General features: G+C 42.2%; 2 protein-coding genes and 1 pseudogene across 3 annotated transcripts; 1 reads left to right on the forward strand and 2 right to left on the reverse strand.

Annotated features, from left to right (window-relative positions):
• Positions 1-17,989: 17,989 nt before the first annotated feature.
• On the reverse strand, positions 17,990-21,138 carry LOC121574424 (ATP-sensitive inward rectifier potassium channel 1-like). The gene is made up of 2 exons (XM_041887047.1): positions 20,927-21,138; positions 17,990-20,130 (listed from the first exon to the last, which is right to left on the reverse strand). The coding sequence occupies exons 1-2, from the start codon at positions 20,941-20,943 to the stop codon at positions 18,978-18,980; spliced, it is 1,170 nt and encodes a 389-aa protein (XP_041742981.1). The 5' UTR covers positions 20,944-21,138; the 3' UTR covers positions 17,990-18,977.
• A 36,279-nt stretch (positions 21,139-57,417) lies between these two features.
• LOC123491573 lies at positions 57,418-59,236 on the forward strand (annotated as a pseudogene).
• A 626-nt stretch (positions 59,237-59,862) lies between these two features.
• Positions 59,863-84,869, reverse strand: LOC121573983 (zinc finger protein 616). Of its 2 annotated transcripts, none has more exons than XM_041886421.2 (3): positions 84,591-84,869; positions 73,114-73,422; positions 59,863-61,277 (listed from the first exon to the last, which is right to left on the reverse strand). In XM_041886421.2, exons 1-3 carry the CDS (start codon positions 84,781-84,783, stop codon positions 60,469-60,471), a joined length of 1,311 nt encoding a protein of 436 aa, XP_041742355.2. In that variant the 5' UTR covers positions 84,784-84,869; the 3' UTR covers positions 59,863-60,468. The 2 variants fall into 2 exon arrangements, 1 of the variants encoding a protein (XP_041742355.2); XR_006002132.2 differs by lacking the exon at positions 59,863-61,277 and adding an exon at positions 82,486-82,887 and having other exon boundaries at positions 72,035-73,422.
• Positions 84,870-144,179: the final 59,310 nt, after the last annotated feature.

Genomic DNA, 144,179 nt, shown 5'->3' on the forward strand with positions numbered 1-144,179 from the left:
GGCGGGCTAATTTCAGATGGGCTGTGTACAGGTGCAGTGATCGGTAAGGTGCTCTGACAACTGATGCTTAAAGCTAGTGAGGGAGATAAGTGTCTCCAGCTTCAGAGATTTTTGCAATTTGTTCCAGTCATTGGCAGCAGAGAACTGGAAGGAATTGCGGCCAAAGGAGGTGTTGGCTTTGGGGATGACCAGTGAGATATACCCGCTGGAGCGCAGACTACGGGTGGGTGTTGCTATGGTGACCAATGAATAAAAGACACCTGGGAGACAGAAATCTTTCTGATTGAGAGGGGGTCAAATACTTATTTCCCTCATTAAAATGCAAATCAATTTATAACATTTTTGACATGCGTTTTCTGGATTTTTTTGTTGTTATTCTGTCTCTCACTGTTCAAATAAACCTACCATTAAAATTATAGACTGATCATTTCTTTGTCAGTGGGCAAACGTACAGAATCTGCAGGGGATCAAATACTTTTTTCCCTCACTGTGTGTATATATACAGTGCCCTCCACTATTATTGGCACCCCTGTTTAAGATGTGGTCGAGGACTTCCAAAAATTCTCCTTTTTTTTTAAACAACATAGAACCCAAATGCAAAAAAAGAGAAAAATCCAACCTTTTATTTAAGTACATTACTTTGGTGGTAAAAAAAAAATCACACATTTAGAAAAAAAATAACTTGAAATCATGTGTCCCACAATTATTGGCACCCCTAACAATTCCGCTGAAAATTTTAATTGATTTTTTTAAAAAATATATTTTTCTGTAGTTGCTAAAGTTGGTCAGGGTATCTAGGAACTTTTAATTAGTAATTCATGACTTCCTGTTTCCCTGGGGTATAAATATGACGTGACACAGAGGCCTAATTCTCTTACCCATTTGTCAACATGGCAAAGACAAGAGAACACACCATTCAAGCAAGGCAGATTTGTGTCGACCTTCATAAGTCAGGCAATGGCTACAAGAAAATAGCCACTCGCCTTAACTTGCCCGTATCTACAGTCAGAGGAATCATTAAGAAGTTTAAAACAACTGGAACAGTGACAAACAAGGCTGGAAGAGGTCCCAAGTTTATCTTGCCACAACGCACAGTGAGGAGGATGGTAAGAGAAGTAAAAAAGTCCTAAGCTCACTGTCACAGAATTACATCAAAGAGTGGCATCTTGGGGTCACAAAGTCTCCAAAACAACCATCAGACGCTCTCTACATGCCAACAAGCTGTTTGGGAGGCATGCAAGGAAAAGCCTTTTCTCACTAACACTCACAAACGTAAACGTCTGGAGTTTGCTAAGCGGCACTGGGACTTCAACTGGGATCGTGTGCTTTGGTCAGATGAGACTAAGATTGAGCTTTTGGCAACAAACACTCTAAGTGGGTCTGGCGTAAAACAAAAGATGAGTATGCCGAAAAGCACCTCATGCCCACCGTGAAGTATGGTGGAGGATCTGTGATGCTGTGGGCCTGTTTCTCTTCCAAAGGCCCTGGGAACCTTGTTAGGGTGCATGGCATTATGAACGCTTTGAACTACCAGGACATTTTAAATAAAAACCTGATGGCCTCTGCCAGAAAGCTGAAGATGGGTCGTCATTGGGTCTTTCAGCAGGATAATGATCCAAAACATGTGGCAAAATCTACACAAAAATGGTTCAGCAGTCACAACTCAAGGTCCTCCCATGGCCATCTCAGTCCCCAGACCTCAACCCAATCGAAAAACCTGTGGGGCGAGCTAAAGAGGAGAGTGCATAAGAGAGGACCCAGGACACTGGATGATCTAGAAAGATTGTGCAAAGAAGAATGGTCAAAGATCCCTCTCTCTGTGTTCTCCAATCTTGTGAAATGTTATAGGAGGAGATTAAGTGCTGTCTTGTTGGCAAAAGGGGGTTGTACAAAGTATTAACATCAGGGGTGCCAATAATTGTGGGACACATGATTTCAAGTTTATTTTTTTCTAAATGTGTGATTTTTTTTTTTTACACCAAAGTAATGTACTTAAATAAAAGGTTGGATTTTTCTCTTTTTTTGCATTTGGGTTCTATGTTGTTTAAAAAAAAGGAGAATTTTTTGGAAGTCCTCGACCACATCTTAAACAGGGGTGCCAATAATTGTGGAGGGCACTAGTGTGTTTGGGATCATTGTCATGCTGAAAGACCCAGCCACGTTTCATCTTCAATGCCCTTGCTGATGGAAGGAGGTTTTCACTCCAAAATCTCACGATACATGGCATCATTCTTTCCTTTAACGGACAGTCGTCCTGGTCCCTTTGCAGAAAACAGCCCCAAAGCATGATGTTTCCACCCCCATGCTTCACAGTAGGTATGGTGTTATTTGGCTGCAACTCAGCATTCTTTGTCCTCCAAACACGAACGAGTTGAGTTTTTACCAAAAGTTATATTTTGGTTTCCATCGATCCATATGACATTCTCCCAAGCCTCTTCTGGATCATCCAAATGCACTCTAGCAAACTTCCGATGGGCCTGGACATGTACTGGCTTAAGCAGGGGGACACGTCTGGCACTGCAGGATTTGAGTCCTGGCGGGTAGTGTTACTGATGGTAGGCTTTCTTACTTTGTTCCCAGCTCTCTGCATCATTCTAGGTCCCCCGTGTGGTTCTGGGATTTTTGCTCACCGTTCTTGTGATCATTTTGACCCCACGGGGTGAGATCTTGCGTGGAGCTCCCAGATCGAGGGAGATTATCAGTGGTCTTGTATGTCTTCAATTTCCTAATAATTGCTCCCATAGTTGATTTCTTCAAACCAAGCTGCTTACCTATTGCAGATTCAGTCTTCCCAGCCTGGTGCAGGTCTACAATTTTGTTTCTGGTGTCCTTTGACAGCTCTTTGGTCTTGGCCATAGTGGAGTTTGGGTGTGACTGTTTGAGGTTGTGGACAGGTGTCTTTTTATACTGATAACAAGTTCAAACAGGTGCCATTAATAAGGTAACGAGGGAGGACAGAGGAGCCTCTTGAAAGAAGAAGTTACAGGTCTGTGAGAGCCAAAATCTTGCTTGTTTGTAGGTGACCAAATACTTATTTTCCACCAGTAATTTGCAAATAAATCCATAAAAAATCCTACAATGTGATTTTCTGAATTTTTCTTTCTCAATTTGTCTGTCATAGTTGACGTGTACTTATGATGAAAATTACAGGCCTCTCTCATCTTTTTTAAGGGAGAACTTGCACAATTGGGGCTGACTAAATATTTTTTTCCCCACTGTATATATATATATATATATATATATATATATATATATATATATATATATATATATACATATGCCTTGGGGAACTCTCAGGTGCGTAGCTGTAGGAAGTAGGGGTGCTGAGGGTGCTGCAGCACTCCCTGATTAATATAAATGTCATTTCTCTGTCAAGTCATTTATGGCAAGATAGCAAAAGCCAGTGTCTGGAATGTGTTTCATCAGACACTCGTTCTACAACACCTTGCTACGAAAGTAGCTTGCAACTCAGTTTCAATGTTTCATCATGTCAAAACGGTATCAACTGCGAATTGAATGCCCAGTCTTGAGTCAGCGCAGCTGTCCTACAACACAATATTCTATAACTGGCTAGTTTAGTCTCATCTCTCCTTATGTACACTATTATATATTTCCTGGGGACAAACCCCAGAACTTCTAATATCCCTACAACAGGTGTAGCCTACATGTGGACATTGCACAAACATCGTCCAAAATAATCGATGAGGGTGTTCGTGTTACAAAGACAAAAATTGTTTTGCTGTAAATATCATATTCATGTGCTTATAAAGACAGTATGCCTACACTTACCTAGCAAATAAAAATAAGTTGTGTGTAGAGTACAACCTCAGCTGTCTAACCAGAACTAGAATGGCATTATATTTGTCCATGTGAGATGCAGGAGGATGGCACTCTTCTCATATCACTCTGTAGGCTACTGACCAATACAAAGCTTCCTCCAGGAGGAAGTTTTGCATCAGTCAGTAGCCTACAGAGTAATATTGCTATTGAATACAATTGCTGAATGTATGTAGATATCTTAAACAAAGTGTTTTGATAACTTTCAAGTGTAACAGTAGCATGTAGAATAAACCATACTTCACATAATGTGTTCTGCTAATATAACAATGTTGTATGCTGTATGGTGTCCCGTATAAGACAGGTGTTCCCTGACGTGTCAGAAGAATACACAGTCCCCCTTCCCCCTATTGATATTACCGTTCGATAAAAAGTAATAGATGTGTCTTGTATAATTTTAATACTGAGTGCAAGGTCTCTCTCAATTCACTATCAGTATCAACCTGTCTTTCAGTTAGAGCACTCCATTTCAAAAGCATATCTTCTGCCCATCTGCAGAAAAACGAGGAAGAGTTGATGTGTGACGTATATTGAAAGGGTGATATTACTAAACACTTGTGATGTAGTGTCTTATTAGTAATCACATTTTGTCCCTTCTGAGGTGTTTACCAATGCCTGATGGTATGGCAGCGTAGATCAGCTCCAGGCCCCTCTCGTCACAGATACTGGTCATGAAGGAGCCTGACCCAGCTCCTATATCACAGAGGGAGGGAGAGAAAGACTGTTACCATACAATCATGGAAGCCAACAGTAAATATACGGTTGAACAGCCAATCAGAGATCCTGATTCACAGCTAATTCACAAGGGATACGTGCCATCAGGGTACTGACTGGTTGGCATTACTCACTCGGGCCCATGAGTAGTCCATTGGCACAGTGGAAGGGGGCACCTCCTTACAACATACAAGACACACATCACAGATTACATTATCAATGGTGCTTAGGTGAATTCCAGGACATATAGTATTTTGACCATTGAGCAGATCAAATGTGACCAAGCTGATTCAAGTGTCTTCCATTACTCTGAAGCAGGACTGGTGTCTGGCCACTGCCTCCGCCTTCTGTAACAGCACCTGATATGGTAGGCAGTGGCGTGTCCTCATGGATGCCAAGGGAAGCCAGGCTTCTCCAAAAAAATTAATCAATAAAAAAAGATGAATGTATCTTTTGTCTCTGTGATTCATCATTTTCATTAAATTCGCAAGGCTGAGTGTACACCACATGGCTAAAAGTATGTGGACACCTGCTCGTCGAACATCTCATTCCAAAATCATGGGCATTAATATGGAGTTGGTCCCCCTTTGATGCTATAACAGCCTCCACTCTTCTGGGAAGGCTTTCCACTAGATGTTGTAACATTGCTGCGGGGACTTGCTTCCATTCAGCCACAAGAGCATTAGTGAGGTCTGACACTGATGTTGGGCGATTAGGCCTGGCTCGCAGTTCCAATTTATCCCAAAGGTGTCCGATAGGGTTGAGGTCAGAGCTCTGTGCAGGCCAGTCAAGTTCTTCCACACCGATCTCAACAAACAATTTTTGTATGGACCTCGCTTTGTGCACAGGGACATTGTCATGCTGAAACAGAAAAGAGCCTTCCCCAAACTGTTACCACAAAGTTGGAAGCACAGCATTGTCAAGAATGTCATTGTATGTTGTAGCGTTAAGATTTCCCTTTACTGGAACTAAGTGGCCTAGCCTGAACCATGAAAAACAGCCCCAGAACATTATTCCTCCTCCACTAAACGTTACAGTTGGCACTATGCATTCGGGCAGGTAGCGTTCTCCTGGCATCCGCCAAACCCAGATTTGGCTGTCGGACTGCCAGATGGTGAAGCGTGATTCATCCCTCCAGAGAACGCATTACCACTGCTCCAGAGTCCAATGGCGGCGACCTTTACACCACTCCAGCCGACGCTTGGCATGCGCATGGTGATCTTAGGGTTGTGTGCGGCTGCTCGGCTATGGAAACCCATTTCATGAAGCTCCCGACGAACAGTTCTTGTGCTGACGCTGCTTCCAGAGACACTTTAGAATTCGGTAGTGAGTGTTGCAAACAAGGACAGATTATCTTTACGCACCTATATGCTTCAGCACTCGGCGGTCACGTTCTGTGAACTTGTGTGGCCTACCACTTCGTGGCTGAGACTTTGTTGCTTCCACTTCACAATAACAGCACTTACAGTTGACCGGGGCAGCTCTAGCAGGGCATACATTTAACAAACTTAATTGTTGGCATTCTATGTTGAAAGTCACTCTTCAGTAAGGCCATTTTACTGCCAATGTTTGTATATTGAGATTGCATGGCTGTGTCCTCGATTTTATACACCTGACAGCAACGTGTGTGGCTGAAATAGGTTTCCACATACTTTTGTATATATAATGTATCTCACCGGAGAAAGCATCCGAGCAAGGGAAAAAACTTTAATTGTTGTGTAGTTGTCGTATGGTATTGTCCCTTACCTAAATTAGCCATGGATGGAAAGAGGGATTTGGACTTGTGGTTTTACTTAGTTCTCCGTACTGGCCAGTGAGTATAATGGCGATTCTGATCCAACCATAAATTCATACATTGTGCCTCTGGCCTGAGAGGATGGAAGTTCAATATGTAGCTAGATATAGTAGGCTAATGTTAACTAGCTGGCCTGGCGCATTGTTGCCCATGAAAGGAAGTTAGGCTAGCGAGCAAGCATTTTAGCTAGGTAGCCTAGGACAACAAAAACTAAAAGCGTGTACTGTATGACAGAGTCAAAGACCGTTTCGGCAATGCGAAAGAGAGGAGGATGTCATTGGCGTTTCTCTACAAGTAGGGTGAGTCAACATGTTTTTTCTACTTGCACGCACACAGACAGACACGCACACACACATCAGTACTATGGACAGCCACATCATATTTAGCTGACGTTGATTGGACCAAATTGTTTTTGGTATCTTTTAGTTGTCACTTTATTAAACTAAGCATAGGTGATTTGATGATGTTGAAATGGTTGCCATTCTGTAGTGGAATAGTGGAGGCAGACCCTTTTTTGGTTTTCGACTTGTGGTAACTCTCCGTGGTTCTAAATCAATGGTTGTTTAGTAGTCCGAAAATGTCAGAAACATTAACTTGCTTGACTACATGCAAAATGCTTTGTGGACTACACCGGGCAGATGAAACTAAGGTGTGGTTGAATTTATACTGCCACTGTGTCTTCTTATTGTCTCGGCCTTAGGCCTATATATCACGGTGGCAAGGCATATGAACGAACACGTTATTGAGCAAACAACGCAATTATCACAATACAAAGGTTGTAATATGGCTTTTTTTTTTTTTTTTACCTGGCTTGGCTTCCCCAGTGATTTTACCCACACAACGCTACTGTCACGCCTGGCTCTGGGGACTATTAAATGTTGAGCCAGGGTGTGGATTTTCTATTGTTTAGTTTTCTAGGTTTGTGTTCTAGTTCATGTATATCTATGTTGGCCAGGGTGGTTCCCAATCAGGGGCAGCTGTAGCTTGTTGTCTCTGATTGGGGACCATACTTAGGCAGCCTGTTTGGCACTGTTATTTTGTGGGATCTTGTTCCAGAAGGTTTGTGTTATTTAACCTAGGACTTCACGTATAGTTTGTTGTTTTTGTTCGTGAGTGTACTTAATAAAGTATGTACGCCAATCACGCTGCGCCTTGGTCCGCTTTTCATAACGATCGTGACAGCTACTGATGGTAGGGGAGTTCCCACAACGCTGCTGAACAACAAATCCACCAGGTTTTGTAAGTAGCCTGTAAATTAAATTAAATATAATCGCTCAATAAACATATAGTGAGAAAAATAACTTTCTCTAGTTTATAGGTGATTTAAATGCTAATAGAGGGACTGTAACTACATAATACATTCAGGCCGGTGACGCTGACGCCGTTACTAGTATGCAACCATGTCACGGATTCTGCCGAAGGCTGCTCCTCCTCCTTGCTCGGGCAGGCTTCGGCGTTCGTCGTCCCCGGAGTACTAGCTACTGCCGATCGATGTTTCGGTGTTTGTCTCGTTTTGTCTTGAGTAGTACACCTGTTGTCTATTATGTTTGATTGTTTAGCCTATAATTTCCCTTGTCTCACGTTTGGCATTTGTGTGTTATTGTTGTATGTCATGTCGATGTTCGGCCTTGCTAATTTTCCATATTACGCATATGGTGTTTTTCCCTCCAGTTGTGGAGACGTTTGTTTTGTGCTTTACATTGAGTAAAGTAGTCAACCTGATTCTCTATGTCCTGCGTCTGACTTCTCTCGCCGCGTACACATCACCTTCTGACAAACCAGCTGTGTACATTGCTGAATGCTTGCTGATAACGTTTTGCTATTTGCTGCCAGAGCCATAGCTATATTTGTAGTACCACCCCCCTTCATTTACACTGCTCAAAAAAATAAAGGGAACACTTAAACAACACAATGTAACTCCAAGTCAATCACACTTCTGTGAAATCAAACTGTCCACTTAGGAAGCAACACTGATTGACAATACATTTCACATGCTGTTGTGCAAATGGAATAGACAACAGGTGGAAATTATAGGCAATTAGCAAGACACCCCCAATAAAGGACTGGTTTTGCAGGTGGTGACCACAGACCACTTCTCAGTTCCTATGCTTCCTGGCTGATGTTTTGGTCACTTTTGAATGCTGGCGGTGCTTTCACTCTAGTGTAGCATGAGACAGAGTCTACAACCCACACAAGTGGCTCAGGTAGTGCAGCTCATCCAGGATGGCACATCAATGCGAGCTGTGGCAAGAAGGTTTGCTGTGTCTGTCAGCGTAGTGTCCAGAGCATGGAGGCGCTACCAGGAGACAGGCCAGTACATCAGGAGACGTGGAGGAGGCCGTAGGAGGGCAACAACCCAGCAGCAGGACTGCTGCCTCCGCCTTTGTGCAAGGAGGTGCAGGAGGAGCACTACCAGAGCCCTGCAAAATGACCTCCAGCAGGCCACAAATGTGCATGTGTCTGCTCAAACGGTCAGAAACAGACTCCATGAGGGTGGTATGAGGGCCCGACATCCACAGGTGGGGGTTGTGCTTACAGCCCAACACCGTGCAGTACGTTTGGCATTTGCCAGAGAACACCAAGATTGGCAAATTCGCCACTGGCGCCCTGTGCTCTTCACAGATGAAAGCAGGTTCACACTGAGCACATGTGACAGACGTGACAGAGTCTGGAGACGCCGTGGAGAACGTTCTGCTGCCTGCAACATCCTCCAGCATGACCGGTTTGGCGGTGGGTCAGTCATAGTGTGGGGTGGCATTTCTTTGGGGGGCCGCACAGCCCTCCATGTGCTCGCCAGAGGTAGCCTGACTGCCATTAGGTACCGAGATGAGAGCACTATTGCCAATCACTTGCAAGCAGGACATAAAAGGTGTATATCTGCATTCCTTCAGCAACAATAAAACATTTTCTAAGAACACTTTGCTGATTAAACGGTTAAAGCAACAACAATCACATAACAGGTAAGTACTCAACTAAACAACAATGCAACAGTCCTCGTTTCTTTTAAACAGACTATCTCAGCCTGACTGAGCTGGAAAGAACATGACATGAACTTGGTGGGTGGGGTGTGTAGTAGAAGTCTTTGTTAGAAGGTGCATGTAGTTGTTGGTCTGAGATTTTCTGACACAATGGACTAGGGCAGCCCCACTGTAGTGCCCGAGATTTTCAGAGGAATGTCCAGACACACAGAATGCTGGGGGGCTCACCGTCGACGGGGGCATCGTTGCTGGGGGGCTCACCATCACCGGGGGCATCGTTGCTGGAGGGCTCACCGGGGGAATCGTAGCTGGGGACACCGCCGCTGGGGTCATCATCGTTGGTCTGGTCACCGCCGCTGAGGTTACCATCATTGGGGTCACCGCCGATGGGCTGGTCAGCGTCATTGGAGGGCTCACTGTCGCTGGGGACACCATTGCCAGGGGCAGCACTTCTCTCCTCCCCCTTTCCTCCAGCTTTGCTGCTGAGACTGGGTAGCTGCTAGAAGAGAAGTGCTGCATCTCCCTCCTCTCCATCAGGTCCCATATCCTCTCAATCTTCTCCTCCAGCTATTCTGGAAGCCAAGCAGGGACGCGCTCAACTTCAGATACCATTTAGTTGGAAAGAAAATGTGAAAACTAAAAATCCAGAAGAGGAAAAAAAAATAACATCTGCACAAAAATGCAAAAAAGGCTGTGCCTCTGCAGCGCAGGATTTTGTTCTCACTGTGCTAGCTGCCGTTGGGTTGCCATAGCAACAAGTTCAGGGCTTGCGCAGCACATGGGGAGGGAGGGGAGACCCCGTAGCTCGCTAGCTAGCAACTGAATCTAGCTAGTAATATCACAATCAGTGAGAATGCCCAAAACACACAAAGACGTCTGAAAGTCCACAGAAAAGATTGGATGTCTCACCATGTTTTAAAAGAAAAAACACACTTCTGACACCAGTGTTTTGGTTTGAGATCTTGACTGAGTGTGAGCTAACGTTAGCTAATACTCAACCACCTCAGCAGCTAACCTTCACCTGGCTAATCTGTGAATCTAGCTAACTAATAACTCACTGTACAGCTGATGTGGAGGACATGGGTGGAAGGACCCCAACAAACCTTCTTCTTTCCATGTTTATTGTACACAAACAACACACACTTTTAAGCAGTGATTAGCTCCAGCACAGAATAATCTGCCCCAAAATTACATTTACACAGAACATGAATGTGGTGCTGACTGATGATTTTCCTGATTGCCCAATCAAGGCTACTGTAGCGTATCATCCGCGGGAAAAAAAAAGTGTACCTCAGGCTACACCGTCTCTCTCTCGCACTTCAGATCTGTCAAAAACCCATGGTACATAGTCACACTGTCACTACTGCCTACACCTTAGCTAGCTAGCTTAGCTTCTATGGATTTCCGGGAGAGCGAAATCGCTAAATTTGGAAATAGTAATATTGTGCTGGGAGCTGGTTCAGACAATCAGTGGTGTCAACTTATGGGTGACTACTTTTTGACCCTGAGCTGGAGAGCATCTCCATCAGCTACTCCGCAGACACCACAGACACCGACTCAGAGGAGCTCACCGAAGTCGAGGCCAAGCCAAGGAAGACCACCCGTTAATGGTGGATCCGTCAATTATGGTGCTTCAGTCGGTCGAGGGGGAATATGTCAGTGATGCTGGGCAAGAAATTGAAAATGCTCACAAGTTCAGGTACACTTGCAAGTCCAACGAAGGGAAGCCCTGCTATTTGCATGTTAACCCGGGGGAGATGGTAAAGAGACGTGACTAGATGAATTAACTCACCAATGGTAAGTGCTTGCCATTCAACTATTAGTTAAGTTTAGTTGGCTGTGAGTGAGTAATGTGTAATGTGTGCATCTTTCTCTGTCTGTCTATCTCTCAGTGTCTATGTTTGTGTGTGGGGGATGAGGCACAAATAGACTGATAGCCAGCAAATCTGCAGAGAAACATTCAAGTTCCTACACGCGTAAGTTTTATTTAGAGTAATACAACTTCTGTTGTTATTGTGGCTGCAACAGTGTTAAAATGTTCGAGGTATTTAAGAAAGAATGAGTAGTAGGCTGTATCATGAATATAAATAACATAGCTGAGAATACATTGTGCACATATTAAAGGCATGTTTAAAATAAATCATTTTCTGATTTCAAAATTTCTACAAAAAGTTGACAGCTGTGATAAAGTTCTACAAGGAACATGGTGAGGCTCCAAGGAAGAAGAGGTGTGGTGGTCGTCTCGCCAGCAAACGGGTGCTGACCTACAAGGACATTCAGCGAATCGTCCACAATGTCAACAACTTCGCCGATGTCCACACGATTCCGGACGGATCCCTGGATTTAAGAGGGCAGACATCCAGGTGCTACCAACATTTGAGTCCTCTGTGTGGCGCAAGTACATCACTTTGATGGGTGACCATGGTGAGTGTTCTTCATACTTACAGTTGAAGTCAGAAGTTTACATACACTTACGTTGGAGTCATTAAAACTCGTTTTTCAACCACTCCACAAATGTCTTGTTAACAAACTATAGTTTTGGCAAGTCAGTTAGGACATAATTTCTCCAAAAATTGTTTAGAGACAGATTATTTCACTTATAATTCACTGTATCACAATTCCAGTGGGTCAGAAGTTTACATACACTATGTTGACTGTGCCTTTAAACAGCTTGGAAAATTCCAGAAAATGATGTCATGGCTTTAGAAGCTTCTGATAGGCTAATTGACATCATTTGAGTCAATTGGAGGTGTACCTGTGGATGTATTTCAAGGCCTACCTTCAAACTCAGTGCCTCTTTGCTTGACATCATGGGAAAATCTAAAGAAATCAGCCAAGACCTCAGAAAAAAATTGTAGACATCCACAAGTCTGGTTCATCCTTGGGAGCAATTTCCAAACGCCTGAAGGTATCACGTTCATCTGTACACCATGGGACCACGTAGACATCATACCGCTCAGGAAGGAGACGCGTTCTGTCTCCTAGAGATGAACGTACTTTGGTGCGAAAAGTGCAAATCAATCCCAGAACAACAGAAAAGGACCTTGTGAGGATGCTGGAGGAAACAGGTACAAAAGTATCTATATCCACAGTAAAACGAGTCCTATATCAACATAACCTGAAAGGCCGCTCAGCAAGGAAGAAGCCACTGCTCCAAAACCGCCATAAAAAAGCCAGACTACGGTTTGCAACTGCACATGGGGACAAAGATCGTACTTTTTGGAGAAATGTCCTCTGTTCTGATTAAACAAAAATAGAACTGTTTGGCCATAATGACCATCATTATGTTTGGAGGAAAGGGGGGGGGGGCTTGCAAGCCGAAGAACACCATCCCAACCGTGAAGCACGGGGGTGGCAGTATCATGCTGTGGGGGTGCTTTGCTGCAGGAGGGACTGGTGCACTTCACAAAATAGATGGCATCATGAGGAAGGAAAATTATGTGGATATATTGAAGCAACATCTCAAGACAGGAAGTCAAAGCTTGGTCGCAAATGGGTCTTCCAAAGTTGTGGCAAAATGGCTTAACAACAACAAAGTCAAGGTATTGGAGTGGCCATCACAAAGCCCTGACCTCAATCCTATAGAAAATGTGTGGGCAGAACTGAAAAAGCGTGTGCGAGCAAGGAAGCCTAGAAACCTGACTCAGTTACACCAGCTCTGTCATGAGGAATGGGTCAAAATTCACCCAACTTATTGTGGGAAGCTTGTGGAAGGCTACCTGAAATGTTTGACCCAAGTTAAACAATTTAAAGACAATGCTACCAAATACTAATTGAGTGTATGTAAACTTCTGACCCACTGGGAATGTGATGAAAGAAATAAAAGCTGAAATACATAATTCTCTCTACTATTATTCTGACATTTCACATTCTTAAAATAAAGTGGTGATCCTAACTGACCTAAGACAGGGAATTCTTACTAGGATTAAATGTCAGGAATTGTGAATAACTGAGTCTAAATGTATTTGGCTAAGGTGTATGTAAACTTCCGACTTCAACTGTATATTTGTATCAAACGTTTGTCAGCTCAAGCCAGTGGACCAACGGCAAAGACTCTAACCAAAGCCCACATGAACCAGATCCAAAGAGACTGTCAGTCCTTACTTTCTTGTGACGTGTGTGTGTGGTCAGATCTTCTTTAGCATTTCTCATTTTACTTGCAGCTTAGAGACCAGAGCTTACTCTGACCCTTTATAGCTCTACCCTCCTACCCTATTTTACAGCTCTCACCCTCTATCCCCTTCCTTACTCTCACCCACCTTCCCTGTTTTAGCTCTCACCCCCTCTATCCCCTTCCCTGTTTTAGCCACCCTCCCTGCTCTACCTCCCTGTTTTAGCTCTCACCCCCCTCTATCCCCTTCCCTGTTTTAGCTCTCACCCCCTCTATCCCTTCCCTGTTTTAGCTTCACCCCTATCCCCTTCCCTGTTTTAGCTCTCACCCCCTCTATTCCCTTCCCTGTTTTAGCTCTCACCCCCTCTATCCCCTTCCCTGTTTTAGCTCTCACCCCCTCTATCCCCTTCCCTGTTTTAGCTCTCACCCCCTCTATCCCCTTCCTGTTTAGCTCTCACCGAATCCTGTTTTAGCTCTCACCCCCTCTATCCCCTTCCCTGTTTTAGCTCTCACCCCCTCTATCCCCTTCCCTGTTTTAGCTCTCACCCCCTCTATCCCCTTCCCTGTTTTAGCTCTTTTCAGATGTCGTTTACGCTGTGCGACTGTCATAAAAATGCAGGTCCTGGGTTTGTGAGAGATTACTTGGGCACATCTGCATGCGCTGTGCCCAGGGACGTGTCATACATGTTTGAGTATAGCCTATACACATTCTTTGTGACATGTACAGTGTGAGGGAAAAAAAGTATTTAGTCAGCCACCAATTGTGCAAGTTCTTAAAAAGATGAGAGAGGCCTGTAATTTTCATCATAGGTACACGTCAACTATGACAGACAAAATGAGAAAAAAAATTCCAGAAAATCACATTGTAGGATTTTTAATGAATTTATTTGCAAATTATGGTGGAAAATAAGTATTTGGTCAATAACAAAAGTTTCTCAATACTTTTTTTATATACCCTTTGTTGGCAATGACACAGGTCAAACGTTTTCTGTAAGTCTTCACAAGGTTTTCACACACTGTTGCTGGTATTTTGGCCCATTCCTCCATGCAGATATCCTCTAGAGCAGTGATGTTTTGGGGCTGTCGCTGGGCAACACAGACTTTCAACTCCCTCCAAAGATTTTCTATGGGGTTGAGATCTGGAGACTGGCTAGGCCACTCCAGGACCTTGAAATGCTTCTTACGAAGCCACTCCTTCGTGCCCGGGCGGTGTGTTTGGGATCATTGTCATGCTGAAAGACCCAGCCACGTTTCATCTTCAATGCCCTTGCTGATGGAAGGAGGTTTTCACTCAAAATCTCACGATACATGGCCCCATTAATTCTTTCCTTTATACGGATCAGTCGTCCTGGTCCCTTTGCAGAAAAACAGCCCCAAAGCATGATGTTTCCACCCCCATGCTTCACAGTAGGTATGGTGTTCTTTGGATGCAACTCAGCATTCTTTGTCCTCCAAACACGACGAGTTGAGTTTTTACCAAAAAGTTATATTTGGGTTTCATCTGACCATATGACATTCTCCCAATCATCTTCTGGATCATCCAAATGCACTCTAGCAAACTTCAGACGGGCCTGGACATGTACTGGCTTAAGCAGGGGGACACGTCTGGCACTGCAGGATTTGAGTCCCTGGCGGTGTAGTGTGTTACTGATGGTAGGCTTTGTTACTTTGGTCCCAGCTCTCTGCAGGTCATTCACTAGGCCCCCCCGTGTGGTTCTGGGATTTTTGCTCACCGTTCTTGTGATCATTTTGACCCCACGGGGTGAGATCTTGCGTGGAGCCCCAGATCGAGGGAGATTATCAGTGGTCTTGTATGTCTTCCATTTCCTAATAATTGCTCCCACAGTTGATTTCTTCAAACCAAGCTGCTTACCTATTGCAGATTCAGTCTTCCCAGCCTGGTGCAGGTCTACAATTTTGTTTCTGGTGTCCTTTGACAGCTCTTTGGTATTGGCCATAGTGGAGTTTGGAGTGTGACTGTTTGAGGTTGTGGACAGGTGTCTTTTATACTGATAACAAGTTCAAACAGGTGCCATTAATACAGGTAACGAGTGGAGGACAGAGGAGCCTCTTAAAGAAGAAGTTACAGGTCTGTGAGAGCCCAGAAATCTTGCTTGTTTGTAGGTGACCAAATACTTATTTTCCACCATAATTTGCAAATAAATTCATTAAAAATCCTACAATGTGATTTTCAGGATTTTTTTTCTCAATTTGTCTGTCATAGTTGACGTGTACCTATGATGAAAATTACAGGCCTCTCTCATCTTTTTAAGTGGGAGAACTTGCACAATTGGTGGCTGACTAAATACTTTTTTCCCCCACTGTATTTATAAGAGATGTTATTTAACTTGGTAATTTCTTCATTATTTACACTCGCAAGCCATATCTCTGAACGTAATCTGATATGGAAAAACGATGGGCCACAACCATATGTTCGAGGACTACATGGGATGTGCCTGTATTTGTGCGCACGTGTATGTGCACATGCATGTTTGTGCACATGCACGTACACATGCGCACAAACACGTGCACAACGCATGTAGTCCTCACACATATGGCATGAACATGTGCAGTGTGAGAGTGTTTCTCTGTCATACATATGCATGTGTACGTGTGTGTATGCACTTGCGCACATTTGTGAAAATAAGTGAATGTAGCCAATACATTCTGTTGCTTGAATGTGTACAAATGTGTCCATGTGTACGCATGCACATATAAGTGTGCACATATACAAGTGCAAGTATACATGTGCACGTGTATGCATATACGTGCACGTGTATGCGCAACAACGATGCAGACAGACACGTCTGTATAGTTAGAGCAAGATGTCATTTGTGTGTGTGTGTGTGTGTGTGTGTGTGTGTGTGTGTGTGTGGGTGGGTGTGGGTGTGGGTGTGGGTGTGTGTGTGTGGGTGTGTGTGTGCCTGTGTGCCTGTGAGTGAGTGAGTGAGTGATAGAAAGAAGAACATGGGCACTCATTTCAATAGATTTAATGTATTGTGTTCTGCATTAAGTAATTAGTTGTGTCTGCTAAATGACTAAAATGTAAATGTAAATGTAATTAATTATTTGAATAAATGTCTTAAAAGTAACTGCAAACTTTGACTGCGTTTTTCTCCAAAACATGATTTGATGATGCTCACATGTAATGGCACGTAACTTGCTTGATATTTGGAGTAGAGAGAACATGTTGGTCTCATTAGAAAGCTAACATTCAGCAGTATAAAACTCCAAATGTGTTTTGGGTTCAATGTGACTGATTATGATAGAGCAAGTCACAAATGTCCACATGGCAGCTTGGGGCAGACCACAACATGTTGTCTCTGGGAAATTGGGCATCATTGGCATAAGTGGGCATGTAAGTAATCCATACCCAACCCTCCAGTAAGTCGTGACGAACTCACTTACAACACTCCATTTTGGACGAGACTGACTTTATGACCAAAATTATCTTAATTTTACACTATGTAGTCAATTTTGATACTAGAAATAATGTCTCTGACTCATATCAATGCCACATAGGCCGCTTAAAACCAGAGAAATTGGTTCTAAGGGGCAGTTACCCTTTAAATGGCACATGGTTACATCTGTATCTTTGTTTTAAGTCCAGTGCCTCAGGCTGTTGTTACATTTGTATCATTTGAAGGGCGCGCATCAAGAGCAAAGTAATTTGTATAATTTTACCTTGTCTGTGAAAACCATTAGCACAGGCAAGTCTGATTAGGCTTAGCCAGAGCCATTTCTTTCTTAATACATGTCTCTGGTAGGGCTTACCTATACCACAGCCTCTGTCATAGAAACAAACGGAGCATGGTTTCGTGTCCGTGGTTGCACCTTTACATAGCAGAAACCGCTCGTTTGTAACCCAAACCATTCAAAACTAAAGACCTATTTTACTTGAGCTACATTTTTCTTCTTTCTGGCTCAGACTCTCAGGACGCTCTTAAAAGGTACACACAAATTAATCCTCATGAGTAAGGAACTATCAAAACTATGAAAACATTTCAAATAAACCCTATTTAATCTTTTTAAAAACGGGTGTCACAGAAAATAGATGATTTACATTATGGATCAGATGAGATGGAGGTCATTACCATTAAATAAATTAATAGGGATATTTTAAGTGTGCCAAATAATTTTCTATCCCATCAAGGTGTGCCACGGTTCAAAAACAATTGGGAACCACTGTTCTAGACCATTCCATTGGTCATTAAGTAAAATCTCCACTCAACTGGGGCCCTGGGCCATGCAAAACGAACTTTCCCATTGTCAATGAGCGTCATCACTATCTTTCCTTTGCGGTACTTCAAACTGTCATTATTACCAGCTGAGATAAATGTTTATGAGTTCATTTTACTCCTGCCTCAGAGTTTGTCTGGACAGTGTCTTAAGATCATCTTAAAATCTATGAGCTGTGTTTTTTTGGTGTCTTAAAACAGGTTTCAACAGATTCCTAGGACCTGTTCTGAGATGCTTTGTGGATACGGGCCCAGGTGGCAGAAAGGAAGATACTCAAGGCCTAGTCAAAAAACATTTATTTATTCTAACCAGGAATGCTGTTTTCCCTGAGAACAAGTAACTCAATATTACAAAATAATACATCTACACAATGTAGATTAGTCACATTAATATTCCCAGTCAGTGCAATTACCAGCTATTCACAGTATTCTAAAGGAATTAAGGCATACATTATGAATCTGTTATGGCACATAAGATGTACTTTGTCATTTCAGTTAAGAAAAAGACTATGTAAAGACTCTAGGGAAGCAAGTTCTACCCTATTGTTATTCCTTCATCCCTGACATATTTCATTAAAACAGGCTCAGGTCATAAGCTTCTCATGAATACCCCCTGTGCTTTACTCTCACTCCCAATCTCTCCTTCAGGTCATGACCAAAGCCCTTTTTAATAGTTACTGTACCTAGTACAATAGTTACTGTTTGTATGTCACAAAGGTGCTTTGAGTGTAATGAGCTGTTCTTACCAACAGTTTAGCTCCTACCGGAGCTTGAAAACACCAGTTCAAGATTGACAAGAGCAAACCTCATAACACATAGCAATGTCGTTTTTCAGCTCTGCTGTTAATTTTGTATTTCCAGTGATCATTGATTTCTTAGGTCTTTTGCATTGTATGTCATTTTTCAAAACAACAAATAAAGGCTGATGTTTAGTCTTTTAAAGGCATAGACGTAAATAATACTGAGTTGTTCAGTCTTAACTCAAATGTAATAACCCATGCTCACATGAAGCAAAGTAAAGATTTGCACCATATCCAAGGTGCACATTATTCTTTGGCTCACTGGTTATTAGAACTGGGGCTACCTGCTCATCGTCTATGACTCAGTATGAGCCCCTGAACACAAAGTGAGCTTTCAGTCATCCATATCGGACTGAGAATCTATAGAAAGAACATGAATACTCTCATAAACAAGTGCTTAATCCACATCTCTCTCTGCGAGCCATGTCCCACATCCTGGGGGTTGCTGTCTGTCAGTCTGTGGTTTACAGCGGAAACTTTCAGTTTCACCCTCTTTCCTCCGGCTCACATTGTTGTGTTATCCATTGTGTCTTGAATGTCAATCACCTCGAATCCGGGGTTGTCGATACCCAACTTCCTGTGGTGGTTGTTTTCGTTATTGTTGTGGTTGCGTTGGTCTGGATCACTCTGAAAGCATTGGACACAGTGTGGGGTCGTCACCGGCACGGTTCTGGAGAAGTTGGAGAAGTCCACATGGTACTTGCCCGTCTTGGTGCGGGAGATGATGGGCAGGAAGCTGTATCCCCATTGGACCTCCTGGGGGATGAAGGAGGTCCGCACCTGGCAGGCGGAGCTGGTGGACTCGGCCGTCCCGTCCAGGAAGACCACCAGCTCAAAGTCCTGCTGCTGGAGGGTGTCCACTGACATGTTGTAAAACGGACTGGCCTTGTCGATGATGTGGTACAATGTCAGCGGGCAGACAAAAAACAGGTTGTCCTTGCCAGCGTCTACTGCAAAGTCAATGCCTACCTGGTCGAGAATTATAGTCTCACCTTCCGGCGTGACAGTTGTCCTAAGCAGCTTGCCGTAGATTTGGCTCCCAATGAGCAAGGTCTTGCGGAGGTTGGCCACTCGGATCAGCAGGCACAGGCTGCCCTTCTTCAGGCAGATGACCGCTGTGTTACTGAAGGTCACTGTCTTTGCCCTCTTCTTGGGAAGGGAGATCTTGGCCAGGATCACCCCACACATGAAGCAGTTGACAAAGACCCCAATGAGGGATTGGACGACGATGAGGGCCACGGTGCCAGGGCAGTGCCCAGTGAGTGCCCGTCCACCATAACCAATTGTTGTCTGGGTCTCCAAGGAGTACAGGAAAGCCGTGGTGAGCCCATTGACATTGTCTATACAACTGACATGGCTGTCTGTGCTGTTCTGTCCAATCAGATCCCCATTACTCTTGGCAATCCAGTACCACAGAAGGCTGAAGACGAACCAGCTGCCTGTGAAGGAGGCGACAAAGAGGAGGAGGACGAAACGCCAGCGGATTTCCACAACCGTCGTCCAGAAGTCCCCCAGGAAGGCAAAGTGGTTGTGGTACTCGATGTTGCCAAACTCAATGTTGCAGCGGCCATCTTTGGTCACCAGACGGGTCTGGCGGATTCTGCCCTCCATCAGGTGGTCATGGATGTGTCTCTGGACGAACTGGAACATCCTGGAGCTTTGGGAAGAAAAAAAACAATAACAAGTGTGTAAGACCGGGATAAACCGCAATGGAGAAACCACAAACGTGGGCAACTAGCAAACACTAGTTTTAGTTAGTTATAGAAAATGAACATCAATAAAAATAATATAAAAAATAATAATAACTTCAGTGTTGTTTATCTCAGTCAAAGTTTTGACTAACCTTCTTTTTCTTTCATAAAACACCTCGTCAGCAATAGATTTGAAAATGTATCTTTGATATTCCACTCATTTCTACTCCTAACAACGCATATTACATTTGAGCTCAGATATATGAGATAAAAACACAACATTTTGTGTTTTATTTGTTTGAGAGCCTCAGGAGATTAAATAGTTGACAGAAGTTACATTTGATATTTCACGGTTACTCACCCTACAAAGTGATGTGGGTACATTTGTGGTTCTAATTGTTCCACTTTTGTTCCACAAATCTAATCCCTGGCAGCAGTTCCACTGAAGGGAAACCAGACAATAGTAATGACCTTGCACTTTAAAATCTATTGCCTAAATTACTATGGCAACACAATTAACTGTTTAACATAGGTCACTCATCCTCTAATAAAACTCAATGAGGCAACACTATTTCTGCCATTAAAAGACAACAGCCTTTTTTCACAATTAGAAAAGTGAACACGTTCACCTTCCTCTCCTATTCAGCAAACAAAAACAAAACTTCTCACTTCATAAAAAATCCCATAACAATACTTAAGAAATAGATCACTGTCACACTGTCGGTCTGTCTATCTGAACAGCAGAAAATCCACTTCACGTACCTGCTAAGTGAAACCATGGGCCAAACTGCAGAGACAGGATCAGTCTGGGAACTCACACTCCTCCGAGTGAGTTGGCATGTAGGCGTTGCAAAGGTTTTAATCCACAGTGAAATGTCCTAATCCCAGCCACATGCCACGGTGTACAGCCCTCATACAGACAGACAAGAGTCGGAATGTTACAATAGTGCGCCACTATTTTAGTGCCAAGTCAACATCCCACCACACTCTCCTCCAGAGTCCCCAGTATAGCCACTCACTCCATCCCCAGTCAGGGTGTCGTGGTTGGCTGTGGCTCCCCCTGAAATGGTGGCCCATTGTACATGGTATCCACCACCACCACCACACGTGAAGGCTCAACTCCAAAAATGTAGCATCCTGGATTCCATGGCCACAGAGTTTGCCAGAAAGCACACAATAACTATTGCAGACAGAAGGTGCACCTATTGAAGAGGGGACAACGTAACCAGTGCAGCACTCATGCTGTTATTTGTTTTCAACTCCCCTGAGAACATTAGGGCTTTGTGTTGAGGACCACACAAATAAATCTTTTTTTTTTCGCTGGTCCCCAACAACCCCTCCTCCTCAAAACTTCAGCCTTCTTAGTATCTGCATCAGAATTAAGTATGCTGGAGTGGCAGGGAGCAGTGGGCGGTACTCCAGCAGCAGAATGAGTTTGGAAAATATTATTTGTCTCAACTGTGGAACACATATGCGGAATGGCCGTCTGGCAATTCTGGCAAATGCCAGAAAGCCTGGAAAAATTTAAGAAACTTTGATTCTTGAGTGTAGTTGTCCTTTAATTCAGTGTGCATGCCCTGCACTCATCACATGTGCACTAAGCGCACATGTGATGAGTTCGCAAGTCAAATGCCCACTTGTGGTGCCACTGGACAGCAAAAAACGAGTACGTTTACCTTTATTTATTGTAATTTAAATTAGTTTGTAGTAGTTAAGTGTTGCGCTAGATTACGCAGCTACTAATAGGAAATGTATGGTTTAAACATGTCTTTAATGTTTATTTGTGTTAGCTGTTAGTGATAATTCCAAGTGTTAATAAATGTGTGTTTACATCATAATGGCCAAAGGTGTCTGACTTTATAGTAAGTACAGCGCCATATGATATGAAGGACAAAGGGGAAGGGGGATACCTAGTCAGTTGTACAACTAAATGCATTCAACTGAAATGTGTCTTCCACATTTAACCCAACCCCTCTGAATATAAGACATTTATGAATGTGTTATGAATGACGAAAGGGGTCTGACATTAAAGTAAGTACAGCATCATGCAATATAGCATCTTTATGGATGTGTTATGAATGACCGAAGGTGTCTCACTTCAAACAAAGTATTACAGGACATTACATAGGTTATTAACATTCTGCTGATGTATGAAAGACAGCCACAAAGTCCTAATTATAGCTAAACCCTTCCCATTTCCACAATTCCTCTTCTTACAATGTGATGTTAAACCTAACCCTAACTAATGAAGGCCAAGTTTGATGTGTTGGTCCACCAGATCTTTTGGGCGCATTTGGGCGGAAGTGTCTGGGAACGAGATTAGGTTCAATGTGACTAACATGACTTCACTTTAGTGCGTGTGCCATCCTTCAGCACAACATGTCACCCTTTATAAAGCACATTTGACATTGGTGATTATGTCACCCAGTTATGCCACATTTATGAACCCTTTATAAAGCATGACATACGGTTATAGATGCTTTGTAATACATTAATGTAGTGCTTATGAAGGCATTTTGAAGCCGTTATAAGCTAAACGTCATTTAAAGCTGGACTGACTGTGCCACTATGAACAATGACATGATAAGTAAAAAATAATAAATTACTCTTAAAATGTAGTTAGGTAACACTAAATGGCTACACTGAATTATCGGCTGATGATGTTGAAGAACTACTCAAAAAAATTTAATATGGATTAGGACAACCAAATTATGAACTTACCTTTTTTTTACTAAGAACTTGTGAACTTGAGACAAGTATGGTAATTGGGCTGTTGATGGAGTATACAAAAGTATATAGACACCCCTTCAAATTAGTGGATTCCGCTATTTCAGCCACGCCCTTTGCTGACAGGTGTATAAAATCGAGCACACAGCCATGCAATCGCCATAGACAAACATTGGCAGTAGATTGGCCTTACTGAAGAGCTCAGTGACTTTCAACGTAGCACCGTCATAGGATGCCACCTTTCCAACAAGTCAGTTCGTCATATTTCTGCCCTACTAGAGCTGCCCCGGTCAACTGTAAATGCTGTTATTGTGAAGTGGAAACGTCTAGGAGCAACAACAGCTCAACCACGAAATGGTAGGCCACACAAGCTCACAGAACGGGACCGCCAAGCGCTGAAGCGTGTAGAGCGTAAAAATCATCTGTCCTCGGTTGCAACACTCACTAAGTTCCAAACTGCCTCTGGAAGCAACGTCAGCACAATAATTGTTAGTTGAAATGGGTGCTAGTAGCGTTTCAGTCGGTGACGTCACTCACTCTGAGACCTTGAAGTAGTTGTTTCCTTTGCTCTGGAAGGGCCATGGCTTTTCTGGAGCGATAGGTAATGATGCTTCGTGGGAGGTAGTTGTTGATGAGGGTCCCTGGTTCAAGCCCAGGTTGGGATAAGGAGAAGGACAGAAGCAATACTGTTACATTGAGAGGTTTATGAGATGTTAATTTCTCTCTCCTTTAAATTCCCAAAATATAATCCATTCACATGTTCTCTTTTAGACTAATGGTCAAAATGGACAATGGTCAAATCAGCGAGGCAACAACAGATTGTGGTCTGGAGGGCGTAATAGAAATGTTTCCTTTTTCCATGTCATAACTCGGTTCAACTTTGTGACACTGGGTGAAGGCTAACTTTGCATGAGACTGTGCATTGTTATTAGTTTTCTGCTCAATACAACTGAGATGTACTAGTAAAATAAGTATGATTTCTCATGTCCCTGTGCTGCTTTGCATCCCCTGTTTACAATACACTGTGTTGTCTATTTCGCTCACTGAATCAGTTAGAGAAAATGTTGAACTGTACAACAGCAGGTACGCTGTAACAGAAAACGGTAATATATATGGTAATTTGGGGTATTATCAACAGTAAAATAAGTTTTACTGCAGCATACTGTAAATGATGGTGCAATGTGGGAAAATGTTTTAAGCAAGGAAATTATTGCTGTATTTCGAATGGTACTGAAATTCAACCGCACAGAATCCAGTACCGTATCTTTGGAGAGCCAAAAAACCTTTTGACCACTAGTGGGTGCATGGTATTGTGGCTGCCAATGCCTACTTGACTCAAAAATGATCAGGTGATTCTGCATCTACTAGGAGAAATCTCTATCTTTCCATCTCCCAGTCTTCTGCAGACAGGGAGCCAAGCCATGTGCTTGACACACACATTGAGGGGAGGTAATCTGTGCTTAAGTCAGTCAGCAAGAATTTGAGCGAGCGAGCAGAGAGAGAGAGAGAGAGAGAGAGAGAGAGAGAGAGAGAGAGAGAGCGAGAGGGGTAATTAGGAGATATAACACAAATGGGAAGGATGACTGCAACTGGTAGGAAGCACTGGAGCCTGGATGGGAGTTGAGTGATGCCTTGGTGGCTTCTTGGAAAGTTAAGTTACCTCCATTGGAACCAAAAGGTAGGAACCACTCTAAACAGGTATAGCCTGGTGTGTGATGCTTCAGCAGGTCCTCTGGACTTTAGCTGCCATGCATTGTTGAATGTAATTTGAGTGACACGATAGCTTACTAGTTCAATGCAAGTAATAAAGGGAAATATATATTTTTTAAGGATGTATATATATGTATGTATATGTATTTATATGTATGTATATATATATATGCTAGAGAAAACAACATATGGGGGATTGGAAGTGATGCAGACAATTACATTGATGGAAGTATTAAAGCTGATCTATCCCCTAAAAAAAAACGTTTAAAAAAAACAGTTAAATGCATCATGCATGCATTTGTGACTTTTATCATGTGTGTATCTGGGATTCTGCACTGGAGTGAATCACAAAAGATAACAACAATTGATGTACATCTGCAAATGACCCACATCTGTGAATGAAGAAAGGCATAGTCACAATCAAGCTGTTGTTTTGTACCCGGTACCGGGTCTGCGGAGCTTAAGTGTTACCCACTACGTCAATTTCGGTCAGAAAAAAGAAAGTGACATATCATTCGAAAGGTACAGCACTTGTCTTTTTGGAAACTGAGCTCACACCTTACTGCTGGGATGTCATAAGAATGCCCCTGCCTCGTTTCCAATGGGACAAATTAAGGGGAAAAGAGTGTTTGAAGTTTCCTCGCCTGTCTGTGTGTTATTTAAAAAAACAAGGGTCATTTTAAGATGTCAGGCCTGAAATTCCACTACGCCATTTTCGCACAGTGAGGACTACCCAAACCAGATCAAACCAGACGCATCTGGTTTCAAGTGGCCAAGTCGCATCATATGATCTTCTACTGCGATCTAGTGGACGAACTGGGAAATTGCATGAGCTTTGATTACATCAGTGAAAATGTTATGAGTTCAGCTTTCTCCTTATATTTATATCAGTCCTGTAAGATGAAAAATTAAGACATGCACAAGCCATGCACAAGTGTGTGTATGTGTGTGTGTGAGTGTGTGTGCGCGTGCGTCCGTGCATGTGTGTGTTTCCAATCCTGGAGCACCCCTAATGTTGTGACCTCCATCTACACAGTGGGTATACCAATGCAGGATTAATTTAATCTCCCTGTTGTTACAGGAAATGTCCTGCACAGCAGTTAATACAAACTTGTAGTGTATTTGAGGTATAAAGGCTTCTAAAGTATGTAATTTACACTTTTACATTTCAGACTTGATTTGCCCTAACAAAAAATGTATCAACCCCCACAATAACGTCCATTAATTATAATCCACACAATAATTCACATTTCCTGTGGCTGCATGATTATTTTCCTGCTATGAGAAAATGCTCAAATTAAGATCCTGATCTGTAGATAGCCCTCCTCCTATATAGCGAATGTGTAATCATTTTCCCGGTCTGCAGCAGGAACATGGCAGCAGGAACATGGCAGGAAGAATGGCACCGGAGGGGATGGCTGCCGTTTTACGGGTTCCTAACCAATTTTGCTTTTTGTGTGTTTTTTCGTATTGTTTGTAACTTATTTTGTACATAATGTTGATGCTACCATCTCTTATGACCGAAAAGAGCTTCTGGATATCAGAACAGCGAATACTCACCTCGAACTGGACAGAGATTTGTTCTTTAATGAGTCAGACGCGAAGGACATAATGTTGCTCACAGACAAGGCCCAAATCCCCGTCATTCGCATTAAGAAAATAAGCAATCCTCCCGTGATGCACCAAGCCCTGTCTGGACCCTGGTGTGGGAGGCCCCGACCCTGGAGAGGGGTTGACGTCTGGTTCTGGCTCTGCAGTCCTCCCGCGATGCACCAAGTCCTGTCTGGACCCTGGTGTGGGAGTGGACTGCTCTGGCACTGGAGTGGAGCCGCTGCCCGGAGCTGAACTGGACCCCGGTGGAGCGGACTGCTCTGGCTCTGGACTGGAGCAGCTGACCGGGGCTGGACTAGGCACCGGTGGAGCGGACTGCTCTGGCATTGGATTGGAGCAGCTGACCGGAGCTGGACTAGGCACCGGTGGAGCGGACTGCTCTGGCACTGGAGTGGAGCAGCTGACCGGAGCTGGACTTGGCACCGGTGGAGCGGACTGCTCTAGCACTGGAGTGGAGCAGCTGACCGGAGCTGGACTAGGCACCGGTGGAGCGGACTGCTCTGACCCTGGACTGGACCGTACCGGGCTGGGGACACGAGCTGGTGCGGGAGCAGCCGGCTGGGGACACGCACCACTGGTTTGGTGCGAGGAGCAGGTACGGGGCGCACCGGGCTGGCGACACGCACCACTGGTTTGGTGCGAGGAGCAGGTACGGTCCGTACAGGACTGGAGACACGCACCACTGGTTTGGTGCGTGGAGCATGTACAGGGCGTACCGGGCTGGCGACACGCACCACTGGTTTGGTGCGAGGAGCAGGTACGGGCCGTACAGGACTGGAGACACGCACCACTGGTTTGGTGCGAGGAGCAGGATTGGGGCGCACCGGGCTGGAGACACACACCACTGGTTTAGTGCGAAGAGCAGGTACGGGCCGTACAGGACTGGAGACACGCACCACTGGTTTGGTGCGAGGAGCAGACACGGGCCTTACCAGGCTGGAGATACGCACCACTGGTTTGGTGCGAGGAGCAGGCACAAGCCGTCCTAGCTGAATGCTAATTTTAGCCCGGCAAGAGCGGGACGCGGGCACCAAGCGCACCGGGCTGTGAATGCGCACTGGAGATACAGTGCGTATCACAGCATAACAGGGTGCCTGTATGGTCCCACGCTCCTTAACGCGAGTGCGGGGAGTTGGCTCTACTCTGAATCCTGGCTCCGCCAGCCTCTGCTCTAAGGACTGCGTTCTCCTTTTCTCTAGGGTTAATTCCTCTCTCAGCTCCTCCTGTTGCCTAGCCAGCTCCTCTCTCCGTGCATCCACTGACTCCTCCCTGTGGGCCTCCTGCAGCGCCTCCTTCTGAAGGGAGAGCTCCTGCTCCCTCTTCTCTATCAGCCCCCGTAAGGTGGTGGTCTCCTCTCTCAGAGTGCTGAGCTGCAGGTCTTTCAGGGCCTCCTGCTGCTTCGCCCACCACCCCGTGTGCCCCCCCAAAATGTTTTATTGGGGCTGCCTCTTGGGCTTCCTTAGTGATCGGGACCTTTTGAGTCGCCGTTTTTTCTCCCTCGCTTTCTCCGTTTGCTCCCAAGGAAGGACATCCATACCTGCCTGGATCTCTTCCCAAGTCCAGGATCCCTTACCATCCAAAATATCCTCCCATGTCCATGTTGTCTGCTCTTCCTGTTCACGCTGCTTGGTCCGTTGGTGGTGGGATCTTCTGTCACGATCGTCGTGTAAAGGATTGGACCAAGGTGCAGCGTGGTATGCGTACATAGTAGTTTATTATATAAACACCGACAAAATAACAAAATCCAACAGAACGTGAAGTTCAAAAGGCTAAATATCCAACAAGCCAAACAGAAACAAGATCCCACAACATAGGTAGGCAAAATGGCTACCTAAGTATGATCCCCAATCAGAGACAACGATCGACAGCTGCCTCTGATTGGGAACCACACCCGGCCAACATAGAAATACACATTCTAGATAATCACATAGAAATTCACACCCTGACCAAACCAACTAGAGATCTCTATGTCAGGGCGTGACACTCTCTCTGTAAATCCTGATGTTTTACTATAATATGGGGCAACGCTTCCAGACAATTTATTCCAACTAGATGACTGTGGTGTAATTTGAAATACCAGGTAATAACGTTGTACTTTAATAACAATGCATTGTAAAGAACCATCAATTGAGAGAAGCTATGTATGGTCTTGGTGTTGATAGAAATTGGATAAAATATAGTAAACTATATTTTTGTGATACAACAGAGAGTTTGTCTGCACAAAAAGGGATTACACAACCATGTCTAGACAAACGTTGTGTAAACATTTTTGTGCAGACAAACTCTCTGTTGTATCAAAACAGTTGTGACAACTGTGTTGTACATCAGTTGTTCAAACTGAGTGTGTACGGGTGGCCTCTGTTATTCAATGGTCGTGTTTGTTATGTAGTGGGGACAACATCTAACCCTATCAAATTTCCCCACGTTGTCATATTATCATATACTCAGTGTGGCTACGAGTTTGTGATGGATGATCTCAACAAAGCCTGTTATTTTGCTCATACACATTCTGTACATCCTGAAAAACACATCCTTTGATATAAAAATGTATAAAACCTTACACGTCACTAGCATGCAGTAAACAGACGTCATTGGCTTTTAGACGCTTTGTTCTTTTTATAAGATGGAAGGCACATATATTCCATAGTATTTGTAACAGGAGACTGAGGTGGAGTGAAATAAAATGACATGATCAAGTTTTTATCTGGCGAGTTTTCCTTCCCTTTTCAACATTGGGGCATCTACTTGATAGTCAGGGGTGGCACAAAAGTTTTCCCTTTACTGAATGATGCTGTGGCATTCCTCTTTAATGTTTTGGGGTTGTTTGTGGTTTTGGGGGTTATGTTTTTTTCTCATAGTAACTTGTATTCAAAAATACAGTAGCCTGTCATCCCCATTAAAATGTGAATGCTGAAAATATTTGACAATATTGTTCATTTTCCGCATAACTCATACCTCATAAAGATGTGTCAGTCAAAAAAACAAATTGTCACATTGTTCTCAAAGGCTGCATTTAGACAGGCGGCCAAATTCTTATATTTTTTCCACTAATTAGTATTTTGACCAATCACGTCAGATCTTTTCACATCAGTCTTTTTCAAAAGACCAATTAATGAAAATAAGAATTGTGCTGCCTGTCTGAACGCAGCCTAATATGGTGTATGAATTCATATCAAAATGTGAGAGAAAGCTTAAAGAAAGGTATCCCCCCATGCATGGTCAGCATTACAGTTATTCAGCAACACTCTCTCTTTCCCTACAGCGTCAACCTTCTTACTGGATTAATCCATCTGAATAGAGGGCATTGTTGCTCAGATATGTTACATAATGTACGTAATGCACATACAGTAGTGTTAAAATAGGACTGTTTAGTCATAGAACGTATGTCCCAAATAGCACCCTATTCCCTATATAGTGCACTCCTTTTGGCTAGGTCTCAGGTCAAAAGTAGTGCACTATATAGGGACTAGGTTGCCATTTGGGACACAGACAAAGGCTTTGCTTATGTTATGTGAGAGAAAGCACATAGCTGGCCCATATCTTCAGTAGGTTCCTAATCCTGAAATTATTTTACCCAGTGTTCCTTTTCAAATAAACTTTGCATTGAGTGGATTTTACGTAAACCTGATTCTCTACTTATAAATGCCTCATGAGCTTAGTAAAACTGTACCCAATCAGAACCCAAAATGTAAGCTTGTTTTACTCCATTGTTGGTAAACAATGTAATTGTAAACAAACATTGTATCGCTTAAAAGCATGGTTAAGGCCGGGATTCAATCCGATTGAGGATTTGCACAATGCACCATTTAGAAGGTCATTTCCGATTAAGCGACATACGCAGCATTTACCGTGAATGTGATCTCCGAGAATGTGGGAACATTGGCTTTAAAACATGCATTGCAGACAAAGGGTGATCGGATTCAATCCTGGCCTAAAACTATCATGTTGATGTCATGAATGGTCAGTCCTTACACCCCGTCTATGAATTTGAGAGTGGTTACATTTCTCCTGCTCCATCCCTCAGCTCTTTACCAAAAAAAGTGGTGGGGTGGCGATGTGTTGTTGTTTGAATCCCTTTAATGATAATTCATTTTGATGTCTGACTCTTCTAGGAAGGCTTTCCACTAGATGTTGGAACATTGCTGCAGGGACTTGCTTCCATTCAGCAACAAGAGCATTAGTGAGGTCGGGCACTGATGTTTGGCAATTAGGCCTGGTTCGCAGTCGGAGTTCCAATTCATCCCAAAGGTGTTTGATGTGGTTGACATGAGAGCTCTGTGCAGGCCAGTCAAGTTCTTCCACACCGATCTCGACAAACCATTTCTGTATGGACCTCACTTTGTGCATGGGGCATTGTCATGCTGAAACAGGAACTTCCCCAAACTGTTGCCACAAAGTTGGAAGCACAGAATCATCTAGAATGTCATTGTATGCTGTAGCGTTAAGTTTTCCCTTCACTGGAACTAAGGGGCCTAGCCCAAATCAAGTTGGCATTCAGACTTACAGTACCTTATGAAGGTATGTAACAGGCTTTGCAGGCATGGTTCCCTTGCACGCGCTGAATACATTTCATTAAACTGCTGAAAACCCTCCCACTTGCTGGCCAACAGATTTTCTCATGGTGTTTTCATTCAATAGGGTTTTCAGTACATTTCTCTTAAGCCATCCCTTTAAATACGTGTACCTTTTAGTTCGAATTTTGTCAACAGACTCAATAGAATACATTGAGAGAACGGGTTCAGCATATTAGGGATCAATTAAAGAAAGCCATCTAAATGTAGCCTATGCATATTCGTCTCCATTTCAGCACCAATTGGTAGATAAAAAAATACTCTGTAGAGTATTTTGGGTTAGGGAAGTATTTATGAATCATAAATAACAGGTTTGGAGAGCCTTTAAGCACGAAAGAAAGAAAACGGGGGTTTGATTCATTCTGAAAATTGCCATATTCAGTTCTTTAACACATGGTAATGTTGGAAGATTAGTGTACATACAATTATAATAGGGAGAATAGAGTACAATAGTAGGCTATACCCTTGTCTATTGCCTTCACTAACCATGGAAATGTGTGATGACACAGCCAAGTACTGTGCATCCCTGCAAGTTAAAAGGCCGTACAATGAAAATTCTGCATAATGGCACAGCATTTCATAAACTTTACTGTGGGAAAGTTGATATGTTGATATGCTTTAGTTTGCTGCCATATTACTGGTTTCACATGTGTCTCTGGCGATTATAAGTTAAAATATATCTAAAACAAGCATTTACTGTATATTTACAATTCCATTATCCAAACGGATTACTAATTTACCTAGCACTTATTAATAGCTCTTATCAAGTTGTAAATTACAGTACATGGAGAATGGTGTTATTTCTATTGGAACAAATAATGTAGACGCTTTTTCCACTTAGAACCGGTAGGTCGCTAGACATTATTCATGATTTAAGAATACGGCGTATCTGTAGACACACCTCCGCCACAACTTCATTTATTCGATCTCCACCCAAAACGAATAGCAGGTGAACAGCACGCATGTGATTTCGCATTACAGACCAAATAGTCTTGTAGGCCTACGTAAATACATGACTCTTGCGTTTAACATGTGACTCACATAGACCTACACATAATAAACCATAGGCCTATAATTAATAGACTATGAGACGAGAACATAATGCCCTTATATAACAGTAATAATCACAATAGGAAGCCATAGCCTATATAGACTAGAACAGTGGTCACCAACCTTTTCTTAGTCGAAATCACTTTATGGGTCAAAATGCAAGCTAAGTATAATTCTCTGCTGGGAACGGGAGATCAAGTGCGCCTACAATGTATGATCAGTAGCATATAGGGCATGGGTCGGAGAAGCACAGGGTCAGAGAAGCAAAGTTATATTTCCAATTAAATTAAATTCCAAACAATGAAAGGCGATCGACTGGAACTAAATATTGTTTCATGTATTTGCTTATTTTCATGTATAATAAGAGAGGTCAGATTTTCTCCATGTAGGCCTACCCCTTATTATAAATAACATAGTCAGGTCCGTAACCAGGGTCTAAGTTTATGCTGCATTTCTATACAATAATTTTTTTTTGGAGATTTGCGAAACAGCAAAAACAAGCAAATTATCACATTGGTTGCTATAGCTTCATTCACCTCAGTCCATCTACAAACACATAGCCTATTAGCTATACAATTAGCCGCTACACATTAACTCAGCACTGGGATTAAAAACTATAATTTAATACGTACAGAGGGATCTGTTAGCAGAAAAAGTATTTTATTGACAGAAAGTAAACAAATGTTTGCTTTACAGATTTTTTTGTTGTTGCAGTTTTACAGCAAATGTCCTGCAATTCAACACATTTTGCCATGACATGCCATGTTATGCCATGTTAATATGCTATCTGAGTGAGAGTGACTAACAAAATCAATGAGGGCCCCCTGGAGGTCAGGGTCCCTGTGCAAGTGCCCTGCATGCCTGGTCAGTAATTCGACAGTGCCTTCAAAAAGTAATCACACCCCTTGACTTTTTCCACATTTTTGTTGAGTTACAACCTGAATTTTAAATGAATTACATTTAGATTGTGTATCACCGATCTACACATAATACCCCATATGTCAAAGTGGAATTATGTTTTTACACATTTTTACAAATTAATAAAAAATGAAAAGCTGATTATTCAACTAAGTATTCAACCCCTTTGTTATGGCAAGTCTAAATAACATCAGGAGTAAACATTTGCTTAACAAGTCAGATAAGTATTGCAAAATAATTATGTGTGCAATAATGGTGTTTAACATGATTTTTGAATGACTACCCCATCTCTGTACCCCACACATTCAATTATCTGTAAGGTCCCTCAGTGGAGCAGTGAATTTCTTGAAGAGGTCACGACTTGGGGCAGTGGGTTCAGAACAACAATGACAAAAACTGTATAAAAAAAATTATATAGATGTATATATACAGTTGAAGTCGGAAGTTTACATACACTTAGGTTGGAGTCATTAAAACTTTTTTTTCAACCACTCCACAAATTTCTTGTTAACAAACTATAGTTTTGGCAAGTCGGTTAGGACATCTACTTTGTGCATGACACAAGTACATTTTCCAACAATTGTTTACAGACAGATTATTTCACTTATAATTCACTGTATCACAATTCCAGTGGGTCAGAAGTTTACATACACTAAGTTGACTGTGGCATTAAACAGCTTGGAAAATTCCAGAAAATGATGTCATGGCTTTAGAAGCTTCTGATAGGCTAATTGACATCATTTGAGTCAATTGGAGGTGTACCTGTGGATGTATTTCAAGCCCTACCTTCAAACTCAGTGCCTCTTTGCTTGACATCATGGGGAAATCAGCCAAGACCTCTGAAAAAAATTGGTCTGGTTCATCCTTGGGAGCAATTTCCAAATGCCTGAAGATACCACGTTCATCTGTACAAACAATAGTACGCAAGTATAAACACCATGGGACCACGCAGCCGTCATACCGCTCAGGAAGGAGACGCGTTCTGTCTCCTAGAGATGAACGTACTTTGGTGCAAAAAGTGCAAATCAATCCCAGAACAACAGCAAAGGGCCTTGTGAAGATGCTGGAGGAAACAGGTACAAAAGTATCTATATCCACAGTAAAACGAGTCATATATCAACATAACCTGAAAGGCCGCTCAGCAAGGAAGAAGCAACTGCACCAAAACCGCCATAAAAAAGCCTGACTACGGTTTGCAACTGCACATGGGGACAAAGATCGTAGTTTTTGGAGAAATGTCCTCTGGTCTGATGAAACAAAAATAGAACTGTTTGGCCATAATGACCATCATTATATTTAGAGGAAAAAGGGGGTTGCTTGCAAGCCGAAGAACACCATCCCAACCATGAAGCACGGGGGTGGCAGCATCATGCTGTGGGGGTGCTTTGCTGCAGGAGGGACTGGTGCACTTCACAAAATAGATGGCATTATGAGGAAGGAAAATTATGTGGATATATTGAAGCAACATCGCAAGACATCAGTCAGGAAGTTAAAGCTTGGTCGCAAATGGGTCTTCCAAATGGACAGTGACCCCAAGCATACTTCCAAAGTTGTGGCAAAATGGCTTAAGGACAACAAAGTCAAGGTATTGGAGTGGCCATCACAAAGCCCTGACCTCAATCCTATAGAAAATGTGTGGGCAGAACTGAAAAAGCGTGTACGAGCAAGGAGGCCTACAAACCTGACTGTTACACCAGCTCTGTCAGGAGGAATGGGCCAACATTCACCCAACTTATTGTGGGAAGCTTGTGGAAGGCTACCCGAAACGTTTGACCCAAGTTAAACAATTTAAAGACAATGCTACCAAATACTAATTGAGTGTATGTGAACTTCTGACCCACTGGGAATGTGATGAAAGAAAAACAAGCTGAAATAAATCATTCTCTCTACTATTATTCTGACATTTCACATTCTTAAAATAAAGTGGTGATCCTAACTGACCTAAAACAGGGACTTTTTACTAGGATTAAATGTCAGGAATTGTGAAAAACTGAGTTTAAATGTTTTTGGCTAAGGTGTATGTAAACTTCCGACTTCAACTGTAGATGGCCAGAATGCCAGTAGTAGTGCAGCAGGTAGTCTGGCGGGTAGGAGCATTGGGCCAGTAACCGAAAGGTTGCTGGATCGAATCCCCGACAAGCTGTCTGTCTTTATGCCCTGAGCAAGGCAGTTAACCCACTGTTCCCTGGACACCGATGACGTGTATGTCGATTAAGGCAGCACCCCGCACCTCTTTAATTCAGAGGGGTTGGATTAAATGCAGAAGACACATTTCAGTTGAATGCATGTACAACTGACTAGGTATCTCCCTTTCCTTAGGTTCTGTGAGGACAAGTGGAAGATGTGATATTTTACCAGGAGTTTGCACAAGTATGTACAAATAACAATGAAAGATGAACAGTCTTCTCCATCACTACAACATCAGTTTTTACAAAATAATAATAATAATATTAAATATACCATTTAGCAGACGATTTTATCCAAAGCGACTTTTACATATGGGTGGCCGCAGGAATTTAACCCACAATCCTGGTGTTGCATGAATACCAACTGAGCCATACTGCCTAAACACTGTACATGCATACATACATACATACTTGGAGTCAGTTTTCCAGACAAAGGTTAAGCCTAGTCCTAGACTAAAAAGATTATCAATTGAAAGTACTTTTTAGTCTGTGTCTGGGAAAACAGCCCATTCTGTAGAAAATTGTTTTCTTTTGAATAACCTCAGTCATTGGCATGGCTCATCACCATAACTATGACTTTGAACGTTCTCTCCATAATTCCTCTTTTCTCACACTCATTTCCATTTAAAGACCATTATCTTAGGTTTCCAGCACATCCTTTGAGAGGTATGCCACAGTTTGAACTTGAAGAGCCCCTTGAGAGTGGAAGGGGGGACAAAGCACCATTGTTAGAGTCAGGGCTTCTTGCTCAGTGCTGAATCGCATCCCTACGCACAGAGGAAGACTGGGAGTTGGCACACTCCAAGGTCAGACGAAAATAAATAGTTCAACGTGTGATTTTTTCGACTGACACTCGAAGCAATGACATCTTTAGCTTGGTTATGATCTGCCAAGGCTCCAAAAGAATACCTATAGTTTCAAATGAAATAAATGTTTCAAATGAAACCATAGTCACTCATGAAACCGCACAGATATTAACACTAATACATCTGCATTGATACTATCTTTCCCATTACATGCATAACAATATCTACTTTCGTGTGACCACTATTATTGATACAACGACGATTGATATTCATAGATTACAACACATAGACATTCATTGTTTCTTGACCCCTTATTGACCGTGGTGATAGGAGATACTTTTGACTGATGCTACTCTGAAGGAAATGCTTAGCAAATCGTTTCATACCCAAACAAAGCAACACTGAAATGACTATGTTCATAGCCTTCTTCTCACTACAGTAACTTGTCTGCACACTTCAAACATTTTCAAACTGCTCTAAAAAGCACCTAAATAAAATAAAACACTAAAATCCTTAAAAGTGACTCAAATGACAAGAAAAAGTTTGGCATGGTGGTTAAATGACCAGAACGGCCACCTATTACACTACAGTGCCATTTTCGCTAGATTGTCTTTTCAAGCGTCTGGCTAATGAGGAGCTACAGTACCCTATACTGTACATTTCACACAAGATTAACACATGCCATTTGCAATTCTAAAATGTTCCATGGCATGTGAAATGATAATTTAACCTGTTACCAATACATTTGTAATGTATCTAGGAACTAAAAATGGATTACAAACTAGCTTTTCAGGTGTTTGTGAAAGCAAAGACGAGGTGGAATGCATTTTTTACAATTGTGTTACAATACCATTTGCCATAATGTAATAATTGTATTTCCAACTCATTTTAAACATGTATATTTCCAGGAGGGTGAGCAGCTATTCTGAGCAGCTCTCACCTGGTTGCTGTTTGGCGGTGTGTTGAGGGGCAAGTGGAGCAGGCGGCTGGCCGTTTGCTGCTGGAAGCAGGGGTCCAGGATGCGGATGTGGCTGGTTTTAGCCAACCAGATCTCAGGAGGAGGTTTCCAGAAGCCCTTTCTGATCTGAGGCCACAAAAAGGGTGAAGAGAGAGAGTATAGTTAGAAAGAGTCCTGGGGTGGTCCATATGTATCAAGGAAGTAGAAGTATGAAGAAGCAAAAGTACGTGGCCTGTTTTGATGCTGCCTTCTGAGGAGCTATCAGAACGTTTAATCCCCATTTCAGGAAGTGCCTCACCGTCCCACAAGTTAAGCTTCACTTTCAAAAACCTCAGCTTAAGAAACAAACAACGCTGTTAAGGACAGTGGATGATCTGCTACTATTTATTTCCTCTCTAGATATTTAAGACTCATGACTGCATGGGCAACCTCTCACATCGTTGTCCCTTATGCAGTACATAAGCTGAGAGTTGGGCGAGTCAGGATGTTCACGTTGGGCCAAGCTAAAAGCAGAAGGACGCTGCCCTCAATGTCATCGGCCCTGAAACTTGTGCCTGGTTTGAATACTTTCCAAATGTATCCTTCCTTCCTCCCTTCCTTGAAGTTATATCACTGGTCTAAAATGACTGGATTGGTGAAAGGTATGTTATAGGAACTTTGTCTTCAACTATCCAATCACATACTGCTCAATGACTAGCTTGAAGAAGGGAGGAAAGGAGTATGCATTTTCTATTTTCGAGGATTGGAACAGAGCCAAGCATATGTAAAAATGTGATATCATATCATGTAAAAGTGAATTACTTAGGCTTTAGGAAATGCAACCAACTACAAAGATTGATTGGGAGGGGAGCGGGAGAGGAGACCCATGTACCCCGCTTCAATCAAGCAGGCGTCAGTCACCCACTTGGCTTCAGTCACCCCCAAGATTGAAGCAGGAGACAAATCCAGCAATAGCCTTCTCATCAGGCCTCTCACAGACAGGGGTCCTGGGATGGACAGCTCACACAGCTTCCCCACATACTGTGCTGGATCAAGGGTGACCTCATTGAAGAGGAGATCCAGGAGCCTGTCTACGTAGCCTGTATGTTTTTGAAAAGGGAAAAGTTTGTTAAATAGGTAGTGAATTTAATTTCCCTTTATTTACTGAGTTATGATGCTATCAATTAGTTTATGTAGTGATCTACTCATTCTACAATATGTTTTCTGGTATTTTTGAAGTACTCAATTTGAAATATGCAATATTTGGGTGTGCAGTTTTTGGTGAAACTTCTCAGTGTTTGTATTTGGAATGTGTGTACCTGAAATGCTCAATTGATTTGAAATGAATAACTATGACTTACAGTATGTTGGGTCTGTCTTCACAATATATCCCCCTGTTTTGCCTTGGGAAAGCTGATGTTGCATCACAGCATTCCTGCTGCGGTGGTTGCCTGGGAAGCTATGCAGACAGAGTAGATATTGACTTTTCTAAAATGTCTATCATTACTGCTTGACGATAGTGGAAAAACAAAAAAAGATGGAAAGTGAAATAATAATACCTCCCCCCCCATCCCCCTCACTTCTCAGACTCAATGTAGGGGGCTTAGGGATGGAAGAACAAAAACCATATAGTGACAATCAGGTGTGTTACAGAAAATATACGATTCACAAGTCAAAGCAGCCACAGTTACAGCCACAGCCACCATGTCAGACTCATCAAACACTGATACTTACATTATGGTCAGCGCTTGCAAGATCCACTGATCCACTGTTAATGATGGTACAGCATCTGTCTTCAGGATAAGATTCCTGGCAAGACCCATCGAATGTTCTCCACAACTGATAAAGCAACTTTGCTGAAATGTGCACTGCACACACGCGATTCATCATCATTAAATTAACACTGTGGCATCCAGTCACAACACAGTGTGCCTTTTCCGGCATGCTGGTAAGTAGCTTGCTAGCTAAAAATCACAACATAGTTGTGGGCTAGTTACCAGTATCGTTCTGCCACATTTTGCTTGAGCTATCTAAACGTTTGTAAACAAAGCAGTATGATGTGCACATGTGATGACGGTTTTAAGTCATTACATATTTAAATTAGTTAAGATTATAAAAAGCTACCATTGGTGTATAAAATGTCCGGCATTACGTGACGTTGCATAATGCTGGAAGTAATCTGAATCCAAGTCAATGTACTAGCTACAATAATTGTTCATACTTAAGTCAACCTATTATTAACTGGTTTCCTCCAAATATCATCACATTTTATAAAAAACATGATTTTCACTATTCGGGACCTATTAAGTTTGTTTACTCAACAAACAAATGTATGACAGTGTGAAATCAAACCGGGTGAAGAATAGGGCCCACCTAGCCTGGCGAGGGTTCAGCCTCCTCGCTGCCCGGATGTACTCCAGGTTACGGTGGTCCGTCCAGACGAGGAATGAGTGTTTCGCCCCCTCGAGCCAATGTCTTCACACGGTCAGAGCTCGGACAACAGCCAACAGGGCAAGGGCACATAGGAAGTGAAAAAAACCAGATACAAAGTAATGGCCAGATTTTAATCTATGGATTGAAAATCATTTGGGAAAGCTTAACCCCTGACTCAAATGGACTAGATAAGCGAGATACACTACATTACCAAAAGTATGTGGACACCTGCTCGTCGAACATCTAATTCCTAAATTATGGGCATTAATATGGAGTTGGTAACCCTTTGCTGCTATAACAGTCTCCACTTTTCCGGGAAGGCTTTCAACTAGATGTTGGAACATTGCTGCGGGGACTTGCTTCCATTCAGCCATAAGAGCATTAGTGAGGTCGGGCACTGATGTTGGGCGATTAGGCCTGGCTTGCAGTTGGCGTTCCAATTCATCCCAAAGGTGTTCGATGGGGTTGAGGTCAGGGCTCTGTGCAGGCCAGTCAAGTTCTTCCACACCTATCTCGACAAACCATTTCTGTATGAACCTCGCTTTGTGCATGGGGGCATTGTCATGCTGAAACAGGAAATGGCCTTCCCCAAACTGTTGCAGAACTGCACAGAATCGTCTAGAATGTCATTGTATGCTGTAGTGTTAAGATTTCCCTTCACTGGTACTAAGGGGCCTAGCCCGAACCATGAAAAACAGCCTCAGACCATTATTCCTCCTCCACCAAACTTTACAGTTGGCACTATACATTGGAGCAGGTAGCATTCTCCTGGCATCCGCCAAACCAAGATTCGAAAGTCGGACTGCCAGATGGTGAAGCGTGGTTCATCACTCCAGAGAACGCATTTCCACTGCTCCAAAGTCCAATGGCGGCGAGCTTTACACCACTCCATCCGACGCTTGGCATTGCGCATAGTGATCTTTGGCTTGTGTGCGGCTGCTCGTCCATGGAAACCCATTTCATGAAGCTCCTGACGAACAGTTCATGTGCTGACGTTGCTTCTAGGGGTAGTTTGGAACTCGGTAGGGCGTGTTGCAACCGAGGACAGATTATTTTTACGAGGTATGTGCTTCAGCACTCGTGGTCCCTTTCTGTGAGCTTGTGTCGCCTACCACTTCGCGGCTGAGCCATTGTTGCTCCCAGACGTTTCCACTTCACAATAACAGCACTTACAGTTCATCGGGGCAGCTCTAGCAGGGCAGACATTTGACAAACTGACTTGTTGGAAAGGTGTCATCCTATGACGGGCCACGTTGAAAGTCACTGAGCTCTTCAGAAAGGCCATTCTACTGCCAATGTTAGTCTATGTAGATAGCATGGCTGTATGCTTGATTTTATACACCTGTCAGCAACGGGTTAACCTTAATCTACATTTTGGTCATTGGTCATTCAGATAAGGTAGGTAAGAAAACCACATATCACAGTCATTGCAAGTAAAACCTTCCTCAACAATGACAATTCCTATTGATTCACTTGGCCCTTAATAATCAAAGTTAAAACCCTCAACTTTATCACCCATAACAACTGTCACAATGTACACTTATATTAACATACAGTATAAATATCCATAATTCTATTATGACATTCCTCATTCTGATAAAAATTACAGATCATCATCTCAATGCATTCCTAATACTATTAATTTAGCAATGTATATACCTCCTACCCAAATTATTAAATTTAGATAAATCCAAATGTATTATCCAACCCCTTCTTTCTCCGGCACTTAAATCTTCTGGCGTCTCTTCATTATGTTCTTCAGACAGCTTCATAGTTCAAAATGCATTGCCCATGACAATGTCCCAACTTCAATGTCTCATCCGAGTCACCACCATCTCTACACCCCATTGTCTTGTCCATTTGCCAACCATTATACCAACAACATGAGAAATGTTGCATTTGAACAGATCTTTCTCCATTCTCACTCAATGGTGGACTCCTGTCCCACTCTCTCGATATAAAAACATGAGAAAATCAGTTGATAGCTGTGGTAGAAGTGGTGCTATATAGTAACGTCTTCAATGCCTCTTACAGTTGAAGTCGGAAGTTTACATACACTTAGGTTGGAGTCATTAAAACTTTTTCAACCACTCCACAAATGTCTTGTTAACAAACTATAGTTTTGGAAAGTCAGTTAGGACATCTACTTTGTGCATGACACAATACATTTTTCCAACAATTGTTTACAAACAGATAATTTCACTTATAATTCACTGTATCACAATTCCAGTGGGTCAGAAGTTTACATACACTAAGTTGACTGTGCCTTTAAACAGCTTGGAAAATTCCAGAAAATGATGTCATGGCTTTAGAAGCTTCTGATAGGCTAATTGACATAATTTGAGTCAATTGGAGGTGTACCTGTGGATGTATTGCAATGCCTACCTTCAAAATCAGTGCCTCTTTGCTTGACATCATGGGAAAATCTAAAGAAATCAGCCAAGACCTAAGAACAAAAAATTGTAGACCTCCACAAGTCTGGTTCATCCTTGGGAGCAATTTCCAAACACCTGAAGGTACCACGTTCATCTGTACAAACAACAGTACGCAAGTATAAACACCATGGGACCACACAGCCATCATACCGCTCAGGAAGGAGACGCGTTCTGTCTCCTAGAGGTGTGAAAAGTGCAGATCAATCCCAGAACAACAGCAAAGGACATTGTGAAGATGTTGGAGGAAACAGGTACAAAAGTATCTATATCCAAGTAAAACGAGTACTATATCGACATAACCTGAAAGGCCGCTCAGCAAGGAAGAAGCCACTGCGTCCAAAACCGCCATAAAAAAAGCCTGACTATGGTTTGCAACTGCACACTGGGACAAAGATCGTACTTTTTGGAGAAATGTCCTTTGGTCTTATGAAACAAAAATAGAACTGCTTGGCCATAATGACCATCGTTATGTTTGGAGGAAAAAGCGGGATCTTGCAAGCCGAATAACACCATCCCAACCGTGAAGCACGGGGGTGGCAGCATCATGCTGTGGGGGTGCTTTGCTGCAGGAGGGACTGGTGCACTTCACAAAATAGATTGCATCATGAGGAGGGAAAATTATGTGGATATTAGAAGCAACATATCAAGACATCAGTCAGGAAGTTAAAGCTTGGTCGCAAATGGGTCTTCCAAATGGACAATGACCCCAAGCATACTTCCAAAGTTGTGGGAAAATGGCTTAAGGACAACAAATTCAAGGTATTGGAGTGGCCATCACAAAGGCCTGACCTCAATCCTATAGAAAATTTGTGGGCAGGACTGAAAAAGCATGTGCGAGCAAGGAGGCCTACAAACCTGACTCAGTTACACCAGCTCTGTCAGGAGGAATGGGCAAACATTCACCCAACTTATTGTGGGAAGCTTGTGGAAGGCTACCCGAAACGTTTGACCCAAGTTAAACAATTTAAACGCAATGCTACCAAATACTAATTGAGTGTATGTAAACTTCTGACCCCCCACTGGGAATGTGATGAAAGAAATAAAAGCTGAAATTAATCATTCTCTCTACTTTTTTCGGACATTTCACATTCTTCAAATAAAGTGGTGATCCTAACTGACCTTAGACAGGGAATTTTTACTAGGATTAAATGTAAAGAATTGTGAAAAACTGAGTTTAAATGTATTTGGCTAAGGTGTATGTAAACTTCCGACTTCAACTGTATGTTAATCTTCAGCCGGTTCAGAGGTTGTGTCTTTTTAAGGTTCACACCATTCTATGCCAAATTATCCCTGCTATGCATCAAGACACCATCTGTATTTACCTCAATAGAAGACAGAACATAACAGTTTAGTTGATTTCATTTCTAATCCAAGAAACCATATAACCATTGAATATATCACGAATTATTATGTTTTACCAATTATTCTTAATAACAATTTCTAATATACTTCCCAATTTCTGTTAGGTAAACCCTCCAAATACAGAGAAATGAATGATGTGACAGTCAGGTGATTTTTGAAATTCTGGAAGATCTTGTAGGTCTGTCCCTCCGCCAAGGGAATCAGCCATCACACGTAGCTCATCAGTAGCATTCCCCTTGCCATCGTCTCCCATCAACTGATCCTTGTCAGCTCCAGCATCCTCATCTCCCTCATCTCTAGATCGTTGGTTTCCTCGTAGTAGTCTGTTGCATTGGTTTAGATGATACCAGGTCGATCTCCCCTCTATCCATACATCCGTTGGTGTCGACTGGATGACGATGTATGGTCCTTTTAGATCTGACCCTTCTTCCTTCACTATGGTCTAGGATCATGTAGAGTCCTTCTCCATTTATCAACATCGCTCTGTGGAGTGTGTCCTTCTTTCAGCGTACTAATAGGGAAGTTGAGAGTCCCTGCTGCAAAGACACACAGACATAGACACAAAATAAAACAATGCTCCGCAGTGGCGATGCCATCTTCCTCCTCTGATTTGGAATACTCCTACAGTGGAACAAATAGATGCAGGTATTTCTCTCTGCTACTTTCCCCTCCATCGAGGTAGCCAGCAACACCTAGTACTGACCTCCCCACCTGGGTTTTGTCCATCTCTGACTTCTGTACTCCTTTACTGCCACATAGTCTCCAAGACGCAGAAAATGCTCAGATTCTCCTGTTAGGTTGGCAGAGAAGCCTTCACCCTTGCGAAGAAAGTCTTCAGAACATTGGTAGGTGAGACACAGTATGCTACTATATCCTGTCTTCATATCAGTCAGTAGAAGCCTTGATATTAGGAAGTGCACATTTTTGCATCTTTTTATAGGTCACTAGTTTCATAGACAGGCTCCTCTACATACTGCCTTATACCACAAATACATTTTCACCTAAAACATTTAATCTAACCCATAACACATGAATTACTACTGCTCATATTCTTTTACCAAAACAAAACCATGCGACCAGTACTTCCCCCCTTTGGACACATGACTCAAATCGAGATTCATGTCTTCAAAAATAAAACAACATTGCCTGTTAAACCAAAATAATAAATGCAATTAAAATGACAACATTTGATAATACCTTAACTTAATTGTATCCCCTAAAGTAATTCAAGTAATATCAAAATTGACTAGCGCCAGGTGTTCCTCATTCAGGACTAGCTCTCTCATCTTACCTTATTATGGTCAGAATCATAGATATGACTATTGCCAAATTATAAACTTCTTCATAATTATCAGTATTATAAAATACCCTCAACTCGGTATAATAAATTACCTTAAATTACTCATCCCATGCCTCAAGACTTTCCAGTGTGGATGATCAATTCACACTAGAAAGTCAGGACAGAGTTCAGAGGTCGTTCAAACCCTTCAAATAAGTATTCCATGCTATAGTATAAACTAATCATTAACAACAGTCAAAACATTTCATAAATGTTATGTATCCCAAGCGTACAGTAAGTCCTCATTACATTTCTTCTTAAAAGAAATCACGCGTTTACCCAAAACTTACTCATAAAAGAAAAAAACCACCCTGTAGCTCAGTTGGTAGAGTATGGCGCTTGCAACGCCAGGGTTGTGGGTTCGTTTCCCACAGGGGGCCAGTATGAAAATGTATGCACTCACTAACTGTAAGTCGCTCTGGATAAGAGCGTCTGCTAAATCGCTCAAATGTAAATGTTAGTTGTGTGTGGTTATTTGAAAAACCCAATTGGAAAACAACAAACAAAAATAGCCAGGCCTGGTTTATTTGGTAGCTGCCTTTTACGACCTAATTATAAGACTGCCAAATTTTACTAACTGCTCCCCCTAGCCCATAGACTTAGGAAACAGCCTAATGAGATATAAGGAAATCCACATTTTCCTGGAAGAGAAAGTATACATTTCATTAACATTCAATTATAATCAGCAATCCAAAAATATGAATTACACCCCAAAACATGATGCAGATATACCCTCTCCTATCTCACATCAATAATCATTTGTTTTAATCTAATTCCTCATAACTAGTCCAGAAGAAGATGACATACAATCTCTCAAAAGATGAAAACCACTCATGTTTCTCTGAGTTTACAATTAGTATTTTTAATTGATTACCCTTCAGACTTCATCCTCTGTAGTTCTCACAATGATTATTCAACCCCTAAATCTGCTCCTTTTGATCCCATATCAAATTATCCTAGTATCGTTACTTGATCAACAACATTGGAAATATCTATTTCCCCTTATATTGTTCCTGTCACCCCTCTAAATGACATATTTTATTCATTCGCCAATATAATCAATTACTCCGCGTAAGGAAGCAGTGAAATTTTATCCCAGGCATCTATTAAAAAAGTTGTTTGAGACGTTGTCTCCTACTTTCCCTTAACATATACTGTAGGGGACTTCCATCGTCCTGGAAAAAAACACATCAGATAATACCACGTTTCATTAATTTGACTACACCTTCTCTCTAAACCTATATCCCCTTTTTGGTAATGTAATCATCTCCACTTGTTGCATTGATGTTTGAAAATAAAAAACTATTGTTTAGTATGAAAAAAAAAAATGCACTCACTAACTGTAAGTCGCTCTGGATAAGAGCGTCTGCTAAATGACTAAAATGTAAATGTAAAAAATGTTTAGTAACTTCAGAACTTACTAAAAATGTTTACTACTCCATCAGCCTAACTACTCCCATTGTTCAACGTACCAGAAATAGATTAGCGTTTTTAGAATTAATGAACTGTCTGCATAACTCATTGTTGTTTAAACAAACTATAGAATTTAATAATAATAATAAAAAATGGTCAAAGAACGTTCCATATTCAACTATTCAGACATCTGCTTCACATTATCCCAATGCGTCCTTTACATCTCAATATAGCCCAACGATCACTACTCTCTTTCACCCTCTTACTAAATCATGACATTAGTAAATTCTATCCACAAACCACTACTACCTAAAAACATATTTTCATTCACATAACTAGAAAGCATTATTTTAATACCAGTCTACTCAAACAATCCAATTCAACATTTCTCATCACCCTATTAACCTACTTACTTTTTAACACAGAGAATCCTCTACAATCTCTTTTATCCTCTACCGCTGTTTTTCCATCTAACGGTACTTTAGCAGACTGAAGTTATTTTAAAGTCAAAACAAACAAAACATATACAGTGGGGAAAAAAAGTATTTAGTCAGCCACCAATTGTGCAAGTTCTCCCACTTAAAAAGATGAGAGAGGCCTGTAATTTTCATCATAGGTACACGTCAACTATGACAGACAAATTGAGAAAAAAAAATCCAGAAAATCCCATTGTAGGATTTTTAATGAATTTATTTGCAAATTATGGTGGAAAATAAGTATTTGGTCACCTACAAACAAGCAAGATTTCTGGCTCTCACAGACCTGTAACTTCTTCTTTAAGAGGCTCCTCTGTCCTCCACTCGTTACCTGTATTAATGGCACCTGTTTGAACTTGTTATCAGTATAAAAGACACCTGTCCACAACCTCAAACAGTCACACTCCAAACTTCACAATGGCCAAGACCAAAGAGCTGTCAAAGGACACCAAAAACAAAATTGTAGACCTGCACCAGGCTGGGAAGACTGAATCTGCAATAGGTAAGCAGCTTGGTTTGAAGAAATCAACTGTGTGAGCAATTATTAGGAAATGGAAGACATACAAGACCACTGATAATCTCCCTCGATCTGGGGCTCCACGCAAGATCTCACCCCGTGGGGTCAAAATGATCACAAGAACGGTGAGCAAAAATCCCAGAACCACACGGGGGGACCTAGTGAATGACCTGCAGAGAGCTGGGACCAAAGTAACAAAGCCAACCATCAGTAACACACTACGCCGCCAGGGACTCAAATCCTGCAGTGCGAGACGTGTCCCCCTGCTTAAGCCAGTACATGTCCAGGCCCGTCTGAAGTGCATTTGGATGATCCAGATGAGGATTGGGAGAATGTCATATGGTCAGATGAAACCAAAATATAACTTTTTGGTAAAAACTCAACTCGTCATGTTTGGAGGACAAAGAATGCTGAGTTGCATCCAAAGAACACCATACCTACTGTGAAGCATGGGGTTGGAAACATCATGCTTTGGGGCTGTTTTTCTGCAAAGGGACCAGGACGACTGATCCGTGTAAAGGAAAGAATGAATGGGGCCATGTATCGTGAGATTTTGAGTGAAACCCTCCTTCCATCAGCAAGGGCATTGAAGATGAAACGTGGCTGGGTCTTTCAGCATGACAATGATCCCAAACACACCGCCCGGGCAACGAAGGAGTGGCTTCGTAAGAAGCATTTCAAGGTCCTGGAGTGGCCTAGCCAGTCTCCAGATCTCAACCCCATAGAAAATCTTTGGAGGGAGTTGAAAGTCTGTGTTGCCCAGCGACAGCCCCAAAACATCACTGCTCTAGAGGAGATCTGCATGGAGGAATGGGCCAAAATACCAGCAACAGTGTGTGAAAACCTTGTGAAGACTTACAGAAAACGTTTGACCTGTGTCATTGCCAACAAAGGGTATATAACAAAGTATTGAGAAACTTTTGTTATTGACCAAATACTTATTTTCCACCATCATATGCCAATAAATTCATTAAAAATCCTACAATGTGATTTTCTGGATTTTTTTTTCTCATTTTGTCTGTCATAGTTTACGTGTACCTATGATGAAAATTACAGGCCTCTCTCATCTTTTTAAGTGGGAGAACTTGCACAATTGGTGGCTGACTAAATACTTTTTTCCCCCACTGTATTCACAGGGATGCAACTTAAATCACTATGTTATCCTATCCGCCATGGGTTGGTAAGACAATCTCTTTCGTATAATCTTATCAATTCAACCAGTGATTCAGGTCAAAGCATCAATGTAACAGTTTTGCTTCCTTCCCTACATGGGCTTGAACCAGGGACACACATCAACAACAGTCACCCTCGAAGCACCATTACTCGTCATTTCAACAAAAGGCGCGACCTTGCAAAGCAAGGCAAACAACTACTTCCAGGTCTCAAAGCAAGTTACGTCACCAATCGAAACGCTACTAGTTCGCACCACTATCTAGCTAACCATATCCCACCGGTAATACTCATCACCCTTTTGACATCCTTCTCCTTTACCGCAGCAACCATTGATCCAGGTACACCAAATTTAACCCATAATAACACTTACATCCCTCTCACATTCATCTAACCCCAGTTGCTAACACCCACAAATCAACATGTAAACTCTTCCATTCTACCCTTTAGACAAAAATAAAACCCATTCTCAATCTTTTAATCTAGCAAACCCATAGGCAACGCAAAAAAAAATGACTACCTCGAAATCGTCTCGCTATTCCCGTTAAATAAGTGAGTCTTTCCATTTGAACCAAGCACACTACAAACCTTCCATTCTATATCACCAAACCAAATACTTTGTAGCATCTGTCTAAGCAACACATACCAACATTTGAATTACACTCAGAAACTCAGGTTTGTTTACTCTATGCCATTGCCCCAATGCTATTGAAATGACACAGAAATCCTACAAATAGCGCAATTATACTGGCTTATCTTCTCACCATCCAATACAAAACGCAGTTCCTTCACTACATCACCTTACCTCTGCAATGATAATTAGTTTAATGGAAACCCCAAATTGGCTTTGGACTATGTTATAAGTTACGTCTGTAACTTCCATTCCTTATGTGCAATTTATTTCTTAAACCTTATCTCTATCAAATGACCCATCAACGTCTCAAACTTAGAAAACCCGTATTAATTATTTTCCCACCCATGACATACGTCTACGTTTGGATGAGCAAGTTAACACATACATAGTACTCTAATTATGATTTTCTTACTTCTCTATTAATCAATTACACACATAAACTTCATCCTATTTTCACATCGTCACAAACTCCATATAGAACATTAGAAACTCCTAGGTACTCACATCAAACAATCCCTTCGTGTTTTATTAACGATCCTCACTCAACACAAATCAACTTCTTCAAACATACTCCCAGCGGAACCAAAAAAACTGACTGTAGTTTCAAGGACACTGACCATTGGATCCTCACAGGTTCTGACCATTGGATCCTCACAGGTTCTCTAACTTTCAGGAAACCCCTTCAAAGTCAAGCCTCTCATTAAAACATATACTTCTCCACTACACTTTAACATAACCTCACGTTCTCCATGCCACTCCTTGATATCATATCATGGGCATTGATGTGCGGAACCACAATATAATGTTATATCAAAGCTTATTATCCAAACTTATATCAACTTATCATACACATTCATATAATTTATTATGCACCCTTTCAAATAAAAATTACTTTTTGCTCTTTGTTCATAAAATAGCCTGTTGTTCCATATACCTCGATGCCATCTGGTGAACAAAAAATGGTTGCATCGAGTTTACTTAAAAGGTCTCTTCCCATGAACGCCATAGTAGTTGTAGCGTTTACTATAAATGAATGTTGATCATTAATATCCTCCTAATCAATTTGTAATGGGAGAGATATAGGATTAATTTGCAGATTTCCACTAATTCCGATAGACTGGACCTTCTGATTACTTAAAGGACACCTTCAATCTTGTTGAATAGATCACCTAGCTTCTCCTCTCTAGGTTTATTCTGGGAATTAGTGTGCGGTTGGGCAGGAGTCCAATTTCCTCTCTCTATCTCCCTCGATTATTATCGTTCCCCTGCTTCAACGACAAATTCCATAAATGTATTTGCTAATCTTTTGTTTAAATCGACATTTTGGTTTTGTTTGACTATTGTAAAGATAATTTTATATTAATTTCCCACACACTCTCTAGTAGATCTAATTTTTTCAATGTTTATTCATCCTGTATGACCTCTAAACATTCTTTCTGCCGTTTCGAAAGCCCTACCAAACCTTTGTAACCACAATGCCCTGCATTCCTCGCGCCACCGTTTGACCTCAAAGTTATCTCTTTTAGCTATAGGAAACATGTATGTTGACCTGATTTTAGGAATAGCCCATGTGGACTGAATCTTTTCATAAGGTAAATTATGTTGCTCCATTACCAAATTATGTAATGTCTTAACTGACATTTCCGCCTTCCTAATTATATTTACCAGCCATTGTGCACTCATTAAATTCCATGCTTTATACACCTCCTTCATTTAATCTAAATCCCATTTCAAGTTGCTTATGGCTGTATTATCAATTATATACTTTCCCGCTACTTGTAATTTATCCCTTTTAATCCCATTTTAATAGAAAGTTAGCAAAAATTGATAAGATCTTGCTACCATGGAAAGGTAAATACCTGTCAATTTGTGGAAAAATCACCCTGATTAACTCTTTAGTATTATCCCAGTTTACCTATTTGCTTATGGTCTTGCCTACGCCTAGCAAACAGTTTTTTAAATTATATGAGAAAAATATATTCCATTTTATTTGGAACGGCAAGCCAGACAAAATTAAACAGGCCTATTTATATAATGAATATGAATTAGGAGAACAGAAATTATTGAATATTAAAGCATTAGACCTATCACTAAAAGCTTCAGTCATACAAAAATTATACTTAAATCCGAACTGGTTCTCTAGAAAACTAGTAAGATTGTCTCACCCAACATTCAAGAAGGGACTTTTTCCCTTTATTCAGATTACAACCCCTCACTTTCAGGTATTTGAAAAGGAAATAATCTCCCTAATATCACTATTTCTAAAACAAGCCATAGAAAGTTGGTTGCAATTTCAATTTAATCCTCCTGAAATGACAAAACAAATATTGCAACAAATATTGTGGTTAAACTCAAATATACTAATTGATAAAAAAAAGTTATTTTTTTAGAAAATGTTTAAAAAAGGTATAATCTTCGTAAATGATATTATCGGTAGGAATGGTGGAGTTATGTCGAACATGCAGCTAACAAAAACATATGGAAATGTCTGCTCTATCCAAAATTACAACCAAATAATTGCAGCATTACGGCAAAAATGGAAGAGGAAAGTGGAAGGAGGAAAAAGTAAGGAACTTGTCTGTCGGCCATGCATTAAAGAACATAATTGGTTAAAGAAAATTGTGATAAATAAAAAAGTTTACCAGTTTCATTTAAGGACCAAAAGATTGACAGCCGTCCCATATAGATTGCAAAATAGTTGGGAAGAGATTTTTGACGTACCGATTCCATGGGATAGTGTTTATGAACTGATACGCAAAACGACACCGGATTCAAAACTTAGAATTTTTCAATTTAAATTATTATATACAATTCTTGCTACCAATAGAATGTTATTTGTATGGGGGATACAATCTTCCCAGCTCTGCATATTTGGCTGTGAAGAGACAGAATCATTAGATCATGTCCTCTGTAGCTCAGCTGGAAGAGCAAGGCGCTTGTAACGCCAAGGTAGTGGGTTCGATCCCCGGGACCACCCATACACAAAAATGTATGCACGCACGACTGTAAGTCGCTTTGGATAAAAGCGTCTGCTAAATGGCATATTATTATTATTATTATCATTTGTTTTGGTACTGTCCATTTGTAGCTTGTTTCTGGACACAGGTCCAGGAATGGCTGAAGGATTGCAATATTTCCATGGAGCTGACCCTGCAGATAGCACTACTGGGTGATCTGAAAAGTCATAGTCAATCGATCAATAATATAATAATACTTTTAACAAAAATGTTTATTTTCAATTCACAAACTGTAGAAACAATGAGAATAGAAAGGTTCAGAACGTTTGTAAAACATCACAGTACAGTTGAAAAATATATGGCAAATAGAAATCCAATATGGATGGTGTTAAGAGATAGATGGGAGGTGTTGAATGGAGCTGAAGGATGGGACTAATAACAACAACTAATAACAACAAGATAACTAGTGTAAGACATGCTGTGTCCATAATAAGTACAGTGGGGGAAAAAAAGTATTTAGTCAGCCACCAATTGTGCAAGTTCTCCCACTTAAAAAGATGAGAGAGGCCTGTAATTTTCATCATAGGTACACATCAACTATGACAGACAAATTGAGATTTTTTTTCTCCAGAAAATCACATTGTAGGATTTTTAATGAATTTATTTGCAAATTATGGTGGAAAATAAGTATTTGGTCACCTACAAACAAGCAAGATTTCTGGCTCTCACAGACCTGTAACTTCTTCTTTAAGAGGCTCCTCTGTCCTCCACTCGTTACCTGTATTAATGGCACCTGTTTGAACTTGTTAGCAGTATAAAAGACACCTGTCCACAACCTCAAACAGTCACACTCCAAACTCCACTATGGCCAAGACCAAAGAGCTGTCAAAGGACACCAGAAACAAAATTGTAGACCTGCACCTGGCTGGGAAGACTGAATCTGCAATAGGTAAGCAGCTTGGTTTGAAGAAATCAACTGTGGGAGCAATTATTAGGAAATGGAAGACATACAAGACCACTGATAATCTCCCTCGATCTGGGGCTCCACGCAAGATCTCACCCCATGGGGTCAAAATGATCACAAGAACGGTGAGCAAAAATCCCAGAACCACACGGGGGGACCTAGTAAATGACCTGCAGAGAGCTGGGACCAAAGTAACAAAGCCTACCATCAGTAACACACTACGCCGCCAGGGACTCAAATCCTGCAGTGCAAGACGTGTCCCCCTGCTTAAGCCAGTACATGTCCAGGCCCATCTGAAGTTTACTAGAGTGCATTTGGATGATCCAGAAGAGGATTGGGAGAATGTCATATGGTCAGATGAAACCAAAATAGAACTTTCTAGTAAAAACTCAACTCGTCGTGTTTGGAGGACAAAGAATGCTGAGTTGCATCCAAAGAACACCATACCTACTGTGAAGCATGGGGGTGGAAACATCATGCTTTGGGGCTGTTTTTCTGCAAAGGGACCAGGACGACTGATCCGTGTAAAGGAAAGAATTAATGGGGCCATGTATCGTGAGATTTTGAGTGAAAACCTCCTTCCATCAGCAAGGGCATTGAAGATGAAACGTGGCTGGGTCTTTCAGCATGACAATGATCCCAAAGACACCGCCTGGGCAACGAAGGAGTGGCTTCGTAAGAAGCATTTCAAGGTCCTGGAGTGGCCTAGCCAGTCTCCAGATCTCAACCCCATAGAAAATCTTTGGAGGGAGTTGAAAGTCCGTGTTGCCCAGCGACAGCCCCAAAACATCACCGCTCTAGAGGAGCGTTATATATTGTGAGCTTTCGTGAAAGAGCACAGTTAGAAAGATATGGCATATAGAAGCATAACAGATGGACATCATGAAAATGATCGGAGGAAGTTCAGGAGTAAAAACAAACAAAGTATAATTATTGACTGTGTCCATGAAATGTATATAGTGTGTGTGGCATGAGGTGGGGGCCTGGGCATTGTTGTTCACTGGTTTGCTCCGGTTGGGGAAGGGATGGTGGGGTTGGAAAGTAATAAAGGGAACTATATATATTTTTTAAGGATATGTATGTATGTATGTATATGCATATACAGTGGGGGAAAAAAGTATTTAGTCAGCCACCAATTGTGCAAGTTCTCCCACTTAAAAAGATGAGAGAGGCCTGTAATTTTCATCATAGGTACACGTCAACTATGACAGACAAAATGAGAAAAGAAAATCCAGAAAATCACATTGTAGGATTTTTAATGAATTTATTTGCAAATTATGGTGGAAAATAAGTATTTGGTCAATAACAAAAGTGTCTCAATACTTTGTTATATACCCTATTCCTCCATGCAGATCTCCTCTAGAGCAGTGATGTTTTGGGGCTGTCGCTGGGCAACACGGACTTTCAACTCCCTCCAAAGATGTTCTATGGGGTTGAGATCTGGAGACTGGCTAGGCCACTCCAGGACCTTGAAATGCTTCTTACGAAGCCACTCCTTCGTTGCCCGGGCGGTGTGTTTGGGATCATTGTCATGCTGAAAGACCCAGCCACGTTTTATTTTCAATGCCCTTGCTGATGGAAGGAGGTTTTCACTCAAAATCTCACGATACATGGCCCCATTAATTCTTTCCTTTACACGGATCAGTCGTCCTGGTCCCTTTGCAGAAAAACAGCCCCAAAGCATGATGTTTCCACCCCCATGCTTCACAGTAGGTATGGTGTTCTTTGGATGCAACTCAGCATTCTTTGTCCTCCAAACACGACGAGTTGAGTTTTTACTAGAAAGTTCTATTTTGGTTTCATCTGACCATATGACATTCTCCCAATCCTCTTCTGGATCATCCAAATGCACTCTAGTAAACTTCAGATGGGCCTGGACATGTACTGGCTTAAGCAGGGGGACACGTCTTGCACTGCAGGATTTGAGTCCCTGGCGGCGTAGTGTGTTACTGATGGTAGGCTTTGTTACTTTGGTCCCAGCTCTCTGCAGGTCATTTACTAGGTCCCCCCGTGTGGTTCTGGGATTTTTGCTCACCGTTCTTGTGATCATTTTGACCCCACGGGGTGAGATCTTGCGTGGAGCCCCAGATCGAGGGAGATTATCAGTGGTCTTGTATGTCTTCCATTTCCTAATAATTGCTCCCACAGTTGATTTCTTCAAACCAAGCTGCTTACTTATTGCAGATTCAGTCTTCCCAGCCTGGTGCAGGTCTACAATTTTGTTTCTTGTGTCCTTTGACAGCTCTTTGGTCTTGGCCATAGTGGAGTTTTGAGTGTGACTGTTTGAGGTTGTGGACAGGTGTCTTTTATACTGCTAACACGTTCAAACAGGTGCCATTAATACAGGTAACGAGTGGAGGACAGAGGAGCCTCTTAAAGAAGAAGTTACAGGTCTGTGAGAGCCATACATCTTGCTTGTTTGTAGGTGACCAAATACTTATTTTCCACCATAATTTGCTAATAAATTCATAAAAAATCCTACAATGTGATTTTCTGGAATTTTTTTCCACAATTTGTCTGTCATAGTTGACGTGTACCTATGATGAAAATTACAGGCCTCTCTCATCTTTTTAAGTGGGAGAACTTGCACAATTGGTGGCTGACTAAATACTTTTTTTCCCCACTGTATATGTATGTATGTATATGTATGTATGGGTATACAGTGGGGAGAACAAGTATTTGATACACTGCCGATTTTGCAGGTTTTCCTACTTACAAAGCATGTAGAGGTCTGTACTTTTTATCATAGGTACACTTCAACTGTGAGAGACGGAATCTAAAACAAAAATCCAGAAAATCACATTGTATAATTTTTAAGTAATTAATTTGCATTTTATTGCATGACATAAGTATTTGATCACCTACCAACCAGTAAGAATTCCGGCTCTCACAGACCTGTTAGTTTTTCTTTAAGAAGCCCTCCTGTTCTCCACTCATTACCTGTATTAACTGCACCAGTTTGAACTTGTTACCTGTATAAAAGACACCTGTCCACACACTCAATCAAACAGACTCAAACCTCTCCACAATGGCCAAGACCAGAGAGCTGTGTAAGGACATCAGGGATACAATTGTAGACCTGCACAAGGCTGGGATGGGCTACAGGACAATAGGCAAGCAGCTTGGTGAGAAGGCAACAACTGTTGGCGCAATTATTAGAAAATGGAAGAAGTTCAAGATGACGGTCAGTTACCCTCGGTCTGGGGCTCCATGCATGATCTCACCTCGTGGGGCATCAATGATCATTAGGAAGGTGAGAGATCAGCCCAGAACTACACGGCAGGACCTGGTCAATGACCTGAAGAGAGCTGGGACCACAGTCTCAAAGAAAACCATTAGTAACACACTACGCCGTCATGGATTAAAATCCTGCAGCGCACGCAAGGTCCCCCTGCTCAAGCCAGCGCATGTCCAGACCCGTCTGAAGTTTGCCAATGACCATCTGGATGATCCAGAGGAGGAATGGGAGAAGGTCATGTGGTCTGATGAGACAAAAATAGAGCTTTTTGGTCTAAACTCCACTCGCCGTGTTTGGAGGAAGAAGAAGGATGAGTACAACCCCAAGAACACCATCCCAACCGTGAAGCATGGAGGTGGAAACATCATTCTTTGGGGATGCTTTTCTGCAAAGGGGACAGGACGACTGCATCGTATTGAGGGGAGGATGGATGGGGCCATGTATTGCGAGATCTTGGCCAACAACATCCTTCCCTCTGTAAGAGCATTGAACATGGGTCGTGGCTGGGTCTTCCAGCATGACAACGACGTATTCTCTCCTTACCAAGGTATTTAAACCTAATGATGATACAACACATCAGAGAACTGTGGTCCTCTGTAGCTCAATTGGTAGAGCATGGCGCTTGTAACGCCAGGGTAGTGGGTTCGATCCCCGGGACCACCCATACGTAAAAATTTATGCACACATGACTGTAAGACGCTTTGGATAAAAGCATCTGCTAAATGGCATATTATTATTAACTTATTTTATGATGATGCAACACATCAGAGAACTGATTTCATGACGATACAACACATCAGAATACTTATTTCATGACATCTCATGATGATACAACACATTACTTATTTCATGATGATACAACACATCAGAATACTTATTTCATGACTTATCTCATGATGATACAACACATTACTTATTTCATGATGATACAACACATCAGAATACTTAATTCATGATGATACAACACATCTATTTAAGTCCTACACCCACTCCTGTATTCTCTTTTGTCTTTGTACTCATTACTCTTAACACACCCTGTTTCGATTCATAGCACCATTTCTTTGTCTAATTTGATATTTCTCCTTACATCCCTTCTACACAACTCAAAGTCCCCCTTTAGAAATATTGAATTTTAAACATTCGTTACAGCTCAGCTTTACCACAGATAAGCAGAATTTAACATAATAATAATAATGCTCACCTGTCAGTTCGGCTGTAAACTGTATCCTGTTCGTTCAGACGCCAATCTGTTATGATGAGTTTCTGGTATCGAGAAGTTCAGTATGTAAGAGAATATGGAACACAGATGGAGAGTTAATTCAGACATTATTTAATGGTTACAATAATGGATTCAATGACAGGCGGTACGGACGTAGCCTCTTGTCATATGAATGACTTCCATACAAAATCTCTCAGTTTATATAATGCTCTCCGAGCTGCTTCTTGATATTATCTGCCAACCATCATTGAGTGTCACTCATCTACCACAATAGCATCCCCATACTTGGTATTGTCACCCTAGACAGGCCATTCCATCACCTACACCTTCTAAGATTAGCACAAGTGCCCCCAATCTATCTTGGCACGCAGACCTTCTGTCCCTCACCAGTGACCTCTATAACGCATGGCGTGTCCTTGTCCCCTCTCCTACATGCAGCTTAGGAGTTTTACATACATTAAAGAATATTGTATCACAAATCATCATAACACAGTGGGAGGGCTGTTTTGGATATGAGAGAAATATACAGTAGTACAGAGTTATTCATATGAAATAGATTCAGGTCCCCAGCAGTGGAACTATGAAGAAAAACTGGGAGTAGGAAGCTCTATTGAAGTTCTTAACCTAGATTCTCCAGATGTATCACAATTTGTTAGAATCAGACACCCTTATCATTCTAGATGCCCATTGCTTCTTAATGCGTGCCGGCTATTGTAAAAAGTAAATATGTTCTGAGATGCCAGGTACACTAAATGAAACCTGACTGTAGTTCAATTAATAATTTTTGTCTAGTCAGCTGGGGTTGACTCAGCAGAAGTTCCAGCAGAGAGTCCAGGATAGACTAATAGAGCGCCAACAGGCTGTGGAGTCTCTCAAGGCACATATTATTGACCAGAGGAGACGCACCATTTCACTTCCCTCCTCCAGTCAGCCAGTGACAGAGATAAGAGGCCACTCTCCAATCACTCTCTTTCTTTCTCTCTCTCATAACAGTGCTCTGAACAGGCAGCAGTGGAGGACAATGACAGGATTTTAACTGAGCTGATCTGCTCCATTGAGAGAAGGTGCTCTGAGGTGAAGGAGCTGATCAGAGCCCAGGAGAAGGCTGAAGTGAGTCGGGTTAAAGGACTCCTGGAGCAGGAAATAGCTGTGCTGAGGAAAGGCGCTGCGTTGGAGCAGCTTTCACACACAGAGGATCACATCCATTTCCTTCAGGTAACTACAGTATACGTCCATGTGAAATTACTATTAATTCATTCTGAGTATTGAGTCTCAATCATATCCACTCTTTCCAGACTTATGAGTCTCTCTCCAGTCTCAGTGTATCTTCAGACGTATCCAGCATCGTTGTTGGTCCTCTTCAGAACTTTGGAGATGTGAGTAAGACTGTGTCTGAGCTGAGAGAGAAACTTGAAGACTTCCTTAAATGAGAATGGACCAAGATCTCCACTAGAGGTGGGTTGAATATAATACTGAAATATACAGTATGTGTCCTGTAAGAACAAAAACTGTACACCAATGAGATATAGCCATTTCTTCATACTGTGTCATATGGTATTGTAATCATATCCCCTCTCTCTGGGAATGTGTTTGTGTGTCTGTAGTAAAACAAGTGGATGTTTTACTGCCTCCAGAGCCCAAGACCAGAGAACAGTTCTTACAATGTGAGTATTTATTCAGAAGTAACTCTTTTTCGTGACAATCCTCACAAACTAAGATGGAAATACAATAGATAACAATAGCAGATCTAGTCCAAGATGGGGTAGCTATCTGGTTTCTTTTATTGCTCTGATTTGATCTCTGATCTCCTATAATCAAAGACAGGGTAGATACAGTATCTGACTTAACTTATTGTTCCAACTCCCCTCATTTGTCTCTGCTGTTCTCCAGCTTACACTGGATCCAAACACAGTAAACAAGGAACTCTCTCTGTATAAGGGGAACAGAAAGGTGACATATAGAAACCCAACCATATCTTGACCTTCCAAACAGATTCACTGGCTTGCGGCAGGTGTTGTGTAGAGAGGGTCTGATTGGACGATGTTACAGTGAGGTGGAGTGGTAATGGTGTTTGTACAGCAGTCTCATATAAAGACATCAGCAGAAAAGGGCAAGGCAATAACTTATCATTTGGATACAATGACAAGTCCTGGAGTTCACAGTGATCTGATAGTGGTTGTTTCAGTCTCAATAATGTTCAGACTGAAGTATCAGCCCCTCAGTCCTCCAGAATAGGAGTGTACCTCGATCACAAGGCAGGTATTCTGTCCTTCTACAGTGTCTCTGACACAATGACCGTCCTCCACAGAGTCCAAACCACATTCACGCAACCCCTCTATCCTGGACTTTGGCCTTGTGGGTGGTATGATTGTACTGCTGAGCTTTTTCAGCTGGAGTAGAGGTACTATATAATATGGTTGTTTTATCATTTTAATTTAATATAATATCATATTGTTAGTTTTTCTGTACAATTGTTCTGCGATATGATCTTTAGAGACATGGTTAGTTGAATGCACTGACTGTAAGTCTCTCTGGATAAGAGCATCTGCTAAATTACCAAATAGTTTTTTTTAAATACAAAATATTTTAAAGCAAAAATCTGGGATTAGTTTTCAGCAAAACTGCCACCTCTTGAAATTGTACCCTAATATAATGTATATCCAACTCTGCTCTTGTGAAAAAAAACAGCAATGTATATTCTATACAAACTGTATACAATGTTTATATATATATATATATATATATATATATATATATATATATATTATTGATGATTTTTAATAACAATGGAGAGAAAAAGTATGACAATCCGGTTGGAACAGTATCCTGCATAGTAAACTAGATTGATGAGTGTCAATAAAATGTCACACTAATATTATATGATGACTTTTCATGGAATTGTATTATTCATGCAGGAAAGTTAGGGGTGATACCTCTAGTTTTGGACTAACTCCAACTGTTGTGGATTTGTTAGGATATAGATTGTCATTTGTTTAGAAATTTATGAATGAATAAAAACTCAAGAGACAATAAATATATTGGTTTATTTATTATGTGCATATTTGCTCAATTCAACATATCAAACATTTGGATTGTAATAAAGGAAATTCATCCAAATATACATTGAGTACAGATGTGAACAACAATTACCGATAAGAACCATTAGACATGAGGTCCAGTCAATACCTAACAAATCATATTTCGTTCGAGCACCAGGTAGGTATTTACACTGCCGATAGGAAAAGAGTATGAGAGAGATAGTACCGCTACCAGACAGAAGAGACTGCCTAGAGTGTAGCCTGTTTGCCAGATAACCAACGGAGAGGATGGATAAGACACGTCAATGTAAACACAGCACAGGGGGTAACCCAACTAACAATATCTCATGCAATAATAACGGTTAGAGCAACTCCGAGACAACTTCATAGAGGCAATAAAGAAGCCAGTTATCAACATTAGATGATTTGCAATCATTTGTATTCATTCAGTGAGGAGTATGTAGGTGCACGAATGTGTGTTTGCAGTTCAAAACAAATGTCCCAAAATCTTTCAGGCCATACACGATAGTCCCACAATAAATCAATTCATTCAGTTCAAGCTATATCCTGCATTCATAACCGCGGTGCAAACATTATGGCTTAGGCCTAGATTCAATCAGACCATTATGAGAAAAACCACACGATCTGGTTTTGTTTTTATGTTGTTTTAACTGGAATGATGTGGTAAAGCCTTTTTTGCACAAAGAACATCTATATGGTCTTTCCCCTGTGTGATTCCTCATATGCACTCGCAGATGTCCAATATGACCGTAGCATTTACCACATTCAGTGCAGAAATAAGGTTTCTCCCCTGTATGGGTCCTCATATGCCTTTTCAAAGAAGATTCCCAATTGAACCATTTGCCACAAACATGACACCTGTATGGTTTCTCCCGGTTGTGAGAAACCATATGCACCTTCCTCATATGCCGCTTCAGATGTCCGAACTGACGATAGAATTTGCCGCAGACATTACAGCGATAAGGTTTCTCCCATGTATGGGTCTTTATATGCCTTTTAAGATCCCAGTTACGTTTGAAACATTTGGCACAAATATGACAAGTAAATGTTTTATCTGATACTCTGTAGCAGTCTCCATCAGGTTCTGTTTTCATCTCTTCAGTTGTGTTGGTGGGTGAATCCACAATTTGGATTTGGAAAAGATGCGAGGGCTGAGGTGGTTCCTGATTTTCCACAGAGGAAGGAGTGAATATGAACTCTTTGGTATCAGACTCTAGTCCTTTAAGCTGCTCTCCCCCCTGACTGGTCCAGAGTTCCTCATGTTCCTCTTTTATCTGTTTGGACTCTGGGTCCTTCTGCCCCAGACTGGGGCTCCACTCCTGCTCACAGTGCTGCTTAGGAGGAACCTCTTCAGACACCGGGAGAGAAAGCTGCTGGAGGTCTGGAGAGAAGGATAGCAAATAAAAATAAGTTTTTTATACATATTTTGATAAGAATTGGGGCCCTATGGCCTATGGAGTTGTTTTACATCAATTCAAATCACTGACTGCACCCCTTTTTAATTTGAATTACTTGCCCATGGTAGAAGTGGTCAGAAAGTGACTTTTTGGACATGAATACCAAAACATCTAAAGTTATCTATCGGGATTTCGCCTTTCGGATAGGATTAAATGCATAGAAATAGAATGGACAAATCATTGACTTGAATGGGGACTTCCGTTCTATTCATTCTATTCCTATGGATTTAATCGTATCTGATAGCTGAAATCTGGATAGATAACTTTTGAAAAACTGGGCCCAGGAGATAGAGGTGCTCAAAGTTCACACATTTTGCATACCTCACCCAACCATGAGACATCCATGTCTTCATCACTGAAAAAAGATAAATGGTTGAGTTTGATATAATTTGAAAGCTTACAAACAGGGTTGTCAATCTTTTCTATGATTTCTTGAATTATTATTTTTAAATAAAAATGTCTTTAACCTTTGAAAGATAAATGTGGTCAAAGACCAACTAGAGCAGCACCGCCCCCTCAAGATTCTGAGCCTGCCTGGCAGGGTTGGTCCTACAAAGCTAGAGCCCACTGATGGGAGAGCATAATATACAAGGAAATTCTCAAAGCTGCTAATGAGAACCTTGACGACCTTGTACCTAGCCGGTGGGGAATCCGGTGGGGTGCCCCCCACCCAGGTAGTGGTAGTGCTGGCAACACTGGATGCAGTAACCCATCGGGAGGGGGTCACACCCAGACAATCAGAGGGGGGGCATATTATTGTGGCCCTGGTGGCACAAAATAATCAAAGGTCTGACTGCACGGAGATGCTTGGGAAGAATGGTTACAACTGTGGACCAGAGTGTTTGTGTCTCAGGGGAAGAGGTTAATCAAATCTCAAATATTTGTCAATTTTTGCTCAATCTTGCATGCTTTCTCAAACAGCTGTAACTGTATATGCATTCGTAAAATCCGGTCCTTTCTTGAGATGGGCTCTGGGATGTAACAACCGTTGAGCATCTGAGCTTATGGTTGATTGTGGAGGAAAGGGGTTGAGTGTGTTAAGAGTATGTGCGTGTGTGTGTGTATCCCACATCTGTTGCAAGGGGGTAAGGATGTTAGGAAGAATATAGGATGAACCACAACAATTGTTTGATAAAATAATAATTGCTTTACAAAAATGTAATGTAATACAATGGCAATCCGGGTTATATGTAACAATCCTTCGCATGAACTGCCAACATTATTACGCATATTAATTGATAATGATGGAAATTAAGATATGCAAGATATTTGAATAGATATATATTTTTAATAGATATATATATATATATATTGAGGTGAGAGCATTGGAAATGCTTTTGGCAGTTGACCTGCTTCTGTTTTGTGGGTGGCACTGTGTGCTGTTTTTGAAGGATGGGTCCTGGCCTCTCGGAGGGCCTAGGGATCCGGGGGGACGGGGTGGTATGCCGATCACTGGGATGACAACCCAACTTGGGATGGGGAGGGGCTTTAGCGGGGGGAATAGTGGAGAACAATTGGAGGGTTACTTAGTAGCAATGCAAATATCATGGTACAGCTATATGGACACTCAATCACTATGGTATTTTTATTGGTAAATGTACAAACATATATTATGATAAATAGATTTGAAACTTGTATCTCATTATGGTAAGTGGTGAAATAAGTATAGCCAGTTATAATTATAATGGCTTAGCAGATAATAACAAAAGAATAACAATATTTACATGGTTCAAAGAGAAGGAATATAATATCTATTGTTTACAGGAAACTCATTCAACAATTCTAGTTGAAGTTGTGTGGAAAAAGGACTGGGGGGCTAAATATACTTCTCCCATGGGCAAAGAAACTCAAAAGGGGTGATGATATTAATTAACAGTAATTTCGATCCAAATTTGCAAATTGTCCAAAAATCCACAAGGTAGATGGATGATTTTAAATATGTTATTGGACCATAAACAGATATGGCTCATTAACCTTTATGGACCAAATAATGATGATCCACACTTCTTTGACAATATATATAATAAATGATCAACCCTGCAAGCAATACAAGACTCTATTATCATGGTGGGAGATTATAATACTGTTTTCAATAGCTCAATGCACCGTAAAGGAAATCAAACTACAAACTATCACCCTCATGCTCTTAAGGAAATCATGAATGTCATGGATACATTAGAACTCGTAGATGTATGGAGGCTTAAATATCCTGACCTAGTGAGATATACATGGCAGAGACTCAATCAAGCTGGTTGTCTTGACTTCTTTCTTATGTCATTCTCGTTGGCACCAAAAGTTTAAAAAGTGTTTATAGGACACAGAATGCGGTCGGACCATCATATAATTGGCATATACATTACTCTTACTGAATTTCCACGTGGGCGAGGATATTGGAAATTTAATCAAAGCCTATTGGATGATAACTTGTTTTTAACTAGGACAGAGGAATTTATAACTGATTTTTTCCGACATAACATACAGTTGAAGTCGGAAGTTTACAAACACTTAGGCTGGAGTCAATAAAACTCGTTTTTCAAGCACTCCACATATGTCTTGTTAACAAACTATAGTTTTGGCAAGTCGGTTAGGACATCTACTTTGTGCATGACACAAGTAATTTTTCCAACAATTGTTTACAGACAGATTCTTTCACTTATAATTCACTGTATCACAATTCTAGTGGGTCAGAAGTTTACATACACTAAGTTGACTGTGCCTTTAAACAGCTTGGAAAATTCCAGAAAATTATGTCATGGCTTTAGAAGCTTCTGATAGGCTAATTGACATCATTTGAGTCAATTGGAGGTGTACCTGTGGATGTATTTCAAGGCCTACCTTCAAACTCAGTGCCTCTTTGCTTGACATCATGGGAAAATCAAAAGAAATCAGCCAAGACCTCAGAACAAAAAATGTGTAGACCTCCACAAGTCTAGTTCATCCTTGGGAGCAATTTCCAAACACCTGAAGGTACCACGTTCATCTGTACAAACAATAGTACGCAAGTATAAACACCATAAGACCACGCAGCCGTCATACCGCTCAGGAAGGAGACACGTTCTGTCTCCTAGAGATTAACGTACTTTGGTGCGAAAAGTGCAAATCAATCCCAGAACAACAGCAAAGGACCTTGTGAAGATGCTGGAGGAAACGGGTACAAAAGTATCTATATCCACAGTAAAACAAGTCCTATATCGACATAACATGAAAGGCCGCTCAGCAAGGAAGAAGCCACTGCTCCAAAACCGCCATAAAAAAGACAGACTATGGTTTGCAACTGCACATGGGGAAAAATATCATACTTTTTGGAGAAATGTCCTCTGGTCTGATGAAACAAAAATAGAACTGTTTGGCCATAATGACAATTGTTATGTTTGGAGGAAAAAGGGTAGTAGCTTGCAAGCCGAAGAACACCATCCCAACCGTGAAGCACGGGGGTGGCAGCATCATGCTGTGGGGGTGCTTTGCTGCAGGAGGGACTGGTGCACTTCACAAAATAGATGGCATCATGAGGAAAGAAAATTATGTGGATATATTGAAGCAACATCAAGACATCAGTCAGGAAGTTGAAGCTTGGTCGCAAATGGGTCTTCCAAATGGACAATCACCCCAAGCATACTTCCAGAGTTGTGCCAAAATGGCTTAAGGACAACAAAGTCAAGGTATCGGAGTGGCCATCACAAAGCCCCATCCTATAGAAAATGTGTGGGCAGAACTGAAAAAGCGTGTGCGAGCAAGGAGGCCTACAAACCTGACTCCAAAAACTCAAAAACTTACACCATCTCTGTCAGGAGGAATGGGCCAAAATTCACCCAACTTATTGTGGGAAGGTTGTGGAAGGCTACCCAAAACGTTTGACCCAAGTTAAACAATTTAAAGGCAATGCTACCAAATACTAATTGAGTGTATGTAAACTTATGACCCAATGGGAATGTGATGAAAGAAATAAAAGCTGAAATAAATCACTCTCTCTACTATTATTCTGACATTTCACATTCTTAAAATAAAGTGGTGATCCTAACTGACCTAAGAAAGGGAATGTGTACTAGGATTAAATGTCAGGAATTGTGAAAAACTGAGTTTAAATGTATTTGGCTAAGGTGTATGAAAACTTCCAACTTCAACTGTTGGTACAGCAAATCCCCTTATTGTATGGGACCTTTTTAAATGTGCCTTTAGAGGACATGCAATTCAGTACTCATCTCGAAAACAAAAGCAATTTAGGTCAAGAGTCCACACTAACAAAGGAAATAGAAGGTCTAACAGAACCGATAGATAGCAATAAAAACGGTAACAGAGGCTCAGAATAAATTAGAGGAAAAACAAAAATAAATGGAGAAACTTATTCAAGGAAGATCAAATGTAATATATTATACAAATAAAGCAAACTGGATGGAATATGGGGATAAATGAACCAAATTATTTTTTTATCTTCAAAATAGAAATGCTACCAAAAATAATTTACTGAAACTGGTTACAAATGACGGAGTCACCCATGATCCACCAAATTATATTTTAAATGAGGAAGCAAAGTACTTTAAGCATATGTTTTTGTTTCAGTCGCCTCAATCTGAAGCTAATTGTAGGGATTTTATTCTATTGTAATGTAAAATTAACAGCCATACAGAAAGACTCATGTGAAGGTGAAATTACAGAGGAGGAACTTCTGGATGCAATTAAAGACTTTAAGTCCGGGAAAACTCCAGGGTTGGATGGTATACCAGTCGAGGTATACAAACCTTTTTTGATATACTCAGAGGACCGTTATTAGCATGTTTTAACCACTCCTATGTAAATGGTAGATTATCAGACACTCAAGAAGAAGGTCTGATTTCATTATTACTGAAACAGGATACAAGTGGGAAATATAAAGATCCAGTCCATTAAAAAAATTGGAGGCCCCTTACACTTCAGTGTTGTGATGCAAAAATTATAGCAAAATGTATAGTGCATAGAATTAAAAAGATATTGTCGGATATTATTAATTCTAATCAGACAGATTTTTTACATGGACGATACATTAGAGATAATATAAGGCAAGTACAGGAAACAATAGAACACTATGAAAAATCTGGGAAACCAGGCCTGCTATTCATAGCAGACTTTGAAAAGGCATTTGATAAAGTACGACTGGAGTTTAAATATACAGTGGGGAGAACAAGTATTTGATACACTGCCGATTTTGCAGGTTTTCCTACTTACAAAGCATGTAGAGGTCTGTAATTTTTATCATAGGTACACTTCAACTGTGAGAGACGGAATCTAAAACAAAAATCCAGTAAATCACATTGTATGATTTTTAAGTAATTAAATAGCATTTTATTGCATGACATAAGTAGTTGATACATCAGAAAAGCAGAACTTAATATTTGGTACAGAAACCTTTGTTTGCAATTACAGAGATCATACGTTTCCTGTAGGTCTTGACCAGGTTTGCACACACTGCAGCAGGGATTTTGGCCCACTCCTCCATACAGACCTTCTCCAGATCCTTCAGGTTTCGGGGCTGTCGCTGGGCAATACGAACTTTCAGCTCCCTCCAAAGATTTTCTATTGGGTTCAGGTCTGGAGACTGCCTAGGCCACTCCAGGACCTTGAGATGCTTCTTACGGAGCCACTCCTTAGTTGCCCTGGCTGTGTGTTTCGGGTCTTTGTCAAGCTGGAAGACCCAGCCACGACCCATCTTCAATGCTCTTACTGAGGGAAGGAGGTTGTTGGCCAAGATCTCGCGATACATGGCCTCATCCATCCTCCCCTCAATACGGTGCAGTCATCCTGTCCCCTTTGCAGTCATCCTGTCCCCTTTCCATGCTTCATGGTTGGGATGATGTTCTTGGGGTTGTACTCATCCTTCTTCTTCCTCCAAACACGGCGAGTGGAGTTTAGACCAAAAAGCTCAATTTTTGTCTCATCAGACCACATGACCTTCTCCCATTCCTCCTCTGGATCATCCAGATGGTCATTGGCAAACTTCAGACGGGCCTGGACATGCGCTGGCTTGAGCAGGGGGACCTTGCGTGCGCTGCAGGATTTTAATCCATGACGGCGTAGTGTGTTACTAATGGTTTTCTTTGAGACTGTGGTCCCAGCTCTCTTCAGGTCATTGACCAGGTCCTGCCGTGTAGTTATGGGCTGATCCCTCACCTTCCTCATAATCATTGATGCCCCACGAGGAGGGTGATTGACCGTCATCTTGAACTTCTTCCATTTTCTAATAATTGTGCCAACAGTTGTTGCCTTCTCACCAAGCTGCTTGCCTATTGTCCTGTAGCCCATCCCAGCCTTGTGCAGGTCTACAATTTTATCCATGATGTCCTTACACAGCTCTCTGGTCTTGGCCATTGTGGAGAGGTTGGCGTCTGTTCGATTGAGTGGGTGGACAGGTGTCTTTTATACAGGTAATGAGTTCAAACAGGTGCAGTTAATACAGGTAATGAGTGGAGAACAGGAGGGCTTCTTAAAGAAAAACTAACAGGTCTGTGAGAGCCGGAATTCTTACTGGTTGGTAGGTGATCAAATACTTATGTCATGCAATAAAATGCAAATTAATTACTTAAAAATCATACAATGTGATTTTCTGGATTTTTGTTAACAGTTTAATTTATAACAATGGATATTCCCACTCAAGGCAACACACTGATGTGTGGAGCTCCAAACACCTTTGTGGTACCATTTGAAAGTGAACATTTCTAATTGTAATCACATTTTAATATATTTATCAGCCAAAACATGACACCCACCCGCGATTTAAGAGTATGCTGTCTCAAACGATGGTGGGCACAACACAAACACCTCAAATAATGTAAAATATGGTCTAAGCTACTACACACACACACAAATATAAACGCAACATGCAACAATTTCTAAGATTTTACTGAGTTACTGTTCTTTTAAAGAAATCAGTCAATTCAAATAAATTCATTAGGCCCTAATCTATGGATTTCACGACTGGGAATACAGCTATACATCTGTTGGTCACAGATACCTTTAAAATAAAAAGGTAGGGGCGTGGATCAGAAAACCAGTCAGTATCTGGTGTGACCACCATTTGCCTCATGCAGCGCGACATCTCCTTCGCATAGAGTTGATCAGGCTGTTGATTGTGGCCTGTGGAATGTTGTCCCACTCCTCTTCAATGCCTGTGCAAAGTTGCTGGATATTGGCAGGAACTGAAACACGCTGTCGTACACGTCGATCCAGAGCATCCCAAACATGCTCAATGGGTGACATGTCTGGTGAGTATGCAGGCCATGGAAGAACTGGGACATTTTCAACTTCCAGGAATTGTGTACAGATCCTAGCGACATGGGGCCATGCATTATTATGCTGAAACATGAGGTTATGGCGGCGGATGAATGGCACGACATGGGCCTCAGGATCTCTTCACGGTATCTCTGTGAATTCAAATTGCCATCGATAAAATGCAATTGTGTTCATTGTCGGTAGATTATGCCTGCCCATACAATAACTCCACCACGGGGCACTCTGTTCACAACGTTGACATCAGCAAACCGCTCGCCCACACAACGCCATACACGTGGTCTGTGGTTGTGAGGCCGGTTGGACACACTGCCAAATTCTCTAAAAACAACATTGGTAACAGCTCTGGTGGACATTCTTGCAGTCAGCATGCCAATTGCACGCTCCCTCAAAAATTAAGACATCTGTGGCACTGTGTTATGTGACAAAACTGCCCATTTTAGAGGCCTTTTATTGTCCCCAGCACAAGGTGCACCTATGTAATGATTTCTGTATGGACCTCGCTTTCTGCACGGGGGCATTGTCATGCTGAAACAGGAAAGGGCGTTCCCCAAACTGTTGCCAAAAAGTTGGAAGCACAAAAACGTCTAGAATGTAATTGAATGCTGTAGCATTAAGATTTCCCTTCACTGAAACTAAGGGGCCTAGCCCGAACCATGAAAAACAGCCCCAGACCATTATTCCTCCTCCACCAAACTTCATAGTTGGCACTATGCATTGGGGCAGGTAGCGTTCTCCTGGCATCCGCAAAAAAACAGATTTGTCTGCCAGATGGTGAAGTGTGATTTATCACTTCCACTGCTCCAGAGTCCAATGGCGGCGAGCTTTACACCACTCCAGCCGACACTTGGCATTGCGCATGGTGATCTTAGGCTTGTGTGTGGCTACTTGGCCATGGAAACCCATTTCATGAAGCTCCCGACTAACAGTTATTGTGCTGACGTTACTTCCAGAGGCAGTTTGGAACTTGGTAGTGAGCGTTGCAACCAAGGATAGACGATTTCTAAGCGCTATGCGCTTCAGCACTCTTCGGTCCCATTCTGTCTGTGAGCTTGTGTGGCCTACCACTTTGCGGCTGAGCCGTTGTTGCTCCTAGACGTTACCACTTCACAATAACAGCACTTACAGTTGACCAGGGCAGCTCTAGCAGGGCAGAAATTTGACGAACTGACTTGTTGAAAAGGTGGCATCCTATGACGGTACCACGTTGAAAGTCACTGAGCTCTTCAGTAAGGCCATTCTACTGTCAATATTTGTCTATGTGCTCGATTTTATACACCTGTCAGCAATGGGTGTTGCTGAAATAGCCAAATCCACTAATTTGAAGGGCTTTCCACATATTTTTGTATATACAGTACCAGTCAAAAGTTTGGACACATCTACTCATTCAAGGGTTTTTCTTTATTTTTACATTGTAAAATAATAGTGAAGACACCAAAACTATGAAATAACACATATGGAATCATGTAGTAACCAAAAAGGTGTTAAATCAAAATATACTTTATATTTGAGATTCTTCAAAGTAGCCACCCTTTGCCTTGATGACAGCTTTGCACACTCTTGGCATTCTCTCAACCAGCTTCATGAGGCAGTCACCTGGATGCATTTCAATTAACAGGTGTGCCTTCTTAAAAGTTAATTTGTGGAATAATTTCCATCTTAATGCGTTTGAGCCAATCAGTTGTGTTGTGAGAAGGTGGGGGGGTATACAGAAGACAGCCCTATTTGGTAAAATACCAAGTCCATATTATGGCAAGAAAAGCTCAAATAATCAAAGAGAAACAACAGTCCATCATTACTTTAAGAACTTTGAAAGTTTTTTTCAAGTCAGTCGCAAAAACCATCAAGCACTATGATGAAACTGGCTCTCATGAGGACCACCACAGGAAAGGAAGACCTAGAGTTACCTCTGCTGCAGAGGACAAGTTCATTCGAGTTACCAGCCTCATAAATTGCAGCCCAAATAAGTGCTTCACAGAGTTCAAGTAACAAACACATCTCAACATCAACTGTTCAGAGGAGACTGCGTGAATCAGGCCTTCATGGTCAAATTGCTGCAAAGAAACCACTACTAAAGGACACCAATAATAAGAAGAGACTTGCTTGGGCCAAGAAACGAGCAATGGACATTAGACCGGTGGATATCTGTCCTTTGGTCTGGAGTCCAAATTTGATATTCTTGGTTCCAACCGCCATGTCTTTGTGAGACGCGGTGTGAGTGAACGGATGATCTCCGCATGTGTAGTTCCCACCGTAAGGAATGGAGGAGGTGGTGGTGGTATGGTGAGGGGGTGCTTTGCAGGTGACACGGTCTGTGATTTATTTAGAATTCATAGCACACTTAACCAGCATGGCTACCACAGAATTCTGCAGCGATACGCCATCCCATCTGGTTTGGGCTTAGTGGGACTATCATTTGTTTTTCAACAGGACAATGACCCAAAACACATCTCCAGGCTGTGTAAGGGCTATTTTACCAAGAAGGAGAGTGATGGAGTGCTGCATCAGATGCCCCGACCTCAACGAAATTGAGATGGTTTGAGATGAGTCGGACCGCAGATTGAAGGAAAAGCAGCCAACAAGTACTCATTCAAAGACTGTTGGAAAAGCATTCGAGGAGAAGCTGGTTGAGAGAATGCCAAGAGAGTGCAAAGCTGTCATCAAGGCAAAGGCTGGCTACTTTGAAGAATGTAAAATATATTTTGATTTGTTTAACACTTTTTTGGTTACTACATGATTCCATGTGTGTTATTTCATAGTTTTGATGTCTTCACTATTATTCTACAATGTAGAAAATAGTTAAAATAAAGGAAAACCCTTGAATGAGTAGGTGTCCAAACTTTTGACTGGTACTATATATGAACATGAAAAAGAATGTTAAAGATAATTAACGTTAAAGCTTAAAAATATAATTCAAAACCATTTTTTTGAATAAATCATTAAATAGTTTGACGACCCTGTTTGTAAGCTTTCAAATGATATAAAACTCAACCGTTTATATTTTTTGATGATAAAGACATGGATGTCTCATAGTAGGGGGGGGGTAAAAAAAAATTGGTCAACTTTGAGCATCTCTCTCAACTGTTTAGGCATTCAGGTCCAAAAAGTCCCTTTCTGACCACTTCTATCATGGGCAAACATGTATGGAAGGTTTCGTTCTAATCTACTGTAAAGGGGTGTAGCCAGAAAGTTTTTGAAATCATATGGAACGAGCCTTTGGTAATACTAAGACAACTAAATATACAGTAGATATTAAGTATCTGAGTAGGGAAACTAAATACACAAACAATGTCTTGGTGAATTGACTACAGCCATGGTAAGTGGTATTTTGAAGGAACTAGAAGGTATTGTGAGATTAAACTAGGATATGGAAAACAGACTGTAGGCCTATATATAAACAAACAACGTCAAAATGATATCCAATTAAAAAAACATATTTATTAAAACATACATTTGTTTTTCAATTTTACACAGTAATGTATCTCAGAAAAGACAGACTTTTGCATGCTGGTCATGTTTGAGAGCATCTGTAAATACATCTGCCTCGCAACCTAACAGAGGATAATAAAGTTTGCAGGAAGGAAACAGACAGTCGTGATCAATTTAGATTGAGATTGACTGGGAATGTGATCATCCCCAGGTTTAAAATGGCAGATTCAATGGTCAATTTGAAACACACCATATTTTAGAATACAGCTGTACAACTTTCTCTACAAACTATATTTAATGTAAAATATAATATTCATAAAGAAGTTGGAAACCGCTTACAAATCCTAAATATCTTGCCAAAAACAACAAATGTGACCTTTTGATGACGTTCTACAAGTCCATTAGTCGACTCATACTGATCCAAACAAATGACATGTTCAAGCTTCCTCCCTCTGGTGAATAAGGTGTTTCTCGTTTACTTTAAGGTTCCAAATCCAATCTCACTAAACCATTTTCTGAAGTCTTTGCACTGATGTGATTTCACTTGTTTGAATTTGCTGCTGGAGCATTTAAATGTGGACACAAAACACTTATGTGTTCTCCTCTGTGTGAATCATGTAATAAAAAAAAATTCCACTCCGGTTGAAGCATTTGCTGCATGAATTGCTCCGGTGTGATTCCTCATATGCCGTAACAGGTTCCTTTTCTGCCTGAAGGATTTGCCACATTCCTTGCACTGATACGGCCCCTCCCAAGCCTCGCGACTGTTACCAGCGCACAAATAAGACTTTGTTTTGGGTGTCGCCGGGATTATATTCCTCCCCTGCGCGTGCGTGGTTTTATGTGATTTTAATTGTGATGCCGTGATGAAGTATTCTCTACACAAAAAGCATCTGTATGATCTCTCCCCTGTGTGTCCCCTCATATGCACTGTCAGATTTCCTATCTGACTGTAGCATTTGCCACATTCACTGCAGCAATAAGGTTTTTCGCCGGTATGGGCCCTCATATGCCTTTCCAGACCAGATTTACAGTCAAAACATTTACCACAAACATGACAAGAAGGGTTTTCACCAATGTGACATATTTTCATCTTTATCTCTTTAGTTGTAGTGGTGGGTGAGCCCACAATTTGCATTTGGAAAAGATGCGAGGGCTGAGGCGGTTCCTGACTTTCCACAGAGGAAGGAGTGAATATGAACTCTTTGGGATCAGGCTCTAGCTCTTTAAGCTGCTCTCCCCCCTGACTGGTCCAGAGTTCCTCATGTTCCTTTTTAATCTGTGAGGGCTCTGGGCCCTCTTGCTTCAGACTGGGGCTCCACTCCTGCTCACAGTGCTGCTGCTCAGGGGAAACCTCATCTGGGAGATAGAGCTGATGTAGGTCTGGAGAAAAAGAAAGAAATCTTTCAAAACCATTAATTCCTTAACTATTGTCTTACATGGTTAGTTGGTACACATGTTCAATTTACACAGTGTACAAAACATTAAGAACACCTCTTAATATCGAGTTGCACCCCCCCAGCAGTGTTGCAGTTGTTGACACATACCGGTGCGCCTGGCACCTACTACCATACCACGTTCAAAGGCACTTAAATCTTTTGTCTTGCCCATTCACCTTCTGAAAGGCATACATACACAATCCATGTCTCAAGGCTTAAAAGTCCTTCTTTAACCTATCACCTTCCCTTCATTTACACTGATTGAATTGGATTTAACAAGGGACATCAATAAGGGATCATAGCTTTACCTGGATTCACCTGGTCAGTCTACAGTGCATTCGGAAAGTATTCAGACCCCTTCACTTTTTCCACATTACAGCCTTATTCTATAATGGATGTTTCTTTTTAAAAATGTCCCTCAAATCTACACACAATGACTCATAATGACTAATCGAAAAACAGGTTTAGATTTTCTGGGACATTTTTACAAATAAAAAACAAATACCTTATTTACATAAGAATTCAGACCCTTTGCTATGACACTCGGAATTGAGTTCAGGTGCATCCTGTTTCCATTGATCATCCTGTTCCATTGATCATCATGTTTCTACAACTTGGAGTCCACCTGTAGTAAATCCAATTGATTGGACATGATTTGGAAAGGCGCACACACACCTGTCTATATAAGGTCCCAAGGCAAAAATCTACATAAACTCACTGATAAAAACAGCAGCTTTTTGCTGTATTCTTTGACAGTCTCTTTCTGGTCATGGTTTAAAAAAGTTATGAAATCTCAGGTAGGCTAGCATCAAACTTTGCTGTAACTGGGGTCGTGGAAGCTGTAGGCATGGTGATTTGAGCTATCCGAATGGCCAGCGCAGTAGGCGCACTCAATTTAGCCACAGATCTCCCAGTCTGACGGGTAGGCGGAGTTTGTCTTTTCAGACAAATAAAATTGTTCAAAATGGGAACACTTTGCTAACCCGGTGCACAGGGCTTCTGAATCAAGTGCACCTACCGTCAACAGTGCCTTTATCCTTGGCTTTTCTACAGAAATGTTTGATTATCGACTAGGAATGACTTTAAGATCCACCAGTTGATCGCAATTGACCGGTTGGTGACCACTGCTATAGGCCAGTATGCACAACGATGTCGGCACATTTTCTGAAGAGCCAAAAATAAATCTGATAATTCTGGATCCTATTTTGACAGGTTGCACCTCAAAATATAAATCATGCATTCCCTGGATATGTTAGATGAAATAGCTTACTTTTTTAAATCATAGTCTAGAGCCCTGCAGCTAATGTAAAGTACCTGTCCATTTCTTTTTTAAATGTATCGTATTTGTTATCAAATGTTACATTTATCATACGACTTTTTGTCCATATCGCCCAGATGTAATTCAGAGTAATTTACCTTATACGGAACACAAGAGAGGAATGAATGTAGCTACCTACATTCGGCTAGACAGAGCCGAGAATTCTACCAAAGCAGGGCATAATGTCCAGTCAGAAAATATTGTTTTCCCTCTCTCCCCCCGTCAGATGAGTGGGCCTTTTGGCCTAAACCTAGTAGTTTTTAATAACTATCTTCTGTCTAGCCATTTAAAAAAAGTAGGCTATAATCCCTTCTCTCCATTCAATTTGAATAGGACTTTGGGCAAGACAACGCTTTCATCGTTTTATGCATGCATGCATGGCTTTCTCCTGATCAAACAATGAATGACTAACGGAGTTCCATTTCCATTAGATTTCTAAAAAAAGTAAGGTAGTAGGGCTGGGAATTGCAAGGGACCTCACGATACAATATTATCACCATACTTTGGTGCCGATACGCTATGTATTGCTCTTCTCACGAATCTGTATGTATTGCGATTCACTACTGTGATTTTCATGCGATTTGATGTTCCATACATATTGCTCACTATATGCCTGCTGCAGATATTTTCATGACTGAAAAAAACAAACAAAAAAGTAAGAGTGCTGAAAGCATGTTGGCTCACTATTTTGAAATAAGTTGGAGAACAAGCCGAAAAATACCAACATTTTGGCGCAACTCTTAAAAAAAAAAAAAATCGATACTTGGAGTCAAATGAACGATATAATATAGTCTAAAAATAATATTGGGATATGTAACTATCGATTTTTTCCCCTCACTATAAAGGTAGCCAGGGGACTAATAATGAGAAGGAACAAACAATAGCAATAGTCTATAGAAAAATCTCATGACAGGTTTAAGCTTATTTAGGGTTGAACCGATAATGATTATATCGAATATCGTGATTTGCAAGACAAATCTATTTGAACTTTACAAATCAAAACTGTGCAGTTTTGTCAGAGGAACCAAAACGGAGAGGGGCTTACTGGAATTTATCCAAAACGCTATGCAAGTAGCCTTGTCGTTTTTGAACTTTGTAGGCTTTTTAAATGGTCTTTAAAAATGGGCAGAAACTTAATGAAAGGCATCTTGCAGAAGTAAATTCAGCCACAAACACAAATATATATCTTATGACCGCATTTTCATGAATTTGATGATATAATCATCAAGCCCCTTCAAAAGACCAGGGACATGAACACGGAAGTATGAAGTAGGAACATGTCACTTGCACAGGGTATATAAAACTTGTTTACGTTGCAAAACATTTTATAAAACATTTTGCAACGGAATCCTACTAATGAATACTCCCCTGAATTGGGGTAAGTACTCATACCTGTTTGACTCGTAGTTCAACCACGTGCACGTGTTGACCTACGTTAGTTACGACTAAAAGGAGAGAAACCGCAAGCCCCAAGTAGAAGACCTCATTCGAATACTTTTCGAAGCAGCCTTATTCCTTCCCTATGTGCAAAAGACATTGAAAATATGTAATTCTGGTTGAAAAAATGTTTAACGTCTTGTGCTCACTAAGTCCCTCCCTTCCATGTGGTCTTCAAATGGGAAAAAAACGTAGCGCAATGGTCTTCAGTGCAAAAACTTCATGAAAGGCATCATGCAGAGTAAATACATTTTGTAGATTCAATTTAATAAATGTTCTGCGTTTTCATTAATTTGATAATATAATCGTCAAGTTTATTCAAAAGACCGGGGACATGAACACTGAAGTATGACGTAGGAGAGCGTTACTTGCAAAGGGTTTAGAAACTCTAGCAACAGACAAAATGTTTTGCAATTGAATCCAACTAATGAATGCCTCGTAGTTCAACCAGGTGCACACAATTATGAATATAAACCCTGGATTGTGGATGCTATGTATTGGCAAATGAAAGGCTTTGAAGAAACCGGTCGGCCATATTGGCACTCCTCAGAAGAAGCAGTCCTCCATAGGAATGAATGTATTTCTACAGTATTTCAAATTACATGTTTCAAGGACAAAAATACATGCATTTAATCATTTTTTGTTGTAGTGGGGACAGTACCTTAAGGAAATTGTTAGATATGTGTATTGTTATGTTTAGTAAGCATTAAAAAGGAGAATTAACATTATAATATAAAAAAATTTTACTCAAGCGATAATTTCTGGAGCACGCATTTTGGAGTGCACTTCCTTGTTTCTCTCGCTACTGCACGCATGTAAGTAGGGGCATGCTACCGGCACAGGTACTAGCTAGCTAGCTAGTTACGTTGTCAGTCACTCACAAGATCAGCCAGGGGACGAACAGGGGACTGAATACTTTTTTGTTGTTAGGTTATTTGCTGAATATTGTTGAAAATGGTTCGCAGATGTGCAATCCCAACACGCGACAACTGTTGAGGAAAGCTTGTTCATGGAATCAGGCAGAACTAATTTATCAGCAATAAGAGGTTTATTCAAGCAATTGCAAGGAAGCTTACCCTCCGGCTGAAACCGGAAGAGCAACTTGTTCATATACAAATTACAGCCTTTTTATACTTTATCTACACAAAGAACAATACCCGCTTCTAGGAGGAGGCAAGTTTACAAAAAGCATTTAAACAAATGAAAGCAGGTTCTAACCAGTTCTCACAGCCTGTGTCTCTAAGTTAGAGGAGTGATATGATCTTTAAAGCCTAACCAGAGGAAACTAGATTTCCACCTGGCTTTTAGAAAGAATTCAGACCCCTTGACTTTTTCCACTTCGTTAGGTTACATCCTTATTCTAAAATGGATTAAATAAAAAAATCCTCAATCTACACAAAATATCCCATGACAAATCGAAAACATGTTTTTAGAAATGTTTGCACATTCATAAAAAATAAAACAGAAATACCTTATTTACATAAGTATTCAGACCCTTTGCCGAGAGAGAAATTGAGCTCAGGTGCATCCTGTTTCCCATTGATCATCCTTGAGATGTTTCTACAACTTTATTGGAGTCCACCTGTGGTAATTTCAATTGATTGGACATGATTTGGAAAGGCACACGCCTGTCTATATAAGGTCCCACAGTTGACAGTGCATGTCAGAGCAAAAACCAAGTCATGAGGTCGAAGGAATTGTCAGTAGAGCTCCGAGACAGAATTATGTCGAGGCACAGATCTAGGGAAGGGTACCAAAATATTTCTGCAGCATTGAAGGTCCCCAAGAACACTGTGGCCTCCATCATTCTTAAATGGAAGAAGTTTGGAACCACCAAGGCTCTTCCTAGAGATGGAGAACCTTCCAGAAGGACAACCATCTCTGCAGCACTCCACCAATCAGCCCTTTATGCTAGAGTGGCCAGATGGAAGCCACTCCTCATTAAAAGGTTTGCCAAAAGGCACCTAAAGACTCTCAGACCATGAGAAACAAGATTCTCTGGTCTGATGAAACCAAGATTGAACTCTTTGGCTTGAATGCCAAATGTCACGTCTGGAAGAAACCTGGCACCATCCCTAAGGTGAAGCATGGTGATGGCAGCATCATGCTGTGGGGATGTTTTTCAGCGGCATGGACTGGGAGACTAGTCAGGATCGAGGGAAAGATGAACGGCACAAAGTACAGAGAGATCCTTGATGAAAACCTGCTCCAGAGTGCTCAGGACCTCAGACTGGGGTGAAGGTTCACCTTCAAACAGGACGACGGCCCTAAGCACACAGCCAAGACAATGCAGGAGTGGCTTCAGGACAAGTCTCTGAATGTCCTTGAGTGGCCCAGCCAGAGCCCGGACTTTAACCAGATCGAACATCTCTGGAGAGACCTGAAAATAGCTGTGCAGCGATGCTCCCCATCCAGCCTGACAGAGCTTGAGAAGATCTCCATAGAAAAATGGGAGAAACTCCCCAAATACAGGTGTGCCAAGCTTGTAGCGTCATACCCAAGAAGACTTGATGCTGTAATCGCTGCCAAAGGGTGCTTCAACAAAGTACTGAGTAAAGGGTCTGAATACTTATGTAAACGTGATATTTTCGGGTTCTCTTTTAATACATTTGCACAAAAAATGAAAAACCTGTTTTTGCTTTGTCATTATGGGGTAGTGTGTGTAGATTGTTGATGGGAAAAAAACAATTTAATCCACTTTAGAATAAGGTTGTAACGTAACAAAATGTGGAAAAAGTCAAGGGGTCTGAATAATATCCGCACGCACTGTAGATAATGAGCTTCTAATAATTCACTCCTCTGTGTGGTATGTAAAGAGGTTACTGAACAACTGTGGAAAATTACCAGTGACTAGTATTATTCAACTCAAGAGACTGTAACAAAACCATTTTGCACCCACACAATGCAATGACAAAACATAGCTAGTCCGATAACTTTTCACAGACTTCCTTTGGACGACCCAGATTTACTGAGGCTTTGTCTGGTTGTTATTAAAAGACGCATAAACACTCCCATCCACAGACTTTGTGCGTTGGCCCTACGGGGTGGTAGCAAGCATTTCTCTTCTGACGACTTCTGTAAACCACCAACAAGAAAAATAATTGGTAAAAACACATTAAGAAAACAGCTATACGAACCATTGAAGGATGTCGCTGCGCCTGACTAGGACCAGCAGAAATTGAAATAGAGGTAAGAGATATGCTATAACGTTAGCTAGCTAGCTACTAAAGTAGCAACACTGATGAAAGGGGGAACACTGAGTCTGTTGTTACAGTGAGGGAAAAAAATATTTGATCCCCTGATCCCCCAAGTTTGCCCACTGACAAAGAAATGAACAGTCTATAATTTTAATGGTAGGTTTATTTGAACAGTGAGAGACAGAATAACAACAAAATCCAGAAAGTATTTCACCCCCTCTCAATCAGAAAGATTTCTGGCTCCCAGGTGTCTTTTATACAGGTAACGAGCTGAGATTAGGAGCACACTCTTAAAGGGAGTGCTCCTAATCTCAGCTTGTTACCTGTATAAAAAAAGACCTATCCACAGAAGCAATCAATCAATCAGATTCCAAACTCTCCAGCATGGCCAAGACCAAAGAGCTCTCCAAGGATGTCAGGGACAAGATTGTAGACCTACACAAGGCTGGAATGGGCTACAAGACCGTCGCCAAACAGCTTGGTGAGAAGGTGACAACAGTTGGTGCGATTATTCGCAAATGGAAGAAACACAAAATAACTGTCAATCTCCCTCGGCCTGGGGCTCCATGCAAGATCTCACCTCGTGGAGTTGCAATGATCATGAGAACGGTGAGGAATCAACCCAGAACTACACGAGAGGATCTTGTCAATGATCTCAAGGCAGCTGGGACCATAGTCACCAAGAAAACAATTGGTAACACACTACACCGTGAAGGACTGAAATCCTGCAGCGCCCGCAAGGTCCCCCTGCTCAAGAAAGCACATATACAGGCCAGTCTGAAGTTTGCCAATGAACATCTAAATGATTCAGAGGAGAACTGGGTGAAAGTGTTGTGGTCAGATGAGACCAAAATCAAGCTCTTTGGCATTAACTCAACTCGCCGTGTTTGGAGGAGGAGGAATGCTGCCTATGACCCCAAGAACACCATCCCCACCATCAAACATGGAGGTGGAAACATTATGCTTTGGGGGTGTTTTTCTGCTAAGGGGACAGGACAACTTCACCGCATCAAAGGGACGATGGACGGGGCCATGTACCGTCAAATCTTGGGTGAGAACCTCCTTCCGTCAGCCAGGGCATTGAAAATGGGTCGTGGATGGGTATTCCAGCATGACAATGACCCAAAACACACGGCCATAGCAACAAAGGAGTGGCTCAAGAAGAAGCACATTAAGGTCCTGGAGTGGCCTAGCCAGTCTCCAGACCTTAATCCCATAGAAAATCTGTGGAGGAAGCTGAAGGTTCGAGTTGCCAAACGTCAGCCTCGAAACCTTAATGACTTGGAGAAGATCTGCAAAGAGGAGTGGGACAAAATCCCTCCTGAGATGTGTGCAAACCTGGTGGCCAACTACAAGAAACGTCTGACCTCTGTGATTGCCAACAAGGGTTTTGCCACCAAGTACTAAGTCATGTTTTGCAGAGGGGTCAAATACTTATTTCCCTCATTAAAATGCAAATACATTTGTTAACTTTTTTGACATGTGTGTTTCTGCATTTTTTTGTTGTTGTTATTCTGTCTCTCACTGTTCAAATAAACCTACCATTAAAATGATAGACTGATCATGTCTTTGTCAGTGGGCAAACGTAGAAAATCAGTAGGGGATCAAATATTTTCTTCCCCTCACTGTATTTAGTTTATGTTAGCTAAAAGTTTGCTTGCTACCTAGCCAGCCTCACAAGTGTGTGTTTTCGGGATAGGGTAAACTAGCTATTTTCATGTTTGTGCTTCGCTAATATTTGTTATATCATTCCGCAAAACACGTAGTTTGCCAACGTTAGATGACTTAGGCCGCTTTCACATATCCCCTGTATGATTTGGATCCTGTAGCTTTTGTTTGATTGGCTAGGTGTACCTATAGTTAGGTCTATAACGCATGAGTGAAACGCAATATCGTACCCAGGCGAGTCACGTTGAACTTTTTGTCCATTGTAAACAAGCTAGCTACCTAGCTAGCTAACAACATGTAGAATATGCGTCTCACATATCACATCCTGAAACAGTTATGTACAGGTCTTGTGAAAGCAAAACGTTTTCTGTACAAATGTCACCAATGCTCCCCGAAACAGAATTTCAAATGTGAAAACGCCCCTAAATTGAACATGAGCTTGAGGTAGATACAATGCCACTGTATTGAGTGATGCCATGATTATATTATTGGGTACACTAATGTGTAGAATACATAGTTTGGGAACCTGGCTCGGGTGTGTTTTACACTTCTATTTATCCATGATATGCAGGCTCGTGTCGGTTGCAGCACAGAAATCAGTGGGTTGCCCATGGCTGCTGAGATTTCCAGTGTACCAAAATCAACTCCTCACCTAGCAAAAGCCAACCTGGAACCCATGAAACAACTGCATCAGAATCTGTAGATATCACAGAACTGAGATTGCTGCTCTCCAGTCCACAGCAGGCAAACCCACGCACAACGCGTTCCACCTCAGGGGTCTACCATGCTTTACCCTTACCATCTGGGCAAGAGCAATGGTAATATATGTATTTTTTTTTATAGTTAACTGAAATAATACTACTTATCAAAACAGTTATCAATAATGCTTTCGCTTATATGTATAAAAAATATTGTCACTGGAAACCTCAAGTGGGGATTTTTCAAGGCTATATGTTACATGTATTGTAAGGACTATTTGAGCTTGTACACATTTGCAGCTGAAAGTAGAATTGCAGTATAAACTAAAAAAATAATGAATGCAAAAGGAGAATAGAAAGGGGAGGGAAAGGTGATGAGCCAGTGTAGACACCGGTGGGTGAGGGGTACTTGTTGCGGATGGTGCTGACAAAGCAACTGAGTAACACTCGTCTCTGACCACATCCAAGTCGTTCGCCTTTCAATCCCCATTCCAAGAGCACTCTGTAAGCCACAAGTCTATATTGCCGAATTTTTTTTTTTTATAAACATCAGCTCGCTGTGCGAAAACAGAATAACACTAGGTTGGCCTACTGAAAACCATATGAGTGACTGATTACATATTTCACACAGCCTATAATACTGTAATGCTGGGAAGTCTATTTATCACACACAAACTACCTGTACTTACTTTAAAATCGACAGCTGGCCATTAGGTCCCTCTGGCCAAGGTCTCTTCTTCCAGTTTATTTTCAGTACATGGAAAAAAGGTTTCTACAACTGATGGGTTTATGAGGGTCGGAAAAGTCATTGTCACTGGTTACACAGGATGGTGGGCTTGCGGGACAACATTGACTCGTCGCCGGACAATTCTAGATTTTCCAAGGCTGGCATAAGCAGGTCCCAATCCGCACAGTAAAGACACTTGTCTTCAGTGGGCTTCATTTGGAATTGCAGGTACACAGGTACACCACCGGTTCCCAGATAGTGAGTCGAGCCTCAGCTGCTAGTTGAATATCTGCCTCAGCCTCTGTCTGCTCCGTCTCTCTCCCTCTCCATTCTCTGTCATCCTCCATCTGTCGAAGATCGTCATCTGTGTATTGCGGTTCAAATAAATAAGCCTTGCCTCCTCGTATTCGTAGTCAGACATGTTGGTAGCATAGTAGTTTGAAAGAAAAAATTATTAGTAGGCTTGGTAGATTAGAAGCTCTGTGTTTACAGTAGGGCTGGGCGATATATTGAATTAATTTGAATGTATATTTTCGTGCAATGATCTAAATGCCTGTAACCCAAGAATGAAGGTTTTTTTTGTTTGACATAAAGCCCCTCCCCTGCCACTCACAACAAAGACGAAATATTGCTTCTTGTCAGAGAGGAAGAAGTTGTTTAAACTCACTATTTGCATTTGAGGTTTGATCCAACTGAATTGGTCATATGGACACCGAAACACTTAGAGACATTATTTTACTGTAATAGATGAGAACTTACCCTTTTTATGTCCCAACTCCCAAAATGTAGACCAGAGCAGACCCAACTAAAACGAGAGCATCAATTAATATGTAGGAACTGTATGCTCAGTTTGTCGCGCGCGGAATTGCGGTATCACGTACCGCTAGCAGTATTTTAGCCACAGACTTAAGCGCAAGCTGCCTAGTCTGTTTTATTAATGTGCAATGCGCATAAAAATATGCATTCATATAAGGAATTCTGAGAAATAAGCATGTTCTTATCTACCTGGCTAGTGCGCTTCTGAACCAACTTACACACTCGCAGTAGTGAGAGGAACGAGGAACTACACTCGCCGGAAATTATGGCTAGAGTTTAACAAAATTGATTATAACCTTGCGGATAAAGTCCGGTATGACACAATTTCATGTGTATAACATTAAAGACCTGCAGAATGAGGCTAATGAAGTCAATTGCTGGTGGGTTAAGTTTCTCAAAAACAATTGAAATTGCACAAAAAAAACGGGTTGGGATGTTCTATAAACGCAGCTTTCCAAACCTGTTCCTGGAGAACTACCATCCTGTAGGTTCACTCCAAACCTAATCTAGTACACCTGATTCTAATAATTAGCTGAACCAGGCTAGTTACAACTGGGGTTGGAGTGAAAACCTACAGGAGGGTGAGCGCTCCAGGAACAGGGATGGAGACCCCTGTTCTATAACATGCCATTTTAAAAAACCATAGTGAAATTCTCTTTTAAGGTGTTTGTAATATAATAAACGTGGCAAAAACAAATGCAGACATTAATAAATGCATTTCTATAGCTTCCAAAACATATTTTTTACAATATGGAGAGTGCCAAGATGGAGGCGCTGTGCTTCAAAACATTACCCCATGTCAGACATCTAGTATAAATCATTGGGTGCACATGTGTTGATTATGTTCTTTACGACTATGAGAGTATCCGCAAAACCTAGGAGAAGACCTCGACTTTTCGAAGCAGCCTTATTCCTTCCATATGAGCAAAAGACGTTGAAAATACGTATTTTGGGTTGAAAATACGTCTTCGCAACGTATTGTGCTCACAAAGTCCCTTCCACGAGGTAGGTAATCAGTGATCTGTAAATCAGTGGATAATCAGTAGTTTCCAAATTCATCCCATTGTTTTCACCAATCTTATTTGGGAAACTCGGTGAACCCTTCCCAAATCAGGACCCCACCCCCCATAGAAGAAGCGGTGGGCCGTAGCCTAAAACATAGAGATCCTATTAAATTACTGTTAGTATTCTAATTCCTAATTATATGCTACACGTTTCAAATCGTGACTCTGTACAATAGTTGCTACAAACCTGCTCGATGTAATTTTATCTCGGGATTGAAAACCAAATCCAGCAGCCGCCGTAAACGCTTGATCTCCTCCTTCGAACTGGAAATTTCGTTCTCGTATTCTGTTATAGTTTTTTCCACTTCCACATATATCTCCACAGCAGCCGCGGTTAGTCGCTTGTTAAGAAACACATTCAACAACTGTAGTTTGGACATTTTGCTGGAGATAAAGTAAAAGTCGGACAGCCAGAAAAGACTAGCCAACGTTAGTAGGCTGGTCAAGAAGGAACACAAACGTATCTGCAAATGTTCTTCTTCAATGGGGTTTATCTGCGGTTGGCATCCAACGTATAGTGCATTACCGCCACCTACTGTACTGGAATGTGGGCAAGAGACAGGGAGAAACTAAATCAAATCAAATTGTATTGGCCACATGCGCCGAATACAACAGGTGCAGACATTAGTGAAATGCTTACTTACAGCCCTTAACCAACAGTGCATTTATTTTTAATAAAAAAGTAGAATAAAACAAAAAAGTGTTGAGAAAAAAAGAGCAGAAGTAAAATAAAATAACAGTAGGGAGGCTATATATACAGGGGGGTACCGGTGCAGAGTCAATGTGCGGGGGCACCGGCTAGTTGAGGTAGTTGAAATCCTACCTGCCAACCCCGTTTCTCATAAAAAAGATAACAAAATATTTGACACTATATCTAATGACGTTCTACTCAATATACTCTTTCAACTAATTTCCTGTATCCCCTTCTCCCTCATACTAGATCTCATCCTCTCTCTATCCCTCTGATACTGCCCACACTGTGGCAATACATGCTCCACGGTCTCTATTTCCTGACAATAATCACACTTTCCTGATGGATGCTTTCCTATCACATTTAATGTCTTATTCAACTGGCTGTGTCCCACCCTTAATCTTGTAAAAATAGCCTCCTCTCTTCTGTCCCTTCCTGCCGTCCTCCCCTCCCCGACTTTCCTCTGTACTTGAAATAAATGCCTTCCCTTATTAACTATATTCCACTGCTCCTGCCATCTCTGCACCATCACTGTATATATCAGTCTTTTTGCCTCTGCCTTGCTCATTAAAACTTCAACATCAACATCCCTACTACTACAGTGAGGTGAAAAAAGTATTTGATCCCCTGCTGATTTTGTACGTTTGCCCACTGACAAAGACATGATCAGTCTATAATTTTAATGGTAGGTTTATTTGAACAGTGAGAGACAGAATAACAACAAAAAAATACAGAAAAACGCATGTCAAAAATGTTGTAAATTGATTTGCATTTTAATTAGGGAAATAAGTATTTGACCCCTCTGCAAAACATGACTTAGTACTTGGTGGCAAAACCCTTGTTGGCAATCAGAGGTCAGACGTTTCTTGTAGTTGGCCACCAGGTTTGCACACATCTCAGAAGGGATTTTGTCCCACTCCTCTTTGCAGATCTTCTCCAAGTCATTAAGGTTTCGAGGCTGACGTTTGGCAACTCAAACCTTCAGCTCCCTCCACAGATTTTCTATGGGATTAAGTTCTGGAGACTGGCTAGGCCACTCCAGAACCTTAATGTGCTTCTTCTTGAGCCACTCCTTTGTTGCCTTGGCCGTGTGTTTTGGGTCATTGTCATGCTGGAATACCCATCCACGACCCATTTTCAATGCCCTGGCTGAGGGAAGGAGGTTCTCACCCAAGATTTGACGGTACATGGCCCCGTCCATCGTCCCTTTGATGCAGTGAAGTTGTCCTGTCCCCTTAGCAGAAAAACACCCCAAAGCATAATGTTTCCACCTCCATGTTTGACGGTGGGGATGATGTCCTTGGGGACATAGGCAGCATTCTTCCTCCTCCAAACACGGCGAGTTGAGTTGATGCCAAAGAGCTCCATTTTGGTCTCATCTGACCAGAACACTTTCACCCAGTTCTCCTCTGAATCATTCAGATATTCATTGACAAACTTCAGACGGGCCTGTATATGTGCTTTCTTGAGCAGGGGGACCTTGCGGGCGCTGCAGGATTTCAGTCCTTCACGGCGTAGTGTGTTACCAATTGTTTTCTTGGTGGCTATGGTCCCAGCTGCCTTGAGATCATTGACTAGATCCTCCCATGTAGTTCTGGGCTGATTCCTCACCGTTCTCATGATCATTGCAACTCCACGAGGTGAGATCTTGCATGGAGCCCCAGGCCGAGGGAGATTGACAGTTCTTTTGTGTTTCTTCCATTTGCGAATAATCGCACCAACTGTTGTCACCTTCTCACCAAGCTGCTTGGCGATGGTCTTGTAGCCCATTCCAGCCTTGTGTAGGTCTACAATCATGTCCCTGACATCCTTGGAGAGCTCTTTGGTCTTAGCCATGGTGGAGAGTTTGGAATCTGATTGATTGATTGCTTCTGTGGACAGGTGTCTTTTATACAGGTAACAAACTGAGATTAGGAGCACTCCCTTGCGCCTAATCTCAGCTCGTTACCTGTATAAAAGACACCTGGGAGCCAGAAATCTTTCTGATTGAGAGGGGGTCAAATACTTATTTCCCTCATTAAAATGCAAATCAATTTATAACATTTTTGACATGCATTTTTCTGGATTTTTTTGTTGTTATTCTGTCTCTCATTGTTCAAATAAACCTACCATTAAAATTATAGACTGATCATTTCTCTGTCAGTGGGCAAACGTACAAAATCAGCAGGGGATCAAATACTTTTTTCCCTAACTGTAAGTGCTTGTTTAGCCTGTTCATCTACTGCCTCGTTCCCCTCCACCCCCACATGGGCTGGGACCCAAGTAAATCTTATTTGAATACCCTTATTTGAATACCCATCTGTTTCATCCTGCCATGGGTTTGTAGCACCTCATAAAGCTAAAGGACTGGAGACTCATTAACACTGCACATTAATCAGAGCAAATAACTACTCTGTCTTGTTTGACTTCCTCCACCCACTGCAAGGCCAACAGTATGGCCATCAGCTCCGCCATATAAACAGCCAGACGATCTGTAATACGTTTCCTGACTTCCACCCCACATTCCTGCACAACAAATGCTGACCCAGTACGTCCTGTCCTTGGATCTTTTGAAGCATCTGTGTAAATGGCCACACAATCTTGATATACAGTTTCCAGACATCTCTTAAAGAAATCAGCTGGATCAACACCCTCCCTATTATTCTGTAGTCTCTCCAACACTTCTAGATCAACTACTGGAGGCGGGAGTAGCCATGGTGGATTTACAGGAATAACTACCGTTGGATTAAACTCCCTTCCGTACAGTCCCATCTCCTTCACCTGGGTATTACCCACCCACCCAAAGCTAGTTTTCTGTCTTTGCTTATGTTCCCAGCATGCCTGTAAAATCCCTTTCGCAGGATGAGACACCCCATGTACTTGTAGGTTGACCCAATAATTAATTGCCAGCTGCTGTCTCCTAATCTGCAATGGCATATCCCCCATCTCCACCTGTAATGCAGCCACTGGGGACGTCCGAAACACCCCACTACATATTCTGAGTCCTTGGCCCTGTATGACATCTAGCCTTTCCAGTGAGGTCCGGGCTGCCGAACCATATCCTATACTGCCATAGTCTAATACAGATCGGATCAATGCAACATACATGGTCTTCAATGAGGAACGCCCAGCCCCCCACTCCTTCCCCGTCAGACAGCGCATCACATTTAGCACCTTCTTACACTTTCCCACCACTCTCTCAATGTGTTCTGACCAGGTCAGTCTAGTGTCAAAGTATACCCCAAGGAACCTGAAGGCCCCCACCTTCTCCAAGTTTCTCCCATATAACCTCAAGCATACCTCATCTCCCACCTTCCTCCTGGTAAAGAACACTGTTTGAGTTTTCTCTACAGAGAACCTGAATCCCCACATTAATGCCCACCGCTCTACCTCATCAATTGCTTCCTGTACCTTCCTGACTATGTATGGCACATTTCTTCCCCTCTTCCATAAGGCCCAATCATCTGCAAATAACGACCTCCCTATACCCGGCTGTACCTGAGAGTAAACATCATTGATCATGATTGAGAACAACAGAGGACTAATCACGCTCCCCTGTAGTGTACCGTTAACCACCAAGTAGCTGCCTGATAAAGACTTCCCCACCCAAACCTGGATAGACCTTCCAAACAGGAAATCCTTTATCCAGTTGTACGTCCTTCCTCCTACCCCCATAATATCAAGCTTGATTAACAACCCCTCCTTCCACATCATATCATACGCCTTCTCCACATCAAAAAAGACAGCTACAACAGTCTCCTTCTTCACCTGAGCCTTCCTGACCTCTGCTTCTAAGCAGAGCACTGGATCCATAGTTCCCCTACCCTTCCTGAACCCACTCTGATGTGGCGATACTAGCCCTCTGCTCTCCAGGAAGTAAGTTAGCCTCTCCGTAATCATACGTTCCATAATCTTACATACATGTGATGTTAAAGCTATTGGCCGATAGCTTGTTGGCTTCGTTGGATCCTTACCGTGCTTCCGGATTGGTACCACTACTGCCTCCTTCCAACTGCCTGGTAGTTTCCCCTCCTCCCACACTCTGTTGTACAACACCAATACCTTATCCAGTGCCTTATCACTAAGATGGGCCTCCACAAATGTATCCACGTGATGAGCGCGGAGCCGCAAACATCGTCATGTGATCAAAATAGGAAGTGCCGCGTATGGTGTGGTTGACTGTGACGAGGTGTGAATGAAGGAGTCAGGCGCAGGAGGTAAAATATCGAAGTCCAGAGTTTATTCCGTTTACATAAATCAAACGCCCAAAGCGTCAAACAAAACTATACAAGGGAAAACATCCACCTTGGCATAAACACAGTGAATAGTAGCTCAACCGAGCTACACGCTCTCACAACAAACAATCACTCACAAAGACAAGGGTAACAGAGGGAGCACTTATACACATACTAATTAGGGGAATGAGCACCAGGTGTGTGTGATTGACAAGACATGACAAGTGGAGTGATGAGAATGGGATCGGCAGTAGCTAGTACTCCGGTGACGACGAACACCGAAGCCTGCCCAAACCAGGAGGGGGGGCAGCCTCGACGGAAGTCGTGACAGTAACCCGCGCGGCTCCAGCAGTGCGCTGACCCCAGCCTCGGGGACGGCCAGGAGGACACGGAGCAGAGCGAGTCGGATGGCGACGGTGGAAATCCCTCAACAGGGAGGGATCGAGGATGTCCCGCCTTGGGACCCAGCACCGTTCCTCCGGACCGTACCCCTCCCACTCCACGAGATACTGAAAGCCCCCCACCCGACGCCTCGAATCCAAGATGGAACGAGTACGCCGGGGCCCCCTCAATATCCAGAGGAGGTGGAGGAACCTCCCGCACCTCAGACTCCTGGAGTGGACCAGCTACCACCGGCCTGAGGAGAAACGAGGGGTTAATACAGTAATCAGGGGGGAGTAACAACCTGTATGTCACCTCGTTTATTCTCCTCAGGACTTTAAACGGCCCCACAAACCGCGGGCTCAGCTTCCAGCAGGGCAGGCGGAGGGGCAGATTCCAGGTCGAGAGCCAGACCCGATCCCCCGGTACGAACACCGAGGCCTCCCTACGGTGGCGGTCAGCGTTGGCCTTCTGACGATGCACGGCGCGCTGGAGACGAACGTGGGCAGCGTCCCAAGTCTCCTCCGAGCGCCGAAACCAGTCATCCACAGCAGGAGCCTCAGTCTGGCTCTGGTGCCACGGTGCCAAGACCGGTTGGTAACCTAAAACACATTGGAAGGGTGTTAGGTTAGTGGTGGTGTGGCGGAGAGAGTTCTGAGCATATTCTGTCCATGGCAGGAACACCGACCACTCCCCCGGCCGGTCCTGATAGTAGGTCCGCAGGAACCTACCCACATCTTGATTCACCCTTTCCACCTGCCCATTACTCTTGGGGTGAAATCCAGAGGTCAGGCTGACCGAGACCCCCAGACATTCCATGAACGCCTTCCAGACTCTAGACGTGAACTGGGGACCTCGGTCGGACACTATATCCTCTGGTACCCCATAGTGCCGGAAGACGTGAGTAAACAGAGCCTCTGCAGTTTGTAGAGCTGTGGGGAGACCGGTCAGAGGAAGGAGGCGGCAGGACTTTGAAAAGTGGTCCACAACGACCAGGATAGTGGTGTTACCTTAGGAGGGGGGAAGATCAGTGAGAAAATCAATACTCAGGTGAGACCATGGTCGTTGTGGAACTGGTAAAGCTTGTAGATTACCCACTGGGAGGTGCCTAGGTGCCTTACTCTGGGCGCACACTGAGCATGAGGAAATATACACCCTCACGTCCTTAGCCAAGGTAGGCCACCAGTACTTCTCGGTCAGGCAGCGCATTGTACAACCGATACCTGGATGACCAGAGGAGGGTGACGTGTGTTCCCAGTAGATCAGACGATCACGGATAAGCGCAGGCACTTACTGCAGCCCAGCTGGACACTGCGGTGGAGATGGATCTGTGCATAATGTCTGCGCTATATCTGAGTCCATCGCCCATACTACCGGCGCCACAATGCATGAGGCCGGGAGTATGGGGGTGTTGTCTCTGGGCCTCTCCTCTGTGTCATACAGCCGAGACAGTGCATCTGCCTTCACGTTCTTCGTACCCGGAATGTATGAGAGTGTGAAATCAAACCGGGTGAAGAATAGGGCCCACCTGGCCTGGCGAGGATTCAGCCTCCTCGCTGCCCGAATATGCTCCAGGTTACGGTGGTCTGTCCAGACGAGGAAAGGGTGTTTCGCCCCTTTGAGCCAATGTCTCTACACCGTCAAAGCTCGGACAACAGCCAGCAGCTCCCGATCACCAACGCCATAGTTCTGCTCCGCCGAGCTGAGCTTCTTAGAAAATAAGGCACAGGGGCGGAGCTTGGGTGGCGTGCCCGAGCGTTGAGATAAGACAGCTCCTATCCCTACCTCGGACGCATCCACCTCCACTACGAACGGTAGTGATGGATCAGGGTGAGCCAGTACCGGGGCTGAGGTGAACAGACCCCGCAATCTACTGAAGGCCAAATCAGCCTCAGCAGACCAGCGGAGCCGGGACGGCCCACCTTTCAACAAGGAGGTAATGGGAGCTGCGACCTTGCCAAAGCCCCGAATAAACCTTCGATAGTAGTTGGCAAAGCCAAGGAAGCGCTGCACCTCCTTTACCGTGGTTGGAGTCGGCCAATTACGCACGGCTGCAATGCGGTCTCCCTCCATCTCCACACCTGTGGTGGTAATGCGATATCCAAGGAAGGAGATTGACTGCTGGAAAAACTCACACTTCTCTGCCTTGGCATAAAGATCATTTTCCAGCAGTCGGACCAGTACCGTGCGAACCAGGGACACATGCTCGGCGCGCGTAGCGGAATACACCAGGATGTCATTGATGTAGACCACCACACCGCGACCAAGCATGTCCCGAAACACCTCTTTCACAAAGGACTGGAAAACGGATGGAGCATTCATCAAACCGTAGGGCAGGGTTCTTCAATTCCAGTCCTGGAGGGCCGAAACACCTCTGTTTTTCATCCTCTCCTTCTAATCAGGGGCTAATTCAGACCTGGGACACCAGGTGAGTGCAATTATCTACCATGTAGAAATAAAAAACAGAAGTGTTTCGGCCCTCCAGGACCGGAATTGAAGAACCCTGCCGTAGGGCATCACCAGGTATTCATAATGCCCCGAGGTTGTGCTGAATGCTGTTTTCCACTCATCCCCTTCCCGAATATGCACCAGGTTGTAGGCACTCCTGAGGTCTAATTTGGTGAAAAAGCGGGCCCCATGCATTGACTCAATCACTGAAGGAATGAGGGGAAGAGGATAACTAAATCGTACCGTCACATTATTCAGTGGTCGATAATCAATGCACGGGGCGTAAACCGCCATCTTTCTTCTTCACAAAGAAGAAACTTGAGGGGGGGCAGGTGAAGTGGAGGGATGTATATACCCCTGGCGCAAGGACTCGGTGACGTATGTTTCCATAGCCTCCATTTCAGCCTGCGACAGGGGATACACATGACTCCTGGGAGGTACAGCGTCTACCCAAAGGTTTATCGCGCAATCCCCCTCCCGATGAGGTGGAAAACGCGAGCGCCAGATCATGGTATTCAGGGGGAATGCGCACGGTGGGGGTACCGTCTGGACTTTCCACCGTGGTCGCACCAACGGAAACACCTAGACACCTACCCGGACACTCACGCGACCACCCCGTAAGAACCCTCTGTGGCCATGAGAAATTGTGGTTGTGAAGGGCTAACCACGGGATACCCAAGACTACAGGGTAAGCAGGAGACTAAATAATTATAAAGGTGATCTGCTCAACATGCGTCTCCTGCGTAATCATCGTGACTGGTACCGTAACTTCCTTAACCAACCCAGACCCTAATGGTCGACTATCAAGTGCTCTGATGGGGAGTGGAATGATTAGGGGAACCAATGAAATGCCTTGACGGCGTGCAAATGCCCTGTCCATAAAATTCCCAGCTGCGCCTGAATTGACTAGCGCCTTACACTGGGAACCTACCAAGTGATTGGGAAAGGAGATAGATAAAGTACAGTGCGCCGTAACGGGCTCTGAACACGTTTGGGTGTCCGTTATCTGGGGTGATGCGTGACTACGTGCATACCGCCTCCAGACCCAAAAGAATGTTGACTGCGACGTGAGGTGGATTGTCCCTTCGTGCACTGTCGCTGTACTCCTGCGCTCTCTCGACCGGCGGCTCCCCCCAGCTCCATCTGCTCAGGGTCAGAGTCATCCGGAGTGGGAACGGGCAGACCCCTACCAGGACGTCCTCTGGCTGCTAGCAGATTGTCCAGCCGGATGGCCATGTCCACCAGTTGGGAGAACGATAGCATGGCTTCCCGGCAGGCTAGCTCCCGTCGGACGTCCTCCCTTAGGTGGCACCGGAAATGGTCGATCAGGGCCTGCTCGTTCCACCCGGACACCGCTGCCAGCATCCAGAACTCCAGCGCGTAGTCCTGAGCGGTCCTCGTCCCCTGCCTCAGATGAACCAGTCATTCGCCCGCCTCTCGACCCTCAGGCGCGTGATCAAAAACGGCCCGAAAGAGGCGAGCAAACTCCCCGTAGTCCTCCAATGTGGTACCTCCCTCGTTCCACACCGCGTTGGCCCACTCCAGGGCTCTCCCACAAAGGCAGGAAACGAGGACGGATACCTTCTCCCGCTCCCGGGGCGCCGGCCTGATGCTGGAGAAATACAACTCCAGTTGGAGTAGGAATCCCTTACATCGCGCTGCCGTCCCATCAAACGCCGGTGGCCGGGATATCTGGATCCCTCCAGGGGCTGGGGTGTAGGTGGCTGGATCCGGTTGACCAGCTGGTCTCGATAGATCGGATCTTCTCCTCTCCAGGCGTTGTACCACCTGAAGAACCCGATTCATCGCTTCCCCCAAGCTGGCCAACATCGAGGAATGCTCCTGGACCCTTGCCACAACACCATGCATGTGGTCTTCTCCTGCTGACTCCATATCAGATCAGGTGATTGATTCTGTGACGAGGTGTGAATGAAGGAGTCAGGCGCAGGAGGTAAAATACCGAAGTCCAGAGTTTATTCCGTTTACATAAATCAAACGCCCAAAGCGTCAAACGAAACTATACAAGGGAAAACATCCCTTGTAAACACAGTGAATAGTAGCTCAACCGAGCTACACGCTCTCACAACAAACAATCACTCACAAAGACAAGGGGAACAGAGGGAGCACTTATACACATACTAATTAGGGGAATGAGCACCAGGTGTGTGTGATTGACAAGACATGACAAGTGGAGTGATGAGAATGGGATCGGCAGTAGCTAGTACTCCGGTGACGACGAACACCGAAGCCTGCCCAAACCAGGAGGGGGGGCAGCCTCGGCGGAAGTCGTGACATTGACTACGTAAACATTCATGAAAAAACTAATTTAAGGTTAGCATTGTGGTTAGGATTAGGTTTAAAATATGATTTTATGAAGATAAATTGCAGAAAGCCAGGTTGAGTGGAAGCGTCTGAGATATTTGATTATCAACCTTCAAGGTTTCCCCATGAAAATACAAAATTATTTGTGTTTGATAGTGAGGACAATGGGGACACTTTTTCTGCTTATGGTGGTATTATATGGTACCATCAATTCAGTATGTATCTCCTTTCGTTTCCTTTCATGCATTTACATTCACATTTAAGCGTGTTAACCCATGCAGGGCTGCAGTATCCTCAAAGCATGTGCAGACCAGCTGGCTGGAGTGTTTAGAGACAAATTCAATCTCTCCCTATCCCAGTCTGTTGTCCCCACTTGCTTCAAGATGTAAACACGGGGCCCCACAAGGATGGGTGCTCAGCCCCCTCCTGTCCTCCCTGTTCACCCATGACTGTGTGGCCACACATGTCTCCAACTCAATCATCAAGTTTGCAGACGACACAACGGTGGTAAGCCTGATTACCAACAACGACGAGACAGACTACAGGGAGGCAGTGAGGGCCCTGGCGGAGTGGTGCCAGGAAAATAACCTCTCCCTCAACGTCTACAAAATGAAGGAGCTGATTGTGGACTTAAGGAGACAGCAGAGGGAGCACGCCCCCATCCACATTGATGGGGCCACAGTGGAGAGGGTGAAAAGCTTCAAGTTCAAGAAGATCTAAATTCATATTCCCATGAAACTAAATGAGATAAAATGATTGGCATGCAGTTTGGACATTTTACCGGTAAAACGTGAAGAATTATCATTCACAACTGACCGTGATGATGGCCTATTTTGAAATTAGGTATGCTTAACTTGGTATTAAAAATAAAAACAATTATTGAGACCATATGTGTGGGCATAGGCTGAAGTTGCAATTCAATAGGCTACATCTATCGGTACAAACTTTGATTGAGAAATGATGACTTAATGAAACCAATAATGAATGTTTCATTAAGATCCTAAAGCTGAGTGGGGTGTGTTGGGTTGAGTCTGTGCAGGGCGGTGGACCCCTAGGGGCAGGACGGGGTGATCCAGCTATATTGTGTGCAAGTAAAAAGAGCTCTACAGTACTATTAGGCCTATGATATGAATTACAGTGCCCTCCGTAATTATTGGGACAGTGAAGTAAAACAAACAGCAAATGCATCCAACAAATTTGTAGTCACAAGCTTGATGTAGTCATTGCGTGCTATGAATATGGGACCAAATACTTAACTTTTTACTACTTTAATACACATAAGTGAATTTGTCCCAATACTTTAGCTCCCCTAAAATGGGGGGACTATGTAGAAAAAGTGCTGTAATTTCAAAACGGTTCACCCAACAGGGTGAAAATAACCTCAAATTAAAGCTGACAGTCTGCACTTTAACCTCATGGTTAATGTTTGATTTAAAATCCAACGTTTTTAAGTATAGAGCCAAAATAAGAAAAAAGGCTTCACTGTCCCCAATAATTACGGAGGGCACTGTATGGAGGATGTGCTGTTTCTGTGTGTTAATGTATATGTGTATGTGTGTTTTTATTAAACTTTTGTTTTCCAAACCTTTCCCTTTTTCCCCCACATTTTTTTTTTGTGGGAAGTAAATTGTGTTTGGGAGAGAGTTGAGTTGCTGACTAGACTGGTGGGGGTCGGGCGTGCAGGCAGCTCTGGCTGGCTGGGCGGTCTGGCAGAAATTTGATTTAGAGGATGTTTTAAAAAGACAATCAAATGTCTTTGTACTTCATTTTTTAAAGAGTTGTTAATTTGTTAGGCTGTTGGTTAAAGGTGCAACACAATATAGATTTTTGAATTACCTTTGATCTAGTTCAGTCTTATCAATCACTTAAGCATATTTAATAATGATCTCTTACCTATCTTGATGACTGTGGGCATTTTTGCTTACTTTTAGTTGTTCTAAATAGAGAAGGCTAGAAGGGTCATGGGTCATATTAGATTGTGTAGAAATGCAGGAAATTAGCTTTAGATGCCCACCGCCAGGTTGCTCATATTGTCGCCTGAGTTGTGGCGACAAAAAGAGGCAACACCTCACATCTATTCAATAATTTGAAGAATATCCATCCCCTACTTTAAGACGATTGCATGATGAAAAATACATCTGACAGCAGCAAAGCCCCTCACCCACAACCAGTCAGAGCCACCTACGTTAAACAGGCATTGATGGCCAATGCATTTAAGTATAAAACGCCCTACTAAAAAACATCCTGCAGACACAGAAATCACAGAGGTTATCACCTATCACATACCAGACGCTCTTATCCAGAGCGACTTACAGGAGCAATTAAGGTTAAGTGCCTTGCTCAAGGGCACATCGACAGATTTCTCATCTAGTCGGCTCGGGGACTAGAACCAGCGACCTTTCGGTTACTGGCACAGCGCTCTTAACCACTAAGCTACCTGCCGCCTAAGACATGGTTCCTATTTACGCAGTCAGCAAAGACGGCTTCGAGAAGATGATAAACAAGCTGGACAGGAGATACAAGATTAAAACTTGCACATATTACACAAGTCGCCATCCCAACACTGTATAACAACATTAAGGGAGAAGTTGAAACAATGAATGTCGCGTTGAATGACTGGACCAGACGCCAATGTTTTGGACACAGCTACACCTTGCAATCGGTAGGCTATGTGTTACATGTTTTTAAGGAACTTTGACTTATTTCAATTATAATAATGATTGCGCCTACTTCCATATAATTACACAATCATAAACTTCCTATTCCATCTGCAGCCTATGGCGACCTGAATAAATAATTAACTTAGGTTATTTAAAGTGGAACTGACAGCGTTTTAGCAACATGACATCTTATTAAAATCTGTTCATATACACCCCCAGGAAAAATACGACACTTTTTTTGTTTTACATTTTCTGACAAGCAAGCACTTAGATATGGTCATTTTCAGGTTTTCAAAAATTCATAGAATGTTTGGGAATGACGTATACTAAGGCATTTGTGAAAATTCTATAGCAATATGGAGTGGGAAACGGCAATGGGTTTGGACAATTAATAGACTTGTCACGCCCTGGCTCTGGGGACTCTTAAATGTTGAGCCAGGGTGTGTAGTGTCTATGTTTTGTTTTCTATGTGTTTCTTTCTAGATCGTTTATTTCTATGTTGGCCAGGGTGGTTCCCAATTAGAGACAGCTGTGGCTCGTTGTCTCTGATTGGGAACCATACTTAGGCAGCCTGTTTTGCACTTGTCATTTGTGGGATCTTGTTCCGGAGAGGTTTGTGCTTTGTTAACCTTAGGACTTCACGTTTCGTTTTGTTGTTTTTGTCATTGTTATATAAGTACTCATTAAAAGATGTACACATATCACGCTGCGCCTTGGTCCGTTGTTTACAACGTTCGTGACAGACTAATTAAAATATCTGTCTTGTCCAGGACTGGTGTCTACGCAGACTGGTGCCCCATAGCCAATCAGAGCTACAGTAGGCCTATATGCAAACAAGCCATTTGCCACACTGGCCTGCCATCATTCACTTTGAACTGGACTGTGTTTGTGTGTTTTACAGGCATTAGTAACAGCGCGACTTTAGATATTTTTTTATATGTGACACATATTAATGCCAAAATAACATGCAAAACAGGCAAATATATACAGTGAGGGAAAAAAGTATTTGATCCCCTGCTAATTTTGTACGTTTGCCCACTGACAAAGAAATTATCAGTCTATAATTTTAATGGTAGGTTTATTTGAACAGTGAGAGACAGAATAACAACAAAAAAATCTGTGCTCATGTCGACCATAGCGCAGAGTAGGTTTGAGAGTCCCGCAATAGACAAAGATGTTAGATGTGTTCCTTCCAGCAGTGTTCAACAGATGTCAGATGTTTTACTCAGGATTTATTACCAGCCTTCGCCCAATTAGAGACAGAGTTTGTCTTGTTGTAGCTACCAAGACCTTATATATATGATTTATATTTTTAATACATTTGCAAAAATTTCTCAACCTGTTTTCACTTTCTCATTATGGGTTATTGTGTGTAGATAAATGAGGAAAAAAATTATTTAATCCATTCTAGAATAAGGCTGTAACATAAGTCACTCCAGGGATGCATCTTTAAAAGGACATCAAACAAAGTAAAGATGACACAATCCCATTTCAAAGCAAATTAGCACTCCTGGGACATTCATTTGGGTTCACCTTCCCGAAGTGCATTCGTAAATCAGACCCTGAGACAGAGAAGTAGGTAGAACTGGTAATGACATTAGTCCTGAAACAAGTAAACACCACCAACCATATGCCAGTCATTACACTTCCCATGGCACCGTCATAACAATCTTTGAAAACAACAGGAAATAGGATTATGCATATTTCTTCAAATGTAATCACATTGTTTCATGCTGATTGCTAATAATTTTTTGGGTAAATGAGTTGAGCTTCCACCAGCATCAGGTTTAATCCTCAGACAGCTGGATGTGAAACCATTGGATACTAATGCAGCAGCAGCCAATTATGCCAGTCCACCTGAGAGGTGATCACAGGGAAGAGACATCCTAAACTCTATCTGCCAGACATGGACTACCTCGTCTTCTGTAACAGATGGAGCCCTTTGAGGTTGCTGTATAGATGGAAGGTGCACTGGACTGGATACTTATAAAAGGAGATGAATTACACGCATCCAGGCATCACATGGCACAGTCATGCAATAAGAAGAAATGTCTGCTTACTATTTTCTGATAATCACTGACAAGATTCTAAAATGAAGACTTTCATGTGAATCATGAGTATATGAAATGTTATAAGTGTATAGTCATTAAGAATACTGCCTGTATACATGAATGAAGATAGTAAGTGTAAGGAATACCCGGGGCGGCAGGTAGCCTAGTGGTTAAGAGCATTGGGCCAGTACCTGAACGTTTGCTGGTTCGAATCCCCAAGCTGACTAAGTGAAATATCTGCCAATGTTCCCTTGAGCAAGGCGCTTAACTCTAATTGCTCCTGTAAGTCTCTCTGGATAAGAGTGTCTGCTAAATGACTAAAATGTAACAATGATATCTGTTTCTTCACAGGAGGTGTCTTCAAAACCTTGTCCAGTTTGTACAGTAAATGGCAGTATGTAGCTCTGGAAATGTAAGTAAATGTTACAAAGTGAATATTGATAGGGTAACATAAAAGATGGTATATATGTAACCACTTCCCAATGAGTTAGTGGTGTACCAGAACAGGCTTAAAAAGAGACAATTACACCTCTGGACTATCATGCTAAGACCACTCTAATATTAAGGGAGTCTCGAGGTTCTGCTCCCTAAGTTAGAATACCTCATGATAGGCTGTAGACCATACTATTTACCAAGAGTGTTTTAATCTATATTAGCTGTCTACACTGAGTATACCAAACATTAGGAACACCTTTAAATGCAGGGAAACTGAAATCCATTTTACCTAATTTCTACCAGCATGTCACCTGTGAAACTGGAGGCGAAAAAACTCTAGATCACATTTACTAAACACATAGAAACGCATACAAAGCTCTCCCTCGGCCTCTCTTTGGCAAATCTGACCATAACGCTATCCTCCTGGTTCCTGCTTACAAGCAAAAACTCAAACAGGATGTACCAGTGACACGCCCAATAGATGGGTTATCTGATAACGTCACGAAAACAATGCACACGCTTAAATGGGGCAGAAGTCTGTGAGTTGTTGTGATTCTGGATGGCCAGATAGCTACCAACAATGACAAGAAACTGCCATGTGGAGAATCATAAGTGACTTGTTTCAGCTAGTTTCATCTTGTTCTTGATACCATGTCTTGTTTTGATGTGTTTTGACTGATTTCATGTCAATGCTAATATGGCTAAAATTTGTTAACTAACCAACAACTGTAACAATGTATTTGAGAGACAACAAATGCTCATTGTGCAAATGTATTGACACTGAACAAAAATATAAATGCAACACGCAACAATTTCAAAGGTTTTACTGAGTTACAGTTCATATGAGGAAATCAGTCAATTGAAATAAATTCATTAGGCCCTAATCTATGGATTTCACATGACTGGCAACACTTTAAAAAAAGTAGGGGCATGGATCAGAAAACCAGCCAGTATCTGGTGTGACCACCATTTGCCTCATGCAGCGCGACACATCTCCTTTGCATAGAGTTGATCAGGCTGTTGATTGTGGCCTGTGGAGTGTTGTCCCACTCCTCTTCAATGGCTGTGCGAAGTTGCTGGATATTGGCGTGAACTGGAACACATTGTCCTACACGTCAATCCAGAGCATCCCAAACATGCTCAATGGGTGACATGTCTGGTGAGTATGCAGGCCATGGAAGAACTGGGCCATTTTCAGCTTCCAGGAATTGTGTACAGATCCTTGCGACATGGGGCTGTGCATTATCATGCTGAAACATGAGGTGATGGCAGCGGATGAATGGCACGACAATTGGCCTCAGGATCTCATCACGGTATCTCTGTGCATTCAAATTGCCATCGATAAAAATGCAATTGTGTTAGTTGTCCGTAGCTTATGCCTGCCCCTACCATAACCCCACCGCTACCACAGGGCAGTCTGTTCACAACATTGACATTAGCAAACCGCTCGCCCACACGACGCCATGCACACTGTCTGCCATCTGCCCGGTACAGTTGAAACCGGGATTCATCCGTGAAGAGCACACTTCTCCAGCGTGCCAGTGGCCATCGAGCATTTTCCCACTGAAGTCGGTTACGATGCCAAACTGCAGTCAGGTCAAGACCCTGGTGAGGATGACGAGCACGCAGATGAGCTTCCCTGAGACAGTTTCTGACAGTTTGTGCAGAAATTATTCGGTTGGACGTACTGCCAAATTCTCTAAACCGACGTTGGAGGCGGTTTATGGTAGAGAAATGAAATGACATTTTTTGGCAACAGCTTTGGTGGACATTCCTGCAGTCAGCATGCCAATTGCACGCTCCCTCAAAACTTGAGACATCTGTGGCATTGTGTTTTGTGACAAAACTGCACATTTTAGAGTGGCCTTTTATTTTCCCCAGCACAAGGTGCACCTGTGTAATGATCATGCTGTTTAATCAGCTTCTTGATATGTCACACCTGTCAGGTGGAAGGATTATCTTGCTAAAGGAGAAATGCTCACTAACAACGATGTAAACAAATTTGTGCACAAAATTAGAGAGAAATAATATTTTTGTGCGTCTGGAAAATGTCTGGGATTTTTTATTTCAGCTCATGAAACATGGGAACAACACTTTACATGTTGCGTTTATATTTTTGTTCAGTGTATGTTTTCAGTAAACATTGGAGACTAAATATAGTTCAACTATCTAAGCCAACCCTGTCTGTTTTGCCCCATAGTTGCACACCCGTTGGTTTTGTTGCTAAACAACCAACCCATCTATACGGAAGTGGTCCGATGAAGTGGATGCTAAGCTACAGGACTGTTTCACTAGCACAGACTTGAATGTGTTCAGAGATTCATCCGATGTCATTGAGGCGTTTACTACATCAGTCCCCAGCTTCATTAATAAGTGTATCGACGACGTCGTCCCCACAGTGACCAAACGTACATATCCCAACCAGGAGCCATGGATTACATGCAACATCCGCACTGAGCTATTCTAGAGCTGCCGCTTTCAAGGAGCAGGACACTAATCCGGATGCTTATAAGAAATGAGCCATCAAACAGGCAAAGCGCCAATACAGGACAAAGACCGAATCCTACTACGCTGGCTCTGAAGCTCGTTGGATGTAACAGGGCTTGCAAGCTATCACGGACTACAAAGGGTAACACAGCCGCGAGATACTCAGTGATGCGAGCCTACCAGATGAGCTTAATGCCTTCTATGATCGCTTCAAGGCAAGCAACACTGAACCATGCATGAGAGCACCAGCTGTTCCAGACGACTGTGTGATCACGCTCTCCGTAGCCGATGTGAGTAAGACCTTTAAAAAGGTTAACATTCACAAGGCCGCAGGGCAGATTACCAGGACGCGTACTCAGAGAAGGTGCTGACCAGCTGGCAAGTGTCTTCACTGACATTGTCAACCTCTCCCTGGCCCGGTCTGTAATACCTACATGTTTCAAGCAGACCACCATATTCCCTGTGCCCAAGAACGCCAAGGTAACCTGTCTAAATGACTATCGCCCTGTAGCAATTATTTGAAAGGCTGGTCATGGCTCACATCAACACCATCATCCCAGACAACCTGGACCCACTCCAATTTGCATACCGCCCCAACAGATCCACAGAAGAGGCTATTTCTGTTGCGCTCCTCACTGCTCTCTCCAACCTGGACAAGAGGAACACCTATGTGAGAATGCTGTTCATTGACTTGTCATGACTCTCCTGACAGTGGATCAAATGACTCAGATCGGCTAGGCAAATTGCTGACAACTAACAGAATGCACAGAAGAGGGGAGGGGGGTCTGTGCCGGTCTTGACACCTTAACACTGGATTCGTAAATTTAAGCAAGAGAGAACTCTCTCCCTGGCTCTCTAGTATAGAGAAAACAATGCCTTTGTCTAGAGAATGTATGCACGCATGACTGTAAGTCGCTTTGGATAAAAGCGTCTGCTAAATGGCATATTATTATTATTATATTATAGAGAGAGAGTTTTTCCGGCAAAACCTTTTTCCCTAAAAAGTGAACATTGGAACATTTATTTATATCATCCGAATGTTAAGAATGGTCATGGGGACCTAAAGAATAATCATGTCATATTGTTTATTATTTTGTGATGTAATTAAGGATTGTATAACGAAATAACTGTAACTCAGAAAGTGTACACATTCTATTTATCAAGTTTACACCCAAATATTGTATAAAATATATGATTAAAGATGAGAGTATTTTGTGAAGATAAGAATGTGATTTTAGTCTTCTAAATTAGGTAATTGTTTTTCATATAAACTTTTGCCCAGTCATTAACCATGCCCAAGTGAGCACAGATATTGTGTCGGCGTGATGGAACACCCACTTTTTACCCGAGGATAAAAAGTATTGGTAACGAAATTTACCTCAGACCAGAAAACGTGAGAGTGGCGACTGCATGTTTAGAATGGTTAGAACTTTGAATCAGAGAACAGCAGACGTGAAGTGTGAGCTAAATGTTACAAATGGTTGAAACTCTGAGACCAGAAAACGTGAGACGGTAGTCTACACGTTTAAAATGGTTAGAACTTTGAATCTTTACAAGAGGTGGGAAGAAGAAGATCCCATCTCAGAAAATCACGGGTGCATCTGAGTATCTTTTCTATTTGAACCCTCCACTCCAAGCCAGGACAACTAAGGACATTGTGACCTCTGGTGGACAACCAGAGCCGTACACCCATAGGACACAAACCCTTTTTGAGAAAGTGATCGAGTTCAACAGAGAGACGACGAACAAAGACAGACACGTAAATACATTCATGAATTCTTCTCCGAATGGGCGGTGGTTAGGGTGCAAAGTATTATGATTACTGTGAGCGTAGTTACAAATGTATAAGTGTTGTGTCACTCTCTCTCTCTATTTTCTTATTCATCTACCCCTCCCTTTCCTTTGATAACCAAGCAGTCTTCCTGTTGTTATTCCGCTAGGGACCTTTTCTCGTGTACTAAGTATGTATGTATTCTGTGTTATTATTTAGTTAGCTAGCAAATCAATAATTAAGCCAATTTGTGTACTGCTGATTCATAAGTAAGGTTAGGGTTCTTGCGGATTCAAGGATAATGCGATGTTCAGAATGAGACTGATATGATGTAATGATTAATAAGTGATTTATCACTACATAACATATATATATATATACAGTACCAGGCGTTGTAAACGCCATGCTCTACCAACTGAGCTACATCCCTGCCAGCCATTCCCTCCCCTACCCTGGACCAATTGTGCGCCGCCCCATGGGTCTCCCGGTTGCGGCCGGCTACGACAGAGCCTGGATTTGAACCAGGATCTCTAGTGGCAAAGCTAGCACTGCGATGCAGTGCCTTAGACCACTGCGCCACTCGGGAGGGTGGACTGGTATAGGACTGGTTTTTACTGTGGATATAGATACTTTTGTACCTGTTTCCTCCAGCATCTTCACAAGGGCCTTTGCTGTTGTTCTGGGATTGATTTGCACTTTTCACACCAAAGTACGTTCATCTCTAGGAGACAGAACGAGTCTCCTTCCTGAGTGGTATGATGGCTGCGTGGTCCCATGGTGTTTATACTTGCGTACTATTTTTGTACAGATGAACGTGGTACCTTCAGGCGTTTGGAAATTGCTCCCAAGGATGAACCAGACTTGTGGAGGTCTTGGCTGATTTCTTTTGATTTTCTGATGATGTCAAGCAAATAGGCACTGAATTTGAAGGTAGGCCTTGAAATACATCCACAGCTACACCTCTAATTGACTTAAATGATGTCAATTAGCCTATTAGAAGCTTCTAAAGCCATGACGTCATTTTCTGGAATTTTCCAAGCTGTTTAAAGGCACAGTCAACTTAGTGTATGTAAACTTCTGACCCACTGGAATTGTGATACAGTGAATTATAAGTGAAATAATCTGTCTGTAAACAATTGTTGGAAAAATTACTTGTGTCATGCACAAAGTAGATGTCCAAACCGACTTGCCAAAACTATAGTTTGTTGTCAAGAAATTTGTGGAGTGGTTGAAAAACAAGTTTTAATGACTCCAACCTAACCTTCCAACTTCAACTGTATATGTACATGTTTACCTTATTTACCTCGTACCCCTGTACATTGACTCGTTACTGGTACCCCATATAACCAAGTTATTGTTACTCATTGTGTATTTCTTATTACTTTTCTTATTACGTGTTTATTATTGATCTATTATTTGTCTATTTTCTTTCTCTCTGCAATGTTGGTAATGGCCCTTAAGTAAGCATTTTACTGTTAGTTTACACCTGTTGTTTACCAAGCATGTGACGAATAAAATGTTATTTTATTTAATTTGAACTAAAATCTCCCTCAGGGGGATCATGTCTAAAAAAAGAGTTTATGACACTAGTCTGTGGTCACAGTGGCTATACAGAGTAGATGGGGATAAGTGGTTTTGACATTTGTAGCTACCTGGCCACTAACCAAGATCAGTAAATGCAGGGCAAACCCAACAAATATGGGGGATGATGTGATATCATATATTAGTGAAGTTTCTTATCTGCTTCTTCAAGAGACACACCCATCTTTGTACAGAAAGTGTCCCACATTACACAGCTGCATTTTCACAGAGCTGTCACGACTTCGGCCGAGGCTGCCTCCCCTCCTTGTTCGGGCAGGCTTCGGCGTTCGTCGTCACCGGAGTACTAACCACTGCCGCCCCAATCATCATCACAATTGTCTTGTCTCGTTATCACACACACCTGGTTCTAATCCCCTAATTAGTCTGTGTATGAGTGTTCCCTCTGCCCCCTTGTCCTTGTGGGTGATTGTTTATTGTGAAGGTTAGTGAAGCTCGGTGGAGCTCGTGTATTTTGTTCAACAGGAGTATTTTCCTGTGTGCCTTGTATTTTCCAGTGCACCTGTTTTGTGCCCTGGAGTGTGTTTGACGCAGTTCTGCGTAAACCTGTATTTTGCGGATTAAAGCTTGTTATTCTGTGATTTACCCTCCTGCGCCTGACTCCTTCAACACCACCTCATCACAAGAGCCCTTTGAACAATGCCGCAATTTCAGGAGATAAAGTTCACCATGGGTTCGTAACAACCAAACAATAGGAGAAGTGTTTTGTCCATTAAAGAAGAGTACTGTAGGCCACTTAAGGCTTTTACATTGATATTATCCTGTCAGGTGGATGCTCTGTATTTTTTTTTGACTTTGTTGTGTATACAAATGACAATTATCTTTATCTGTGATAACGAAATAAGTACATGGGAGTTCCATGTACAAAATAAATAAAATAAAGTGTAATAAATCCTGTACAGTTTAGGTACTGTATTATGTTTAAAACCCTTATTTTACTAGGTAAGTTGACTGAGAACACGTTCTCATTTACAGCAATGACAGCAAGTATATCTTAAATCCTCCAATTGATTTGTTGGGATTGAATAGAATTACAACATGGCTCTGCTGTAATCCAGAGAGCCAAATCATGGAGTATTCCTCTGTTTAATGATCCCTCCCATGTGGATGCTGAATTTCTATCATTCTTTAATCACATACACTACCAATCAAAAGTTTGGGGTCACTTAGAAATGTCCTTGTTTTCGAAAGAAAAGCCTTTTTTTGTCCATTAAAAAATTAATCAGAAATACAGTGTAGACATTGTTAATGTTGTAAGTGGCTATTGTAGCTGGAAACAGCTGATTTTTAATGTAATATCTACATAGGCGTACAGAGGCCCATTATCAGCAACCATCAGTCCTGTGTTCCAATGGCATGTTGTGTTTGCTAATCCAAGTTTATCATTTTAAAAGGCTAATTGATCATTAGAAAACCCTTTTGCAATTATGTTAGCACAGCTGAAAACTGTTGTGCTGATTAAAGAATCAATAAAACTGGCCTTCTTGAGACTAGTTGAGTATCTGGAGCATCAGCAATTGTGGGTTCGATTACAGGCTCAAAATGGCCAGAAACAAATAACTTTCTTCTGCAACTCGTCAGTCTATTCTTGTTCTGAGAAATGAAGGCTATTCCATGCGAGAAATTGCCAAGAAACTGAAGATCTCGTACAACGCTGTGTACTACTCCCTTCACAGAACAGCGCAAACTGGCTCTAAACAGAATAGAAAGAGGAGTGGGAGGCCCCGGTGCACAACTGAGCCAGAGGACAAATACATTAGAGTGTCTAGTTTGAGAAAGACGCCTCACAGGTCCTCAACTGGCAGCTTCATTAAATAGTACCCGCAAAACACCAGTCTCAACGTCAACAGTGAAGAGGCGACTCCGGGATCCTGACCTTCTAGGTAGAGTTGCAAAGAAAAAGCCATATCTCAGACTGGCCAATAAAAAGAAAAGATTAAGATGGGCAGTCTGAGATATGGCATTTTCTTTGCCAAGAGTGTGCAAAGCGGTCATCAAGGCAAAGGGTGTCTACTTTGAATAATCTAAAATAAATGTTGATTTGTTTAACACTGTTTTGGTTACTACATGATCATGTAGTGTAGGTGCATATCTAGACAGCACAGATTAAAGGCCAGGCAGAACTCATCCTGTGGACGAAGGAGGTTGTCAACCACTTTTGGTGGTGCTGTAAAAGGGCGGACACATACGAGGAGTTTATTTTAAGTCATATTTATCTTGTCTTATTTATTACTCTCATTTATGTGTTATGTTTGAGTGGTGATGTACTTACTGTATTGTGCTTAGCTGTGAGCTAGCACTTGTCCCTGAGTTGCTGAACTCATATCTACAATAGGCAAGGTGGAGAATGACACTGATCTTTGAAAAAATGCATGCATTGCGATTGTATGTTTCAGGACCTGTGGAGAGGTGTTATCTACCATGTGGTGAATGAACTCACATGGACACTGGGACATTGTGAACATTACTGCCTGGGGGACAACCACACCAAGGAATGGATCAAAAAGGTCTCTCCAGCACATCAGGCTCTCACAGACATCGTCCTCAACTCAAGGCGGCTGAAGGATGTTCATAAATACCTGAACTTCAGGTGGGTTACATATTTTCTCAAGAATCCTTCCCCGTATTTAGCAATTGGTTACAGATAATGGTCCATTATGTATTACTGCAGTACTATCCTCGGGGACCACCAGAACATTTATAAAAAATATTGGTATATTTGTCACAGAGAAGAGGGTTGGGAAACCCTGCATTAGGGTTATGTTTGACATGCACACAGCCAAAAGAGGTTGACAATTGAGTTGATATGACGCATTCATTATGACTTGTCTGTGTTCTTTAAAAAATATGTTGTTTTACGGATCAAAAGCTGATCTTGAGTCCTACCAGAAACATATTCTGATGTACGCCAGCAAGCGTTTTTCCTTTTCACCACCAGTCTGAGGCCAGAACACGGCTGGCAGAACTAGATTTCAACTTCCACAAGGACATGCCAGCCAGGCAGAACGCAGATGGCACCAAGATTTAAGTGCCCACTCTATTTGAAGTCAATAAGTTAGAGAAGGACGTTTTGAACAATATAACTTTTCAAGTCTGCCCTGCGCACCTGTTCATACTCACACATTGGCCAAACACATGGTCTTTCTAAATTCATATTTCCTGAATTGCTTATATCCTCTCTCCTTGCCTCCTTCTCAAAACCTATTGGAGAAGAGGGTCCGAGGGGAGTGACCCTGGACCTTCTTCTACCATACGACTGAGAAGTAGGCAAGGACGTGGGATATAAGAAAATGTAGTCATTGAATATAAACAGGAACTTCTAAGTGTATTTGCAGTGTTTTGTAAACCATCCAATCTCCTTTCTCTAAACCATTGAGGGAGGTGATGCACAACCTTATTTGTTCTGTTGTACTCAGATTGCAAGATCTGTGACCTTACTAATTAATAATATAATAAATAATATGCCATTTAGCAGACGCTTTTATCCAAAGCGACTTACAGTCATGCGTGCATATATTTTTACGTATGGGTGGTCCCGGGGATCGAACCCACTACCCTGGCGTTACAAGCGCCATGCTCTACCAATTGAGCTACAGAGGACTCACAATTGTCCTTGAAAGTACATTTTTTATATTTTATAATAATGCATACTCTACAATTATGTTGGTTTATAACTACAGAAGACTGTATTTAAAAAAAGCTAAACGTTGGAGTGTCTACTCACTGAAGACTAAGAAGACATATGGATACATTCTGGACCTCCAATGCAAGATTTTGAGGAAGTGGTTGGAATCTGGTGGCGGGATGCCAAGGAGAAGAACCCTATGGCCCGAATACCCTAGAAGACGTGGAATCCTACCCCACCAACAACCGAGGAACTTGTGCAATCACAAGTGAGAAGAGGCCTAGGTAAGTAAAGAACTGAAGGCAGGAATATCAGGTAGAATTACATCAGACCTCAGAGTGAGTTATAACAAGGCCTGTAGGAGATGATTCCTATGCAGTCAATTAATATTTGTATTTTTATAATTTCAAGGTATCTGTACACTAAACCTCCACATTCCTCCTTCTTTCCCTCCCCTCCCCCCTAGCGTTGGGTGAACCTCGAGACCATGCAGGAGCTCCAGCAACCTCCTCCAGCTCAGCAACCCTGTGAGAAACCCAGGTAATGACCCACATACATAAATTACAAACAGTTTGACTCCAAGTACATTACAATGACAGAATTTGAAAGAAGTGGTTTCAATTATTTTTTGCACTACAGAATTCTTTGCCCCTCGTAGTAACAATTATATTTTTTCTGACTTATCTGTTGGAATACATCTCAAGATTAAAAGGCCCTGATGGACCAAGACCCCTGCTGCTGGACCTCTCTAAAGACCCCTCTGAAGCATCCACTATTAAGCAACTAGGGGGAGACCTCTCTCCCAGTCCCAGCCCCAAAACTGATGCAGCACTTTCTCCATGTACCAGACCACACACACAGACTGATGACAGGAACATACACATGGACAGCTTAAGCTCGATGGCTGGCTGGTATAGTGAAGGAATGGGATGAAATGAGCATTGATCTAAATATCCTTATGCTGTGCAGAGGGCCTACAGTGCCAGACCAATTTCATAGGTTTACTCTGCTCTGTAAACATGGCCTTACTTTTGAGAGTACATTACTTCATTAAAGGCCCACCGTCATCACATGATCACCCCATTCAATTTGCCAAGCAGCTCCTCCTAAAAGGCTTTTCACAAAAAGTGACATCACATGTCCCGACTTACAAACGAATCATTGGTTTAGAAGATAAAATAAGAGTGACAACGTGATTCTAGTCTATTGAAACACACAGAGCAGACCATCCCCCTACCCAAATCCCTTGCTGCACACCTGAACCTTATTTTGATTAAGATTGTGATCGGTGGTGTACACGTGAGGTCATTTGAATGGGGTGATCAATTGACAACAGTGGGCTTTTAAACAGTTAGTTCAGATGAAATCTATAGAGGTATTTACATAGCTAGATCCATTGATCCACCTATGCTGCGACGTCTTACTCGGACCACCTGTCAGCCATAGCTCTATTAAAAGATATGGTTGGCCTCTTTTCCCTCCTCTAATCCTCCCATCCCTGTGTTCAAGGGGCTCTACCTGCCTCTAGGGGTGTATATTATGTCTGGGCTGGCATACAAATCTTTTATTTCTTGTTAGGTGACAAGTGACACAAGGTTCTGGATCATAGGTGTTTTTGATCTGGTTATATTCTGAGTTTCTGTTTTAGCCATCTATCAGTTGACCATGTTTCTTGGTAGCTAAGGGTTAACTTGAGTTTGATCATGTTCACATTGCATCTTAACTCCTTAAAGCTGGAATCAGCGAGTCGTCTGCGACCCCCAGGATGCACCTCTTCTTTTGTTATTTCATTTTGAACGAAACCCAACACTTACCTCTTTTTCTCTCTTCTCTTTTGGGGTCGAGTTGATCCAGATCCAATATTAATGATGATGATGCTTGTTCAGTAGATCATTTCAAAAAAAAAAACGTTGTCCCTGCTACCACAACTGTTTATCTACAACTACCTAGCAGCTGACTACTCTGCTGTTTACATTCTAGCTCTCTCGCGCACGCTCATGCGTGCTCCCTCATAACCAAGCGCTCTCTCTCACATCTATGCGCTCTCCCACTCTCTCACAACCATATATTGTGTATATATAGTATAAACACATGAAGCGGGGCGAAGCCTGGGGTCATGGACGACTCGCTGATTACCACTTTAAATCGCGGCTATGGAACCCTGACCTGTTCACTGGACGTGCTACCTTGTCCCGGACCTGCTGTTTTCGACTCTCTCTCTCTACGACACCTGCTGTCTCATCCTCTGAATGCTCGGCTATGAAAAGCCAACTGAAATTTACTCCTGAGGTACTGACCAGTTGCACCCTCTACAACCACTGTGATTATTATTTGACCCTGCTGGTCATCTATGATTGTTGAACATCTTGAAGAACAATCTGGCCTTAATGGCCATGTACTCTTATAATCTCCACCCGGCACAGCCAGAAGAGCCTGGTTCCTCTCTACATTTCTTATTAGGTTCCTGCCTTTCTAGGGAGTTTTTCCTAGCCACAGTGTTTCTACATCTGCATTGCTTGCTGTTTGGGGTTTTAGCCTGGGTTTCTGTATAGCACTTTGTGACATCTGCTGATGTAAAAAGGGATTTATAAATACATTTGATTTGATTGAGTTCATTTGTCCAGGGGTAGTTATGTGTTTTATATCCCAGTTGAAAATAACTAATAACTTCACGCCTCTGTCTTATTTCACTGTCTTATGTCTTATTTCACTGGACATCCCATGTCTCCTTGAATAGCAAGGCATGGAGAAAGTTATCATTTACCTGCATAGACCTGACACAAGTCATTGGCATTGACTGTTGTTTTGAGGGTGACATTTTTAACTGTATGATTATGTCAATGGTAACCAATTTTCAAGATAGACAAATGTCTAAAATGTGTAAAACCCTTCCTTTTAAACTTTAGATCCACAAAAAAACAAATATGCAAACAAACTAATGTAACATTATTTATTCAAGCACACTTTCAGATGCATGAATAACATAGAAGTGCAGCGATGACACTTTTGGGTGAGAAATTAACTACTAACCTTTAGAATCTTTGATATGATGTGGTGTTCCCAGTAAGAAGGTTTTTGATGTCCTGAAGATGCACCTGGCAGGTGTTTGTGTGTGGAGAATGCAAACTGAGGGAGAGGTTGTGTTCTGTTCACAGCAAGTGACATGATGCCATACTAATGTCATGCCAATAAGTGTCTCGCAACGGACACTCTTTGGGCATAACACTAGTATGTCATCATGCCACTCCTAGCGCCCAGGGTGGAACCCAGTGTACTGTGAATGGAGATCAGGGAAAGTGTCCTTGATTCTCCAAACACAGCAACTGGGGATGACAACTGGCTTTCCTGCACCAAGGGCACCATGTTGCCATATCACAAACTGTGTGACAGCATGCTGGTACTCCTGGGCGTCATCTCCAGGCTCTGCTGCATAAGGCCACTGCCAACCCTATACCGCCTGTGCAAACGTAAATATCCGTTGTCTAGGCAGTAAATGTGGCAGCTGGCTTAAACAGAGGTCTGGTCCCTGACCGCAACACTTCCTCTCTCTGTCTGTAGGCATCTCCCTGCAGTTGCCACAGGTGCACCTGGTACATGTGCAGGTGGTGGCTCACCATTGCGCTGCCGGTAAATCTCTAGACATCAAAAACCAACCCTGGCTCTCGCTGAAACATCAGCCTCACCACCTCCCTGTTGTCTGCATCATCCAGATCCCTGAGGAGGTATTCCTGAATGAACAGATGCACATATAGCCTATTATCAGTAAGGCAGAATGTGCTATTTCTCTTCACACCCCACTAAATGTATTTCTCGTATGGTCAAGGTCTACGATTCATTCAAAGCCAATTCAAACACTACTAGATCATGTTTCTATTGAAAGTAGCATGTGTGGAGAAATACACTTGAATATAGTATGTGTGGAGAAATACCAAAAACCAATATGCATTCAGCCACCAATTATTCTATTCATACATGAACTATTCAAGAAAAAATACTTTATTTTTGTTAAATCTATAGGCATTTTCAACATAATACAAACCTGTGTGGCAGCCATTCTATCACGTTGGAGAGCAAAAAGTATCTCGTCATCCTAATTTCTGTCTCTCTGCTGCATGCCTCTGCCTCTCGCTCTCCCTCTAGCCCGGCCTCTGCCTGTCCGTCCTCCACCCCTCGCTCTCCCTCTAGCCCTGCCTCTGCCTGTCCGTCCTCCACCCCTCGCTCTCCCTCTAGCCCTGCCTCTGCCTGTCCGTCCTCCACCCCTCGCTCTCCCTCTAGCCCGGCCTCTGCCTGTCCGTCCTCCACCCCTCGCTCTCCCTCTAGCCCTGCCTCTGCCTGTCCGTCCTCCACCCCTCGCTCTCCCTCTAGCCCTGCCTCTGCCTGTCCGTCCTCCACCCCTCGCTCTCCCTCTAGCCCTGCCTCTGCCTGTCCGTCCTCCACCCCTCGCTCTCCCTCTAGCCCGGCCTCTGCCTGTCCGTCCTCTGTCCCTCGCTCTCCCTCTAGCCCTGCCTCTGCCTGTCCGTCCTCTGCCCCTGGCTCTCCCTTTACCCCTGCCTCTGCCTGTCCGTCCTCTGCCCCTGGCTCTCCCTCTACCTCTACATTTTGCCCTGCTAGTCGGACTGCCATCAACATTGTCCAACGCAACCTGCGCATACAATGAATGACGTTAGCTAGATGTTAGATGTCCTGCTATGTGAAATACTTTCTTACATTGGCTATTACAAAACAATTTCACAAGGTTGAACTAGCTTTGGTTTAGCAAACGTTAGCAAGGCTAGCAAGAGAACCGACAGAACACATCACAGAAATTGCAAGTACAACGTTGCCATATGGTATTACAATACAAATACTTTTTGGAGTTTAACGTTGTATTTCACCTCATCACTCGAACATTCTGTGTGTCCAGTGGTTAGCTAGTAAACTGCTGCTGTAGCTGTATGAAATGGCTGGCTAGCTAGCTAGCTATGCCTATGTAAACAAATCCACACATTTTAGAATTAAAGGGAGAGAGCATGCAAAGGTGGAGTGACTCTAGGCTTGTTGAGAAAGGGGGAGGGGGGAGAGTTGTTTGGAAATAGCCTAACTGTTGTTGTAATTCGCCAAGCTTCCACAACGTGGGAGAAAACTAGGGATATCTCCTTTAAGACCTACTTTAAAAAGGCAAAAGGATGCCATTCTGGTGCACATCCATTCCGGCATCTCACAGCCCTCTATGAGCCAATGTTTTGGATATATTCGTCAGCAAAATGAACAGTAACACATACAATTCCCATACACCATCGCACAATAGGTTGAAGTCAAGAGGAGTTTCATTGCTATGATGCCAACAATGGGTTCCCAAATATGAACGGAATAGACGGCACCCACATCGCCATAAAAGCACCATCCCAAAACGAGTTCAACTGTATGAACAGAAAAGGCTTCCATTCGTAATGTGCACAGGTGATACTGTAGGTTGTGATGCGCAAAAGACGCTGCTGAATGTGGTAGCAAGGTGGCAAGGCGGAACACACGACTCCTTCATTCTACAGAACAGCAATGTTGGCCTATACGCCTACAGGAGGGAGCTGTTGAGGATGGACGGCTTATTGGTGAGTGTTGCTTACTCATTTGAAGTATTTTTGCCAAGCTGTCATCAAGGCAAAGGGTGGCTACTTTGAAGAATCTCAAATATAAAATATATTTTGATTTGTTTAACACTTTTTTGGTTACTACATGATTCCATATGTGTTATTTCATAGTTTTGATGTCTTCACTATTATTCTACAATGTAGAAAATAGTCAAAATAAAGAAAAACCCTGGAATGAGCTGATCATTGTCTGCAGCTGGCTCTGATTGTAGTGTAATGAAACAGGCAGGGAGAGTGAGCTCATCTGTGGTGGTCGGCAAACCCTCAACCTTCTGGCCCATAGCCCTGCATTGCACTAAGTGTGCCACAAAAGCATGCTGAAGAGGCAAAGTCCATAGCCACATTTACATTTTAGTCATTTAGCAGACGCTCTTATCCAGAGCAACTTACAGTTAGAGTGCATACAAAATTTTTTTTTTTCATACTGGGAATCGAACCCACAACCCTGCCGTTGCAAACGCCATGCTCTACCAACTGAGCTACATCCCTGCCGGCCATTCCCTCCCCTTCCCTGGACCAATTGTGCGCCACCCCATGGGACTCCCGGTCATGGCCGGCTACGACAGAGCCTGGATTCGAACCAGGATCTCTAGTGGCACAGCTAGCACTGCGATGCAGCGCCTTAGACCACTGCGTCACTCGGGAGGTAGTTTATAAACACAGGTACAGTTATTGTTATTGTTATTTGTGGTCATAAACATTATTTTGAGTTAATTCTATGAGGGGGGAGGGTGTTCCATTTATTTTACAGCACAAGGGGAGGTTCATGTGAAAATCTTTGTATCTTTGGGGAGGGGGGGTGCATTTTTTTAAATGACACCTTGAGTTGGACCAGCCCCTCCCCCCCAGTAAATATCAATCTGTCCCTAAAGCATCTTGAATTGTCCTAATGGTCCTCTCCAAGGTTGTGCACAAGCACTGAGGATTAGAACAATTGGTATTTATCAATGGTTTGGCTATCTCCTACCAGTGTGTGTATGACGCTCGTAGGATTGTTTGATAAATCACACTTTCTATGTGTACGAACATTCTAAATTTCGTTTGTAAGTAGTATTTTAGAAAAGTTTCAATGCAATATTGATAAATAAAGTCCCTGGCCCATAGGAATTGTCTCTTTGCGTTGTAACAATATATACAGCATGTATATACTGTAAATCAAACAGTTGCTGGAAACTATTAGAGCTTGTTGTGAAATATAATAACAATATTATCATTATTATAAATCCATGTGTTCAAGGAATGTCAAATGGACCACAATGTACAGTATGTTACATCATTTACCAGTATTAGACATAGTATAATCTGTCCACATAGGAGCCTACATGGCATGAGTCCTCATTATGACATGCATCACATCCATGAGTAAACATACCTGGACTTTTAGCTTGAATACATGTTAATCATTAAATCCATGCCCGAATAAGAGTAGGTTACATTACAGGACAGTTCATATCAAGACCTAATCCTTCAAAGCCCAGAGTCCATGATACATCCTCTAAATGATGCTTTTACTTGAACTTACTGTGATTTGATGACCTTGTATATTTTGCTTACACAAATGAGTCTTTGAGAAAAACTTTATCACATTACCACATTTACCGAATGCACAGGGTTGTTGCTGTTCTGTTGCTCTAGCTACATGGTTACCATAAAGGTTGTATGAGTTCCCAGGAGTTGGTCCAGTCTTTCTTCTGTTGTATTACATTTCTGCACAGAACAGTCCACATTGTAGACTGTGGTAGGCAGTGAGAAGCAGCTGAAGTGTAGAGGCCTTGTATATCTCCGCAGTGCTGTTAGAGCACTCTCTCGCTCTCTTCCTGATAGTCACTTATAACCAAGGCCATCATCCCGTCTGGCAGGAGAACACCATTTGTAGTCCTCGTCGCTGGAAGATAGAAGCAACAGCTGTTACTATAGAAGTGAAATTCGTTTTTACCACACAATTACAGAGCAGCTTTTGTATAGCCACCGAATAAGCAGTTAAAAGGGAGATAGATAGTCCATGTAAAAAATGACCGCACATCCCCGGTCATATCAGCCTCTGAACACAACCTCAACAGCTCCACATCCATCATAATGTCCTGAGTCTTGTTAGGTCTGTGTTCATGTTCCCTTTTTTAGAGAAAGCCAGGCAGGCAGTGAGGGACCCGCTGCACCTCTGCTTTGATCTGACTGTTACAGCCAAATTCAGACAGTAAGTCACCATGCAACCAGCCTGGCCAACACAGGAAATTGGCTGTATAGGGTGTGGAAACATTGTCTAATGTTCTCCCTTTCTGTCTGATATATATATCAATGTGTTCAAGGATGGGCTTAGGCAGTGCCAAGCACTAGGCTTTACTCCCATTCAGGGACAATCTTCAGATGAGCTGAATTATAATGTGATGCTTGGCTTGATCCAACTGTGGAATATCACCTTCCAACAGCAACAAGAGAGGACAAGTCTGTTTTTCCGTTGTCTTTTACAATACCACTGTAGTTAGAACAGGCAGAGATGGTGTGTGCGTTGACAAAACAAAGAGAACAAACTAAGGATATTGATGCTAAATGGGCATCAAAGGTCATGAGTCAGAAAAACGTCCAATACCTCTGTACATACAGTTGAAGTCGGAAGTTTACATTCACCTTAGCCAACTACATTTAAACTCAGTTTTTTACAATTCCTGACATTTAATCCTAGAAAAAATTCCCTTTCTTAGGTCAGTTAGGATCACCACTTTATTTTAAGAATGTGAAATGTCAGAATAATAGTAAAGAGACTGATTTATTTCAGCTTTTATTTCTTTCATCACATTCCCAGTGGGTCAGAAGTTTACATACACACAATTAGTATTTGGTAGCATTGCCTTTAAATTGTTTAACTTGGGTCAAATGTTTCGGGTAGCCTTCCACAAGCTTCCCACAATACGTTGGGTGAATTTTGGCCCATTCCTCCTGACAGAGCTGGTGTAACTGAGTCAGGTTTGTAGGCCTCCTTGCTCGCACACGCTTTTTCAGTTCTGCCCACAAATGTTCTATAGGATTGAGGTCAGGGATTTGTGATGGCCACTCCAATATCTTGACTTTGTTGTCCTTAAGCCGTTTTGCCACAACTTTGGAAGTATGCTTGGGGTCATTGTCCATTTGGAAGACCCATTTGCGACCAAGCTTTAACTTCCTGACTGATGTCTTGAGATGTTGCTTCAATATATCCACATAATTTTCCTTCCTCATGATGCCATCTATTTTGTGAAGTGCACCAGTCCCTCCTGCAGCAAAGCACCCCCACAGCATGATGCTGCCACCCCCGTGCTTCACGGTTGGGATGGTGTTCTTCGGCTTGGAAGCGTCCCCCTTTTTCCTCCAAACATAACGATGGTCATTATGGCCAAAAAGTTCTATTTTTGTTTCATCAGACCAGAGGACATTTCTCCAAAAAGTACGATCTTTGTCCCCATGTGCAGTTGCAAACCGTAGTCTGGCTTCTTTATGGCGGTTTTGGAGCAGTGGCTTCTTCCTTGCTGAGCGGCCTTTCAGGTTATGTCGATATAGGACTGGTTTGACTGTGGATATAGATACTTTTGTGCCTGTTTCCTCCAGTATTTTCACAAGGTCCTTTGCTGTTGTTCTGGGATTGATTTGCACTTTTTTTAATGTGCACTATGGTCTCTTTTGGGGCTGGTAGATGACACCTCCTGTTACTACAGGGCCTGGTGGAGATTGGAGAAGCATTTGATATTCCAACTGTTTGAATGAATGACTGTGAATGATGCAGTCCTGAAGCATGGCCTTCAATTTAGCCTTCAGGTACACGTATAAGAATAGTATAATGATGTTTTTGAAGGTCTTTTTACAAACGTCACAAACACATGACTTTTCTAATCCAACAGGTTTCTTCTAAACCTGGCTAATTCTAAAGTCAAAATGATTCAAACATGTTAACATGTGCATGTCAGATGGTAAGAAACACTTTTATGTACTTAATCTTCAAACTAACCTTTATGGCATGATTATCCTGCCATAAGTTTATGTTTTATGGTATATGAAGAAGTATGACTTTGCTAATGTTTAAAGTAGAGGGAGCCATTTTGTAGTGACACCCCTGTTCGTTGGAGACAGGTGATTGGACAGTAGAGGGAGCCACCCATATTTTTGTATATCTTATAAGTATAGGCTAGAGACAAAGGACGTTAGAACAGACATATTATTTTGGGACACTGTTCTCCAGACACTGCAGGCGTCTGTAAACTTATACTGAAATCTTGTGATATAAATAAAACTTATAATCAAAGTACAGTATAAGCGGACTCTTTGTTTCACAGCAATAATTAGCAGCATTGACTCGACACTACAATTGGCGACGAGGATGGGATCGGTCTGCATCTTTCCTGTGTTGCATTCATGAGCAGCGAGGTGACTCCCGCTCAAGCCGGCTCATAAGGTGAGATTCCTCACAAATTTTGTGCGCTAGTTGGTTCGCTGGCTTTTGGGTGTGTGCGCTGGGGAGATGTACCGTGTAACTTGTGTGTGCTGGTGTGGCTGTTATTGCTGTCGACTAAGGGTCTGTCATAACTATTCTAAATTTGTTGGCACTGGTAAACGGCGCAACTAGGGGGGAGTGGCTATAGAGATATTTTGCTTGAATAGGAATTCAAGAACAATCGATGGAAGGGGATAAGGCCAAGGTATATGTATACAAATTAGGACATTGCGAATCTGGAAAAGACCTCTAAACAAGGCGACCTCTTTAAGGTGGGCCGGAAATCCTGGAACATGTTAGATGTAATGGGTGAGTCCGTAGGACTGGAGATTGTGGTATATACATTTTATTGCAAGTTACTGCTCATCTTATAGCTGACGAGGTATATGTTTGATGTGACCGCTCATAGAATATCCATAACTCGCGGCAGCATAAAGTTAGGGACAAATGAACAGGAATTTTGGCGCAATGTAGGTTACATGCTACATGTTACATGCCACATGTTACATACATGCTACATGCTACCTGCTAACATGTGACCTTAGAGGGCCATCGAGATGGAATAAAGCCTCTTAAATTATGTTTGTGTGTGTAGAATTTAAGTTCTAGGCTTTGTGAGCTCTGTTAAATGTTGTTTGGCTATGAGGAGAAAACGGAGTTACAGCGGGACTGTTAACTTTCTGTTTGGCTTGGGGAGAGAGCTGCTTGAGGGCTCCGTCCACGCTGAAATCGTATTGGTGAATGAACTGCGCATGCGTGTGATTTTATGACTTTAGGGTTACGTAGGGAGAATATCCCACTGCCTACACTGGGTGCTGGGAGACGCAGACTCAGAAGCAGACAGAGAGAGATTTGAACACGAATGGAATGTTCTAGTTGTTACATAGTCTGTTGCTTAATGATGAAGCTATTTGTTGAGATCTATTGAATTGATAAATGAGAGAGATATGTTGACGGATAAAAAAATAAAAAAATAAAAATTAAATAAATGAAATAAAATGTTAGAGCTATCGATAAATATTCCTGAGTTAAGTGTTTGCTTATTTCTTAGCGCAAGTGTGAACAGAGGAATATTGAATGCTTAAAATAACTCAGTGAGTGTATAAACTATTAAATGCTTGTCTGTCCTTTTGTTCTTCGGTCATATGAGAGACGAGAAGGAGGAGAGAGAGATATAGGAAGTGCTGACGTGTACATCACGGGACAGGTGTGACGCGACAGAGGATCGAGTCAAAATCAGGCCAGTGCTGTTTTGTTTACAAACCTTACCTTCCCATACAGGATATTTTGTGTGCCTTGCATATTTCATGTTATGACAATTTGGCAGGGACTTGGCAACAGACTGATCAATTGATGTAATTGCATATGGGAGTTTTTGTGCATGAGTTGGTTTGATTAGAGTTCTGTTGGAAATCGAGTACTGACATTATTCTGTAAAATTAAGATAATTGGGTGCTTATTAAGCAATGGGGTTTATGAGTATTGTAGTGTTGTAGGATTAGAAGTCTTTATTTTTTGGATTGCTCTGAAGTTGACTACTTGCATTTACTTTCCTGATGGGATGTGGTAAGATAGCCACTAATTGATAAATTAGTAAAATAGGAAATAGAAATAAAAAAATATTTTTGATTATTCCTAAATGTATTGATTAATTGTTTAATTTAAAAAAAAATAAAAAAAAAAATAAATAAATAGTTGATTAATTATTTTTGAATATTCATATTTTTATTGATTAATTTAAAAAAGAAAAAAGAGAAAAAATAAATAAAATACTAAAATATTTCAAAAACAAAAAACAATTTTTTTATTTTTTTATTTTTTTATTTTATATTAATAATTAAAGGGAGGAAGCCATAGGCTATATAGTCTAAAATAAAATAATTCACAATAAAGGAATATAAAAGAGTTGTTACAATGGGGAAAAAGGACATCAGGGCTATGAAAGTATGAAAGTAATTACACCTGTTGATATAGTTGAAAATAGTAATCCTTTAGTTAATGGTATTGCGAGGTTATCCAGCAAATGGAACAAACGTTGGCCTGACATTGAACAACCATGGCCAGTGGAAGGGACTCTTAACCCTGACGTCATCAACATCATGAAAGTGCTTCTGTCAATTTACAAGGCAGATCAAAAGAAGGGGAAAAAAAGAGAACAATGTAAAGAAAAGAGACAAAGAGAGCTGGGTGTTCTTAAGCTGTTTGAAGATGAAGGACAAAAACTGATGAAAGATACCAACAATAAGAGAAACAAAGGTATAGAGAAAATGCTAAAGGAAGAGAAGGCGACAGAAAAACTAAGGGCAGAAGTCAGTATACCTTTCTCACATACGGATTTAGCAAAAAGACCCCCACCTTATGAGAAAGAAGTAGAGTTTAAGGACGTTTATCCTCAGCTTCCAGTGATCAGCCAGGAGGGTGATTATTGCATCAGAGATGAAGATGAACGAATAATAGAGAGAGGACAAGCAGAAACGACCATAAAAATGAATCCAAACTCCAAAAGTAAAAAGAAAACGAGATGTCTGGAAACTAAGGGTGGAATGAGGTTAAGTAGGATGGAACTGGATGATGACGATGATGATCAGAGTGATTCAGATGAGATCATGGGTGGATATGATCCTGTGATCAGACGGAGGTTGGCCAGAACGGAAAGAAGGGGTGATGAAGGTTTGAAGAAGAAGAATACAAGATATTCTAGTTCTGATGAAAGCAAAGATGAAGACAGCGATAAAGATTTGGAGATTAAAGGTGCTGCGTATTCAAGAGGATTTTATCCTACAATGACTGGCACAGAAGAAATAGAAAGAGATATAGACCGATGCGTATCATGCCTGGATAAAGCTAATAGTTTCGTAGAAGTAAAAGAACTGGAGGAACAACTCAAGAAGCTGAAGATACAAAAGGAGAAACTGCTGAGAAAAGAATCCCAAGAAGTTGAGGGAAAATATACATTGAGGCCAAGGAAAAAGGCCACTAGTAAGAAAATGATGCCAGTTATCATTCGAGGTCAAAACTTAGAATATAAGCCTTTGCAAAATACTGATATGTCAAATATACTTGAGAAGCTGCCTACTCTTCAAGATGGGGCCTATCCTTGGATTTCAAAATTGGAAGAAATTACGGTGGGAACACAGTCAGCCATAGGAGACATTAAGAGACTTTTGGCTAATCTCCTTGGGATTCCAGATATGGAAGAAATCTTTCAGAGAGCTGGACTTAATAGATATGTAGGGACTGCAGTGAACGACCCTGAATTGTTGGCTGCAAGTAGGAATCGTCTGTGGAGAGCATTGAAAGATACATTTCCAACAAATGTGCATCCTGATAATATTCTGATTGACCCACTAGGACAACAAGAAAATCCGAGAGCCTATGTGTCAAGAGTTCATAAAGTGTGGAGAAATATTACTGGAAATGATCCAGATGTGAGTCAAATTGAGCAGTCAATTTTGAGAGCTAAACTGCAGATGGGACTGCCCTCACCAGTAAGGAGCAAACTGGCAGAAGTGGTTGGACTTGGAAGCATGACAAAAGGTGTCTATACCGATCATATAGCCCATCAAGTGGATCTGTACAGGAAAAAGGAACACAACCAGAAAGAACAGGACGAAGAAACTCTCAGAAAACTCAATCAAATACAACTGGTGGAGAATAAGAAGGAGAAGAAACAAGCTTTGGTTATGCAGAATCAGTGTGCACCAAATCAACAATCTCTGCCACAGCTTCAACCAGACCAGTTCCAACCGCAATTGTACCAGCCACCAATGGCGGTACCAGTTGTTTCATATCCACAGCCAGTTTCTGGACAGACACAGAATTGGAGAGGAAGAGGACGAGAAGGCTTAGAAAGAGGAGGAAGATTTAAGCCATACTTCCAGCAATCTCCAGATGTGTGTTATAATTGTGGACAGGTTGGTCACTATGCCCGTGAGTGCAATGGGTCAGGAGGAAACATCAGAGGGAATTTCAGAGGAAGATACAGGGGCAAGTCAAGATCATCTGGAGGACCGGTGAACCCCTATAGGGGTCCGGAGCAAGGATTCTAGGGGTGCCTAGAAGATCCGAAAGGGGGGTGTCAGCTGGTAGCATCAGGACCAAAAAAAGATCCAACAATTGAGGTGAAAATAAACAACCGACCATTGGAAGTGATGGCGGATAGCGGAGCTGCGTTCACCTGTGTTCGGCCTGAAGATGCTACACATCTCCCTATGTCCAATCAACTCATTAGGACAATCGGATTTGAGGGAGTAAAACAGCTGATTCCTCTTACGGAACCAATTGAGCTCTGCTATAAAAATCAGAAAATTACAATACCCATACTGGTATCAGAACATACACCTATTGCATTATTGGGAAGAGATGCATTGTGTAAGTTGAACTGTACAATAAGATGTACACCAGACGGCTGTCTGGTAGAAGTGCCAAAGGAAAAGGTTTACCAATTGTTGATGATGACAGAGATGGATTCGTCTTCAGTATTCTGGATTGGAAATCTCAGTGAAGATTTTATGAAGCAGGCTAAGATATGGGAGAGATTTATTGTTGCAAATATGCCGGATGCGAGGCTTCCGGAATATCCATTCCATTGTACGCTCAAGTATTTGAAGAATGCTGCCCAACCACACTCAGAGGAATGGTTGAGTCATCAACCGAAGAATGTTCAACTTAGCTCAAGTTGCATTATTTTAGGACCACAAGGAGCAGCTATGAAGATAAACACAGACGATTATCTGAATAAAGAATTTGAGATTGAGAAGAGTGTGCCACATGTTACCTTGTTGGTTTCGGAAGGCTATGAGCAGAAGCAAATAGGAGAAATTATGACAGAAGCAGAGAAAGTTGTTTTCAGACCGATGAAAGAGAATTTGGCGATTTGGAGGAGTGAAGATCAACGATTTCTTAAAATAATGATTTTGGCTCAAGGACAAGGAGAGCCACAAGCTGTACGGATGACACATGAATCTATGTGCAATATGAAGATGGATTCAGACTCTATGAAAGAGGAGATGTTGCAACAAGTTCCAGAAGGGTTGTGGTCTCAACACAGTACCGATATTGGACTTGTGAAATCAGCCCAACCTGTGAAAGTTGAACTTCGACCAGGAGCCAGACCTCCATGGAAAAATCAGTATCCATTGAAAGATGAAGCAATCCAAGGGATTGAACCACAAATTGAAGGACTTTCGAAAGCAGGTGTTTTAAGGACAACAAAAACAACCCTCGGAGTAACACGCCTTTGTGGCCTGTGGAAAAACCAGATGGAACTTATCGTGTGGTTCATGATTTGAGAGCAGTAAATGAGGTAGTGACTGACATTCCAGCAGAAGTGCCAGACCCTCATACCTTGTTAGCCCAAGTTCCTCCTGATGCGACACATTTTACGGTGTTAGACTTATGTGGTGCATTTTTTAGTGTTCCACTTAGTGTGGAGAGTTTATTTGGGTTCACATATAAGGGACAATTCTATGAGTACAGTCATTTGCCACAGGGGTACCGGCATAGTCCTCATATCTTCAATAAAGTACTGAAGGATGATTCGGTAGGGATAGATCAGATATTGCACAGCACTGTCATTCAGTACGTAGATGATATAATTATTTGCTCACAAAATAAGGAAACATGTCATAGAGACTCAATTAAATTGCTACAGGTATTGGCAGAAAAGGGGCATAAGGTTTCACAGAAAAAGCTGCAATATTGCCAGGAGAAGGTTGTGTATTTAGGTCAAAACATAACGCATGGCCACAGAAACATTTCGGAGAGTCAATTGGAAACTATTCGTAAGGCTCCGAAGCCTAGAACTGTCAGAGAGATGATGACATTTCTTGGTATTGCTGGTTATTCCTCAGCTTGGGTGGAGGGTGATACTAGTTTGATGGCACCTTTGAGAGCTATGGTTAGGGGTACTGGGAGTGGTCAACTCCATAGCAATCTTTCCTGGACACAGGAAGGCCATGTGGCATTTGAAACGATCAAACAGAGGTTGCAGGAGGCACCTGCACTTACACTACCAGATTACTCAAATCACTTTTTGCTATATGTGTCTACTTCTACTGGAGGTAGATATGCATGTGCAGTTCTTTGTCAGCCGACAGGCACAGGGACGAATCCTCAACCTATTTCCTACTACTCTACTGCTTATTCAGAGGTAGAACTAGGGTTACCACTGTGCTACAGAGCAATGGTGGGAGTATATTCAATGTATGACAAAGCATCATCGGTCATGATGGGTTACCCAGTAACAATTCTTACCCATCATAGTCTCAGAAATCTTCTGAACTATGGGAAATATACATTGACTATGCCTAGGCTCAGAGACTATCATAGGCTCTTAGAGCAGGAAGATGTCACCCTAGTGAGGTGTGATACGGTAAATCCAGCCGAGAATGTGCCAACTTCAGAGGATGGTGAGCCACATGATTGTGTCCAAGAAGCAGAGAGATATTCGAGGCTTAGATCAGATTTGCAAGCCTTTCCATTACGTGAGGCAGACCTGGAGTATTGGACTGATGGGTCTTGTTATCGTGTGGGAGATAAATTGTGTGCTGGTTATGCAGTAGTTAAAGGCAGAGGAACTGGATTTGTTGTGGAAAAGGCTGAAGTAATACCACAGCCTGCGTCTGCACAACTTGCTGAACTTGTGGGGCTAACAGAAGCATGTTTGTTAGCAGAAGGAAAGCGAGTGACGATATACACTGATTCAGCATATGCACATAGTGTATGTCATTTGTTTGGGGCAGTATGGAAAGGTCGAGGGTTTAAGAAAACGGATGGTTCTCCGATACAACATCATGCGCAAATAATGAAACTGTTGCATGCTATGATGAAGCCTAAAGAGATAGCGATAGCTAAGTGTGCAGCTCACAAAACAGATGTGTCAAAAGTCACACAAGGGAACAAAGCTGCTGATGAAGCTGCAAAAGCCGTCACAGGAGCGGATAAATTGGGAAAAGTTTTTCTGGTCACTCATGGAGGGGACTTGGAAGAAAAAATTACGCTTAAGGATGTAATTTTGATGCAGGAAGCTGCTTCTATGATCGACAAACAGCTATGGAGCGGTCAAAGATGCTACTGGTCTTTGGAGAAACCATGAGGGGTTGATAGTAGCGCCTCTAGACCTCTTAGGTCTGATGATTCAGGAAGCACATGGGTTAGCTCATGTTGCAAGGGGGGAGGTTAAAAGAAAGATCACAAAGGAATATGGTTTTTGGGCTCCATATTTGTTTGAACAAATTGACTATATGATAGGAAGGTGCACAATCTGTCTGAAAAATAATGTTCGAAGAGGTGTAACTGTTCATCCGGGTTACATTCCTACACCAAGAGGTCCTATGCGTGAGTTGGTTATTGACTTTGTTGATATGATAAAACCAGTTGATGGGAAAAGATACATGTTGGTGGTTGTAGATAGATTTTCACGATGGACGGAGGCTTGTCCAACCAAGTGGAAAGATGCTCAGTCGGTTGCCAAGTTCTTGTGTAAAGAAGTCATAAGCAGGTGGGGATTACCCGATCGAATATCCTCAGATAATGGGAGGGAATTTGTGGATAAATCAGTGAAATTGATGTTGCAAAAATTGGGAATTAAGCAACGTCTTGGAGCAGTTTATCACCCACAAAGTCAAGGGATTTGTGAAAGAATGAACGGTGTCTTGAAAAATCGCATTGTGAAGATTTGTCAGCATACGGGTCTAAACTGGATAGCGGCGCTTCCTTTAGCACTAATGGTGTGTCGCTCAAGTGAGTTGCGTGATCTACGTATGACACCCCATGAGTTGGTAACAGGAAGAAGGATGCCTACGCCTTGTTTGCGAACAAGCGGAAAGGGTCCAAGCTTGGCTCTTTTGGAAGATGAAATGAGAGCGTACGTTACATATATGGCCAATTTTCATAAAAAGTTGTCCACATATGTTTCTGACAGGCAAAGACAAGAAGAGGTGCAGGAGGAGCTTGAGGAGGAAAAGAGGAATACAGTACAACCGGGGACAAAGTATTCGTAAAGGTATTCAGAAGGAAGTGGTATAACGAACGTCGTGAAGGACCATTTGAAGTGGTTCGTAGTACTGGAACAGCTGTCCAGGTTAAGGGGTCTCCTACGTGGTATCATTTGTCACATTGTGTTAAAGCGCCTGGAGAAGAGGTGCCACGCGCAGAGAGAGAGGATGGAGATAGGGGAGAACAGGAAGAAGGAGAGATTATCAATGTTGTGGATAACGTTGATGATAATGTTTACACTTCTGATGATGCCAGAGATGACTATGCAATGGATGGAAAGGAAAGGGGATTTGGGGAAATTGATTTTCAATACGTCCCAGAAGCAACAGGGAATATTTCAGTGGAATGTGAAGCAACAGAGATCACCAAGGGCAACTCTGTTACAGGAGAAGCTAGTGATTCAGGAGTTTAGATCTGTTAGAAGCAATTGCATTGAGAAAGTATGCGTTGCTGAATGATGAGAGAAGAATGAAGATTGAGGGTGATTGCGGTATCTATATTTGCAATTCCCAGCAGGAAGATCAAGGTGATTATAAATGTATTTTTTATAATCAACAGGTTGAAAGTGAGGGATTAGAGTTAGGACTGAGAGTTAATGTAGTGACACTAGTGGTGATAGATGGAAATACAAGTCAAGAGTTCAAAGCTTTAGGGAGAATGGATGAAGTAACAACAATGACATCAACACTTCAGCATATTAAAACAACAGTGAGAAGCAATTCAACTCTTTCAACATTGATAGTTATTAAAGCCATAAATATATCGCATTTGATTACAAGGGAACCAATAGCTCCAGCACCAATTTTAGAGGAAAAGACTGTTATTAGGGTTAGGATGGGTGATACAGCTCATCTTCCTTGTAGCTGTGAGAGATGGAGTGGGGGAGGGGACGTTCCTCCCACATGGAGAGATAATTATGGAGAAGAAGTATTGTTATCAGGACCAGATGTAGAAGCTGTGCCCCCTAGTCAAAGGAAGTATATTTTGTACAACGATATGAAGTGGAAGAGGGTTATGAGTGATTGTTCACTTATTTTGCGTAATGTTACAGAGAAAGATCAGGGAGAATATATGTGTACTTATCTAGTGCAAGCATTAACATTTGTTCCAGTTAAGAATTATTGGTTAAAAGGCTATGTAATCCGTAAAGTGATGCTTATAATGGAAGAGTTGAAGTCTGTTGAAGCTTCCACAGTCACCAAAGGAGTTCAGGAGAAGTATATTACAGTAGCCACTCCAACAGTAAATAATACACAGAGGATATCGGTAGCTTTCCCACTAGAAGTAATTAAGGGTGTTAATACATCAACTAAATCAACTACTTTAATGGTAACTTTGAAAGGGATTAATGGTACGACGGCAATAACAAATGTAGGAAGTATGACACAGACACCAACAACAACTTTTCTGAAATTAAAGGATGTAGCAAGAGTGACTCAGGAGTTTATGATACGGATGGAGAGTGCTGTCAATGGTAGTAAGGATAGGGTTAAAATAGGAGAGCAGATGGTGGTAGAGAAGAATATAGATTCATCTGAAATAGTGCAAGATACTATCATGGAGGTACAGGATGAGTTCTTTGATTTCAACGGAACATCGGAAGATACATCTGATCAATACCGCTCGTTAGGGAAAAGAGAAACTAAATGGAAGGCATATGGATTTGATTCTTCTGTTTTGAAGATTAAAGATGAATGGGCAGGTAGGAATCTTTGGTTCCAACAGTTAACTCATTCTGTAAGATCAGTGAGGAATCTTGAGGGTCCATGTCTGTTGAGAATTCCAGCACCAGGCACGTGGGGTTCCATTTTAGAGACGGTCGCTCAACCTCTATCAAGTATGTGTCAATCTTATGCTTTATCATGGCTGTTGTATCAGCAACAATCATTAACAGATAAAATAATGTCGTTGTCAAAACATTTGTTTAAGCCTAGGTTTAGGTGTTCTTGGTTAAATGAATTACCCTATGTGAATGTGTTAGATGGGAAGGAAAATCAGTTAACAGCGAACCCTGAAGCATTGGAGGTGAAACCAGTGAGGGCTAAAAGTTGTTTTTGTTCTAATAAAACATATGATGGAAAGGGTATGTTCATGGGAATATCAGATTGTGATGATTATATGATGACTTTGGGTAAGCATGAACATAAGGTTAGAGATGAGAAATATAATGTTACTTTTTATGTTCCTGTTAGTAAGAACAGCAGGACTTTGATGGTGGAAGATCAGATTTTGCCTGGCAATGTGACTATTGGGAATTTTAGAGATATTTGGTGGGTTTGTGGTGATAAAGCATATATATTCTTACCCTATGGATGGACAGGATGTTGTTACATGTCAACGTTGAAGCTTCCATATGAGGTTTTTACCATTAAAAGAGGGGTAGCACCGGACACAGATAAATCTGAATCTAGGTTTGGAAATAGGGTGAAAAGAGACATGGCGACATTTCATAGTCTTGAAGCCTACCATTGGAGGATAAGTCTAGGAGAGAAGTGGGGACTGGGACTTTTTCCATGGTATGGTGTAACATTTTTGGCAGATCATATTGATAATATTACCTATACTTTGCAGGGGTTTGCAAATGAAACAATAAGAGGGTTTAACCTTCTGTCAAATACTCAAAGAAGTCACAGACTGACGCTGTTGAAACATGACATGGCTATTGATTATATTTTAGCAAAACAAGGTGGCTTATGTTTGGCTATGAATCTGACGGGGGATGATTGTTATACTTTGATCCCAGATAGTTCCGATAATATCACTAGTGTTATAGATGCATTGAAGAATATAAGGGATGCGTTTGGTAGATCTGAAGGAGCTGGATGGTCAGCGAAGACTTGGTTGCAAGATCAGTTAGGCCCAGTGGGAGCAGTGATGGTTCAGATTTTAGTTGCAGCTCTGATAGCGCTGTGTGTGATGTTTTGCTTTTGTACTTTGTTACTGACCTTTGCGAAAGCTATGATATTGAGATGGGTTGGAGTAGTGATGCCTGGAGACAACACTCAGATGCCGTTGTTGACTGTTCCTGATCTGGATGAAGATGGACAAGTGGGACTGGATGGAGTATTGATGGATAAATATCCATTTTGATTATCTTATCATTTTTCAAATGTTTTTCAATATTAGTGTGATTTTAGTATTTTGTTATGAATCAAAGGGGGGAAATACAATGTGATTCATTTATATATCATTTTCTATATCATTTTTATATTCTTAGTTGATATTGATGTTTTAATTTGAATGTGTTGTTTTGCAAAAGATACTGTTTGGTCTTTTCTTTTCTTCCAGAAGCATATGGGGGAATATGTAGAGATTCAAATGCTCAAACAAGGACAATATGAAAGGAGAATATGAAGGGACTGGAGGAGATGGAACAAGGAAGGTGTGGAAATGTTCCAATTCCATCATCAAAGATGCATTGGAAGTCGAGACTGCGGAGGAGATGAAGTGTAGTGGACTACATTCCAGTGTCTGCAATGAAATATAGACATATTTGCATGTGTAATACATAATTTGTGTCATATTCTTAGGTATAAATTTTTGTAGAATGATATTTGATGTTATTGAATACATGTGGGGATCTTAGATGTTTTTGTTTATTTCGTGAATGCTTAGGGACATGGAGTCTAGGCAGGGATAGAGATAATCCACCGTAGGGTCCGATGGGTCGACCAGCCTTAGTGTGGACATTTTTTTGGATAGTATTTTGTTTGCTGGGGCTTACATGTGTATTTAATTGCATCATAGTTTCAAATGCATTGATAAAGATTTATGAATTGATCTGGAGTACCTAGGTGGTTGCCTGGGGCAGAGGGGCCGTGAGAGAATTTTACTGTCTTGATTGATGGATGGATATTTGGAAAGAAGGCTGCCAGACAGGTTTTTCGCTCTCACACTCCATAAAGATTTGTTCATATTTCATAGTAATGTATTCACACTTCATAAAGATTTGTTCATATTTCATAGAAAGGTATTTACACTCCAGAGAAAAGTGTTTTTGGTTTATTGTTAAAGATACTCAATAAGATAAATTGTTACTTGTCCTAGTCCTATTCTTTTTTGTTTTCGAGACTTTTAGTTAGTCTCGAAGGGGGAATATGGTATATGAAGAAGTATGACTTTGCTAATGTTTAAAGTAGAGGGAGCCATTTTGTAGTGACACCCCTGTTCGTTGGAGACAGGTGATTGGACAGTAGAGGGAGCCACCCATATTTTTGTATATCTTATAAGTATAGGCTAGAGACAAAGGACGTTAGAACAGACATATTATTTTGGGACACTGTTCTCCAGACACTGCAGGCGTCTGTAAACTTATACTGAAATCTTGTGATATAAATAAAACTTATAATCAAAGTACAGTATAAGCGGACTCTTTGTTTCACAGCAATAATTAGCAGCATTGACTCGACACTACAGTTTCTCTGGGGAAAACAATCTACCTGTGAAGTTGTTTGTGTTGCCTTGGTGATGGAGGGACACAGTCATGTTGGCCGGCTGCTCAGTTGTATTCTATTCAGCCAGAGAGTATTTGCACAGGGCCAAAGCTACGGCCAGAAAACAAACAGAGCTGGTCACACAATGCCCAAACATCAAGTCAAATCTTTACAATTCCACCAACATTGGTTTTAGAATCCGAAAGGAAAAGCACAGAGCAGGGCAATAGATTGTGGAGCTTAACGTGATTGACAATTTGACAGTAATACATCCTAGATAGGGCTTTGGGTGTCTGGGATTCCCAACACCGTGATAACCTTACCAAAAATAGTCTTTGCATTCAATCCAACACTGTCAGTTTTTCATAATATTCAAAACAACACCCAGCCACAAATGTGGGGAATGGGATAAGCTATCTATAAAAACAATAGATGTGGTTATTAATAGTCTATTCTATTGGTTTGGGTAATCTTGGCATGTGCGTAGGGGAACTCTATTTGTAAATAGAGAGGGGCAATGGGGTGGTGAGTGGTGGATCATTTGCTGATCATCTGACACACCGGCATGTTAATTGCTGCTGTCAATCACAGTATAGGCAGGCACATAGGAGTATAAAGTTAACAGTACACTACACTCCAGTATCTCAAATCAGTGTTGCAGACTCCTTTAAAGCACAGATAGATTACTCACAGTAGCTAGACAGGGGAAATATTGGGCAGTCCATTCATCTTTGTTGATATATCACAAAGGCATATCTTTTGTTATAAAAACCAACTTTCTACTTCACTGAGTTGCACAAATAAATATAATTTAATTGGTTTGTATTGTCTCCTCTTGTGAAAAGAGGCCAACAGAGACCTGAGCCTGAATCCCAATTGCATTGTGGGGTTTGTATCATTTGATTTACACAACATGCCTACCACTTTGAAGATGCAAAATATTTTTTATTGTGAAACAAGAAATAACACAAAAAAACAGAACACTTGAGCGTGCCCCCAAAGTCAATACTTTGAAGAGCCACCTTTTGCAGCAAATACAGCTGCAAGTCTCTTGGGGTATGTCTCTAGAAGCTTGGCACATCTAGCCACTGGGATTTTTGCCCATTCTTCAAGGCAAAACTGCTCAAGCTCCTTCAAGTTGGATCGGTTCTGCTGGTGTACAGCAATCTTTAAGTCATACCACAGATTCTCAATTGAATTGAGGTCTGGGCTTTGACTAGGCCTTTCCAATACATTTAAATGTTTTCCCTTAAACATCTCAAGTGTTGCTTGAGCAGTATGCTTAGGGTAATTGTCCTGCTGGAAGGTGAACCTCCGTCCCAGTCTCAAATCTCTTGAAGACTGAAACAGGTTTCCCTCAAAATTTCCCTGTATTTAGCGCCCTTCCATCATTCCTTCAATTCTGACCAGTTTCCCAGTCCCTGCCGATGAAAAACATCCCCACAGCATGATGCTGCCACCACCATGCTTCACTGGGATGGTGTTCTCAGGGTGATGAGAAGTGTTGGGTTTGCGACAGACAAAGCTCAATTTTAGTCTCATCTGACCAGAGTACCTTCTTCCATATGTTTGGGGAGTCTCCCACATGGCTTTTGGCGAACACCAAACGCGTTTGCTTATTCTTTTCTTTAAGCAATGGCTTTTTTCTGGCCACTCTTCCATAAAGCCCAGCTCTGTGGAGTGTACGGCTTAAAGTGGTCCAATGGACAGATACTCCAATCTCCGCTGTGGAGCTTTGCAGCTCCTTCAGGGTTATCTTTGGTCTCTTTGTTGCCTCTCTGATTAGTGCCCTCCTTGCCTGGTCCGTGAGTTTTGGTGGACGGACCTCTCTTGGCAGGTTCGTTGTGGTGCCCTGTTCTTTCCATTTATTAATAATGGATTGAATGGTGCTCCGTGGGATGTTCAAAGTTTCAGATTTTTTTTTAAACCCAACCCTGATCTGTACTTCTCCACAACTTTGTCCCTGACCTGTTTGGAGAGCTCCTTGGTCTTCATGGTGTCGCTTGCTTGGTGGTTCCCCTTGCTTAGTGGTGTTGCAGACTCAGAACAGGTGTATATATATTGAGATCATGTAACAGATCATGTGACACTTAGATTGCACACAGGTGGACTTTATTTCACAAATTATGTGACTTCTGAAGGTAATTTGTTGCACCAGATCTTATTTAGGGGCTTCATAGCAAAGGGTGTGAATACATATGCACGCACCACTTTTTCGTTATTTATTATTTATAATTTTTTTAAACAAGTTTTTTTTTTCATTTCACTTCACCAATTTGGACTATTTTGTGTATGTCCATTAGATGAAATCCAAATAAAAATCACTTTCAATTATAATGCAACAAAATAGGAAAAACGCCAAGGGGGATGAATACTTTTGCAAGGCACTGTATGTATATGTGAGTGCACTCGACCATTGCAGTTTATTATGGCAAAAAAGTGTAATCCGTAGATGGGCGCATTCTAACATACAGTGAGGGATAAAAAGTATTTGATCCCCTGCTGATTTTGTACGTTTGCCCACTGGTAGGTTTATTTGAACAGTGAGAGACAGAATAACAACAACAAAATCCAGAAAAACACATGTCAAATATGTTATAAATTGATTTGCATTTTAATGAGGGAAATAAGTATTTGACCCCTCTGCACAACATCACTTAGTACTTGGTGGCAAAACCCTTGTTGGCAATCACAGAGGTCAGACGTTTCTTGTAGTTGGCCACCAGGTTTGCACACATCTCAGGAGGGATTTTGTCCCACTCCTCTTTGCAGATCTTCTCCAAGTCATTAAGGTTTCGAGCCTGACGTTTGGCAACTCGAACCTTCAGCTCCCTCCACAGATTTTCTATGGGATTAAGGTCTGGAGACTGGCTAGGCCACTCCAGGACCTTAATGTGCTTCTTCTTGAGCCACTCCTTTGTTGCCTTGGCCGTGTGTTTTGGGTCATTGTCATGCTGGAATACCCATCCACGACCCATTTTCAATGCCCTGGCTGAGGGAAGGAGGTTCTCACCCAAGATTTGACGGTACATGGCTCCGTCCATCGTCCCTTTGATGCGGTGAAGTTGTCCTGTCCCCTTAGCAGAAAAACACCCCCAAAGCATAATGTTTCCATCTCCATGTTTGACGGTGGGGATGGTGTTCTTGGGGTCATAGGTAGCATTCCTCCTCCTCCAAACACGGCGAGTTGAGTTGATGCCAAAGAGCTCCATTTTGGTCTCATCTGACCACAACACTTTCACCCAGTTCTCCTCTGAATCATTCAGATGTTCATTGGCAAACTTCAGACGGGCATGAATATGTGCTTTCTTGAGTAGTGGGACCTTGCGGGCACTGCAGGATTTCAGTCCTTCACGGCGTAGTGTGTTACCAATAGTTTTCTTGGTGACTATGGTCCCAGCTGCCTTGAGATCATTAACAAGATCCTCCCATGTAGTTCTGGGCTGATTCCTCCCCATTCTCATGATCATTGCAACTCCACGAGGTGAGATTTTGCATGGTGCCCCAGGCCGAGGGAGATTGACAGTTATTTTGTGTTTCTTCCATTTGTGAATAATCGCACCAACTGTTGTCACCTTCTCACCAAGATGCTTGGCGATGGTCTTGTAGCCCATTCCAGCCTTGTGTAGGTCTACAATCTTGTCCCTGACATCCTTGAAGAGCTCTTTGGTCTTGGTCATGGTGGAGAGTTTGGAATCTGATTGATTGATTGCTTCTGTGGACAGGTGTCTTTTATACAGGTAACAAACTGAGATTGGGAGCACTCCCTTTAAGAGTGTGCTCCTAATCTCAGCTCGTTACTTGTATAAAAGACACCTGGGAGCCAGAAATCTTTCTGATTGAGAGGGGGTCAAATACTTATTTCCCTCATTAAAATGCAAATCAATTTATAACATTTTTTACATGCGTTTTTCTGGATTTTTTTGTTGTTATTCTGTCTCTCACTGTTCAAATAAACCTACCATTAAAATTATAGACTGATCATTTCTTTGTCAGTGGGCAAACGTACGAAATCAGCAGGGGATCAAATACTTTTTTCCCTCACTGTAGATCATTTGAACATAATTCACATTGTTACCAACAGAGTTGGCCTGTAAACAAAAATGTAAACAATTAAAAAATATTTCACGGCTCATCCCATGATATTTGCAAAAACAAATAGGGCACTTATGGATTTCACTAAAATATACATAGTTTTACCTGCATCAGCACATTTTAGTGACTTCTACTCTGAACTGTTGGTAAACGGCAGACGGCGCAGGCTAACGAGACCATGGGCCAGTCTAGAGCTGTGGCCAGAGAGTTGGCTTGTGCTCATTGGCGAGCATGCCTCACTATTCCTCAGGAGGCAGAGGTGATGTGAGTCTGGCCAGGTGAGTCTGGCCTGTGTGCTCTTTCATTCTCACCTTCAGAATACTCTCTATTGAGGCCTACTCAGTGCACAATGAGCCCTCTGCTAAAATGTGAACTCAGGTATAGCTAGTCTATGGACATCAATTCTGCAAGGCCAGGCAATAAGTAGTGGAAATAGGAAATCATATACAGGGGTAGAAGTAATTCATCCCTCGAATGCACAATTCCAGATGTAAGAGGTTCCTTGATATATATATAACCCTGCCAATATGTCCGTAAACATGTGCAGACCAACTGGCTGGAGTGTTTACGGACAAATTCAATCTCTCCATATCCCAGTCTGTTGTCCCCACTTGCTTCAAGATGTCCACCATTGTTCCTCTACCCAAGAAAGTGAAGGTAACTGAACTAAATGACTATCGCCACATAGCACTCACTTCTGTCATCATGAAGTGCTTTGAGAGGCTAGTTAAGGACCATATCACCTCCACCTTACCTGACACGCAAGATATCCACGGACAATGCACTGCCCTATCCCACCTGGAAAAGAGAAATACCTATGAAAGAATGCTGTTCATCGACTACAGCTCAGCCTTCAACACCATAGTGCCCTCCAAGTTTATCACTAAGCTCAGGGCCCTGGGTCTGAACCCGTCCCTGTACAACTGGGTCCTGGACTTCCTGATGGGCCGACCCCAAGTGGTGAAGGTAGGCAACAACACCTCCGCCACGCTGATCCTCATCACGGGGGCCCCACAGGGGTGCATGCTCAGCCCCTCCTGTACTCTCTGTTCACCTATGATTGCTTGGCCATGCACGTCTACAACAAAATCATTAAGTTTGCTCATGACACAACAGTAGGAGACCTGATTACCAACGATGATGAGACAGCATACAGTGAGGAGGTGAGAGCCCTGGTGGTGTGGTGCCAGGAAAAGAACCTCTCCCTCAACGTCAACAAAATGAAGGAGCTGATCATGGACTACAGGAGACAGCAGATAGAGCACGCCCCCATCCACATCGACAAGTTCCTTGGCGTGCACATCATTGACCACCTGAAATGGTCCTTTCACACAGACAGCATGGTGAAGAAGGCGCACTAGGCTGCTACGACATTTCTGTAGAGTTTTTGCTTGTGTCTGTCGGGAGTGAGTTATTTTCCCGTTTGCTAAAATAATACCAGAGGAAAGTGGAGAGCACGCTCTGCTTTCTATAGACGTGGGCCATGCCAGAGATACTGTATATAATCACGAGACGGTCTTGTCCCCGACCTAATAATGGGAGTCGTTGTTGCAACAGCGGGAAGGCAGGCGGTCTGCTTATCGGGGACAGATTTTGATGGGAATAAACCCTCTCGCTTCGCCTCTTCCTCTCTGGCCATGCCTGCCATGACCTGGGATTTCCGGGAATCTGATTGGTCAAAACACACACACACACACAACTTACAGCACAGATGACAAGGACATGGTGTGGGAGCTGATGAATTATGAGGCAAGGCAAGTCAGTCTAAAAAACTGTAGGCCTACTTTGTCACTGTTTTCAACTCTTTTACATCCAAATGTTTTATTAAGCCAAATCAAAAGTTGCCCCACCTAATTGAAAAGTGCTGGAGCAAATGCCTGCTCACCACACGTTTGCAGGTGGCCCAGTAACTATGCAAGAGCTTGATCAAATGAGTGTCAATTCACATCTACCTGTCTTTACTCATAATAATGGTATGTTGATAACTAGGTCATCTGAAATGGCTGTAGGCAAAATAATCAGCACTGCAGCAGTCACAGAATGCAGTGACTGTCAGACTCCTAACAGTTGGCCTGCTGTGGAGTAGCAGCGTATTCCCAGACAGGGTTATAGCACCACAAGGTGGCCACATTATGCTGTTACTGCTTATTTTCATGAGGGAAGAATTTTTGGCAATTGTTTTGTCAAGGGGGGAGAGAAAAACATTTCTCCCTGTGCTATTACAGGAGTAGTAAAGGCCCAGTGCACTACTTTTGTGAAAGAAAGAAAAATCCATCCTTGATGACAGCTTTGCACACTCTTGGCATTCTCTCAACCAGCTTCATGAGGTAGTCAACATGGAATGCATTTCAGTTAACAGGTGTGCCTTCTTAAAAGTTAACACGTGGAATTTATTTCCTTCTTAATGCGTTTGAGCCAATCAGTTGTGTTGTGACAAGGTAGGGGTGGTATACAGAAGATGGTATTTTAACAAAAAGGGCTAGGTCCGTATTATGGAAAGAACAGCTCAAATAAGCAAAGAGAAACGACAATCCATCATTACTTTAAGACATGAAGGTCAGTCAATCCAGAAACTGTCAAGAACTTTGAACGTTTCTTCAAGAGCAGTCGCAAAACCCACCAAGCGCTATGATGAAACTGGTTCTCATGAGGACCGCCACAGAAAAGGAAGACCCAGAGTTACCTCTGCTGTAGAGGATAAGTTCATTAGAATTAACTGCACCTCAGATTGAAGCCCAAATAAATGATTCACAGAGTTCAAGTAACACACATCTCAACAACAACTGTTCAGAGGAAACTGTGTGAATCAGGCCTTCATGGTCAAATTGCTGCAAAGGAACCACTACTAAAAGTACACCAATAAGAAGAGACTTGCTTGGGCCAAGAAACACGAGCAATGGACATTAGACCGGCGGACATCTGTCCTTTGGTCTGATGAGTCCAAATTTGAGATTTTTGGTTCCAACCGCCGTGTCTTTGTGAGACGCAGAGCAGGTGAATGGATGATCTCCACATGTGTGGTTCCCACTGTGAAGCATGGACGAGGAGGTGTGATGGTGCTTTGCTGGTGACACTGTCTGTGATTTTTATTTAGAATTCAAGGCACCCTTAACCAGCATGGCTACCACAGCATTCTGCAGCGATACGCCATCCCATCTGGTTTGGGCTTAGTGGGACTATCATTCGTTTTTCAATTTGGCCAAGAAGGAGAGTGATGTAGTGCTGCATCAGATGACTTGGCCGCCACTATCACCCGACCTCAACCCAATTGAGATGGTTTGGGATGAGTTGGACCACAGAGTGAAGGAAAAGCAGCCAGCAAGTGCTCAGCATATGTGGGAACTCCTTCAAGACTGTTGGAAAATCTCTCTCTCTCTCATATATATATACAGTGAGGGAAAAAAGTATTTGATCCCCTGCTGATTTTGTACGTTTGCCCACTGACAAAGAAATGATCAGTCTATAATTTTAATGGTAGGTTTATTTGAACAGTGAGAGACAGAATAACAAAAAAATCCAGAAAAACGCATGTCAAAAACGTTATAAATTGATTTGCATTTTAATGAGGGAAATAAGTATTTGACCACCTCTCAATCAGAAAGATTTTTGGCTCCCAGGTGTCATTTATACAGGTAACGAGCTGAGATTAGGAGCACACTCTTAAAGGAAGTGCTCCTAATCTCAGCTTGTTACCTGTATAAAAGACAGCTGTCCACAGAAGCAATCAATCAATTAGATTCCAAACTCTCCACCATGGCCAAGACCAAAGAGCTCTCCAAGGATGTCAGGGACAAGACTGTAGACCTACACAAGGCTGGAATGGGCTACAAGACCATCGCCAAGCAGCTTGGTGAGAAGGTGACAACAGTTGGTGCGATTATTCGCAAATGGAAGAAACACAAAATAACTGTCAATCTCCCTCGGCCTGGGGCTCCATGCAAGATCTCACCTCGTGGAGTTGCAATGATCATGAGAACGGTGAGGAATCAGCCCAGAACTACACGGGAGGATCTTGTCAATGATCTCACGGCAGCTGGGACCATAGTCACCAAGAAAACTATTGGTAACACACTACGCCGTGAAGGACTGAAATCCTGCAGCGCCCGCAAGGTCCCCCTGCTCAAGAAAGCACATGTACAGGCCCATCTGAAGTTTGCCAATGAACATCTGAATGATTCAGAGGAGAACTGGGTGAAAGTGTTGTGGTCAGATGAGACCAAAATTGAGCTCTTTGGCATCACCTCAACTCGCTGTGTTTGGAGGAGGAGGAATGCTGCCTATGACCCCAAGAACACCATCCCCACCGTCAAACATGGAGGTGGAAACATTATGCTTTGGGGGTGTTTTTCTGCTAAGGGGACAGGACAACTTCACCGCATCAAAGGGACGATGGACGGGGCCATGTACCGTCAAATCTTGGGTGAGAACCTCCTTCCCTCAGCCAGGGCATTGAAAATGGGTCGTGGATGGATATTCCAGCATGACAGTGACCCAAAACACACGGCCAAGGCAACAAAGGAGTGGCTCAAGAAGAAGCACATTAAGGTCCTGGAGTGGCCTAGCCAGTCTCCAGACCTTAATCCCATAGAAAATCTGTGGAGGGAGCTGAAGGTTCGAGTTGCCAAACGTCAGCCTCGAAACCTTAATGACATGGAGAAGATCTGCAAAGAGGAGTGGAACATAATCCCTCCTGAGATGTGTGCAAACCTGGTGGCCAACTACAAGAAACGTCTGACCTCTGTGATTGCCAACAAGGGTTTTGCCACCAAGTACTAAGTCATGTTTTGCTGAGGGGTCAAATACTTATTTCCCTCATTAAAATGCAAATCAATTTATAACATTTTTGACATGCGTTTTTCTGAATTTTTTTGTTGTTCTTCTGTCTCTCACTGTTCAAATAAACCTACCATTAAAATTATAGACTGATCAGTTCTTTGTCAGTGGGCAAACGTACAAAATCAGCAGGGGATCAAATACTTTTTTCCCTCACTGTATATATATATATATATATATATATATATATATATAGTGGGTTACGAAAGTATTCACCCCCCCTTGGCATTTTTCCTATTTTGTTGCCTTACAACCTGGAATTAAAATGGCTCCAGCTCCTTCAAGTTGGATGGGTTCCGCTGGTGTACAGCAATCTTTAAGTGATACCACAGATTCTCAATTCGATTGAGGTCTGGGCTTTGACCATTCCAAGACATTTAAATGTTTCCCCTTAAACCACTCGAGTGTTGCTTTAGCAGTATGCTTAGGGTCATTGTCCTGCTGGAAGGTGAACCTCCGTCCCAGTCTCAAATCTCTGGAAGACTGAAACAGGTTTCACTCAAGAATTTCCCTGTATTTAGCGCCATCCATCATTCCTTCAATTCTGACCAGTTTCCCAGTCCCTGCCGATGAAAAACATACCCACAGCATGATGCTGCCACCACCATGCTTCACTGTGGGGATGGTGTTCTTGGAGTGATGAAAGGTGTTGGGTTTGCGACAGACATAGCGTTTTCCTTCATGGCCAAAAAGCTCAATTTTAGTCTCATCTGACCAGAGTCCCTTCTTCCATATGTTTGGGGAGTCTCCCACATGGCTTTTGGCGAAAAGCCATTGCTTCATTATTTTTTTCATGAAGCAATGGCTTTTTTCTGGCCACTCTTCCGTAAAGCCCAGCACTGTGGAGTGTACGGCTTAAATTGGTCCTATGGACAGATACTCCAATCTCCGCTGTGGAGCTTTGCAGGGTTATCTTTGTTGCCTCTCTGATTAATGCCCTCCTTGCCTGGTCCGTGAGTTTTGGTGGGCGGACCTCTCTTGGCAGGTTCGTTGTGGTGCCATATTCTTTCAATTTTTTTACAATGATTTAAATGGTGCTCCGTGGGATGTTCAAAGTTTCTGATATTTTTTTAGAACCCAACTCTTATCTGTACTTCTCCACAACTTTGTCCCTGACCTGTTTGGAGAGCTCCTTGGTCTTCATGGTGCCGCTTGCTTGGTGTGCCCCTTGCTTAGTGGTGTTGCAGACTCCGGGGCCTTTCAGAACAGGTGTATATATATTGAGATCATGTGACAGATCATGTGACACTTAGATTGCACACAGGTGGACTTTATTTCACTAATTATGTGACTTCTGAAGGTAATTGGTTGCCCCAGATCTTATTTAGGGGCTTCATAGCAAAGGGGGTGAATACATATGCACGCACCACTTTTCCGTTATTTATAATTTATAATTTTTTGAAACAAGTTATTTTTTTCATTTCAATTAACCAATTTTGACTATTTTGTGTATGTCCATTACATGAAATCCAAATAAAAATCTATTTAAATTACATGTTGTAATGCAACAAAATAGGAAAAACGCCAAGGGGGATGAATACTTTTGCAAGGCACTGTACACACACACACACAGTATATATAAAATATTGAACAATCCTATTTATTTTTCATAGGTTCTTGGAGAGTGGGGCAGAAGCGATTGATGCATGCACCTGGCACCATTAAGTTGAACTGTCTGTCCTCACCTAGCACACAGTGATGGATCAGATGTCACATGTTGCTGCTTTTGACTTTGACACACAGACACTGAACAAATACAGGGTTAGTTTATCAATGTGCTTGGGATGTTGGACACGTGGGGTTGTCACAAGGGGAAAGAGGACTGTTTGTAAAGGCTTGCACATGAGTCTGTCAGATGAGGGATGTACTTTCAGTCTGAACACCATAGAATATGTATATTAGGTTTATTTTCATTCTTCAATCACAGACATTTTAATGATACATATGTTTGTCGTGTCACTTTGATATTAAGAACTGATCTTTAATCGACTACTCTGTCCTTTTATTAGTTACTATGTCAACGGAAGAGACATGTCTTTAGAAGATTTCCTAGACCCTGAGGTGCTAAACACTTTGGCCCTGAAAACACATGAAGTCATGGAGGTAATGAAAAGATGTGGAAACAGTGGTGTAAAGTACTTAAGTAAAAATACCTTAAAGTACTACATAAGTTGTTTTTTTGGGTATCTGTACTTTACTTTTTATATTTTTGACAACTTTTACTTCACTACATTCCTAAAGAAAATAATGTACTTTTTACTCCATACATTTTCCCTGACACCCAAAAGTACTCATTACATTTTGAATGCTTAGCAGGACAGGAAAATGGTCCAACTCACACACTTATCAAGAGAACATCCCTGGTCATCCCTACTGCCTCTGATCTGGAGGACTCACTAAACATTAATACTTTTGTTTGTAAATTATGTCTGCGTGTTGTATTGTGCCCCTGGCTATCCGTAAATTTAAAAAACAAGAAAATTGTGCCGTCTGGTTTGCTTAATATAAGCAATTTTGAAATGATTTATACTTGTACTTTTACATTTGATACTTAAGTATATTTTTGCAATTAAATTTACTTTTGATACTTAAGTATGTTTTAAACCAAATACTTTTACTCAAGTAGTATTTTACTGGGTGACTTTCACTTTTACTTGAGTCATTTTCTATTAAGGTATCTTTACTTTTACTCAAGTATGACAATTGGGTACTTTTTCCACCACTGTGTGGAAATGTGTCTAATCATAGTATATTTTTATAGATGAGTGCCAGTGCACAGTATTGTGAAAAGTTTTTCCCGCTCTGCAGACGGCTATATCGGTCGGCTAATACAGGACTATTATAGGCCCAGTGCACTACTTTACCCTATACTCATCAAGAGGTTGCTACAACCTTGCCTATGAATGAACGTTTTAAACGTAGGTGCACAGGTCGAGATACATTTTAGTAATCAAGGTGACAGACATTGACACATTCAATACCGCCTTGCACACTCGTGCCTGCATCTAGCTGATCTAGGGTGTAATCATTAGTCCAACAGTTGCAAACGAGAGTTTGTTGGACAGATTCAGGTATGTTTATCCCCGTTTTGTTTCGTTTGCTTCAGTTTAAGAAAAGTTTTTCAACAGAATTGGCGGAATGAATACACCCCTGATCACATGCCAACACAGTTCACTTTCATAGCAGCCACATAACAGCATGATCCCTTTGATCGTTGTATTCCTTCTCGCATCTACGCGCTCTCCTCTCACCTTTACCCTTCGCTTGTGGACTTCAGTGCACAACACATCAGCTTTCTGGGACCAGGCAAAAAAAAAACTTTCCAAGCCAAACCTTCATTTCATAACCGCTACACGCAGCCTACATTGTTGTCACCATATTAACGTCATAGTCAACATAGCTACTAGAACTAACACGTTAGTAAAGCCGCTATAATCATGCTGTACAGTGTACAGTCAGCAGTAAGCAGTTTAGTAGTTACACCGGCGGGTCCCGGTGGCAATAAATGAATAAAACCAAAAGCTTACCTTGACTTTTAAGAGTTCCAGTGCTGGATAGCCATAGCCAGCTAGCTAACATAGCATCCCTCTAGCTAGCTGCAATTCCTAGCTAAGTAAGTGAAAGTGAAATAAAATTAACCAAAATAT

Source organism: Coregonus clupeaformis, chromosome 9 (genome assembly GCF_020615455.1).
Source record: "Coregonus clupeaformis isolate EN_2021a chromosome 9, ASM2061545v1, whole genome shotgun sequence".
NCBI classification, from domain to species: domain Eukaryota; kingdom Metazoa; phylum Chordata; class Actinopteri; order Salmoniformes; family Salmonidae; genus Coregonus; species Coregonus clupeaformis.

What these genes read in the sequence shown, in the direction of transcription:
- LOC121573983 (XM_041886421.2), bottom strand. Translation starts at nt 84,783, where the DNA reads ATGTCCAAACTACAGTTGTTGAATGTGTTTCTTAACAAGCGACTAACC. An exon ending in GATAAAATTACATCGAGCAG is followed by an intron (nt 73,423 to 84,590) that starts GTTTGTAGCAAC and finishes CTTTTTCTCCAG; the next exon opens with ACCTACATCAGCTCTATCTC. An exon ending in GATGAAAATATGTCACATTG is followed by an intron (nt 61,278 to 73,113) that starts GTGAAAACCCTT and finishes CCTTCTCTCCAG; the next exon opens with ACCTCCAGCAGCTTTCTCTC.